At 36.1% G+C, this 138,234-nt stretch overlaps 19 protein-coding genes, 2 long non-coding RNA genes, 1 other non-coding gene and 3 pseudogenes across 32 annotated transcripts; 11 read left to right on the top strand and 14 right to left on the bottom strand.

Moving 5' to 3' along the window:
- Positions 1-13,877: 13,877 nt before the first annotated feature.
- Positions 13,878-15,893, bottom strand: LOC125191611 (uncharacterized). The gene is made up of 3 exons (XM_048089005.2): positions 15,685-15,893; positions 15,518-15,583; positions 13,878-14,649 (listed from the first exon to the last, which is right to left on the bottom strand). Exons 1-3 carry the CDS (start codon positions 15,856-15,858, stop codon positions 14,185-14,187), a joined length of 705 nt encoding a protein of 234 aa, XP_047944962.1. The 5' UTR covers positions 15,859-15,893; the 3' UTR covers positions 13,878-14,184.
- Positions 15,894-22,527: 6,634 nt separating this feature from the next.
- LOC125196463 (uncharacterized) lies at positions 22,528-25,135 on the top strand. 2 transcript variants are annotated; one of them, XM_048094987.2, is made up of 8 exons: positions 22,528-23,051; positions 23,237-23,604; positions 23,681-23,736; positions 23,838-23,894; positions 24,226-24,282; positions 24,538-24,636; positions 24,702-24,878; positions 24,951-25,135. In XM_048094987.2, exons 1-8 carry the CDS (start codon positions 22,594-22,596, stop codon positions 24,987-24,989), a joined length of 1,311 nt encoding a protein of 436 aa, XP_047950944.1. In that variant the 5' UTR covers positions 22,528-22,593; the 3' UTR covers positions 24,990-25,135. The 2 variants fall into 2 exon arrangements, with proteins under 2 accessions (XP_047950944.1, XP_047950945.1); XM_048094988.2 differs by having other exon boundaries at positions 22,529-23,051; positions 24,541-24,636.
- A 1,585-nt stretch (positions 25,136-26,720) lies between these two features.
- On the top strand, positions 26,721-30,003 carry LOC125192799 (solanesyl-diphosphate synthase 1, mitochondrial-like). 2 transcript variants are annotated; one of them, XM_048090452.2, is made up of 12 exons: positions 26,721-26,968; positions 27,322-27,414; positions 27,560-27,640; positions 27,725-27,796; positions 27,979-28,110; positions 28,315-28,401; positions 28,567-28,638; positions 28,718-28,803; positions 28,970-29,102; positions 29,226-29,315; positions 29,393-29,491; positions 29,560-30,003. In XM_048090452.2, exons 1-12 carry the CDS (start codon positions 26,837-26,839, stop codon positions 29,737-29,739), a joined length of 1,257 nt encoding a protein of 418 aa, XP_047946409.1. In that variant the 5' UTR covers positions 26,721-26,836; the 3' UTR covers positions 29,740-30,003. The 2 variants fall into 2 exon arrangements, with proteins under 2 accessions (XP_047946409.1, XP_047946411.1); XM_048090454.2 differs by having other exon boundaries at positions 26,850-26,968; positions 27,336-27,414.
- On the bottom strand, positions 29,982-32,077 carry LOC125192797 (pentatricopeptide repeat-containing protein At1g74600, chloroplastic-like). Its single transcript, XM_048090450.2, has one exon. The coding sequence runs from the start codon at positions 32,075-32,077 to the stop codon at positions 30,107-30,109; it is 1,971 nt and encodes a 656-aa protein (XP_047946407.1). The 3' UTR covers positions 29,982-30,106.
- A 626-nt stretch (positions 32,078-32,703) lies between these two features.
- On the top strand, positions 32,704-33,743 carry LOC148929470 (uncharacterized). Its single transcript, XR_016128840.1, has 2 exons — positions 32,704-32,892; positions 33,519-33,743. It is a non-coding gene; the product is annotated as an uncharacterized LOC148929470 (long non-coding RNA).
- A 157-nt stretch (positions 33,744-33,900) lies between these two features.
- Positions 33,901-37,810, bottom strand: LOC125192798 (CBL-interacting protein kinase 23-like). Its single transcript, XM_048090451.2, has 15 exons — positions 37,132-37,810; positions 36,691-36,753; positions 36,513-36,584; positions 36,321-36,428; positions 36,135-36,215; positions 35,976-36,029; positions 35,774-35,899; positions 35,534-35,623; positions 35,313-35,435; positions 35,100-35,228; positions 34,889-35,005; positions 34,745-34,801; positions 34,453-34,527; positions 34,181-34,259; positions 33,901-34,108 (listed from the first exon to the last, which is right to left on the bottom strand). The coding sequence occupies exons 1-15, from the start codon at positions 37,342-37,344 to the stop codon at positions 34,086-34,088; spliced, it is 1,410 nt and encodes a 469-aa protein (XP_047946408.1). The 5' UTR covers positions 37,345-37,810; the 3' UTR covers positions 33,901-34,085.
- Positions 37,811-41,053: 3,243 nt separating this feature from the next.
- On the bottom strand, positions 41,054-43,492 carry LOC125195452 (uncharacterized). The gene is made up of 3 exons (XM_048093599.1): positions 43,081-43,492; positions 41,981-42,868; positions 41,054-41,838 (listed from the first exon to the last, which is right to left on the bottom strand). Exons 1-3 carry the CDS (start codon positions 43,490-43,492, stop codon positions 41,054-41,056), a joined length of 2,085 nt encoding a protein of 694 aa, XP_047949556.1.
- Positions 43,493-45,923: 2,431 nt separating this feature from the next.
- On the top strand, positions 45,924-50,010 carry RH1 (RNA helicase 1). 2 transcript variants are annotated; one of them, XM_048090260.2, is made up of 10 exons: positions 45,924-46,118; positions 46,195-46,429; positions 46,673-46,927; positions 47,304-47,458; positions 47,753-47,930; positions 48,097-48,284; positions 48,530-48,734; positions 49,059-49,164; positions 49,372-49,551; positions 49,678-50,010. In XM_048090260.2, the coding sequence occupies exons 1-9, from the start codon at positions 45,991-45,993 to the stop codon at positions 49,473-49,475; spliced, it is 1,554 nt and encodes a 517-aa protein (XP_047946217.1). In that variant the 5' UTR covers positions 45,924-45,990; the 3' UTR covers positions 49,476-49,551; positions 49,678-50,010. The 2 variants fall into 2 exon arrangements, with proteins under 2 accessions (XP_047946217.1, XP_047946216.1); XM_048090259.2 differs by having other exon boundaries at positions 49,675-50,010.
- A 1,511-nt stretch (positions 50,011-51,521) lies between these two features.
- LOC148929469 (uncharacterized) lies at positions 51,522-53,405 on the top strand. The gene is made up of 3 exons (XM_089056861.1): positions 51,522-51,534; positions 53,136-53,243; positions 53,341-53,405. The coding sequence occupies exons 1-3, from the start codon at positions 51,522-51,524 to the stop codon at positions 53,403-53,405; spliced, it is 186 nt and encodes a 61-aa protein (XP_088912987.1).
- Positions 53,406-58,647: 5,242 nt separating this feature from the next.
- LOC125191648 (glutaredoxin-C1-like) lies at positions 58,648-59,569 on the bottom strand. Its single transcript, XM_048089044.2, has one exon. The coding sequence runs from the start codon at positions 59,357-59,359 to the stop codon at positions 58,853-58,855; it is 507 nt and encodes a 168-aa protein (XP_047945001.1). The 5' UTR covers positions 59,360-59,569; the 3' UTR covers positions 58,648-58,852.
- A 3,782-nt stretch (positions 59,570-63,351) lies between these two features.
- Positions 63,352-65,311, bottom strand: LOC125196981 (Ribosomal protein L14p/L23e family protein). Its single transcript, XM_048095661.2, has 3 exons — positions 65,134-65,311; positions 64,480-64,571; positions 63,352-63,820 (listed from the first exon to the last, which is right to left on the bottom strand). Exons 1-3 carry the CDS (start codon positions 65,165-65,167, stop codon positions 63,446-63,448), a joined length of 501 nt encoding a protein of 166 aa, XP_047951618.1. The 5' UTR covers positions 65,168-65,311; the 3' UTR covers positions 63,352-63,445.
- Positions 65,312-73,687: 8,376 nt separating this feature from the next.
- Positions 73,688-73,802, top strand: LOC125197706 (U5 spliceosomal RNA). The gene has a single exon (XR_007172233.2). It is a non-coding gene; the product is annotated as a U5 spliceosomal RNA (small nuclear RNA).
- Positions 73,803-73,902: 100 nt separating this feature from the next.
- Positions 73,903-78,482, top strand: TCP2 (TEOSINTE BRANCHED 1, cycloidea and PCF transcription factor 2). Of its 4 annotated transcripts, none has more exons than XM_048094240.2 (4): positions 73,903-74,117; positions 74,883-74,968; positions 75,172-76,608; positions 78,192-78,482. In XM_048094240.2, the coding sequence occupies exon 3, from the start codon at positions 75,212-75,214 to the stop codon at positions 76,592-76,594; it is 1,383 nt and encodes a 460-aa protein (XP_047950197.1). In that variant the 5' UTR covers positions 73,903-74,117; positions 74,883-74,968; positions 75,172-75,211; the 3' UTR covers positions 76,595-76,608; positions 78,192-78,482. The 4 variants fall into 4 exon arrangements, with proteins under 4 accessions (XP_047950197.1, XP_088913281.1, XP_047950198.1 ...); XM_048094241.2 differs by lacking the exon at positions 73,903-74,117 and adding an exon at positions 74,318-74,478; XM_089057155.1 differs by having other exon boundaries at positions 74,883-76,608.
- A 2,580-nt stretch (positions 78,483-81,062) lies between these two features.
- Positions 81,063-83,597, bottom strand: LOC125195943 (F-box protein At4g18380 pseudogene; annotated as a pseudogene). Of its 2 annotated transcripts, XR_016129091.1 has the most exons (3): positions 82,104-83,597; positions 81,685-81,778; positions 81,063-81,392 (listed from the first exon to the last, which is right to left on the bottom strand). The product of XR_016129091.1 is annotated as an F-box protein At4g18380 pseudogene, transcript variant X2 (transcript). The 2 variants fall into 2 exon arrangements; XR_016129090.1 differs by lacking the exon at positions 81,685-81,778.
- Positions 83,598-85,312: 1,715 nt separating this feature from the next.
- LOC125195451 (F-box protein At4g18380 pseudogene) lies at positions 85,313-86,752 on the bottom strand (annotated as a pseudogene).
- Positions 86,753-92,080: 5,328 nt separating this feature from the next.
- On the top strand, positions 92,081-94,394 carry LOC125197420 (uncharacterized). Its single transcript, XM_048096157.2, has 2 exons — positions 92,081-92,501; positions 93,723-94,394. The coding sequence occupies exons 1-2, from the start codon at positions 92,165-92,167 to the stop codon at positions 94,253-94,255; spliced, it is 870 nt and encodes a 289-aa protein (XP_047952114.1). The 5' UTR covers positions 92,081-92,164; the 3' UTR covers positions 94,256-94,394.
- Positions 94,395-97,019: 2,625 nt separating this feature from the next.
- On the bottom strand, positions 97,020-101,325 carry DELTA-OAT (ornithine-delta-aminotransferase). Its single transcript, XM_089069684.1, has 10 exons — positions 101,071-101,325; positions 99,940-100,048; positions 99,376-99,606; positions 99,151-99,310; positions 99,016-99,071; positions 98,724-98,876; positions 98,463-98,560; positions 98,094-98,174; positions 97,660-97,893; positions 97,020-97,535 (listed from the first exon to the last, which is right to left on the bottom strand). The coding sequence occupies exons 1-10, from the start codon at positions 101,214-101,216 to the stop codon at positions 97,382-97,384; spliced, it is 1,422 nt and encodes a 473-aa protein (XP_088925810.1). The 5' UTR covers positions 101,217-101,325; the 3' UTR covers positions 97,020-97,381.
- A 2,535-nt stretch (positions 101,326-103,860) lies between these two features.
- LOC125196198 (RNA-binding KH domain-containing protein) lies at positions 103,861-109,769 on the bottom strand. Of its 3 annotated transcripts, XM_048094612.2 has the most exons (9): positions 109,556-109,769; positions 108,581-109,186; positions 107,902-108,396; positions 107,518-107,757; positions 107,168-107,431; positions 106,405-106,460; positions 106,226-106,322; positions 105,730-105,862; positions 103,861-105,641 (listed from the first exon to the last, which is right to left on the bottom strand). In XM_048094612.2, the coding sequence occupies exons 2-8, from the start codon at positions 109,178-109,180 to the stop codon at positions 105,731-105,733; spliced, it is 1,884 nt and encodes a 627-aa protein (XP_047950569.1). In that variant the 5' UTR covers positions 109,181-109,186; positions 109,556-109,769; the 3' UTR covers positions 103,861-105,641; position 105,730. The 3 variants fall into 3 exon arrangements, with proteins under 3 accessions (XP_047950569.1, XP_047950568.1, XP_047950567.1); XM_048094611.2 differs by having other exon boundaries at positions 103,861-105,862; positions 108,581-109,198; XM_048094610.2 differs by having other exon boundaries at positions 103,861-105,862.
- A 2,240-nt stretch (positions 109,770-112,009) lies between these two features.
- Positions 112,010-112,996, top strand: LOC125196272 (Small nuclear ribonucleoprotein family protein). The gene is made up of 2 exons (XM_048094721.2): positions 112,010-112,282; positions 112,506-112,996. The coding sequence occupies exon 2, from the start codon at positions 112,511-112,513 to the stop codon at positions 112,838-112,840; it is 330 nt and encodes a 109-aa protein (XP_047950678.1). The 5' UTR covers positions 112,010-112,282; positions 112,506-112,510; the 3' UTR covers positions 112,841-112,996.
- On the bottom strand, positions 112,983-115,339 carry DEG5 (DEGP protease 5). Its single transcript, XM_048094720.2, has 8 exons — positions 115,038-115,339; positions 114,761-114,913; positions 114,322-114,384; positions 114,117-114,206; positions 113,781-113,903; positions 113,611-113,698; positions 113,427-113,501; positions 112,983-113,318 (listed from the first exon to the last, which is right to left on the bottom strand). Exons 1-8 carry the CDS (start codon positions 115,284-115,286, stop codon positions 113,212-113,214), a joined length of 948 nt encoding a protein of 315 aa, XP_047950677.1. The 5' UTR covers positions 115,287-115,339; the 3' UTR covers positions 112,983-113,211.
- A 7,356-nt stretch (positions 115,340-122,695) lies between these two features.
- LOC125192783 (uncharacterized) lies at positions 122,696-124,713 on the top strand. The gene has a single exon (XM_048090435.2). It carries the CDS (start codon positions 123,215-123,217, stop codon positions 124,646-124,648), a length of 1,434 nt encoding a protein of 477 aa, XP_047946392.1. The 5' UTR covers positions 122,696-123,214; the 3' UTR covers positions 124,649-124,713.
- Positions 124,714-124,845: 132 nt separating this feature from the next.
- Positions 124,846-124,939, bottom strand: LOC125197566 (U6 spliceosomal RNA; annotated as a pseudogene).
- Positions 124,940-126,097: 1,158 nt separating this feature from the next.
- On the bottom strand, positions 126,098-126,666 carry LOC125192848 (uncharacterized). The gene is made up of 2 exons (XR_007171481.2): positions 126,602-126,666; positions 126,098-126,376 (listed from the first exon to the last, which is right to left on the bottom strand). It is a non-coding gene; the product is annotated as an uncharacterized LOC125192848 (long non-coding RNA).
- A 2,647-nt stretch (positions 126,667-129,313) lies between these two features.
- On the top strand, positions 129,314-132,877 carry GOX3 (Aldolase-type TIM barrel family protein). Its single transcript, XM_048092582.2, has 11 exons — positions 129,314-129,462; positions 129,981-130,126; positions 130,493-130,617; positions 130,901-130,947; positions 131,102-131,179; positions 131,484-131,608; positions 131,693-131,759; positions 131,857-131,919; positions 132,009-132,078; positions 132,192-132,397; positions 132,479-132,877. Exons 2-11 carry the CDS (start codon positions 129,987-129,989, stop codon positions 132,668-132,670), a joined length of 1,113 nt encoding a protein of 370 aa, XP_047948539.1. The 5' UTR covers positions 129,314-129,462; positions 129,981-129,986; the 3' UTR covers positions 132,671-132,877.
- Positions 132,878-133,510: 633 nt separating this feature from the next.
- On the bottom strand, positions 133,511-134,586 carry LOC125194395 (protein TIFY 5A-like). The gene is made up of 2 exons (XM_048092583.2): positions 134,328-134,586; positions 133,511-133,901 (listed from the first exon to the last, which is right to left on the bottom strand). Exons 1-2 carry the CDS (start codon positions 134,490-134,492, stop codon positions 133,722-133,724), a joined length of 345 nt encoding a protein of 114 aa, XP_047948540.1. The 5' UTR covers positions 134,493-134,586; the 3' UTR covers positions 133,511-133,721.
- Between the last annotated feature and the right edge of the window lie 3,648 nt (positions 134,587-138,234).

Raw genomic sequence — 138,234 nt, 5'->3', positions numbered from 1 at the left:
AACGGGGTGGGGTTTGAGTCGTGTGACCCATTTTCTACTAACAAACTTTTCTTTCCACATCTCTCTTACTTTTCTAATTTGCATTAAAAGTCAGGTCGTTTCAAAAATTTCTATTTTTAGGAGAAAGGAGAATATATATTTTATTACAAGTTTCAAATTTTTTTATTTGTCTCGTCCGTGTGAAACAATGTTTTTTAAGTATCCATAGAATACGTTGTATCCGACATAAATTGAACAGTTAAAAAAAATGAAACTTCTTGATGAATATTCCATTTCCAACTTGACTGACTAAACCTTAATATCCTTCAACATAATGTTTTGAACTATTAATGACTGTAATAATATATATAAATTATTAAAACTAATAAAAAAAGCTTTGTGTTGTTGATAATTGCAATAAAACTCATAAATTATCCAATAACTAACCAAAGGAATTCTTTAATTTTCGAACTTGTTACATGTGACTTATAATAAGAATAATATTTACCTAGTAGATTGTTGTTGAATTATTGGTTTGGTGCATTAAAGTAATTTATGTCACACTCAATCACTCGATTTTTTTGGCAGAACATTTATTTTGGGATACACTATTAATGCCCTAATCTATTCATTTCCCCTTCACAAAGAACCATTTTTGGAATCTGTCTTTTGCAATTATGAACACACCTAAGCTGTAATGACATTTATGGCTTTAATGTTTGACCACCGGTCTTCTATAGTGGATTCTGTCCTATCAAATAGGCAACTTTACTATAGTATTTTTTTAGAATATGAAAAAAATAAAACTTGAATGTAATTTTCCCTTTTATTGTGATTATCAATTATCATTATGGAAAAGGGAATTCCCCAACATTTTACACACTTTTGGGTAATGGGTCCGAGTGACTTTTTTCACTCCATGTATCATTGTTGGCTTTAAAAGGTGGTGTAGAAGTTTGGTATATTGTGATTGAATGTTTTCAAGAAAAAGTGTAGGAAAATGATACCAACTTGTCCACTTAATTTCAAAATCCAAATTAGTAGACTTTTTGAGAATTTTGCATTCATGTATCTCATGGATTTGATTTGTCACAAAATTAGCTGGTTCATAAATATAAATGTATAGTTGTGTTGTGTAAAGTTGTGTTATACACAATTGACACATTTGTACAATGAGAATTGAAACTTAGCCAAAATTATCGATTTTCACCTTCACTCTTTGTCGCTTCAAATGTATTGTACGAGTTTTCTCTATATATATTAATTTTTTTTTATATTTCTCTCGTTTTGATTCTTATCTTCTTCTTCTACTGTATACCGTCTTTATTATTTTCAATTAATGTCATGGTATATATATTAGGGCAAATAGTCGAAATAACCATGATGTTTGATCAAATTCCGCTTCATCCCACAATTTTAAAAATAAGTCGGAAAAACTGTAATTCTCAGATTAAAAACATTATTAATAGCAGTTATGACGACACCACTGACATTCCCACATTATCGACTCTTTCGACAATTTTTCCAACATTATTATCGGTTCTTCCTACCATCCATATTTGGGACCCTAGTGTAGAAATCTTGGCTATGTCATTATGTACATTTGTGTAAATATAAATACATGTATATTTGAATTGAAAGCATGATGAGTTAGTTCGAAAACTAATGGCGGGAGAGAGAGTGGGATAATGATTGTGCATGAAGTGTTGAGAGTAGTTGGGATTTCTGATCCATTTTTTACTTATTTCAGAAGTTATGTACTGTACTATCTTCTTCATTCAGCCCGTCATGTTTGCAGGCCTATCTAATTTAAAACACCACCACCTCTCTCTCTCTAATCATTCTATTTTAAATCTGTTATTATATCTTGTTATAAAATAATTAGTGGGCAGGGAAAATATAACATATACTACTAGTATTTAATTATTAATTCGAGTGTAAAGAATAGAGTATTGACAAAAGAGAGTGTACTACTACTAGACTATACTAGTACTTTAAAATTTAGGGAAATTATATATGATAAAAAGAAGGGATATTGGCATCTAATATTATAAAATTTTTAAAAATTTGGGTTATTTCCATGAACTTTAAAATTGGCAAATAATATCACGAACTTTATCCCGAGTTTGTTTTTTCCCATAAATGAAAAAATTCATGTTATTTAATAGATTGAAGAACAATTTTGGAGGGTGTGCTTCAAGAAAAACTATTTTCAAAGATTGAAAAACTTGAAACTTTCAAAATTGTTGTCGAGAAATTACGAAAAAAAAATCGGTATCATAATATTATTTGTAGAATTTTTTCATTCGTGGGAAAAAACAAACACGGGGTAAAGTTCGTGATATTATTTGTCAATTTTAAAATTCGTGGAAAAACTCAACTTTTTAAAAGTTTTGTAATATTAGATGCCAATATCCCTACAAAGAAATTATAAACTCAAACAAGTCTTGATTATCGTAGACTCTCAGTCCTTACTACATTTCCAACAATCCAGCCACAATCAGTGGTCCATTTTAAAACAAAAATTTATCAGATAATTTAAAGAAAGAAAATCTATAAGTTTTGCAATAAATTGGCACTATTCGAGCAGCTTTCTGCAAATAATACTAATTGGAGTATTACAAACGATAAAAATTAAAGTTCAAAAATTTATGTGAAAAGTTCAAAAATCAGTAAATAGACTCTGAATTCTATAATGTGATCTCTCACATAGACCGAACCCCCTCCCCCCACCTACCCCACCAGGCCACCCTAGTATACTAGTACTATACATACAATAACAGTGCATGCATAATTGTATATATCTTGAGTTTAGTGTAATTATGATAAATAATTTTAAATAAAAGAGTAAATATTTAATTTTGTAGTAGTAGGAGTATGATTTTGAGGTGACACGGTATCCAATAGTAATACTGTAGTAATTGGTCAATACCTGATCCCACTATGATAGAGACCCTCAAATTTCACCATCTCTCTCCATTTGCTTTTATTTCAAAAAAGGTTAAAAAGTTGTTTGTTAAAGAATTTTTTCCAGCTTGTTTAAAACTTATTAACTCTATATAATTAACTGCTTTTACTATAAAGTGTTTTAATGAAATGTTTATAAGACTATGATTTTTTTCTTCCAAATTTTTGTACTCCATGCCTAAGTATATGTCATGCCCCTTGATGTCATGCAAGATTAAATATACCATGTCAATTTCAATCATAGCCGAACAGACTTGTAAAAATTTGCATATTCAATAAAATTTATTCCAACTTTCTATGAAAAACAATTTAACTTTTTTGTAAGATGTTCCATTTAATTAGTCATCTTCTATTTTTAGGATGTTCCATTTAATAGTCATCTTCTATTTTATAAATTATTTTTAAAAGTTATATTCTCTCCGTCCCAAAAAAATTGAGTCATATTCCTTTTTAGTCCGTCCCAATAAAGTTGAGTCATTTCCTTTTTTCAACAGAAGACAAAACATCTAATCATTATTTTTTTATTCTATCATTTACTTTACTCTCTCTTATCTTTCCTACTTTTTAATATAAATTCTTAATCACCGTGCCCAAAAGTTTTATTTCAACCTTTATGGGACGGAGGGAGTAAAAAATACTATTCCAAATTGTACTCCCTCCGTCCCAGATAATTCGACCCAGTATTCCATTTCGGGCCGTCCCACATAATTTGTCCCATTTCTCTTTTACCATTTTTGGTAGTGGACCTCATATTCCACTAACTCATTCCTACTCACATTTTATTATAAAACTAATACTTTAAAAGTAGGACTCACATCCCACCAATTTTTTCAACTTACTTTCTATTAGCCGGGTTAAAGTGTCCCAAATTATCTGGGATGGCGGGAGTAATATTAATTGGTCATTTTTGTTTTACTAATGCGTAATATTACAAATATTTATTCATTGTGACTCGTCATATCAAATAGCTTTACCTAATAATGGGGCATGCAAAGTCCAAAAATTTGTCACATATAGAGGGGCTAGGCTAGACTCATGATTACGTAATAGGGGTTTAAATTAAGCATATAATTAATTATTTTGTAGTACTAGTAAATAATTAATTAGCTGCCATTTATACTTTTAATGCTATCATTAGATATTAGATTAAAGTTAAGCCCATGTGATCACGTATCCCAAGACTGCTAATTGCCTATCCAAATGAGACACATTTGATGACGATCGCACGTGCCTCCTCACGTGATTTCTGATTATTTTTTCTTTTCTTTTCTATTTTTATTGCATTATCTATGCACTTATCAACATTTAGGAGTATATAATAATATGCTTTTCTTAACTCAAATAACAACATTCTAGTCAAACACTTCCTTTTCTTTTCACTTTACAGAATTAAAGGCAATTTAATAATGCATAATTATATATGTGCATAGATTTATGTACAAGTCCCCTAGAGCTTCCATTATCTACCAATTTAATCCTTAAATCAATTAAAATTCAATTTTCTCATTTCATTATATATGTATGTATTTAAGTTACAATGTTTATAAAATAAAATACATAATTAAAAATAAAAAACACATAAATTTCAAAAATTTAGATTCAAATATAATTAAAAACCCTACGTACGGTCATATTCCGCTTAAAAGTAGAAGTACTTCAAGAAGCGCTTCCTACCATTTTATTATTGTTTCATTCATCGTCAATGTATCTTTGGCAAGTATATAATCATGTATTTTTAAGCGTATCCGCTCAATCAGTCGGCCACATTTCTAATGCAATTTGGCATTGTCGTCTCTACCCATTGCGCATGCTTTAAAGAGTTCTTCGTAATTAGTTTAAGTCTTAGTATAAATTAAATTGACAAACTTGTTTTACACAAACTTGTATACGAGCTTACTCTTACATTCCAAATACATCCCCATCAATATTTTATTTTTCATAAAAATTTCGGCATGCTGATGCAATTTCCAAGCTTCAACCATCAGAAAATTTTACGTGGGTTATTTTTTTTAAAAAAAGAACTATATTATGGACATTTCTATGAAATATACAAATTCAATTCAAACCTCTTTAAAATTACAAAATGGCTCTTTTCACCAAGGTAGCAATTGCTGACGACAATCTTCTTACAACAAAATTAACTTTATCGAACATATATATACATAGTGTTGTGGGGGGCACAAAACTGCACAGTGCTCATTGACAGACACACACTCATGCCTTTTACCTTTCTCATGTTTTATTTAATAATTTCCCAACCTAATAACAATATCCATAACAAATTGCCCAAAAACAATTTTATGATTTTAGCAATAGGATTTGAAAATCGATCCCAATAGTTTTTACCTACGACGGTATTTCCTTCTTACATTGTGTATTTGCGCAATTACATGGTGCAGAAGCTTTCTTCTACATTATTCTCTCTTTTATTTTATTATTTTTCCATTTTAACTATTTATTATCATTTTGCAAAATAATAGCAAAATAAATAATCACTTAAGCTGGGACATAGGGAATATTATTTTTGTGACATAGGATTTGACGACCACCTTGATCCATCGATGATCTGTTAGCAACACTAAATACTGATGGATTACTAGAGATTATTGATAGATTTTTCTAACGAAACACTAACATGCCAACAACACTAATTTAAATTTTGTTTTGACTCCAATGAAACATTCTTGAGAAAGTCGTGAAGTGTGTAATTTTGGTCCTTGCAACGTAAATTGCTTAGCTCCATCAATGTTCACCATGATGTAATCGTAAAAATAATCTCTAAGATTGTACCCCCTCTACTAGGAAAAGAAGTTTCATTTCATTTCTACGTAAACTCCATCTTCGATTATCTCATTTCACTCACATACTATTATATAATTAATATATAAAAATTAGATCAATATCCCACTAACTATTTTAACTTACATTTTTTCACATTCTTATTACATTTGCTTGGAAAAATAAGACTCCTATTATTGGATGAAGGAGTATTTATGAAAAAAAGAACCGTGGAAGGATGTCTGTATGTCAAGCTCGTTCTTTGAAATTCAAACTCGTGTGCAGCAAGAGACTAGCCGACTCCACCGCGAGATAATTATACGTCGGCGGGGTATCACTTTGTGGGCATATGAGAAAATGGTGTGGGTTGGAAGCATTAGTCCAAAACATTCTTTCTAAGGGTAGGGCTATTGCATCATTAGTGAATGGGGTATAGTGAGACTTCATTCACATGGAGGTGTTCCTATCCCATCTCTTCATGTTGGCCCATTTCCCTCAAATTGTTTTCCATTTTATGTCCTTTGCCCAATTCTTTGACCACATTTCAATTTCCTCTTACCACATTTATGATGATGATGATGCATTGCCATCCATAAGAAAATGGATTTTGCTTACTCAATTTGGATGTAAATCTTTGACCAATATTGCCTTCACATTGCGGCCAAGCCATGCATGTGTAGTTTATTTCACTCGTGGACTATATAAAATATACTCATGAGTCATGATCATATGTTATAAATTCACTTTTGGATATAAAACTTAAAAGTGGACCATATAATTGGGATGGGTTTCAGGGTATGGAGTATTGCCAAATAGAAGATATTTTGAAAAAAAATATTATCGATAGTAGAAGAAATATACCTATAAGTTTAATAAAAAAAAGGTTTCAATACAATTATTTACTTATATTTATTAAAAAAACAGAGGAGTATCTTGAGGAAGTTACAGTTGTATTAGAATAAACAAAAAGATTAAGATATAGGATCAATGTGATAAAAGATAAAGGATCAATGTGATAAATATTATGCTAATATTTCGCATTAATTCGATTCGATTATTCAGATTGTAATGTAGATATTTTGTTAGCCTAGAAGAGGAATTTTTCGAAATCCACACACAACACAGCACAAGTTATCCAATGATAGGTGATGGATGCGTGATTAGGAATAAAGTCATGCACACAATCACGTGTACCTTTCTATTCCTGCTATCAAGAATATAAATTACTACCTCCTTCTCCCAAAATTTGTCTCACTTTGACCCGACACGGATTTTAAGAAATGTAATGGAAAGTGAGTTAAAAAATTTGGTAGATTGTGGATCCTACTTTTATATATTAGTTTTATAATAAAATGTGAGTAAAAATGAGTTAGTGGAATGTGAGGTCCACTACCAAAAATGATAAAAGTGAAATGAGACAAATTTTGGGGACAGACGGAAATGAAAAATTGGGACGAATTTTCAGAGACGGAGGTAGTAGTAATACGTTGCTAATTTTGATTTAATTTCAGTTGTATTTCATTTTTATATTTTTATCCTTAATATTTATATATAAATTTAGTTATAGTCAATCTTTTCTTCACTCAATTAATTAAGTAGTAGTAGTACAGAGTACTGGTTATTTTTGTATTTTATTCAATTCATTTTATATTGTTATCTTTATCCAACTATAAGTACTCTTTGCAATATCTACTCATTTTCAGGATTATAAAGAGCATTTTTGTTTTCTAATTAAGGTAAAAGAAAATTCAATAATTGAACAATTAAAAATTACTCTCTCCATTCCATAGTAACGGTGACATTTCTTTTCGGCACGAAGATTAAGAAAAATTATGTTAGGTGAGTTAAGTAAAGGGAGAATAAAGTAGAAAATGAAAAAAGTGGAGAGATGAAGAGAGAAAATAGTAGGAGAGAGTAAAGTAGGTGTGAAAAAATGTATTGATTTTTACTAAAATGAGAAATGACTCTATTACTACAGAACGTACCAAAATGACAAAATGACTCTATTACTATAGAACAGAACGATGGAGGGAACATTCTATATAATGAAATGGCCTTTAAAGTATTTATTCTCTCCGTCCCCAAAGAGTAAGAACAATAAGTTTGGCGCATATTTTGATTAAATAAATGGAGAAGTAAGTGAGAGAGAAATGGTGGTGGAAATAATGTTAATGAAAGTGGAGTCCACATTATTGTAATGGTATAAGTTGTAAATAAAATGACATGTAAAAATAATATATTATTTAAATTGTTCAAAACTAGAAAATTTATACTTTTCAGATAAACTGACGAAAAGGAAAATGAAACTATGAAGGAGGGAGTATATTATTATCTACAAATAAATATGAGTATTAGCATTAAAAATGAAAATGAAAATTTGAAATTAAGATTCTACGAATTTGTTATCATAGTTCACTTGCTTTGACTGGGATGTCATGATTTCTGTGATGGGTCCCATCTAATCTGTCACTTGTTTTTTTCCCACCAAACCTTTGAATATTAATTTTTCTGCATTCACATTGACAAACACGATAATAAATTTAAATCAAATGCGTGATGGGAATTTTAATTGAAAATTCTCTTCTTCATTGACTCATTCTATTAGTGGGCCTTTTTATTACATTTCATTTAATATGTTGACAAATATGTATGAACAATATTTTTTGCATGACTTATTTCTATTTAGTTGGACTTCGAATTTCAAATTTATGTAATTAATTAATAAGTATGTCACGTTATTGGATTGCAATCAAATACGATCGATTGAAATGAAGTGATTCAGAAATGATGTTTCCTCGTGGAAAATGTTTCTAGTGTCAAAATCTCAATGTCAATCAACATAAAATTACAGCCAAAAATTAAATAAACAACACTCCTTTTGTATACTACTAATATTTTATGGAAATAATTTCATTTCAATAAGAAATTACCGTTAAAAAGAACAATGTTATCTGGTCGTATGGTCGACCATAAACCATTTTTCTCTATATTTTCAAATATAGTTTTCTTTTTTTAGCATTTGACAAAATACCATTATTGTAATAAATAAATCATGAACATGTATTACTATGATTGAGATATGCTCAATTAATATTTCCATCTAAACAGGACTAAAAGCCCATAAATTCATTGAAATAGAATAGATGATGGGTCATCATAATGGGCTAATGCAAGGAAATGGGCTATAGCCCTTTACGTTTACTAAATGAATATATATCTTAAGTTTAATTGATCACAAAATGAATCATATGAAAACTAATTAAAACGATTCGAGTAATTGATATTTACAGTAAAATAAACTACCATATGGAAACTAACATAAATATTAAATACCATTCAATTCGCGGTGAGAGATTTTTTTTAGTAGTATTTATTTTCACAGTAATCTAATAACTAATCTAAAATCCAATCACACCATTATTAAATCCAAATTCCAACCCATTCTAAGAGCATCATCTACGCCAGACTTTCGCCGGGCGTCGAACCGCCATCCGCAGCTGACGTTCGCAATTGTGCCAGGAAGAGGGGCGGGCGGACGTCCCGTGCGGACATGAGAGTTCCGCGGGTATCTCGCGACGTCCGTTGCGACGGCGGCGGGACGTCCGCCGCTGTGGCATGCGGACGGACGTCCGCGGCGGACGTCGGATAATTCTATTTTTTATTTATTTTTTTCAAATTCTATATATACGGCTCGTTGAAATTAATTTGCACTTTGTTTAATTCCGTATGCGTTACGAAATTTTAATTCCATACATTGTTTATTTTAATTACGTGAAAATTTTAATTTGGTGAATTTGTGAATTTTTTTTATTGCGGGAAGTCCGCGCGGGAAGGCATGGGATGTCCGCCACTGTACGGTGGGAAGTCCGTATGACGTGACAGTGCTGGGAAGACTATGGGATGTCCTTATGACGTGACAGAAGGTGTTTTTAGAAAGTCCGTCGGGAAGGCTATGGGACATCCGTCGGCATTGAGGATGCTCTAAAACCTCTCTCCACTTACACAACTCTAAACATCAAATCATCTTCCGCCACGTATCGAAACAAGAACTTCAAATGTTTCCATAATCGAACTCAAACTTTCCATAATCAAAACACAAAATTTCCATGTACATCTCTATACTCCAACTTTCCATAATCTCAAAATTTCCATAATTAAAACTCAAAATTTCCATAATCATAACTCAATGCCACTATTTATGCTAACTAAACCTCAATCTCTCATCACAAATCTCAAAACACAAAATTCTCTCCTCTCAAATTTCTCCCCAAAATCAAAGGCAATGGAAGCAACATACACTTATTGTTTCCGTTTCCGATCTCAATCAACTATGTTGTGGCCATGGACCAACGAAGACTACACAAGGGCAATCAACGCTGCCGATCAATTAGTGTCTTCAAACGAAGGGATCATCGTCGAGTTCGTGCCTTTTCATCTCACCGCCGCCGAGCGTCTCTACTACCGCCTTCCCGCATCCTCCGGATTGCAGATCATCGTCTGGGAGCTCGACAACGCCCCTGCAGCGCCGCCCCCGCCCGAATACGACGTTCTCTCCGGCTTCAAGACACGCTGCTGCGACGAAACCGATCAAGACGAAGACGAAGTTTGTTGCATATGCCTCGACGATTTGTACCGAGGATCGGTGACTAGTTTGGATTGCGGGCACGAGTTTCATCCCGACTGCATACGGCGGTGGCTCGTCCGCGGCAAGAACTTCTGCCCACTTTGCAAAGCTACGGCACTCAAGGAGCCGCTTCATATAATGCTAGACTCTCTTTGTATCAATTGACGAATTAATAGCACTTTTTTTTATGAATTTGGTAAACCTTTATTGCTTTATGTAACGATTTCATTGATCTTATTGTTTAATTGATTCTTGGATTTGTTGAGAGATGTACTGTTACAAGTTACTCCACAACAATAATATGTGCTTTTTTAATCAAATTATGTATGATATTCTATAAGTTTAATCAAATTATGTAAAATTATAATAAGGCAAAATATAAAGGAATCTTCCCACAACTGCTTCGGAAGATGTTAACGCAGAGAAATACCCACAATAAAACTATTTAGATGTGATTTTTTAATTAAAAATTACAACTAAAGTTTACTTTTTTTTTTTTTTTTTTTTTTTCTGAATTCGTTTTAGTAGCGTAACAACTGAAACATCGCATTATTTATTGATTAACTTAATCTTAATATCTATTAATATAAATAAGGAAATATCGCCTTAATTAGATCGATTCGAGACGTTAACAAATCATAATCTAATAATGTCAGCAAATCCAACAACATCCCAATTGTTGCACGTTACTAAAAGAAGACAATTGTTTTTGGGAAATAAGCAAAATATAACTAGTTTATATAGATAGTAGTAGTAATCACTAATTACACCATTTTTCCAAAGGGAAGTGATAATCGTTCATAATTGTACGTACATAATCGAACTTTTTTTTTACATTTACATTGAAAATCGATTTATATAAACATTATTAACGGATTTGAAATAAATTTCATTCTAATCATTTTGCAACACTTTGATTTTTTTTTGAAATTTTAGAAAAAACTTATTTTTCTACTAAATATTGTAAAATTAATTTAAATCAAATCCGAAATCATGTTACAATTTGACATACAATTTCTATCACTTCTTTCTTATTGCTACATTTATCACAATACATAACATAATTAGTTTTTAAATAAATTCAATTAAATTAAAAAATTTAAAGATATTATGTGCATTTATCTTTCCTCTTTTCTCTCGAAATTCCAACTAAATCCCCTCCACAACACAACTCTAAACAGCAAATCACCATCCGCCACGTAGGACATCAAATGTTTCCATAATAAAAACTCGAACATTCCACAATCAAAACTCAAAATTTCCATGTACTGATGTACATCTCAAAACTCAAAATTTCCATAATTAAAACTCAAAATTTCCATAATCATAACTCAATGCGCCTATTTATGCCAACTAAACCTCAATCTCTCCTCACACATCTCCAAACAAAAATTCTCTCCTCTCAAATTTCTCCCCAAAATCAAATCAAAGGAGATGGAAGCGATGCAGACGTATAGTTTGAGTTTGCGATCTCAATCAGTTTTATGGTGGCCATGGACCAACGAAGACTACACAAGGGCTGTCAACGCTGCCAATCAATTAGTGTCTTCAAACGAAGAATTCGTTGTTGAGTTCGTTCCTTTTCATCTCACCGCTGCCGAGGCCGAGCCCCTCCGCCATCTTCTTCCCGCATCCTCCGGGCTGAAGATCCTCGTCTGGGAGCTTAACATCGATCGTATATAGTTGATTGTTATCTAATGTTGATTTCCATTTGTATCTATTGAGTATTAATTGATGTTGAATGAAATATCACTTTTTATGAATTTGCATTAGTCTATTACTCTCTATTTAATACTACTCCATTAAACTAAGCGAATTAAACATATTGTATGAGTATTTTCATCAATTCTTAGATTTGTTGTGGGATCTATTGAAACATCTTGATTCTTGATTAATTGTGTCATCACTGTAACATTTTTTTAAATTCTTTATAGAATTAGAAAATAATGATAGAAGCAAATTCAACCACATCCCAATTGTTGCACGATACGAAAAGAAGAATTTTTGGGAAATAAGCAAAATATAACTAGTTTATTTAGATATTTTCTTAGATAATACTCCACTTATAACACAACTCTAAACATCAAATCATCATCCGCCACGTAGGATTCCGATTCCTTACCATACTCATTCCCGCACAAGATTATCTCGTTTTCTATTTTTTTTCAAATGTTTCCATAATCAAAACTCAAAATTTCCATATAGTAGTACATCTCAAAACTCAGAATTTCCATGTGGAGTATATTTCAATACTCAAAATTTCCATATAATACATCTCAAAACTCAAACTTTTCCATGTATATATATCAATACTCAAAATTTCCATGTATACATCAATACTCAAAAGTTCCATATAATTGGCACTATTTATGCTAATTAAACCTAAACCTCTCGCCTCATTCCTCATACTTTTAAATTCTCAAATTTCTCCATCCTCATTCCTCATACTTCTAAATTCTCAAATCTCTCCAAAGATCAAAGACGATGGACGAGACAGAGATAGATGGTATTGACTATGAAGGAAGTAGTACTACTACATGGTGGCCATCAAGCATGGGAGAAGTTCTTGTGGCCTTGCCTGCTGTTGATCCCCTTTCCCAATATTCTAATTACTTTGTTCCTGTACTCTTCACAAATCCAATGCCGCCCCCCTCCCGCGATCCGTCCCAAGGCGACGTTCTCTCTGGTTTCAAGACACGTCGCTGCGACGATATGGACCAACATCAAGAAGAAGAAGTTTGTTGCATATGTCTCGACAAACTGTACCGTGGACCGGTGACTATTTTGGACTGCCAACACGAGTTTCATCCCGACTGCATAAGGCGGTGGCTCGTCGACGGCCAGAACTTCTGCCCCCTCTGCAAAGCTCCCGCGATCAAGTGATTGCGATTCTCAATTAGTTTGAATTTTGAAAATCATAGTAGTATGTTTGTAAAGTCAGCAACGAATTTATATAAATATTGAGTATTTGAAGATCACATGTTTGGTGTTCTATGTAGTGTGATTACTTTATGTGTATGCAAGAGAAGGTTCCATTCTTGATATTAGAAGTTTCTTTATATTGTTAACATAAAGTTGTGTGGGGTAGGATTTGGGTCGATCATATATACAAATTCAATTGTACAGAGTATTTCTATATATCTTCAATTAACCAGAAAATATATATATTTCAGTTAAGTTGAAACAACAATTTTATTTTCTTAAGCAATAACTCAACAATATTGTTGCTTAGATCTCACTACAAAAAATAAAAATGTAGAAAAAATATTTAAAAGAATCCCAAAATTCCAGCACCGGCGTGCTTGGAATCATAACACGGGCCCTGCGTAGGTCACGAATAAATTCAACATTACCTATAAAGTAGTGCTCGGATATATTTTGAAAAATGTTCAAATTACTAGTGACCCGAGCACATTCTAGTGCTCGGATATATTCCGAAAAATGTTCAAATTACTAGTGAACCGAGCACATTCCAGTGCTCGGAATCTTTCGCTTAGAAAGTACTCAGAAGTATTCGATGAAACAAAAGTGATCAGAATTAATCTGACAAGGCAAATATATAGTAGTAGCACTTTTGGTGCTCGGAAAGTGCTAGACGTCTCCCTTTTTTTCCAAACACTTTTGTCTTATACCCGAACACTTTTTTTTAGTGGATCTCACAATTTTCGCATAAATACATCAAAATTGATTGTAAAAAACAACTAAATATAATGATCATGACATAGATTGCACCACAGACACACATTGAGATATTTTTGATTACTTGCTTTCATCTTTTAATTCTCACATAAACACATCAAAATTGGGTCGAATACACGACCAAATTAACAAAACGATCATGTCTCTAATCCACCTTGGAGTGGTTGATCAAGGCCATTTTGGCCACTAACATAAGCCACACGAAAAACATCGTACTTGATGTCGACCGCAAATCCATCAAAATAAGGAAGGATTCGGTTCCGAAAATCCGAGGCTAAAACGTACGTGTAGAACGAGTGCAGTGACTTCCACACCACAAGGCCTACTATTTTCGGCATGGTTTTCGACTTGAAGCAAACGCCGGCCGCCGCGCCTTCCATTTTGAGAAACTGGTCTTTGAATATGGCTAGAAATGCGTACGCGAAGCTCAACGCGTTGGACTCGCAGTCGCCGGAGAGGATGGCCGAGCTCATCGCCACCACGTCGCCGGTGAAGAACTTGGCCGCCGGAGAGCCGTCTCTCGATTCCCCGGCGTATGCGTCGAAGAAGCTGTGGTCGATTAAGATGGCCATGCTTTCGACCATATTTGTTAGGACCGAAATCTGGGATTGCAACAAAAAGCAAAATTAATGTTATTAGTTAGAGATAAATGGAAAACAATATTTTTAGTTATATGTGGTTAATTTTTTTTGAAATTGAACAATTTAGTACAGTATATTTTAGCACTGTTTTTTTCGACTTCGCATTTGATTTTTGTAAAATTTTTACTCAATCATATTATGTGCTTTCAATACTACTAAATAGGGAGTAAATATTAATGGCGGATCCAAGCAAGGTTAAGGAGAGTCTGACTGATTCTATCGGCGCCGGCAGCCTATGAAAGTCTATAAACACCAAATTCGGTTATTAGAGTTGTTGCTGACCCAATCCTTCGGTATAGGGGTTTATTTCCATTGCCAGCAACAATTGCTACACCACTTTTGTCTTTCGACGACAACGACAACCTTCTTCACTTTATTCAATCCACATAGAATAATTCTATATGCCTAGGAAATTGAGTGATTCCCCTTTTGTTCTGACTTAGAAATTGGCGAATTTCCTATAGATACTATCAAGATCAAGGAAGAGGTGTTCTGAATCCAACAATGAAATTCAATTTTCAAAAGCATCATATATAACAAAAATAAAACGGAGTTTTTTTGAACTCTGCAGGATGCTTATAAATCCAATGGACCCTTTTCCCATCGAATGAGACAGACTAAAGAAGGGAACCGCGTTGGATTCTTACGCTTTCATGTCACAATTAACCCCATTCATCCAATTAGGCGATTACTACCGGGATGAACCTAATCTGCAAACCGCAATATTGTCCCACAACACTCACAAGTCACAACAATAACACACAATTTTGTGATCCCAAGTTTCACAAAAAACACTATCATGAATTAAATAGGTTTGAAATTTACTTACAAGGGCTGCAATTAGGAGTTGCTTGTTCTCATCACTCCTCTTCATCCAAGCCCCATACCATACAATCTGCAATAGACACACAACACCACTAAATCGAATGACATCATCAATATACACGTGAAAACTAACAGAGAAATCGAGATGACCATTTGTCGGGTCAGGCTTACCATGCTCCCATGAATACTAGTAAATATAGAACTATGAACACATCCAAGGCTGTCAGTGTATGAAGAAAACTGCTTCAGAGCATCAATAAGAGAATCTACATAAACAATTGTTGGTCTAAATATGAAGAAGCTTATGTCCAAATTCCTGCTGTTAAAAGGAACATAACATGCCATTTTTTTTTATCTCTACTATTTTCTGCTTTTTTCTTAGGGGATTTATGGATGATTATGTATATGAGAAGAAGAAGAAGATAGGGGACAAAAAATAAGTTAGAATTTTCTTGTGTTTGAATTTGAAGATAGTCAAAGTCATATCGAATTGATTGGTCATAGATTGGCTTCCTCTTGAGACCAAAATTATGATGAAAAAAAACTAATGAAAATGATGTTAATATTTGAATATAGACAAAGTCATATGCTGCATTGTATTAAGGTTCTAGAATAGTCCTTCAATTAGACTTATTTTACGTGGAAAGTTTGTTATAAAATTTCAATTGCGTGCTCGTTATGTCAATATATAGACACAATAATTGGTTACAAAAAAGAATTTGGCATGTTTCACTTTATATTTAGTACTAGTGCACAGTACCACTAGATAAGTAGGGTCCAAATTTATAGTACAAAATATTTAAAAATAATATATTTAAAAAAGTAATTGAAATAATATGAGTGAAAAAATAGTCAAAGGTCTTAAAAGGTGAAAATGATGTGGACTATAAAGTAATTACTCCAAATGAAAGTTCCTTATTTTTATGGATGAACTGCACACTAAAAACTTTTATCTTTTAATGATATGAAAACAGAAACGTATTACTTGTGTTGAACTTTTTTAAAAAGTAATTATAATTTAAGAATGCAAAAAAGTTATCCGTAACTTAGGACAAATTATCTTAATCTTTTATTTTACTAAGACGCTTCCATTTGTATTCCTAATTTTAATTGAGATATCAAGAATGAAAATGTTCTTTCAAGTATTGATGGTATATTTAAAAGTATAAATTAACATCTTTAATTGCATTAAAAATATTTTTAGCCTTTTTTTTTAATAGTGACATAAAAATGTTTGTTTGAGTGGAGATAGTAGTATTTATTTAAACACAAAATTCAAGTGTTATAGGTCAAAATACTTGGTAATGTTTCGGTTTAGCATTATTAATTCTGATGAAATTATTTGCAAGAAAATAAAGAAACAAGTTCTGCAATGCTTTTGCTCCTAATAATTATTAGGAATTTAGGACGGTGTTCTCTACTTACCCATTGTAATAATATAGCACTAATATAATCATATCCACATAATCACTCTAATAATCCACATGAAATATTAGATTATTAGGTGAAAGTGAAACTATTGAAATTTAGAGAAGGCATTGAAAAATAAAATAAATTCGTGAAACAAAATTGAATAGAAAAAATCAAACATAAAAGTCGTCCGAAAATTCACTTTTGTAATATAAAACGATTCCAACCAATCAAGTGCTGTCTCTTGTACATGAAGCAGCAGACTGAATTTGAATTTCAGAAACTTGCTTATTAAAAACAAAATATTGTGCTGAAAATTTCTTTTTCATCCTTATTTAGAAAAAAAAAATTCTTCTCTGTTATCCATTCTTTTCACTCCAAAAAAGGATAAGATTCCAAAACAATAATGAGATAATTACTCTTTTATCTGAGTGAAAAGAAGAATAAATTAATGATGGTGAAATTACCTAGATAAGGATGGAAACGTCTTATTACCCAAGTAAGCTGTTCAAATAATCTATAAAATCAAATAAAAAAATATACTATTAATGATTCTATTAGTCTAGGAAATTATTTTTGTTGGGCTTCACATAACTAATTTATCTATGAAATTATTTTTGTGGGCTTCACATAATTTTTCAGTTAACTCATTTTACTTGGGCCTAGCGTGGAAGGACAATGTGTTTAGCCACCGATATGTTGGGATTGGATTTTTAATATTACTACTACTAATATTTAAAACTATTTCTTGTTTATTCGTAATTTAATATCGTGATTCATGAAAAATTGCATATTTTTGTGCTCTCTTTTTCGATTTTATTATCACATTTACTAAGAAATGCTAAGATCGTCCCTCGAGTTTTTAATTGATTCAAAACTTCACTTTTTATTAGTAGTTTTTCATTATCACCCTTTTTTAAAATAAAATTAAAAACATTACTTCAAAAATATGGTGAGAAGTGATAATGAAGACAGTTTACGGTTTTCTCACCATGTATTATTATTACCAAATGCATTTATATATCTTGGATATAAATTATTGTTCTTTAAATAACAACACTACGCCGTTGAAGATAAATCTTGACACGTTTTAAACGTGACAAGTATTATTGTGCTTCTAGAAATTTGGGTTCAAATGATATGCAGTTGGAGTTTAGACATATCAACCGCAGACAAAGATCAGATACCTTTAATTACTTGTATCTTTGTGGCTGCATTGTCAATTTACAACCCCTAAGATTAGCATAATTAATATGTAATGTGATTGCCACAATTGTTGCTATGTGAGTGAGAGTAAGAGAGAGAGAGAGTTGAAAAGAGAGCATGGCTAGCTAGAATTTTGATCATACAAGTCTAGGACATGACTCCATTTGTCGAGAGATGGTCCAAAACCACTGCAAAGTACATAATCCAAACTCTTTTTTCTTTCTTGCGAGAAGCATTTATTTAGATGTCATTTTCTTGTGTTTGTTGAATTCTTATCATGAGCATAGGCTTTCACTTCACAGTTATCGTGTTTATGACACGTGAACAAGTGATCGTGGTTTCGGTCGGAGGAAATTTAGTCACATGGAAAAGTAAAAAGCATAAAGTTGTTCCACTGGTTAGCACAGAAGCTGAGTTTTGAGATGTGAAAAGTAGTAGTAATATCTATGAAGTTTTGGCTATGAAAACTTTTATTAGAGGTTGGTTTTCCTTTGTTACAACCTTGTCGATTATTTTGTGATGAAAGAACATGTATTAGTATTTGGGAGAAGCCCGTACAACATGTAGTGGCGGAGCCAGAAATTTTATGGTGGGGGGCCCAAATTACCACTAAAAAATTTATTAAGTCTGTTTAATACAAACGACATGAAAATAGCTCGAATGTGAGCAATATAAAAAGCCACGCGTGAAAAATGAAGGACGAAAAAAGTAATTAGTGACTAAAATTTTTAGAGCATAGCACCATTTTACTAATAATAACATATTTATTATATCAAAGTGTTATTTTCTATTCCAAACATTTTATAATTAAGGGCATCACATTAAAATTGATTTTATTAATCATATAATATTTTAAAATATTTATGCAATAGAAGAACTATTTTTTATTCTTAAAACTATAAAAATTATTTTTTTGATAAAATGATTTATACAAAATACTTGTAAAAAACATCAATGGAAGTTTCTAACGTGAGAAAATCCATGAAATATAAATGAATGTGAAAAAATCAACAAAAAGTACTTATTAGAAAAGAAAAAATAAAGCAAATGAACGGCAAGTATAGCTTTAAAAACAATTTTACTAATATTATAAATCTAATAAAATATGAATTTAATAAACAAAAATGAACCCATAAGAGAAAGAACAAAATTCCAAAATAATAAATATGCCACATGAGGGAATCGACCACACTACCTCCCGGAGGTGAGGCTGAAATTCGGACCAACTGCACTAGCTCATAGCATGTTCAAAACTGCATACATATATTACACAAATGGGTGAGGTGCCCAAGGACCCCTGGTCCCACCGTAGCTCCGCCTCTGACAACATGACAGAACTAAGTATATTGAAATAAATAGATACTTGATGAAGGAAAAGATCAAGATTATTATATTATTGAATTATCTTTCATATTCGGAAGGTATGAAGTGTGAGAGTGATAAGAAGACATGAATTTACAAGTTGTCGATAGGTCATAGGACACACACTACCTTGATCTAGAGCCTCAACATATTCATTTGAATGGGTTTGTTCACTTGCGTTCTATTTCATCTCGTGTTTTATGATATTCTTGCTACAATCACGAGTCAATAATAATAATAATAATAATAATAATAATAATAATAATAATAATAATAATAATAATAATAATAATAATAATAATAATAATAATAATAATAACTTGAAGCTAGAAAACAGCCTCAGATTCTGGGTCATGCGATTAAAAAATTAAATCTTTAATTTAAAAGGCTATAAATTATTTTCTTCCCTTCTATCTGCCATTTATGCATTACTTTTATGTTGATTTGACTACACAAGTTCATCATCTTACGCATTACGTTATGTTTATGACGTTTTTAATAATGGTTACACTATTGGTAATAGAATAATAATTCGAAGTTAGGCTCAAGTGGAGTGTCACACTTCTTATATTGTATGATATTTTCTTTACGGAGATTAATGATTGCAATTATTTTGCAAGCAAAGATGAGTACATAAAAGTAGATACAGAAAAAAAATAAATGAAGGGGGCTTTCTTTAAAGATTAATTTGAATCAAAGAATGCATCATGCATTGTCTCCTAATCCTATACCACACCTGCCTCTTTTCTCACACCTTTCCTTTTTTTCTCATTTCTGTTTATTTTGACAACATATATAGTAAGTAATAGGCTTTATTGGTGTATTTAGTTATAATTCTTTAATTGGAAATGAATCCGGAATTAGATCTTGACCGGTCATACGCACTCATACTTACTATATGCGCGAGTCGGATCCTAAAACAACCCGTGCGCTTCCCATGACCCGAGACATGGATACATAACTAGGGCTTTATTATTATACCTTCATTTCGATGTCTCTTCTTTATCTTCTTCTTTCTTTTATGTCTATAGATTATGGTAAATTTTTTGTAAGATTGGTATAGCTTAGGGTTGAATTATGCATTTTCAGCAAGATTAGATATTATAAGGGTTTATGTGGTGAGGAGCTAACAATATTCGAATATTAGCTCCCTCTGTTTACAAAGAGTTTAATAGTGGCTTGTTTAGCAAAAAATGCATATAAGAAACCAATTATAAGAATAGTAAGTTTTAATCATAAGAACAGTATATTTTAATCATAAGATCAATTACAATCAATCATGTATATCCATGATTAATCGATAAGATCAATTAAAATCAATCATGTTTCTATCCATGATTTTACCTACCATTACCAATTCCTACCCCCATTCTTTTTCCTAATAAATTAGCAATAAGTTATGTTTCTCAGACACAATCAAACACTAGAAATATATTATTAAATCAGAATCACTGATTGAGCTAATTGATTGGTAGTTCACTAGTTTGTGACTGTTGACCACGAATATGATTCAGTTCAAAATCCAGAAAACGATGAAAATTGGAATCAATCTCAAAAAATGAAAGTGATTATAAAATGAATCAATAAAATTATAATAAATGGAAATTAAAAATTGATGGATAAAATTTCTTTTATGACTGTGGTGGTCATTTGTGTTTATTCAAAATTTCAAACACTTTTCCATCACTTTTCCATATCACTATTGAGTCATTGACTATGATTAATTATTTTCTTTGTTCATCATGAAAGTCTTCATCTACTAGGGGATCAAATTAGAGTTAGGGATAAAACCAAAAATGAACAACCTATTTAATTTGAATACTAGATGGTTTAACAGGCCGGTCAAAGTGAAAACTCAAGTTTAAGTAGGTTGAAAGTAAATATTGCTCCATTCACCTATTATTAAACGTCTTACTCTGTTCGAGATATAAGAAATATGAGTAGAAAAGTTCATGAAATGTTAATCTCACTTCAATATACTCCTTTCGTCCTACAAGAATATGCATTTTTTCATTTTTAGTCCGTTCCATAAGAATATGTATTTTTTCATTTGGAAACTCTTTTCTTACTAATGAGGTGATACTCATTCCCCACTAATAATACTTTAAATTACGTTTTCTCTCTACCTCTCTCTTACTTTACCAAGTTTACATTAAAATTCATGCCGAACCCAATGTGCATATTCTTTGGGGATGGAGGGAGTAATAAAATAAAAAATAAGACATGTAATAATGGAACAATAAAAAAAATGAGACATGGAAGTAATCGAGGACAAATGGAATAATAACTATCACTATAGTATAATTGTGTGTTCTTGCCAATCATGGTAGTACTACTCCTTATTGTTAGTCCACATTAGAGTATAAAATAGTTTAGGTAAAATATGTAGCATATTAGGATCTAAAATTATTATGTCCACGAATAGGAGTCTCGTTTTTCCATTTTGGTCCGTCCGCGAATAGGAATCCCGGTTCATAATTACCATAAATGGTAAAAAGACCCCACATTCCACTAACCCATTCCACTCACGTATTATTTAAAACTAATATATACAAGTGGGACGGACCCCTATTTCACTAACTTTCTTCCACCCACTTTTCTTGACATTTCTTAAAACCCGTGCCAGAAACAAATGGGACTCTTATTCACGAACAGAGGGAGTACATAATACATACTATTATCATTCCCTTAGGCAATGTAATACCAAAATACCCATGCAAATGTACAATATTATACACAAAATTACGTAACAGTAAACATAAAAGTATAAAACTTCATGCATATAACATTCAAACTTCATTAATATGCACTTTTATGTACCCGACTGACATCCCTACATAAAACAACATGAATATAACATTCCAACTTGCATTAATATGCAGTTTCACATATAAACTGTCTTTATTCGAATCTCCGACCTATTGATTAGAGGAAAAACGTCTCGTTAATTAAGTTACGTCAAATTATCAAATTCCTCTAAAAAGCTTCATGTATAAAGTATAAACACATGCAAGCAGGCTCATATCATCAAACTATCTCCATTAGCAATCACTGCTCAGAAACAACCACTCCCATCGCCGGTGAATCACCGATTCACCGACGATGGATGACTCATGGCGAACGAGGATCGGAATGCCCGCTCCTCCTTCGCCCCCGCCCATACTCCACCACCTCCACCGGGAATCCACCGCCGACGCAGAAGAGTTCAGCGACGTCTTCGGCGGGCCCCCCCGAACGATCCTCTCCCGCCAATTCTCCCCCGCCTTCCCGCGATCGTCGTCGTCCTCCTCCTCCTCAACGGGCTGCTTCTACGAGGAGATTTTCCCGCCACCGGAGAAATCGGCGCCGCCTCCTCCGGGGCGGAGCTTGCCGGAGTTCAGGATCCCGAGCTATCAGAAACGGGAAGAAAACGGTTTTTACAGAGATATTTTCGGGTGGGAGGATGAGAGAGCGGCGAGGTCGAGATCGAGGTCGAAAGCGAGCTCTTCGTCGGTGCTTAGCTCGGAGGAGCTCAGCCCTCACCGGCCGTCCGATGTTGCCTCTTTCGCTTCGAAACTCAGGTAATTTTTTGTTCCTTTCCTTTTCTGTGCTAATTGCAACTGATTTTGCCTCTTTTTCCACGAGATTGGGCTGTAATTTCAAGCTAATTGTGAAAGATCATCTAATTGGAATAAATTAGGGTTTCAGAATTATCATAGGTGAAGCAAATTAGCAGAGCTGAAACTGAAATTTCAATTCATTTTAGGCCAATTAATGTGAGGAGTAGGTGGAATTCAACAAGCATAGGGCATGAAGATCAAAACATGATGCCGCCATTTTCAAGCAGCCATGGCTCAAACAGAGTGTCTGCAGATGACATGGAGCTCAACAACTCACCAGCATCTGCAGTTTCCTCAGTCTGTCACTCCTCGTTAGGGCGTGATGAGGACGATGTTTTGAGGGCGGACGAGGTGGAGGAGGAGGATGAGGTTATGAGCTCGTATGTGATTGAGATCAGCTCTGAGAACAGGGAAGGGACTTGTGAATCCAACGGTGTGGATGAAGCCATAGCGTGGGCGAAGGAGAAGTCCCAAACACATTATTCGGAGTGTGAGGCAGAGAAAACCACACATGGTTTGTGCTAGTTTTTCTCTTATTGCTTTGCTTCTTCTTAACTCTGTTTATTGATGTTGGTTGTGTCCTTTTGCAGATGTGTTGAATGGACATCAAGTTTCCGAGGGACATACAGACAGTTTTGGATCACTGGTATATTAGTTATGATTATAATGTGGTTTGTTCTTGCAGATTTTCTTCGTAGAAGTCTACTGTTTATGGTTGTGATCGCGTTCTCTGTTGTTCGTTTACAGGATAAGCAGCGGGTCAAGTGGGAAATAGTAGAAGAGGAACAACAACTTGAACACATGGTATATAGCTGCATTTCTATTGTGATCATACATTTATCTTCATTTTCCAAATTGCAACTAGAGATTGATAGTAACATGTGTGAGATCTCACCACAGTCGAGGCATTCTACTTTCAAGAACGCTTTCTTGAATCACACACTGCATCATCTTTAAGAACTTACCTCGGTTGGATAGTGCGTTGTGATCTAATAACATAGATCAGGAATGTAGTAATCCGTCGTTTGAACTTGTGATATAGTACTATGACATCAAGTCTCTGAGGGTTCTTGTAGATCTTTTTCTTTGCAGTCTACTGTTTATGGTGATCGCGTTCTCTGTTGTTCGTTTCCAGGATAAGCAACAGGTCAATTGGGAAATAGTAGAAGAGGAACAACAACTTGAATACATGGTACAAAGCTGCATTTCTACTGTCACCATACATAAACTAACTTTATTTTCATATCAGCAAGAAATGAGCTTCACTTTCCAAAATGCAACTAGGAATCTATAGTAACATGTATGAGAAGTTGTTCTTTCTTGAATCATACATTGCAACATCTTTTAGAACTTACCCCGGTTGAATAATGGCATTACGATCATGAAAGTAGTAACTAAACCCGTTGTTTGGACTCGTGATAATGAACTAACTCTCTCCAAATCGAAGCAGGAACACACAGAAACGGATGTTCTGGACGAGAAGATCAGGTTATGGTCTAGTGGCAAGGAAGCCGACATTCGACTGCTGCTTTCTTCCTTGCATCATGTGAGAAGATTTTGTTAGTAATCCAACTGCTAATCAACAGATATATAACTGTCTTTGCCACTCAGATCTTATGGCCTAACAGTGGGTGGTCACCGGTGCCCTTGGCAAATATAATCGAAGCCACTCAAGTGAAAAAAACGTATCAGAGGGCGCAACTGTGCCTGCACCCGGACAAGCTCCAACAAAGGGGCGCAACGCCCCAACAGAAGTACATTGCTGATAAAGCCTTCTCGATTCTTCAGGTCAGTTTGAACATTGCACAAGTTTGAAAATGGCCAAGATTCTTGTCTTGACTACTCATGATTTGATTGTAGGATGCTTGGGATGCATTCATCTCTCTGGATGTGTTCTAAACAATCGAAAAACAAGTGTTGATTTTTCGATATGCAACTTATGTATGCAGGAGAGATTTGAGGCTGAATAGATATGTTATGACTTGAGAGTGTGTTGTAACTTGGTAGTATATGCAAGACTGCTATATGATTGTCCCATTTTTCCATTTTCGTCTGTCCCACAAAATTTGTCTCATTTCACTTTTTACTATTTTTTGTAGTGGACCTCATACTCCACTAACTCATTCCTACTCACATTTTATTACTACCTTCTTTTTTAAAAAATAGGAATGTTTGAAACGACACGGGTTTTAATGCACAATTTGGTAAAGTAAGAGAGAGGGAGAAAAATTGGTAAAGTAAGAGAGAGAAAAAAAAGTAATGAAATTAATGTTACTGGATGATGGGGTCTACTTTATTAAGGGTATAAAAATTTCCTAAAATGGAAAGTTTGAAAGTTGCTATTTTAAGGAACGGCCTAAAAAAAGAAAGAGTTGCTATTTTTAGAAAACGGAGGTAGTATAAAACTAGTATATAAAAGTAGGACTCATATTCCACTAACTTTTAGGAGTACAACTCACTTTTCATTTCATTTCTTAAAACCCGTGTCTGGTCAAAGTGAGACAATCCTTGTGGGACGGAGGGAGTATTACTTACCCATGCTAAGCATAGCTTATAGCATCAATTTTATCATTGCTCCGGCTAGACATCACCACAGTTCATGAACCGCCGGTTCCCGATTAGGAACCGGCGGTTCCGGTTCAAAAAAATATGGAACGTGAACCGGCCCGCCTAGGGTCAGGCGGTTCCGGTTCCGGTTCCGGTTCCGGTTCAGTCACGGTTCCAAGCCGGTTCAAAACCGGCGGTTTCCAGCCGGTTCCGGGGCGGTTCTGGTTCGGACCGCCGGTTCAGTGCCGAATTTTTTTATTTTTTATTTTTTAATTTTATTCCGGTATAGTACTAATTGTAGAGTTGTAGGTGTAGTTGTAGTCTTGTACTATCGAATAAATAAATAAAACGAGAATGACAATTGACAAATTGAGTAGAAGTCGACATTGGAGTTGGAACAATTGGAATTTTATTGAAACAATCATACAATCATACAAATTTGAACGATATGTGAATGTCGATATTACAAATACAAATGTTGAAAATTGAAATTACAAAAGAATCAAAAGACTTAAATAAAAAAAATTGAAGCAAAAAACAATAAATTATAAATGTAAATAGATAGTATATATATATATATATACTCTTAGTCGGCATGCCTACGCCTGCATGCCTATACCCTAAAAGCTACCGGAACCGCCGAACCGGCGGTTACGGTTCTTGATTTTTCGTGAACCTAAACCGGCCCGCCTAAACCACCGACTCCTATCCGGTTCCGAACCGCCACCGCGGTTTCGGTTCCCGGTGACGGTGCCGGGCCGGTTCGGTTTGGTGACGTCTAGCTCCGGCAATTGAATTGTGATTCAATGTGTGTAAGATTGGTCTATTATTTATTTCCAAAAATAAGTTTCATACAAAAAAACATTTATATTCATATTCAAATTTCATTTAATTTTTTGGAAGTAATTATCTTGATTTATTAAATTCACACAAATTAAAAGATTGAAATAGATATACTTAATTCATAAAATAGATTGGACCTTAAAAGCCCACTTCACTAATGGACTACTTGTTGGGACTAGCTTCAAGCCCAACACAACAACAATTACATGGATTCTATGGGATCGCATTTAGCCAATCTCAGCAGCTCATGTGGGATTGGAGCAAGTCGCTATCAATCACTTTCCTTAAATTCCTGCAGAAAGATTCCTGTCTCAATCATCACTGATCACCGATCAATTAATTAACCCTCACCCGAGATGATGTCGGTGAGAGGGATCGCGCGGTTGGCGAAATCCCGTGGTCGATGGGTCTACTCTTCTCTGGAAAGCGCGCCGTTGCTGCTCGAGCTCCCCTCTCACTTTCGAAACCCTCTTCAATCTTCTCCCCAGGTGAATTCACGCGACTCGTGTTTGAGTAGTGGGAGCTAATTTTTTAGGGCTTGCTTTTAAAATGATTTCTTCATTTGTTAATTTGATGATCGAAAATGAGCTGTTTACTTAATGGAGCTTGCTTGTATTGGTTAAAGTAACAGTCTTTATCAATGATTGGGATGGTTTTTTAAATAAAAATTTTGTCTGTAGGATTTGAGAGATAGAGGAACCCTCTGAATACTTATGTTCTGATAAATGAAAAGGGATCTATAGCTTGGTGATTTGGTGCCATTTGTTTAATTGCAATTGGTATATGTTGTACCTTTACATTGTAGGATTATTATATTTGCTTTGTTACTGTTTATTAGTAGGTTTTGGGTTGCAGAGTTATTTATTCTTGGGGGTCAAATGCCTATAGTACCGCCGGGCAACAGGCTCAGCTTCGGAGCAGCTCTGCAGTTGAGGTCAGTGTAGTGATATTGTGTTGATAATTGATATTCAAATTGATTGCAAATAACTTAGTTAGACTGCATTTACTTTTCATTTCTTTGAAGTATATTGTTGTGGATGCGCTTTATTGTTTGGCCGACCTTCTTTTTTGTATGGCAGGAGCAAGTAGACCCGTTTTCTCTAGTTGCTGATGAACTGTCGATTCTCGCGGATCACTTGAGGTCTATGGTTGTTGCGGAGGTATGGCATTTACCTTGATTCTGTTTTCGAGAGATAGATGTGTAAGTAAGGTGATTCGTACTTATTTCATTTCATCTCATACAGGTTCCCAAGCTTGCCTCTGCCGCAGAGTATTTTTTCAAATTTGGAGTTGAAGGAAAAAGATTCAGACCCACTGTAAGATGCTCCTTTCTATCTGACTTGTGCATTGCCACTTGTTAGTTGTTACACAGCTTTTTTTAACTCTTTTGTGCTCTTGTGCAAAAATTGAAAGAATCAGTATTTAACCTTTTGTGCTGGCCCGTTTTACTAGCTAGACAGGATTTTTAAAAATTTTTGTAAATGATTTACTTATGCAGGTCCTTTTATTGATGGCAACGGCTCTAGACTTACCAATCCAGAGGCAAACTTCTGAGGCTGCAGTCAATGCCTTGTCGACAGAGTTGCGTACAAGACAACAGTGCATTGCTGAAATAACAGAGATGATCCATGTTAGTGGCTCTATTTTGCCAAAATTGTATGGAGAATCAGTCTATTCAGGACCTTAAAGATTGTATCTCTGTTTGTAGACTTGTTATAGTTCAGTTGCTAGTGATAAGATTTATGATATTATTATGCATTTGTCCTGCTTTCAATTACTCAGTACGTCTTGTATGGCTGAGTTCTCGTTTAGTAATATCCATGTAATATAATAGGTTGCCAGCCTCCTCCATGATGATGTGTTGGACGATGCTGATACAAGGCGGGGTATTGGCTCTTTGAACCATGTGATGGGAAATAAGGTACATGGTTTCTATCCTTTTCAAATCCCTTGACTATAAGGAAAAAGTGGCAATCGACTTGCTATTCGAATCAAGATTATCTTGGTCCTATCATTCTGCCATCTTTACCTTTTGAGTTAAACTTTATTCGTCTACTGAGTCATGTCTTCTTTGTTAAAATTGTAGTTAGCTGTGTTGGCCGGAGATTTCCTGCTATCTAGAGCTTGTGTGGCTCTTGCTTCCTTGAAAAACACAGAGGTACCCTATAAGTCGAGTATCATATACATGCTCAAGAATCACACTAAATATCATTTACGTTTTCTTGTTATTATTACAGGTTGTTTCACTCATAGCTAAAGTCGTGGAACATCTAGTCACCGGTGAGACCATGCAAATGATGACTACATCTGATCAGCGCTGCAGGTATGCTGCTAGTTGGGCTTACGTCTTCTTTTTTGTTTGGCTTTTCTCTCAGATCTTGGTAGCTTGCAGAAAAAGATCACATGATATAAATAACTGGTCTCCTTTAAGATATTTTTCTTATCTTTTGTTTGTTCTTCTTAAAATATCGCGTGGTTTGTTTTGGCAGCATGGAATACTATATGGAAAAGACATACTGCAAAACTGCATCATTGATATCCAATAGTTGCAAGTCTGTCGCTCTTCTTGCTGGACATTCGGCAGAAGTTTCAAATTTGGCTTTTGAGTACGGCAAGAACTTGGTTTGTACTACTTTTTCCTGTTGTCGTTCTTGCTTTTATGTAAAATGAAATTGAGAGGGTATGTTATGTGTTTTGACTTAACTAATAGCTCTATCTTGAAATCTTGTTTGCATGTGTCTGCAGGGGTTGGCATTTCAGTTGATCGATGATGTTCTCGATTTCACCGGCACATCAGCTTCTCTCGGGAAGGGGTCTTTGTCCGACATTCGCCATGTAAGTATCTCCATTACCATTTTAGCCTGTTTTCCTGAACAACTACATCACAGTGACATTTCAAATAATTTCTCTAGGGGATTGTTACTGCTCCTATATTGTTCGCTACTGAGGAATTTCCTGAGCTTCGGGTGATTGTCAATCAAGGATTCAAGAAGTCTTCAAATGTGGACCGGGTAAGTTTTGCTATCGTGTGTCAACGGTTGATTATTTGGAGTATTGAGTCCTCTATCTCTATGTATAGGCTCTAGAATATCTCTCAATGAGTAGTGGAATTCAGAGAACTAGAGAGCTAGCAGCAAAGCATGCTAGGCTCGCATCAGCTGCTATCGACGCCCTTCCAGAAAATGAGGATGAGGTCGTGCAGAGGTCAAGGCGGGCGCTTGTTGAATTAACACACATAGTCATCACCAGAACAAAGTAGAACAGATACACAAACATGATTTAGATCATTGTGGCAGTTTTCGCTCATCTATTTTTGGTTGCACCGGACACGTGTTAGTTTGACTGATCGTTTCCGCGGCCGGCATTTCATTGCTATGCTCCGAATAAAAATGTCTAAATTTTCTCATGTAAGAATGAGAAGGTTTTATACCATTTGTAAATCTATTAAGAAGATAGTACTTTGAAACTTTTTGTATTGTGATACTTATGCTTTTTAATCGAGGCAGTCAAATTTTTCTCTTCATTGTATATTTGAAACAATTATTCTCTATAGTACAGTGTAATCTTCTATCTGCGGCAGCAATTTTGGAAACTTAAGTTTCTCCAATTTCTACTCATTCATGGCATCAACTCTTAATTTCAATCATGCTCCGACCTATCTCTCGTCTCACCTTCCTCGCAGTCGCGATCTCTCTGTACTCTTTCGTTCGCTCGAAATCTCCGATATCCGAGTAGAAGTACGACGCCTGCAGCCAGCTCGAAGGGTTCTCCGGTTGCAGATCTATCAGCTTCTTGGCAGCTCGACTCCCGAGTTGTTCTTCCCGATGATTTCTGCAGCTCCTCAGAACAGAGCTCCAAATCACAAAATCATCCTCCCATGGAGTGTCTTTCATCATCTCTGTTGCTTCTTCTAGTAGCCCTGCCCGGCCGAGAAGATCGACCATACACGAGTAATGTTGCCTCTCCGGCTCTAGGCCGTGAATCGTCTCCATTGAGTGGAAAACCGTTCTCCCCTCTTCAACGAGCCCCGAGTGGCTGCAGCCCATTAGGGCACTCAGGAATGTCACCTTGTCGGGCTTCAGGCCTTTCCGGATCATCAAATCGAGCATTTCAAGGCACTCTTTTCCCTTCCCGTTTCGCGCTAGGGCACTGATAACCGAAGTGAAACATATCACATTCGGGGACGGAAGCAGATTGAAAACACGGCAGGACAATCCGACCTCCCCGGCTCTAGAGTATGCATCAATCAGAGCACACGCTACTGCAGCATCGGACTCAAAGCCCGACTTCACAGCGCAGCAATGCAGCACCGTGCAGCCAGATGAGCCGGCTAGGGCTTTCAAAGCCGAAGAGAGACTCACTTCATCAAACCCTATCCCCTCATCAACCATCACACCAAACAAATCAACAACATCCTCCAAGAGCTCAGACTTCAGCAAAGATGTCATGAGAGAGTTGCAACACTCGACATTCCTCTCAAGAACCCCGTCAAATATGCCAACCGCATCCCCAATCTCCCCACATTTCCCGTACATGTCAATCAACGCGGACTGCACAAGAACAGAGTCGAGCCCTGCCTTGAGAACAGAGCAATGAGTTTGTTGCCCAAACACCAAATCCCTAGCCGCACTAGACACTTTCAAGAACCCCAAGAACGAACAAGCCGAGGGCTTCTTATCCCACAAACGCATTTCCCTGAATGCTTCAAGGCCGTCACGTATACACCCACTCGCTGCACAAACAGACACCAACGAGTTCCAAGAAATTACATCTGAAGGCGGGATAGCCTCAAACACCTTCCTCGTCTCTACCAAACTCCCACAAGCGGAGTAAAAATCCACCAAAGCATTCGCCACGAACAAATCTGAATCAACCAATCCTCCCTTGATCACACAGCAGTGCAGCTGCATTCCCCCTTCTAAACACCTCTCGTAGCCACAGCCCCGAATCAGATAACAATACGTAACCCCATTAGGCTCCACACCTTCCAACCTCATCTCATCATACATTCTAAACAGCTCATTCACTCCCCCCGTTTCACACATTCCACGCAGAGCAACGTTCCATGTAGCCAAATTTCTCTCTTGCAATTTACCAAACAATCTCAGAGCAACGCCGGTGCAGCCCATTCGCAGATAGAGATCGACGAGGGCCGAGCCAACATACACATTTGTGCTAAACCCCAAAACAACAGCTCTGCAGTGAACCTCACATCCTTCTCTAAACAACCCTTTCGAGCTGCAGATGCTGAGAACAGTCGAAAACGTCGATGAGCTCTCGACACAACAATCGAGAACCATCTGATTGTACAAACTCAAGGACTCTGTTAGTAAGCCAAGGCGATAATGCCCTGAAATCATGATGTTCCAAGTAATAACATCTCGTTCAGGCATTTCATCGAACAGTTTCAATGCAGAATCTAAAGACCCGGATTTTAGCAGGCCGCTGATGATTCTGTTACACGAGTAAATATCAGTGTTGGGATTGGAGAGGACACGCACTGGGTGATTAAAACTGCGCACAAATGCAGGTTTATGAATTCGAGAAATAATTGCTTTTGCTCTTGCACAGAATAAGAGAAAGTTCAGGTTTGTCATCAAACAGACTAATTTGTTATAAAACTAATTGGTTTAAGGAATTTGTATATAAATATTTGTCATTTTTATTGTGAAGAGATTTGCCCTTAATAATGTCCCTAATTATTATCTTAATTTGTGACATCCCTAACCCGAAACATGCATTATTTTGCATATTAGCATATTTTATTGTAATTGAATATTACATATTATTTGCACTAGAAAATACTAAATTAGTAGCATTAAAATAACATGATAATTAATTGTGTGAAATTAATATGAATTGTACATGCACATATATAAGTGTACGTGTGTGTAGAGTACATGTGCATGAAATATATACACATATGTAGTTAATCTCATAATTGTATCTCACACACTAATAAATACTACTATTAATAATATAAAAGAAATAAGGAGAAGGATAATGATGTATCAATTTAATAATAGATTATTTACTTCTACGTGTCAAATTATAAGATTGCATGCACAATATTTGTACGAGTCATGCAACTTATAATAATAGTTAAACAAATTGGATAGGCTTTGATGATATCATATACGTGGCCATATTAGAACGATTATGCTTAAAAATCTAGGAGAAACTGCTTTTATAAATTTAATTCTTTTATCGAGGGTAAGGAGGAAGTAAACCGACCCATGTACAAATATATATACCAACAATTTTTATGTTAGGAGGGGATTTTTTTTGGAAAAACGAAAAGAGAGAAAGAGGTTGGAGAGTAACATTAAGAATAATGCTTTAGGAGGGAAGGTTGAGAACAAAACAGGAAAGCAATGGTCCAGGGTCGTAATTTGATTATCTTCACGATCAGGTGTGTATAAATCACACTTTTAATTTTACATGTTTTATGTGCTTCTTGCTAGATATTTATATAAAGTGAATAATTGGACTATATGATATGACTCTGATATGATTATGAGTTTTTTTTTTTATATCAATGGTTGAATATGATAGAAATATGCAATTGATGCAATTGATATGTTTGCACATGGTTTGGAAATATTTGAATCATTGAATTAAAAAGGATCTGTGACAATCATGCCCTGGGTCTGATATCAATGGCAATGGACCTACGGGTCATATATACAATGGCAATGGACCTTCGGGTCATATATATGTATACAATGGCAATGAGACCTACGGGTCATATATATAATGGCAATGGACCTTCGGGTCATATATATATGTACAATGGCAATGAGACCTTCGGGTCAGATACAATGGAATCCCGGGCAGATGTCAGGCTTGATCTGTCACAGAATAATAAACTGAACAGAGTGGCATATGCATATCTATATAGAATCATCTTTTATTTTGTTGAACATATGTTACATATATATTGGTTAAAGAATATAATTGATTGTTTGTGATGTGGAATTAAAGGTAAGGTTTATATACACTGAGTTGTGGCTCATATAAACCACTAATATTTTTCAGGAATAAGATATCAATGATGCGTGGGTTGATGTGAGTTATAGTTATTATAAGGGTCGGCGGCTGACACATTTTGACAACCTTCTCCTCCTCATCGTTTTTGCATGTAGATAAATGTATAGTATATAGAGTGGTGAGAGGGCCCCACTACTGTTCAGAATATTTTAAAATATGTACTTGATAAATGTTGATTTTTGAAATTATATAATATGTGTGCTTTTGTTGGAATTTGAATATAATTATAGTAAGTGCATAAGTCATAAGGGTTGAGGTGTGACATAATTAGTATATTTTTCATTAAAATTGATTGATTATCAATTATTAGCCAATTCATATGTAAACTCACTGTCCATCTTTAACTTCAGAAAAACCATACACTTAGTGATTATTAATCGAAAACACGTTCTATCTGCAAATCATAGTAGCAATTATTTATATACATTATGCTAATTTGTTACACAAGCAAATCAAATGTTCAGAACCACCACAATTTTGCAATTCCATAATGTTTATATAGTAGTATCAAACAAAGCAAAGAATACAAGTAGACTAGGTCCACGACGTTCGATATTACGTTGTTGAGACGTCTGTGCCTGCAAAAAGATCAACGATATGATGCACGACACAACAATGATTTACAGACCACAAGAAAATTATACGCGTACCATTACTCCTTTCTTCTTTTACTTCATCGCCTGTGTTCCATACGATATCTTTCAACCCAGTCGAAAGGTTCTTGTAAAACTGCGTAAGGAGAAGAAAAAGGAGATTATTAGCTAACCCTGTTTCAGTTTCAAAGCATTTCATTGATTGAATTGCTTAGAACTAATAGGGATGTTTGTGAAATCGATCCTCTTTCGTCTTCCAAGAAGATCCAATATTTGCAGACAAAATCTCATGAGATCGCCTTTCGTCTTAATGTTGAATGGAATAATACCTTGTGGAATTCTAACGTATCTCCCCCGGACTTGCGAAGCTCAACCATGTGAAGTGATGGAGCCACTTCAAAAATCTGCAACATCATTTGGAACCAAGACTATTACAAAAGTGTTGCAGAACATCACTCTCTCTCTCACACACACATAAACACAAACACAAACACAAAATATATCTCTTCTAGCAAGATAACAGCTGACATGTAATTTGGTTCAACTGTAATGTATGTATGCCTTGTAGGGTGTGTAATTGAGTGAGGAGTCGAGATTCGAGAAGAACTTTAGTTCACATACCTCTGTCGCAATGGATAGGTGGCCCTTCCGCCCAGATTTCTCCCCATAAAGTTTCATCTAAATGAAATGGCAAACCAAGAACTAATGAGATTATAATGAAATGTATAATTAGGAAAACTAATGTATGAAGCTTAGTCATCAAACCTTGTAGTTATTTTTCTTCACATCAAACCCCATAGGCCCGGCAGTTTTCTCAATTTCCGATATGATCTCATTGGCTGGGCGTTTAGATGCAAATCGTGTTTCTCGCTTCACAAGACCCTGAAGTAGGAGGAGATTTGAAGCATGTTAATTAAATATGTCGAAATAGTGAGTCTCACTTTTTACTAATCGACTAACTACGCACTAAGCATACCATTTGCTTTTCGAAGAGGGAGTTGAGATTGAGACCCTGTGCGGTGGAGATGAGCTCAAAGGCATTCATAGCCACTGGTGCGGCTGGGGGCCCTTCGTCGCGCCTCTCCACAACGAGGTTTGGAGAGTCCTGGACGCAAATTTGGTGAGTGGCGAAATATCATAATTCCTTCGAAACAAAGAAAAAAACTGGTAGCCAAACTAAAATCCGTACCGCTGATTCATTAAAGATAGAATTGATATCGTCGTCGAGGATACCTTCCTCTTCTTCATAAACAGGTGCCTTGAATCCTTTCTTGAACCACTCATTCTTGAGGAGTTCATTGATCGTAATACGCTGCATTGAGTGGCAAACGAAGCATAAGGACTTGTGACTGAATAATAAGAAGCGGCTACAAGAGAAAACCAGATTTATCACAAGAGGAGTGTGCATACGGTGGACGGCTTGGGATCCAGAATTCTTTTGATTAGTTTCTTTGCACTCGAGGAAAACCATGAAGGGCACGTGAAGTCCGCCTTGACTATCTGCAATGAAGTTAAACCGCAAGCTCAACAGACGTTGCCAAGATAGCACGCAGTTTCATGCCCAGTTTCTATGCTTGAACTCATCAAGTCATCATGCATGTAACGGGAACGACAAATTCCCAGGCGAATATCATGAAATACGGCATATACCTTTTTGTAGAGTGACATAAGATTCGAGTCATCAAAGGGCAGATATCCATCCATGAGTACAAAAAGTATAACGCCACAAGACCATAGGTCAGCCTTGGCTCCATCATAGCCCTTATTGTCGATCACCTGTGACACGACGGAGATCAAGCAGTTCAAGAAACAGTAAAACAGCACCGATTGAGCAAAAAAAAAGGTCGTGTACCTCTGGAGCAACATAATTTGGTGTCCCGCATGTTGTGTGAAGCAATCCATCTTGCTGATAAATGATTAAGAAAATGAATGACAAAAGAATAGAGGAAACATTTCATCTAGATTATCCAAATGCCTCACCGTACGAAAAAAAATGAACAAATTGTAGTACCCGAACTTGTTGGGGTAGGGCGCTTAAACCAATATCCGAGACTTTGAGAGCACCATTGGCATCAAGCAGCAAATTCTCCGGCTTTAAATCAAGAAAGCAATATAATAAATGACAAGCTTTTCATTTTAATGAACAAGTCAAGAAGCTACATGGATCCAAAGAAGACAAAGAGGAAATTGCAGTCACCTTAAGATCCCTGTGGTAAACACCCCTGCTGTGGCAATAATCGACCGCGTTGACGAGCTGCTGAAAATATTTCCTTGCTTCGTCTTCTTTCAGCCTGCCTCGACTAGCCTAACAACAAGAAGGCAAAAACAACATTGCACCTCATAATTTTTTTTTTTTTTTTGAAAGTATGTGAAGATTAGTGAGACTTACAATCTTGTCAAAGAGTTCGCCACCAGTGATGAATTCCATGACTATGAATATCTTCGTCTTGCTGGCCATAACCTATAGAAGAAGCCAGTCGATAAGCATGCATCTCAAGATCAAAGCACCTAAAACCCATACCACATTATGAAAAATGGAACCTCGTTAAAGAGACCTGAGTACTGACCTCATACATCCGGATAACATTAGGATGCCTTATCAATTTCATCGTTGCAATTTCTCGCTTGATCTGCAATGGCAACGATACATGTTAGAACGATACGAATGCACAGAACAGATCAAGTCCCCTAAAACCTATACACAATAATTCTTGATAGATCAAGAAGCACATTCTGATAATTTGAAGCAGGAATCAACTTCTAAACACGCAGATTCCGGATACAAAGATATCAAACTTAAATCAATTAGCTATAACACTATTCCAACTCTTTAACACATTAGATTGTCCTAAAATTCATCACAACCATAATTTCATAAGCATAAAAGTTAAAACAAATCAAGATACCAAAGTAAACCACACAAACATCCAAACACACACAAAAAAAAAGATTAAAAGGCTAAAGATTCCAAACAGAAATAACTATATAATCCACTCCAAACAGCACACCTGATCAATCATCTTGTGTTTGAGAACCTTCTCCTTATCAAGAATCTTGATTGCCACACTCTCACTTGTTTCCATATTCTTAGCAAACTTCACTTTGGCAAAACTCCCCTCTCCCAACGTCCTCCCCAATTCATACCTCCCCACGCGCGTCCGGCTACTGCCGCCGCCGCCGCCGCCGCCGCTGCTGCTTGGTCTCGATGATCTCAACACCATCTCCCCTTTATCCGTATCTTTATCGATATGTAATGAATCAATCCCAAAATTCCCCCTTTGTGGCCTTCACCTACAAGATCCCTTCAAGGGATTCTTGAATCACAGCTACAATAACCTCTTCTTCTTGCAAGGTTGCCACACCTGGCACTTTACCATCTTCATCTTCACTCTCCGATTGAAAAAATTGGGCCAAAAAAGGCAAAATACTTCACACAAGAAATAAATCAGTTCAAGATTGTAGCTTTAATGGAAGAGCACACGGGTATATTTGTACAAATGGAAGAATTGAATAATGCAATCGCCATTAGAGATCGTTCAATAGCAGTAAAAGGTAAAAAAGGGTATAGGCCAAATTGGGGAAGAAATTGGAATCGAAATGGAAGGAATTGAACACAGAGAACGTTGATGTTAATCGAATTGGTTTAAAAATAAAATAATTTGATGAACAGGGCTATGAGCCTATAATGTTCGAATAATTTGAGTCTCCAATAAATCTCAATCATTGGACTACAAATAATTTGATGAGTGTAAATAGACTCCAATAAATCTCAATCATTGGACTACAAGTACTATAGTATTTTTCTACTCGATTTGCATTAATCTTTGTTTAATCGGATGTTATTCCTCAAAGTTGATTTTTTGCTAGATGTTTTTGTTTTTAATTTTTGTATGTATTCGAATTTGTTTTTCGATCTGAAAATAGATCAAATAGATGTAGATGTAACTTGCTTTTATCACGTGGGGTGTTCGGTTTACAGGATTGTATACGGTATTAAATTTGTATATGAATAATTATGGAATAATTAGTCATAACTAATCAACCCCCTATAGCTAACCTCCTATAATTAAAATAATCTCACAATTTAATCTTGGATTGTATCTTGGTAGTATTTTATTTTGGAAACCGAACACTCTGCAGTGTATTAATAAATAATAAAGGAAGATTGATGCCAGGAGATCATTAGGCTTAATTACCATTGATAATTACTCCTCCTCATACTGGAATTTAGACTAAAACTAATACTATTATACTTGCTAATGCTAATAAATCGACAAAGGTAATAAATTGTAATTTTATTTATTTATCGCTTTATTTTATTTTAGATCCTCAAACTACAATAAAAGTTAGATTATTGATATAAAATAATACTACCGACAAAATACACGTAGCTATAGATCTTGTACGTAGATCGATGAAGCACATCAACAAATAATTCAAGCTAGCTACTTGCAACCAAAATAAATCGTTATGTAGATTAAATGTGTTATAAATAGGGTAATACTGTAATTGACAAACAAAAGAACGTAAAAAGACACAGATTTACGTGGTTCACCAATGTTGTTGGTTACTTCCACGGGCAGGAAACAGAGAACAAATTGTATTCAGAGTGTTTTCAGATTATGGCTACAGATTGGATCTGTCAGATCACAGAATCATGTGCCCTACTCCCATATAAATAGGCACACATATAATCCTGTCATAATTCGAAAACATAATCCTATTCTAATTAGGAAACACAATCCTATACAAATTCAAGGCATACTAACAAATCTCCACCTTGACTTGAATTCTCCCTTGCAGACGCATCACTACAATGCTAGATGAACAGACTTCTCATTCTCTGCCTCAGATTTGCCATAAACTGAATTCATCTTGCAAACGCATCATTACAATGCCAGACGAAGAAACTTCTCCCAAATGTGTCGACCTTCACGTTCAGAGCAAACATCTTCGATTTACCAGAAAACCCTAGCAGCGGAATTCAAAACCCTCCCAAATGTGTCGACCTTCACGTTCAGAGCAAACATCTTCGATTTACCAGAAAACCCTAGCAGCGACCTTCACGTTCAGAGCAAACATCTTCGATTTACCAGAAAACCCTAGCAGCGGAATTCAGCGACCTTCACGTTCAGAGCAAACATCTTCGATTTACCAGAAAACCCTAGCAGCGGAATTCAAAACCCTAGTCCGAAAACCAGGCTCTGATAATTTGTTAGGATCGTCGACTGCAACAAACGTTTGATATTGTCCGCTTTGGGTCAAGCCCGCACGGATTGTTTTTGGGTCACTCCCAAAAGGCCTCAAACTAATTGGGGTTGGACAAGAATAATATACACCTTCCAACTTCCCTCAGACTCCCGATGTGGGATGGAGTTTGTACATAACAAATTTCCCCCTCAAACCAGATCACATCGGAACAGACGCAGTCGACACAAACATGGGTCGCGGCCCTACCCATACCAGTTTGTTATGACAAATAGGGTAATACTGTAATCGACAAACAAAAGAATGTAAAAAGACACAGATTTACGTGGTTCACCAACGTTGTTGGTTATCTCCACGGGCAGGAAACGGAGAACAAATTGTATTCAGAGTGTTTTCAGATTATGGCTACAGATTGGATCTGTCAGATCACAGAATTATGTGCCCTACTCCCATATAAATAGGCACACATATAATCCTATCATAATTCGGAAACATAATCCTATTCTAATTAGGAAACACAATTCTATACAGATTCAAGGCATACTAATAAAATGCACCACACAATAATGACACGATTAGAAATGATTAGTATATCCCCTTCTTAAAATAAAATAAAATTACTTGCATATCACAATATAGAGAATAAAAAAGAATCATAATAGCAAGCTGCAGGAGAGGAGTCCACTAAACCCTAAAAATTGATCATGCATGGAGGCAAAACTTAAAAATAACATGAAAGTCGAAATTGATCATTCATCAAGGATCCATGGACCCAAAACTCGTGAAATTAGATACGGTGAAAAAAGTTATCATCATCATTGAAAGACAGAGGCAATGCAATGATCTTCACTAAAATGGACGACGACAGACCTCAACTTAGAAAGGTTATATAGGGTGTGTGTGACAGCTGTAAAGATCGGATTTAACAAAATTTTACGATCCTCATGCGCCGGCGGTGAAGTTGGTCAACCACCGATCCCACCCGAATCCACCGCATGTTCCGAACACAATGGTTTCAATGATATGAGAAAGGGGTTGAAGGTAAAACCACTTATTTCTTGTGTACCAATTGAACGCGGGAATGCAATGTCTCGAGATTAGGCCTATATTTCCAAATGTGTATTCAGTGATTAAAAACAGATACATCAAAAGTTCACACAGCTCATTTATTAGCAACGTATCAACCACCAAGACTAAGTCATTAATATCTAGATATGAAAATTGTTGTACACCACAAAAATAAAGAGTAGAGGTAAGGATTTATGAGAAGGAATAATGGACAAATCTTGCCTAGGTAAAATGAAAATACCACAGAAAAATATCACCAACAAAAATTTATGATAGAAATTCATTCAAAAATTGGTGATTGGAGAAGTGGCCCGTGGAAATTGTGATTTTAATTTTCTTTTAGTATATTACTCCCTCCGTCACTGATTAAGAGTCACACTTTTCCATTTCGATCCGTCCCCAATTAAGAGTCACACTTTATTTTTACCATAAGTAGTAAGTACGTCCCACATTCCACTAACTCAATCCACTCACATTTTATTATAAAACCCAATATAAAAAAATGGATCCCACATTCCACTAGCTTTTTCAACCAACTTTTCTTTACATTTCTTAAAACCCGTACCCGATCAAAGTGTGACTCTTAATCGGGGACGGAGGGAGTACTATATAATCTATATTCTTTAGTTTCAATTGCCAACAAATTATATAAAATTATGGGCTGTCAAATTCTCCTTCAAATCCACTCGAGTCGCTGCTACCACTCCCTTCCGACGGAGTAATAGACCCCGAACTCACCATCTCCACCTCCGTCTCCGGCAGCATCTCGCGCCGCCACTCCTCAACATACGCAGCAGCAGCCTCATTCAATCCCTCAGGTAGAACGCGATCCGCTAAAATATTGAGAATCCCTTCACTTCTCCCCAGCAGAAGAGCAGCCTGCATCACGTTTTTCTCTCTCTCCTCAATCGCACTCCGGCGGCACTTATCCGATATCACCCGCTCTAAATTGGCGAGACACGCCGCCAAGACGTCCGCGATGATTCCAATCAACCGATCGAAGAATTCCTCATCTCCAACGGCGCTTTCTTCGTCGCCACAGCCGCTCAAAACCGCGGATCCGATCCTGTACATGGCGTTCGCCGCGATGATCCTCGGCTCGTCCGTCTTCAAACCGGACGCAATCCTTTCGCCTTCCCTCGCTAGCCATTCCACCGCGTGTTTGAAGTCTCGGCTGTTGCAGCGGATCTCAGCAAGGTCGAATTCCTGCCATTTGCGAAAAAGATCGACTCTCAGCCAGAATTCAGCAGCTTTCCTTATGTTCTTCCACTCCCCGTCGCTGTAGAAGCTCTCTTCCACAGCCTCCACGAGGAAAAGGCCGTCCCTCACGTCCTCGACCAGCTGATCGGCCTTGCTTTTCTCGACGTTAGGGAGCGCGACGGCGATGGTTGTGAGTGTGACCACAGCGAGGGACCAGCAGTTTTTGTTGGCAATTGAAACTAAAAATATAACATATAACTGTCCCACGTCAGTGTCAAGAGAAAAACTGAAACTAGTATATAAGTCACATGAGCCCTCCTCCTATAACCAATTGGTCTTAGGATGGAACTGATGGATTTCTACAGTTTTTTGGGTCTTTACCGTGTATGCTTCGAACGAGGCTGCTGTCGAAATCCGCCACGCCTTTGAAGGTTGAAGCGCGCAGGAATTCGATTAGGGTACTCGGCTTCTTCCTTCTAGATGCTTCTAGAACTTGTTCCACCTGTTTCGGAAGCATGTAGGCCGGCAAATCCGCTCTCGTGTTGACGACGGCCTTTGCCACGCAGCATGAGATTACTAAAACTAGATTGTAGAACAAAACAGCGTATGTTTGAGCTATGAGCATGAGATATACTAAGATTCCTCTCGCATTGTATAGAAATCTCCTGTATTTGTGGTGCCTAATTGATGGATGATGAATTGGACATTCCTGAAACTCCACAAGCTTCCTAGTCCAAGAATCATCCACTTCAAATTCACATCTCAAGCTTCTGTCATCGGAGCATCGGTATCGGACGGCTGTGAACCACCGGAGCGAAGTCGAGAAGGTGCCGAAAATCACTCCAACCGTCTGCACGGCTAGAATCCATTCCGTGGAGGAACCGTAGCTGGAACCGGTCAGGCCGAGGCTACGATGCGCCATCCATGTGCGCACAATAGCCTGTGCCAGGGTAAGGGCGTTTATGAGGCAGATGACGCCGGCAGCTGCGCAGGCGGAGGAGCGAGCGATCATAAGCTGCGGGCTGCTCTCCGCCGCCATCACCCAATACTTCTCCACGAGATTCCTCAGCCTGTCAACCGCCGCCGCCCCCACGTCGGCGGTGGCATCGGCTAAATTATGCTTCTCCTGATACAAAGCGTCGAGGCATTTTTTCTTAGCGGGCACCATTATCGCCGTTGAAACGAGGACGAGAAGCAGAAGAAGCATGAGGGTGAGCGTGAGGATCTCCTCGGGGAGCAAGAGGCGGCGGTTGAGGAACGACCGCGTACCTGTTGGCAAATGAAACAAAAAGATTTACTACCAAAATTATCACACACATCGGTGTAAAGAGAGAACTGAAACCATCATACTCCCTCCTTCCCACTCAAGATGCCCACGTTCATTTCCAAAATTGGAAAGTGGTCATCTGGATTGGGACAAAAAAAAAAAAAGGAAAGGTTGTCATCTTGAATGAGTCGGAGGGAGTAATTTCTATCATTACCTAAGATTTGGATGCTGACGTCGGCTGCGACGGTGGCGATCAGAATGCTGACTGCGGTGACGTTGATGAGAACGTCGCCGTCGCTCATGGATCCAAGCGACAGCAGGAAGTTGGCTAAGCAGGTTGACGTGAGAGCGAGGCTGCTGATCTGGGCGAGGCGGTCGGTGGCGGCGGTCATGTTGGTGGTGATATCCGCGGGGAGTTTGAGGGCGACGGAGAGGAGGGCGAGGGTGGGGGCGTTGAGGGAGAAGTAATTGGAGGGGAGCCATAGCTTCTTGGAGCGGAAGGCGTGGATGAGATCTGCGGCGATTAGGATGTCGCAAGCGAGGGAGGCGAGATCGACGTACACGCCGATCAACGGCATCAGTGCTTCAAGCTTCTCTCGCATCCAAGACTCGTCGTTGGTCGCCATTGATAGGGCGTAATCTGCTGTTTGATTTTACAAGTAGGAATAGTGTTGGCTTTCTTTTTCTTCAGGGAGTTTGAGTTGTGGTAGATTGAGAGGCTTAAAGTCGTCGTTCTATATATACAAGCTTTCTTGGGTGTTGAGTGTGTGACATTGTCGGAATTTTGAGTTAAATTTTGAGTTGTTGTAGATTTCGTCTTCTATATTTGGGTGTTGAGTGTGACATTTCCCGAGGTCTCACGACCATGCATGCCTGGAAGTTCCAGGATGTTTCCCTGGGTGGACTTATGAAAAAGCATAGCGCCATTCATTTCTCAAAATTAAGAGAAGACTTTTACAATAATATTGCGCCATTCAGACTTCTCAAATATAGTCTGCTTCATTTCGGCACTAAGTTTTGAGAAAATGTAACCCTAAACCCTTAAAATTAAAAACTTTCTAACCTTTCTGGTTTAGAAAATAGACCCCACACAATACACTAACATTACTTTCACTATTTTTTTCTTTTTTCTCTCTCTTACTTTATCCAATTTTCTTTTCCTTTCTTTTACTTTATCAATTTTATCTATTACTTTACCAATTGTGCATTAAAACTCGTATCGTTTTCAAAATTTCTATTTTTTCGAAGACGAGGCAATATTGCATACTACCTCTGTCTCACTCAAGATGTTCACCTTTCCTTTTTAGTTTATCTTCAAGATGTCAACTTTCTTTATTTGGAAATAAATCGCCCCTCTCCTCTCTATTCATTAAAAATATTCAATTACTACTATTTTTTTCTCTCTACTTACTTCATCTAACAACTCTTCCTTAAATCTCGTGCCACTCAGGAATATAAGCATCTTAAGTGAGATGGAGGAAATAGTTAAACTGGAGATAATAAAGTAAATAGAGAAGCTTTTTACTTTACTCTCTTCACGTTAACTATTTAATATCATCGTTTTTAGAATGAGTGTCGTAATAAAACGATTCGCTTATAATGGGACTGAGCAAAGTATATAAATACCAACTTTCGTCAAATTTTCATTACATTTCTTAAAAATAGTGTATAAGTCAAATTGAATCTATTATCATGAAAGAAGTGAATATAATATAAGATTTGGATTCATCCAAACCTTACCCTATATATAACTAATGCTGATTATATAGGATGATATATCTACCGTTCATCCTCTATGAGTAGGAGTATATAGGATGCTATCTACCGTTGATTCTGTTATTCATTTCTAAGAAGATATTTTCATCCTAGATTCATGTGAATGGAAATAATTTTGCGTACCCATAACACTAATAACGTGTTATTCTGAACCAATTAAGTTGAGGTAGTATATCTTTATATAATTCGTTCATAATTGTAACTTGTACTAGTACTTTTCTTCTAAGAAGTGTTCTACTTTTCTTCTAATGGGGCCGATTTAAACGGTGGTACGAGTATTTCCTTAAGACTTTGATTGAGACACAACCCTAAAGATTACAGTTGAAAAAACAAACTAAAATTGGCAGTGCCAACAAGTCCTCCTAAAAGATTACAGTTGAAAAAAAAAAAGAATAAATGTGGATGGTTGTCACGTGACTCGTGGGTCTTGTCGTACGGACTCGGACCCAAATCCGATTTGAAGTTAAACTAAAAATCCAACCCATTATCCTAACATAAGGTCCAGTAATAAAAGTTGCACTTGGTTATAAATCCTTGTGACAATTAGCATTGAATAAACTTAGGCATCCGTTATAGATCCATAGTACTTCTGCGTTCGTCATTAATCGTCTCAATTTATTATTTTTGTTTGTGTGTGAATAATTGTCCAATTTGTTTTTTACGATTCTACATTTTATTAATTTTCTCACTCATATTTCATTATAAAATTAAAACGTTAATCGAATTGGTTTAAAAATAAAATAATTTGATGAACTGGGCTATGATGAGCCTATAATGTTCGCGAATAATTTGAGTCTCCAATAAATTTCAATCATTGGACTACAAGTACTAGTATATTTTCTATCTTATTACGAAGCTAATGCTATTTTTATTTAATTATTAAAAATAATATTAAGTTAAATATTTAAATATTAAATTCTGCACCCCCATTTTCGGTGTCTGGATCTGCCACCGCCGGATTGTCCTAAGGTAGTTGAATCATCTTTTTTTTTTGGCAAATTTTACTTTCTCATATTTTACTTTCTTTTTTCTCTCTCTTATTTTATTATTTTTCAATTGTACTCTCTCCACCTTAACCTTTTTAACACTTGATTTTTTAAATTAAAAAATGCCAAAAAAATTAGGAAATATAATAAATTAGACATTGTAGTGTCACTTGTAATTGGTATATAAGTCCAACGAAAGAGTAGTCCTAAAGCCCAAATCCTCTCCCTTAAACAGCCCAGCCCAAGATGGTTAGAATGTATCTTCAACCATTTTTCCGCCCAAAATCCCTAACTGTAAAAGACTACACTCGAATAAGCAGTTCATCTCCTCAAGCACAAACCAGCAAAATCAAGGCGGAGTGATGGCGGAGATGGCGGCGGAGAAGAAGAAGAAGAGGAGTGTGCCGGTGATACCATGGATGAGAGACCCCGTCGATGTCAGTCTATCCGATTCATGCCCGCTCAGCTCCATTCCTTTCCTCGACTCCAGGTCTTCCACATTTTGAAATCTATGAATAGAATGATTGGAGAAAAGTCGAATTAAATTAGAGAAGTTGCTTTTCTAGGTTAGAGTCGGCGCTACGGAGCAAGGGTTTCGATTCACTGTTTCCGGTGCAGGCGGCTGTTTGGCATGAGACAATCGGTCCTGGTTCATTCGAGCGCGATCTCTGCATAAATTCACCTACGGGGAGCGGGAAGACCCTCGCCTATGCTCTTCCGATTGTGCAGATGCTTTCCACCCGCACGATTAAATGCCTTCGAGCTCTGGTGGTGCTTCCTACTCGCGACTTGGCTGTGCAGGTTTCGTGTTATTCCATCATATTTTTTGTATAATTTTACGACCGATTGATTGCGTTTTTGCTTAATAATGATATGGAATGTGTTGTAAGTGATTGTCAAGTGGTATTGGGATTTTGTGTCGTTTTAATATTTTGCTTTCTGTTCATGGCACGCCAGTTGATACGAGATATGCCTATGCTGTAGTTGCTGTTAATGTTGGATGATGCAAATGCGTGAATTCGTTAGCTTGTGTGTGCTTTTCAGGTGAAGGAAGTTTTTGCTGCTTTGGCACCTGCGGTGGGATTGTCGGTGGGCTTAGCAGTTGGTCAATCGTCTATTGCAGATGAAATCTCTGAGCTTATCACGAAACCTACTATGGGTAGTGGTGTTTGTTGTGATTCTGATGATTTCAGCCCGGAGATAAGAAGTTCAGTAGACATACTTGTAGCAACACCTGGACGGCTGATGGACCACATTAACCATACCAAGGGCTTCACAGTCGAGCATCTTTGTTATCTCGTAAGGAATTGATTTATGTGTTAAAAAATGTTCAATCTCCCTTGTGTGAAATTATTGATTACTGTTTCCTCATTATCTAAATGTCTAAGTTTGGGCGTTCTCTCTCAATCTGTCTAACCCACAATATCATGTCATCAAGATTATAATCATATTTCTTGTTTGTTGCTTGAGTTTCACTTTTCATGTGTGATCTTAAGCCTTAGTTGACAATATAAATATCCTTAAATATGTTTTGGGGGTCTTACTAATCATGTTTTTAACCTTGACACACGGCCAATACTGATTAGCTTCTTGTTTGGTTGATTCCACAAACTGTTACTTATCTCATAGTTGTCTTTTAATTATCTGTAAAGCTGAAATTGAGTGTCTTATTCAGGTGGTTGATGAAACAGACCGATTGCTTAGGGAAGCTTATCAATCCTGGCTGCCTACTGTCCTTCAGTTGGCACAGTCTTCAACTAATAGTCAGTTTCCCTTTGGGGACGCCATCAACCGCCCTGCATTTGGCTTCCTAAAGACAGTTAGGAGTTTGTGAGTATCATTCCCCTCTTGTTTTTTGCTGGTTGATTTCATGATGTCTGTCTTGTCTGCTATATGTATATCGTATTTAATATTACATGATCCTGTTTTATTTTATTTATTTTCTTCCATCATATCTTGTGAGGGTGGGTAAGGGAGCAGATGGGCAGACAATCTGGGTTTTGTCTTAATATAATACTACTATGAAATAGTATGTCTTAATTGCTAGGTGATGTTTGATTCAGATGCATAGTTTTCAAACTTAAGCTAAGTCATTTGTTTCTTCTAATTACACATGAATACCAGTGGTGTCGAGAGGGGCTTTAAGGGTAAGCCATATCCACGGCTTGCGAAGATGGTTCTGTCAGCCACACTAACTCAGGACCCAAGTAAGCTCGCTCAACTCGATCTTCACCATCCATTGTTCTTGACGACTGGAAAAAGCCGGTACCAGTTCCCTGAGAATTTGAAATCTTATAAATTGGTATGATAATCTTTTCTATACTCCATTTCCTGGGATTGCAATTTTATTATACATGGTTAGTGATAATATATTAGAATGGTTCAATTTTATGAAGAAGTCTGTATATCCCATTAAGTAGATGTAAACTGTTGACAGCTTACTCAGCATTTTCTCAATCCTTATGCAGGTGTGTACATCAAGGCTTAAACCACTTTATCTACTTGCACTTTTGGGAACTTTGCAAGGGGAGAAATGTATTGTTTTCACTTCATCTGTGGAGTCCAATCACCGACTCTGCACTTTGTTGAATTTCTTTGATGACCTTCAAATTAAGATTAAAGAGTACTCTCGTCTTCAACGTCAGTCTGTAAGAAGGTGATCTAGGCATATCTATATTCTTAAAGTTTCTTATATTGTTTTGTATGATGAATCGTTACAAATATTACTTCTACTTGCCAAATTTAACCAATTGGAAATGAACTTCCCAGGATCATACAATGAGTAGTTGTCAAGTGTCTTTTTCTGAGAAAAACTTTTGATTTTATTTTTGGTGTTCAATTTACAATGCTAATAAGTTAGCTATCCTAATTGCTTTCTAATATGGAATGACATGATTTCAGCAAAACATTGAGGTCATTTAGAGAAGGAGAAACACAAGTTCTTATATCCTCTGATGCAATGACTCGTGGAATGGATGTTGAAGGGGTTAAAAATGTAATCAATTATGACATGCCCCGATTCATCAAGACCTATATTCACCGTGCTGGTCGAACTGCGAGGGCTGGGCAGAGTGGCCGTTGCTTTACACTTCTGCGCAACGATGAGGTACCTTTAATGATCTTAGTTGTTGGTTTTAGTTACTGTCTTACTGATTTTAAGAGAATGTTGTTCTTTGTTAAAAGATACCCTTCTTTTTCTGTGTAGTTCATTTATCACCAAAAATTGTCACTTCACATGAAATTATATTGAAGTCTTGAGTGGTTACTTGACTTCCAATTATTATCACTGTCAGCCTTTTTCATCTGCGAATTTTATACAACCTCCTTTTGTTGCCAATGCTGGTTAGCTAATTAACATGGCCTATTATTTATTTTTTTCCAATCTGCTTTTGTGTAGAACTTTTTCATTTTCTTGATGTTTTTGTTTCAGGTTATTCGATTTAAGAAACTTTTACAAAAAGCCGACAACGAATCCTGTGCCGAATATTCTGTTCCATCTGAATCGGTAGAGGCACTTCGTACCATGTATACCACAGGTAAATAAAATCTATGATTTTCTCATCTATATTCCTTTCTTTAGATCTGGGCTGCACTCTTCCTGTGGCTTTTTATGTTAAATTAATACATTGAAGCAAAGAGGAAGATAAATCATGCTGAACATTACCTAACACTCATCTTTTATGTGTTATACTATCTTCACATCTCACGTCTTTATTCTCTGACATGGTACTCTTACATTCTAGCTCTGGAGAGATTAAAAGAGAGCGTTGAATCAGAAAAGCACAAGAAATCCAGGATTAATATCAAGAGCCGCGGCGTTGCTAAGAAAAATGACAAATCTGCTTAAAGGAGCGAAAGAATATAGTTCAATTATCGTTGCAGTCCCAGATTCTTCCAGTTTCCTCCTGTCTCTGTGCAAACGGGTCATTGTTCTTATCTAAAATTTAGCTACCCTCACTCACATACAAACACACGCGTTGGTGAATTTTTATTTTTTTTTAATTTTGCCAATATTTGAATTTTTTTTCTATCTTTGTTTGCTTCAGCAGGTGGTGCTGAAGCAGTAGAGCAGTTTCCGGTCTTCCGCAAATGAAAATGGAGGTCGGAGGTGAAGTTGTTGCATCTCTCTTTAGGCTATTGGTTTTCTTCAGTTTTGATGAATTGCTCTAATTATAGTGTAGTAGTAGTACTATTATTTATTTATCAGTATAATTTTGTCACCCTAATTTTCTCCCACAGCTATTTAGTCAGTGTTGATTTTGGTACTAAGTTTCTTGAATGCTGTACTTCACCCCAATAGTTGTTTTATACTATTTCAAATGTAGTTCTTATTACATTAAAGAATGTGTATTTTTTCAATGATATGTCACATTCTTTTGATTGATCTCTCTTAATTATATGCAGTGTGATATTTAAATAAATTCTTTTTACAATAATATCTAGAAATAGTGCTAATTTATCGCCAAATCTTTACCGTAAAAGGTGGTTTCACTTCAATATTATTACTCAATAAATCAATCTAAAAGCTAAACAAACACATGGTCTCTGCTTCTCCCATTAATTTCTGCATTTTATTTCAGCCCATAATTTTCAACATTGCTTTCCCTCACAACTCGTATATATATACTGCATGAGTTGGAATACTAAAAAACATCATCATCCCACAACATTCTCCATCAAATTCTATTGCAAATAAACTTCTCTTTCTCTCACTAAAAAGCCTCCTTTTTCCACAACAACCATGGGAAAGCAAATTAGCTACATGCACCACTTCAATCTCATCGAGGTTGCGCCCTCACAGGTGATTCGACCGCACAAGGTGTCGCAGGCCCCGATGCTCATGCACCACTTGAATTTGACCGAGGTTGCGCCCTCGCCGGTGATTCAACCGCAGAAGGTGTCGCAGGCCCCGATGCTCGAAACGATTGTCGAAGAAGCAGGACTGGAGAAGGAGGCTGCAACCAAGGTCAAGACCATCTACTTCCTTCCCGTCATCCTCTCCTTCGTCACCTACGCGCTCATGAGCAGATTACCCGTCGTCTGACGCCCAATCGGACGAAGCAGGCCTCGTCTGCTCGCAGCTACTGTGAATCCCATAAAGGAAGGGGGTGGAACCGCGGCAGATGTGTAAATAATGCATGTATCAAGGGATTTTCAAGCATGTTGTGTAGAAAGGAATGTGGAGAAATGCAGGGAAATTGCAATGAATCAAAAAACACAGAAAAAGAAAAAAAGATTCATTTCCTCCATAATTTCCACGTGAGATGAGGTGAAAGTAGAACTGGCCATCTATTGTTGATATCAGATGGTCGAATAGGATATCAAGAATTAGGGTTGAGGTTATTTGTATATATTTTGTTCATACATACAACTTAGGGGGTCAGATGAGTGTTTCTTTCATCCTCCCTAAATTGTAGCTTTCAGTTTTACTACAGGAGGAAATGTGTAAATACAAGATTGTTTCTTTCATAGAGAATATGAAATTGCCTTATACCAATTGATGTAATAGGTAATGCATATACAAATATTCAACTTTTAACTGCAAAATTTAGGTTTTTTATCATCGTATACCAGAGAGGGAGACAACTATGAGTCTATGATTCCACAGTTGTATCGAAATTTCCATTTGTGTTCAACGCTTCAATCCGCGGTCGTTTCAAAGCTGAGACAAGAAAAAGGAATATAGGATTATTAGCACAATGCAACCAATAAAATTATGCAGAATGATCAACATAAGTAAAATTGAACAACAAAAACACTCAGTCCATATCAAACGCCTTAAAATTCTTGAATTTGAGCGATATTCACTCTTTTGGAATGATATGAGAACACAACATCAAATATTTAATCAGAAAAAAAAAAGGCTTAAAAAATGCAGACTCACATCGGATAGATGATCCGGCAAGGCAAGTGAGCCTCGATTTGGTACGAACCTCACTCAATGGCTTCCCTTCAACAGCCATTCTAGCAAAAACGGATGATCGAACAAGTAAGCATAAGAGATTAGTTATAATTAAAGGCTTAAGTATGAAATAAATAGCTCTACTGATGCTATTGAGCAGTTTTAGGTGTTTTTAGTTAAAATTAGCGGCAAATCGTGTGCATAATTAAGAAAAACGAAATCTAATTAGTGAAAGTATTGTTTCTGCATCATATGATGTTAGAGAATGAGTTAAACTGTTAAAGCACCAATGTACACACAATAGTATATGTTCATATTGTTCACTATCAATAGTTTTAATAGTAAAAGAATAATAGTAGAAAAATGAATGTAGTGTTATTGATATAAATGTGGCTAAATTTATAAGAAAAGGTTATTGGCTTTTATGAACAACTAAAATGGAAAAGCAATATTCTGAACGGATATGACTCAACTTTCATTTTGATTTGTCCTAATGAAGCTGATCGATTTCTACAAATGAAAACGATACCATCTCTACGTATTTTCTATCTATTTAACACATGTATAGTCCAAAAAATAAGTCCTTTTCGTTCAGATGAATAAAGACATTTTATTCCAAATATGAAAATAAGACATTTTGAGACAAATTGAAAAGACAATTTTGATATTTTAAATGAGACAGTATTTTTTTAAATGAGACAGTTCGAAATTACTGTTATGAATCTAAATTACTGTGTGTAATTTCATAGGTTATTTGGAGGTACTAATTGTGCTCAATTTCTCTGATCATGTATCTGTATACCTAATTCTTATGGCGTAGCGTTATAACTGGATCTCAACGATAAATAGTTCGAAATTTCTCTTTAATATGGACTAATGGAGCAAGGAATTCTACACCTTCTTAATAAGCTGAATTTATTGCGAATTAAGTATGTATTTAGGGGTCTGATTGATGAAAATATAGTATTAGAATTGAGTGAAGATTTTAGGTGTAAACACTATTTTGATAGTTAGTTTGGTTATAGAAACACCTTGAATCAAGTTTTGGCTATGTTCTTATGTATGCTGAACTTGTTTTGATTATTTGAGTGATTGGGATCATCAGAGTGTCCACTATAGTTGGCTGGGCCAAGCCACAAAGTGTGGCCAGGACACAAAGTTGTGGCCGGGCCACCAACGCCCATGTTTTCCACTATAGTGGACATGCCCAAGCCATACAATCATTTATTTTTTCCATTTTGTTTATATTTTAAGTTTACTACAATAAAAATTGTTAGACTATAATAATTAAATAAAATGCATAATTTAATGAAAACTAAATCGAAAACCAAATCTTCGATGTATTATAGAACGGGGTAAAATTATACAATGAAAATTGTTTTAAAACACTCAAACAAAAACTAAAATTGAAGGGAATAGGGTAAATTGTGTGTGAGAGTAGTGTAAAAATAAGAGTTGAATTTTAGGTATATATAGAAATATTTTCGAATTTAAAAAAAAAATAATCAGAAATTAGCCCCCCCCCCCCCCCCCCGCCCCATCCAAGTCACTATAGGGAGCCACGGCCGGGCCACGGGAAAGCCACGAGCCGCGGCTCTCCTATAGTGGATGTTCTCAAAAGAAAGGCTATGATCAAAGAATTGGCAGCTGCATATCATGCTGAGTGCCTCACCTATTGCCAAGAACTGTTGGAACTACAGGAAAAAAAACGACGAGGCAAGTCATTTTCAAAATGCTCGTAACATCTCGTGCTATTTTCTTCGTTCCGTGCTCTTTTCATTACGTATTCATTCTGTCTCTATGTTACTATGGATGGGTATTTATGGGGAATGTCGGTATAGCCATCAGCAGACAAAACTATTTCAAGTGCTATAAACCTGAAAGTAAGAAAGACTAGCAGGCACCGAGATAATTTCAACACCATCGTAAAAGCATGTGTATCTAGTGATGGACTAGTTTCAGATAGAAAGCTATCTTAAGCTGTTGGTTCTTCTGAATATCTAAACAGAAATCTTTGGCAAAATATTAACACCAAGAGCATATTGGTTGTGGTGGAGACACTGAAATTGGTGAGCAAGGTGAAAGAAGCAGCTTCGACATTGAACACCGCTTTCAACCCTTTAAAATCTCTTTATGTTGTGGGATTAAAGTGAAGGCGGATAATTTTCTGGCCTGCATTCACCTGCAATGAGTGTGAGAACTTGGAATCGGAAGAGGCACATAGTCTGGTAGGGAATTGGATCAGCGGAGGCTGAATTATCGATAGTAGCTGAGATTGCTGACGAGCCACTTAATTAGTTAATTGTAGCCCTGAAGAAAATCTTGCTCGAACATCTCCCAGCCATTCACTCTGCCTCTTGATGACATAGAGCTCATTACTCTATCTTCTGGTCTTATTTGATCAATAATAACATCATCTTTGAAATAAATGCAGCCCTTTACAGACATAAAACTTCCGGAGGAGCCAAGGAAAGAAGCACTAAGAGCATCCTTAACCCCGTCCCGGATTTGTGCCGCAAGTCCCCTCCACATCATCATTCTCTCAAATTAGGGGTTCCAAGCCACAACTCCATTAACCCTGCAGGCCACAACTCGGGCCACATCAGGCCACAACTATTCATTTGCACTATTCACAACTACAACATATTTTAATCGTAAAATAGAATACGTTATACAATTAAAACCGGGAAAATTCATTGTTCAGTCGAAAAATAAAAAATTACAAATCCTAGAAATTTTTTTACAAATCCTAAAAAAAATTATTAAGACCTAGAAAATAAAAATTTCCGCGCCAAAGTTCTAGCACAAGAAAGTCGAAGTATATACTTTATTCGATACAAACTCTTTTTTTTGGAAGATCCACTATGATAATGAGAAATATTTCTGCATATACGCGCAAATCGGTCAATAATATTAGAATCTGATAAATCAGCCCGAATTGGCTTACTAATGGGATGCCCAAATACGTTACAAAATTTCGCTTTAGCCAATTCCGAAATCAGAGGAATAATTGGAACAAGGGTATCGAGCTTCTTAATAGAATTATTGATTAGAAATGCATTTTCTAGAATTTGACTCCGTACCACGGAAGGGTTTATTTGCACGTTTGAAATATAACCCAAAATGGAAAGGGAATGCTTGGAAAATTGGTTTATCCAAATCCTTCTTGGATGAAACCACACCGAAAAATGCCATTGCCAAAAAGTGATAAGGTAAAATTTCCATTTATTCATGAAAAGGGATGTCCCTTTTGAAGCCAGAATGGATTTTCTTTGATAGTATAATGCATGCAAGGTTCCTCGACCAACCCTAGGTTCGCCTGAAAATTATTAACAAAGGTGTTCATAAGACCTTCTATTTTTATATAGAAATAGATTCTTTCAAGAAGAACTCCAGAAGACGTTGATCGTAAATGAAAATATTGGTTACGTAGAAAGGTGAAAAAAGATTCGTATTCACATACATGAGAATTGTATAAGAAAAAAAAATAACCTTTGATTTCTTTTTTGACAGAGAATTATTTCAATTCCTAGAAAAAATATTGAAATAATTTAGAGGATAGAAATGGAGAAATTGGTGGAAGAATGTTGAAGAAATGGGTATAAATAGGCAAAAAAAAAAAAATCAAAAAAAGAAAAAAAAGTTTGGGGATTTGCGGCCCGTCCCGTAGCAGATAACCCTAGGCCGGGCCGGACCCCGGGACCGGCCCAGGGACGCAACTGCGGCCCCGGGACCGGCCCAGGCCGTGACTCACCATGTTCCAACGCTGTTCCCGGCCACAAAATCGTGGCCGGGCCACCAACGCCCATGTTTTCCACTATAGTGGACATGCCCAAGCCACACAATAATTTGTTTTTTCCATTTTGTTTATATTTTAATTTTACTACAATAAAAATTGTTAGACTATAATAATTAAATAAAATGCATAATTTAATGAAAACTAAATCGAAAACCAAATCTTCGTTGTATTATAGAACGGGGTAAAATTATACAATGAAAATTGTTTTAAAACACTAAAACAAAAACTAAAAATAAGAGTTGAATTTTAGGTATATATAAAAATATTTTAGGTATATATAAAAATATTTTCGAAAACTAAAAATTAGTCGGGATCGTCTCTGCCTTGCATTTCACGAAAATTAAAATTAAAGGGAATGGGGTAAATTGTGTGTGAGAGTAGAGTAAAAATAAGAGTTGAATTTTAGGTATATATAAAAATATTTTCGAAAATTAAAAAAAAATAAAAATAGGAGAGAGCCGCAGCTCAGCCGCGACCCGTGGCCGCTGCAATAGAACCGCCGTGGCTTGGCCACGCGAGTGGCGCTCTCGTGGGTGACACCCCCCCGCCACAAACGCCCATCCAACTCACTATAGGGAGCCGCGGCTGGGCCACGGGAGAGCCACAAGCCACGGCTCTCCTATAGTGGATACTCTAAGACCTGCGAAACGCGTCAAGAAGTCTCGCTAGGTATCAACACTTGTTAAAGGTCTCTTCATCTCGATCCCATTTCTCAATATAAGATGTATTGAATAAAATGCTGCTATTTCCTTATTCTGATCATATTTGGCAGGAGCATCACGATCTCTTGCAAAAACCGTGCTTAGTTCTTCAAGAAGTTGTGTGCTGAAACAACATCAAAATTTAGTTTCTCTTCCTAATTTGTGATTTAAATAGAAAAAATTACTCTTTTTAAGTATACCATACTATTAATTTTTTCGGTCCATAATCAACAATCTATTTTTTTCCTGTTTGATTTGTTCACAAAAAGTTAGCCTCTTTCTATTTTCAGTAACAAGGAGCGCCATTTTTTCTCGATCTTCAATTTATTCATTTTAGAATTAACAATATTTTAAATTTCTTTTTTTTTACTTCACCAGTGTATACATTAAATTCCATATCGTCCATAATTATTAATAGTAGACGAAATAAGTACTTATCTTTTCTATCACATGATCCACCACTTTTTTATAAGATCAAGTAAATAACTAGTCGATTGTCAGCTAACCGTTTTAATTGAATATCTCAATAAAGGGGCAGTTGACAATTTCATCCGATTTTGACCATTATTTTCATATCCGTAATAGTGTGAAAAGAAGACCCGGCTCTAACTTGTTCAAGAATAGTGGCGTTCAGTCTCTCGACCTTATGGTAATTGACTTCCACAAGCTAGATCCAAGTTCGACTACAAGCAAAGAGCATGTTGAATATTTTTTGGATGGACCTCAGGTGTACCGAACTCGTCTCCCAGCGAGAGTGTCTGATCACCACAGCAAGAACCTGTTTTTAGCAAACCAATTTCTAGGCACTAATTGGCTAATCAATGTTGTCGCAATTAGTTATTAATCCAATAGCCGTTTAACAGTCTCTAATTTTGTCACTCACAACACATTTATTAATCATTGTTAATTCATACACCAATCACTTCAGAATTATTTCTATTAAAAGTTGTATTATAGCATAACATAAACAGACAAAATTATCATGTTCCATGGCTGTGGTCGGTTTTTCAGAAGTCATTTTCTGGAAATATTTGTACTACAAAACTACAGAATCATACTTTTCGTCAGCCACCATTAATCAAGGGCATTATTGGCAACACAAAATCAGTCCTGCAAAATTGCTCAGCCTAATGTTTTTCTTCCAATAGATGAAATTAATTGAGTGAAACCTATACAGGCATGCGTAGATAGCTTTCTGTTTTTAGTTAATTTCTCATTATTGTAAATTTAAAGATGATCTATCTTCCTTCCATCACCAAAATAAAATCTCATTTTATCATCATCAATATACATTCACAACCAAAAAGCCACATTTCATTTTATCTATTTTCGATTAATAAGTTTCGCATTATACTAAATATCATTTTCTATTATAAAATTAATACTCTATGATCTCTATCCATTCCGTATTAATAGAATTATATTCTTTTTTGGGACGTTAAATAGTAAGTAGTAGTAGTAGTAACTATTTTTATTTTTGTCAAAATTTTTAATATTTTGGAACAAAGTGGAGCATATCAAACTGGATTTACATTCCATTACCATTTTGTGTTCGCATGCCTTCATTATTCTTAAAACTCATTTCGAATCAAAATTAGACTTTATAATGCATACCGAAGGATAATATATTTTTTTTTCTTCATCCCATATTATCATAAGTATTCTACTCCCTCCGTCCCAAGATAAGTGATTTGTATTCCTTTTTGGGGTGTCCCATTATAAGTGACCTATTTCCATTTTTAGCAAAGAGTCATCTCTCTTACTTTATCTTCCACCTACTTTATTCTCTCTTCTCTCCTCTACTTTTATCTTTCTCATACTTTACTCTCTCCACTTTAACTTATTTAAATATCATTCCTTAAATTCCGTGTCCAAAAGAAGTAGGTCACTTATCTTGGAACGGAGGAGTATTTAGGATTATCTCAAATTATTTTTGATTAACTTTATTCTTTAATACTTTATTTGCTATTTTATTCTTACACACTGAATTTACACTCCATTACCTTTTATGTTCACGTTTATTTCTAATTCTTAAAACTCACTTTGAGTCAAAATAAAACTTTACAATGCAAACTGAAGGAGTGGTCAAAATGACATTCCCATCTCAAACTACTTTAGTCACATTCCATTTAAAATTATCTCAAATCACTTTTATTAGCTTTAATTTTTTTGGCATTTACTCCCTTCGTCCCAGATAATTTGGGACACTTTGACCAGACACGAATTTTAAAAAATCTACTAATAAAAAATGAGTTGAAAAAGTTGGTGTAATGTAGGTCCTACTTTTAAAGTATTAGTTTTATAATAAAATGGGAGTAGGAATTAGTTAGTGGAATATGAGGTCCACTACCAAAAATGGTAAAAATGAAATGAGACAAATTATGTGGGACGGCCTAAAATGGAATACTTGGTCGAATTATCCGGGACGGAGGGAGTAATTGTTAATTTTTTGGCATTTAACTGGATCTGGTATTTTATCCTCTTTATTTAATCATTAAATATCAATTCTTTATGTTTCATTCTCTCAATCTAATCATTAAACGTCAATTTCATAAACTAAAAGAAATGATTAAAATAGTATGAAACGAGTATAGTAGTATAGTAATTTAAGTATCAGAAATGAAAATTTATTTTTTTTGATAATAAAGTTTGGCAATGGATGACAACATATGGCTAATCAATAGCATCATGATTTATATGTACATGAAATATGTCACCAATCCATCTCATAAACATAACACAAATCCTCCATGCATATATATATGATCAAACACCAATTCACCAGTTAAAACAAGTTAGTTGAATTAAGCATCACAAATCAATCAAAGCCAAAGAGCACCGGCGTTTTTGAGGAGCGGCACGAGCGATCCGTTGATGTGGCAAGCCATCACCGTCTCGATCCCGCCGAGAAACTTCCCGCCGACGAACACCGCCGGCACGGCCTTCCCTCCGCCGCCGAGGCGGTGCAGCAGCGAGAGGATCGGCCCGCCGGCGGCCTCGCGGTCGAGCTCGACGACCGTCGGACCGACGCCGAGGCCGAAGAGCAGCTGCTTGACGACGTGGCACATACAGCAGCCGCTGATGGTGAAGACGACCACCGCGTTGCCGGCGACGATCGCGCTCACCTTCTCGCACGCCGATTCCAGATCCGTCCGCTGCTGATCCACGATCCGCACCGCCGCCGATCGCACGTCCTTCGCTACTACCTCCATTGCTCCGATCTCCGATCGAATTGTCGCAATCGTGGGTGAAATCGCCGAAATTGAAAAAAGAGAGAGATCTGGAAAAATTGAGAAGCAGAGGAATGAATTGACTGTTGAAGCATGCATTGCGTGTATATATATATAGATACAGAAATGTAGAGAGAGAGAGAGGCATATAGCTGTAGAGTAGCAGGAGAAGTGTCTGGCGGCCTGGAAATATCATGCTTTCTGCATTCGGCTTTATCTCTATTTTCCGGATAACTGTATATTTGTACCTTTCTATCGCAACCAAATGCGTGAATTGTGTTTTCTTTTCTTTTGCTAATACCACTTTCATTTTTGTGTTAATCCTACCAATACTTTTTTAATCCCAATATCACCTTAATATTTGTGTTAATCCTACCAAGACTTTTTTGTTTTATCCCATTGTGTTAATAGAGTCTTTTTATGATTACAAAGAACTCTATCAGTTCGCCATTTAAAAACACTTTTGATTAGACTCGATACGAGTTTTAAAAAATTATTTGACTGTATAAAGAAAATGAATGAAAGTATAAGTAGAGTGTGAGTACCCTTTTTATGTACTCCGTACTAATATACTCCCTCCGTCTCATTTTAAGAGTCCCAGTTTACCATTTTTGAGTATCCAACTTTAGGAGTCCCGGTTGAAATATTCCATAAATGGTATTAAGTTTCGCATTCCACTAACTTTTTTTCACTCACATTTTATTATAAAACTAATATAAAAAAGTATGACTCACATTCCACTATTTTCTTTCACCAACTTTCCTTTATATTTCTTAAAACTCGTGCCGAACTCAACTGAGACTCTTAAAGTGGGACAGAGAGAGTAATTAGTAGAATGTCTATGTAATGAGTTAATGGAGTATGTGGTCCGCTTAATAAAAATAGATAAATTATAAATGCATTTTTAAATGGTAGACAATATAAGAAGTAGCAAAATGTGCCTAAGTTTTGGCCGAAGTAATGTTTAATTTTGTTAATATATGAGTTTTAACCATGATTTTTTGTTTTTGTCGCAAGTGGAATATAATTCTCATTTCTATTGTAATTTTGAGTTAATTAATTTGGTTTTATGTGTTTAGAAAGAACATAGGCGGGACATAATTTTTTTCACATGTAGTAATAATAGTTTTAGAAAGTTTACTTGTAGCAAAAGGTGATTTGGTCACCCCAGCCGCCCTCACACTCCGCCTCACACTCCGGTCCGACAATTTGTGAGGGGATTCAATCAGGGTATTCATTAGTTTACTAATGATAATATTGGTAAATATATAAGGCAAGGTTTAAGGAATAAGTGTTTCATTTTTATTGCAATAGTAATAAATGTGATGGTTCTACAAAATGAAATAGGATTGTTCTACAAAATAATGAACCAAAATTAAAAAAAGTACTACCTCATGACTCATGAGGATTGATTAACGACGTACGAGTTTTTGTTCGTATTATAAAAATTGTTAGAATATGCTCTTCGACACGTGACATCATATATATTCATTCTTTTTCCATTTGCATTTAAGTTTTTCAATACACTAACATTCTATGTTCAAACAAAACTACTACTCCCTCCGTCCCAAAAAAATTGAATCGTATTCCTTTTTAGTCTGTCCCAATAAAGTTGGGTCATTTACCTTTTTAACAAAAGACAAAACATCCAATCACTCTTTTTTATTCCATCATTTACTTTACTCTCTCTTATCTCTCCTATTTATTTAATATAAATTCTTAACTTCCGTACCCAAAAGTTTTGTCTCAACTTTTATGGGACGGAGGGAGTATTCCTAAAAAAATTTCGTCAACGACCCCCATAATATACTAAAATTTTATAATTTTATTTGTTAAACCCATTTCACCTGTTTGTGTTTTTTCATTTCCATTTTATTCATTCTTAAATAAATATATATGTTCTCTCCCTCACATTTCATTCATTCTTCATATAAATCCTAATAAAATTGTTTAATTTAATACTATAACTCTACATTCAACTCCGAAAATTTAAATTACTAGTATAAAATTAGAATAAATAAATACACCCTCCGTCCAAAAAAATAGGACACATTTACCATGGTTAATCGTCCAAAAAAATAGAGCACATTCATTTATGGAAAGTTTTGAACAAATAATAACCATACCCATTATTCCACTAACACTACTTCTCACTTACTTTTTCTCCTTCTCTATTACTCTCTCCGTCCACCAAAATTTGTCCATTTTTCATTTTCATCTGTCCCCCAAAATTTGTCTCATTTCACTTTTACCGTTTTTGGTAGTGGACCCCGTATTCCACTAACTCATTCCTACTCACGTCTTATTATAAAACTAATATATAAAATAGAACTCACAATCCACTAACTTTTTCAATTCACTTTTCATTACATTTCTTAAAATCCGTGCCCGGTCAAACCGGGATGAATTTTCGTGGACGGAGCGAATACTTTTTTTCGATTCTCTCTTAATTTACTGATTCTACATTAAAATCCGTGTCATATATAAATCAATAATTAAAATAATTCCAGAAACTTCCGATCAAAGTCGATAACAACTTGGGAATTTGAGTCCAAATCAATAATTTAATGTGACGTTCCACTCAAAAATAGAATGTGTTTTAGCGTGAACCAATGAAGTTGCCTTATCCACAGCGGGGTCCACCAGTCCAAGATACACCTCATAATCACTTAATCACAACAGAAATACTATATAAAAATGAGCAAAATAAATAAAATTGGCAGTTAGAGTCACCGGAATTACGTGAGAGTGAAGGACAAAATATACATATATATATATATATAGAGAGAGAGAGAGGGGGGGGGGGTGAGGAGGCGGTAGGTCACGCAGAGGGTACAAGCTTTTGACAGAAGGCGTGATAGAGCGTGAGCTGACGAAGATGAACACGCATTAAATGATAAATGTGTATAAAGAGACACAGCGGTGGTTACGGCCGTGATTGAAGAGTAAAGCGCCGACAGCCCGACAGGAAACGCCGTCGTTTCATGATTTTTGATTTCAGAGAGAGCTTTGATTTTGAATGCAGCTGACACCAACGCCGTCTCCTTTTTCTCATGTTTCTGCTCCTCTTTTACTTATAAGCTTTGAATGTAAATGTCCGGCCCGTTTTGGGGGTTGTGGGCCTGGCCCATTTCAAACATTACTAGAATTTTGGGATTAAAATTTATTTTTAAAGAAAAAAGATTATTTAGAATGAGTAAGTCATGGGAGATAGGTTAATACTAGAAGCGATGCATGGTTAAACTCAATTTATCAGTTCAGCCCAAAATCAGATTCTTCGACCAGTCCCTATTAGAAGTTCCATATTTGACAGGCACGGTTTTTATGAAAATTGTTTGACTTTATGTTTGAAAGTGATAGAAAAAAGTTCGTCGAATATAAACCTTAATTTTATATATTGATTTTATAATAAAATGTGAGTAGAGAGTGTTAGTGGAATGTGAAATTCATTTACCAGTAAAAGTGAAATGATAATTCTAATGGAAGTGTATGTTGTTCTATGAACCACAATGACCTCTCACGGGTTGGATCGAAATTGGCATACGGATTCTATCAGTTCTAGTTTCAATTTTTTTGGAATTCTAATCGGAATTTGGGGAACATAGAAAAATCATGAGCCGTAACAACTTCCCACAGGCTGAAGTGGAATCAGCATATACTGATTTTACCGGTTCAGTTGTAGTTTCATACTTCGAAATTGTGTCGGTGGTGAAACTTCGGTTTTGGCCAAAATCAGGAAAAACAGAAAAAAACCGTATGAACCGTAGCAACCTGCCAACCCCTCACCGTCTCACATGTCGAATCATAATCAACATGCCAATTCTACCAGTTTGATTCCTGTTTCAAAAAATTTGGGACCGCTATGGCATATATCAGTTTTGACTCAAAATCGCAAATATAAAAAAAAACTATGGAAAAATATAATATTGCTTGGTAAATTAATTAACTTATTAGGAAAATGAAAATTTGGTTAATGTAATTTGTCCTCAGTTAGTACTATTTTTTTTGTTGACAGATGCATCATGAAACAAAAACTGTTTTGTTGCAAACTAAAATTTTCTAATTTAGTTACGAGTCTAATAAATCAAAGATAAAACAGGAAGAAGTCTGTGATACCTAAATTAGTCTGAGTTCTTACATATAGCAATTAGCAATGATAGATTTGAGCAGGTATGTGATAACACTTTAGGCAATTTGCTCAGCAAGACTGAGAATCTTGAGATGCTTCTTTTTCCTCAACTCATGAGGAACAGGGCCGAACACCCTGGTGCCGATTGGCTCGCCTTGCTTATTGATGAGTACGACAGCATTGTCGTCAAACTTGACTTCGCTCCCATCACAGCGGCCCCGTGGCATTGCAGCACGAACGACAACAGCGTAGTGAACGTCTCCTTTTTTCACTTTCCCACCAACATGTGCTTCCTTGACCGATGCTACTATTACGTCCCCCAGTCTAGCTCCTTTCTTGCCCTTCAGTGCTTGTATGCACATCACTCTTTTAGCCCCGGAATTGTCCACCACTTTAAGGTTAGTCCTCATCTGTATGAATGTCCTTGTTTGCTGGAGACGTATACATCCATTAGTCATGTAATCAATCTCCCCAGCATTATTATTCTTGTAACTGATACTACAATATAAGATTACGAAACATATCCTTTACGCACATTGCATGGAGTACTGATTTAGTCAGAAAACCAACAAACATGTTGTTGCTCCCACGAGATATAAACCAAGATGTTGTGAAGATGCTTAGCACGGTCACAGGTTTCGCAAGTTACATTCACCTTATAATCTTGACCATACTAACCAATATTCACAGAAACACAACAGGGACCACATTAAGACTTCAGAGACAACGTCAACTAATGAATTAGAGAAAAAGTAACAGTCATCCACATAGAAAACTGAACTAAGGTGAAGAAAATGAATGCACTAGGATCAAATTCCAAACTTAGCAGTCGCACAACCAACAAATACGTTGCAACCACAAGATTTAAAACACGATGTTGTGATGATAATTAGCACGGTCACAGGTGTCACGAGTTACATTCATCTTATAATCTTGAAGATACTAACTGATATTCACAAGAACACAACAGGGACCACATTAAGTCTTCAGGGACAATGTTGACTAATGAATTGAGCTAAGGTGAAGAAAATGAGCACTATGACCAAATGCTAACTTATGTGGCAAAACAAAGGGAATAGACTATACTAACTTGAGATAGGAAATCCATATCTGCCAATTGGGAAGACGGCCTGCTCGCCCCAAGAGCATTGTTGCTCAGACCACCCAGAATTGACCGACCGACTGATGTTTCATCACACATAAGAAGAGAAGATTAGCTATCTGGTGTTGCAAGATTCCAATTATTGAAACTGATGATAAAATGCCAAGCAGATGTTTAAGCTAACAATAAAAGGATGTTTCCAAATAACAGTTTCCAAAGAGAATGCCAGTGATGGTAAACTTCAGCAATCTGATTGGATGCTGCAACTAACACATTCATTTCATCTTTTGGCCTATAAACTTCACATAGCTTCAGATTTGCAGCAAATTTGAAGCTCATTTCTGTTTTGCTTTTCATATTATTAGATCTATAGAGGAAATACGAAACCTAAACCTACTTAGGGCAAAATCTTCAGCTCGAACAGCCAATTTCTCATAAACGGAATCAACGAAATAGAACATGATAACAATTAACAGGTCGCACATAATTGGGGGTAAAATCTTCCAGAAAACCAGAAGCAATTAAATTGGAATTCATTTGCCAATCCTATTTCAAGTTCTACTGAGGACACTAAAACGAATCATTCATTCATTCATTCGCGCGAAAGATAGAATTCAATCGAGTATAATAAAACATGCGTACCACGAAACAATTTCGAAGAATTAGAAGCAGCCATTTATCGAATTTGAATGAGAACTTTGATCGCACAACAATAGCTCAACAGCGCCTTTGACCTAACCAGCGGTACGAGTGAACTGAACAGGCGAGCTCAGTTGCTCTGTGAGGGCTTCTCTCGGCGGAAGACGGCGGCGGAAGGCGATGATTGCACTGTTAATTTAAAAATGGGCATAAAATAGTAATTGGTTCAATTTTGTATGGGCCTCTAGTTGAATTGGGCTTTAAAAATTGTAATTTTGAAGGTCCAATTGATTATGGCCTTTCAGTCTATTCTCTAGTTCACGGCCCAATTAAAAGTTAATGTCGAATCATGGTAAATTTGCAATTATCATTTCAATTACTCCCTCCGTCCCCGATTAAGAGTCACATTTTTTTCTATTTTGGTCTATCCTCAATTAAGAGTCACATTTCATTTTTACCATAAATAGTAAGTAGGTCTCACATTCCACTAACTCAATTCACTCTCATTTTATTATAAAACCAATACAAAAAAATGGGTCTCACAATCCACTTAACTTTTTCAACCAACTTTTCTTTACATTTCTTAAAACTCGTGCCCGATCGAAGTGTGACTCCTAATCAGGAACGGAGGGAGTAATATAATATTAAAATAATCGTGTCAATCAATAATTTTAGAGAAATATATATTGATCTCGCCAACTTCCATTTTACAAGAGCAAAACACTCCATAAAACTTAGATATCCATCATTTATATTCACACGCATAAAACAATACGGTTTTTTTTTAATTACCAAGGGTATTCACCGCCTGGCCCAGTAACTGTTCCCGCGCTGATTTGTAGGCACCTCAATGGGTAAAACAGCTGGCCCAAGGATTTAAAGTTGCTCCATACCCAAAGACACGGATCGATCCTCTGACCATTTGGTTAAGGATGGACGAGTCTCATGCCACTCGACCACACCCATTAGGAAAACAATACGTTTTTATTATTGCATTATAGGAGTAATTTTTTTTTTTTCGTTTTCCCTCCTTTTAGCATTCAAAATAACTTTAGATTTATGTCATGGAAAATGACCACTTTATTAGGTGAAAAAAGTTATTACTCCTATAAAGTTGGAAAAGCACATGATATCGTTATATCTACAAAAATAATAAATTAATTCCGTATTAAATACTACTACCTCAGTGACAATTATGCCGTGGTCCATGACTCTCCATATATACCAACATACCTCATTTGTTAGTTTTGTGAATTAAATAATAGTAACCATAATGTAGAAAAAAAAAAAAGAATAAAAGAATAGGGACCATGACAATTTTGATAGAAGCAATCTCAAGCACTTTTGATTACTCTAGATTTGTGCATTCTTTATATAGACATATAGATTTATCCAAAAAGTTGCTAGCGCATAACTGAAAATACAGCCAGCGTGACAAATAATTAATTGCATGTGCTCTAAATCTTATTACAAAATAAAGGTTTAAAAGTGCTAAAACTTGATTTCATCTACTTGCGGCCCAAACTAACACTATATACAGACTTGGCGATATGATTATTTGATGAATGATGAAGATTTTGAAAAGAATAGGGTGGGAAAATTGGTACAGAAGGATGAATGATGTCACAACGGGTACGAAGGAATCGTTGATAAGTCGTGGTGCCCAGGGACGGATCCAGGAATATAAATGGAGGGGGCAAAATTATATGTAAGGAAAATTTAAGAATTTGAGAAGGGGCAGATATAAAGAAATTTTTTAAAAAATGCAAAATTAAAAAAATAGCATATGTTAAAAATATTTGAGGAGGGGCATTTGCCCCACCTTGTGCTAAGGTGGATCCGTCCCTGGTGGTGCATGTTGTTTAATGATTGACGCCACAAACGATTGTGAAGATCGTTTGTTAAATCGGACAAAAAGCAATTGAGAACTCAAGAGAGATAAAACTCATCATAATATTAATATTCAAATGTGTCTTTATAGTCCAACAACGAGACCTTTATATAGGCAACGAAAATCCTAAACTTATAGAAATTAATGTATGTCTTTATAGACCATCGTTTGTGGCGTCAATCATTCCACACCACGACTTATCAACAGTTCCTTCATATCTGTCATTCTGTTGTGAGTTGTGACGTCATTCATCCACTCGAATGAAGTGTGAAGCATGAAATGAAGTGAACAGTCCACGGCTAAGGTGATACAATTGCTTAGACTTTCGTACAATAAATATTTAAGCTCAACCATGTTCATGTTATTACCTGATAGTGAAATTGTCGGCTTAATATCATGGATATATTATATAGATAATTGCTCACAGGAGCAACTCTGTCCATCCGGACAACGCAATTATCTCCGGATGGACAGAGTTGCAACACTACATAAATAAAAGGATAAAAAATGGAATTCATTTAGTTTTAATAAGAGATGTATCATACGAATGCATCATTGTCTCGTGACTTCTGCCAAACCTTCAAGTTTCTTCTGTTTGTACATTGTTCTATTTACTCATCACTTACAAAACGTACACCTGTATTCTTTTATCTTTAACTATATGTATATATATATACACGCACTCACCATTTGTGTAGAATGATTAAATGAATTGGACACAGTTATCATTACATGTAAATAATGTATACTGGGACAAAACAGTAGTAGTACAAGATAAGACTTGTACTTTTAAAGAAACGTTTGTAGGATTAGTCCGCAACTTTGCCGCTTCGGAACTAACTGTGTTGTCCCTGAGGGCACCGTTTTAAGTAAACTTTTTATAGTATCGTGTATAGTATAAATGTCATGGCTGGATGATGTATTCCCTCCGATCCAGATTTATAGTCATATTTTATCATAAAAGTCCGTCCCACAATTATAGTCACATTTAAAATTTTTTATATTTGAACATAAAATTTTATCCCATTATTCACTTAAATTACAACCAAATGTCATTATCTACATTAAAATAAATCAAAACAAAAATAAAAAATAAAAAAGTCTAAAGGGGACTCACCTTCAACCAACTCACTTCATTTATTACACACTCCATCGTCTCATCTCACTCCACCCTCTCATTTCATTTATTACACACTCCACCTCTCACTTCATCAATTACACACTCCACCAATTCCTTAAATCTCGTACCATAACTAAACGTGACTATAAATATGGGACGGAGGGAGTATTATATTATAATAGTACTACAAATACAATATTACTAGTATACTATCGAATGGTGAAGCTATGGTAATTTAGTTTATTAGTACTCGTAGTTAATAAAGTGAGGGTGAGCTCAGGTATTTTAGTCACACGTAGAATTTATAAGCTCAACTTTTAAAGTACCCATATCTATAAAAAAAATATAATCTATCGAATAATATCAAGAAAAATTGTAGAAATTCGAAATTTATATTCAATAAATAGTACTATACATTATCTGTGATTAAAAATATGAAGAAAAATAATTAGGATTATGAGCTATAAAACTATATGATATCTTCCATATTTTGTAAGTACATATACTGATCCAATTTTAAAAAGTACTTTGTGCTTTGATTAAAACAAATTAAAAATTGGAAGGAAATACTATATTATGAATATGACATAAGTTTACTATCAATATAATAAGGAGTAAGGATTATACTACTACTACTTGTATACATTTATTTCTATAATTAATGGAAACAAGTTGAAAGAAAAGGAAAAGAGGAAATAAATGTGTAAAGATGCGAAAAGTGAAGGGCATAATGATAAATAAGAGGAGTGATGATGGCTCACGAAGACCGTGACACGTGCTGTATGCTGATCGAGAAGTCAGCTCCCGATGCCTTGAATCTGTCATCCCACTCACTTCCCTCTCAGACACGGACACGTGCCCATGCCTCCTTTCTCCACTATTTTATGGAGTATCTTTTTTACTTATTGTTTTTCTTATCAAATTAAAAGGAATTAAAGTATACTCCATAAAATAAAATAAAATATCCCATTTTAAATCAATATATTTTAAGGAATGTAAAGAAAAATATGTGAAAAAATTAGTAGCATTGCATTTTTCATATAAATCTTAGTTTATATTTTACTCACTTTGATAATAAAAATACTATTTCATTTTTTTAATGAATGATAAGTAGATATTGCATCTCATTAACTTATTCCCTTTGAAAATAGTCCCCTTTTTTTAACTGTTTTTCTATTATTCTCTTATGTTTTATCAATATTTTTTTCATACTTTATCAATTACACATTAAAGTTTAAGCCCTCGATAAATAAGAACATGGGGAGAATATGAAAATGATATTCATATTTCACCAACATTTTCAACGTGTATTACTTGAAGAACGTTCCACAAAAAGTAAATACTCCCCCTGTTCCCTATTAAATGTCTCATATTTTCTTAATGGGACGTTTCTAATAGTATTTCATTTTAATTTTACTACTTTTAGTAAATGGATCTCACATTAATTCTACTAACTCATTGTACTATTATAAAACTAATATACAAAAGTATTATTCATATTTCACTAACTTTTTCTATTCATTTTTTTCATAAAGTCAAACAATTTCGTAAAACTTGCACCGGTCAAATTTAAGACATTTAATGAGGACTGGAGGAGTAAGATTCATTTTTGTAATCTTATTTGATAGAAATACATATATACAGTCAATTTTTTATATAAATTTATTTAAATAAATATAAATGAGAATAATAACATAATAATTTTAAAATAGGATATGACGAAATATAAAGAATATCACTCCTATTTAAAAGCAGAAATATCACTTTTCCATAACAAAAAGAAAGAAATTATAAAATGTGTTGCTTGACCCTCTTGAAAAGCTGTTTTCTATACATAAAATAATGCAACCTTTTCCAGCCTTTTCCCATCATACCCCTTATTTTTTTATTGTTCTTTCCCACTCTGCCCTTCCATTTTATTTAATCCAAACATTAAATAAATGCCAATTGATTGCACCAATAACTGATCGATATTTGATGACACTTTAATAATTTATTTATATAATATAGTTTGGCCTCAATTTTACCGGCAACTGACTCACTCTGGAATTGCTCCAACACACCTTAAGAGAGTTGGTGCTAAATCTAGCATAGTATTACTTTATATTATCATATTTCTATATTTAATTATTCAATCTTGTGGTATCTTTGATTTGGATAAGAATTATAGTACACACGCACGTTTCACGCTTGTTTTCAAACACTATATCTAGTACCCATTCCATTTTCGCCACTCGTCAAGCCCGCCTATGGCACGGTTCTTCGTATTTTATTTTATCAGTACGAATCAGTTGTGTCATTATATCGTATAATAAGCAGTTTAGTATACAAGATTAAATCACTAAGGTCTTAAGCCCTACCAAAATAGTACTATAGTATATGTATCAAGGATAAATAATCGGAAAAAATCAAAAAATATGTCAAATCTGTTTGCCACTATCACTATCGATAACGTCCATATATGATTTTCAGGTAGTCATATCATCAGATACAATTTTACCAAAAAAACGGCATGGGGTGGTCACGAATAAATCCAATATTCGTAGTTTTTTCGGTTGAAGTTGAAAGTCGCGGGATGGACCAGAATTTGACCAAACTTCATGCATGTTTTGATAACAAGGGTCAAAACAAATTATACTGAAATTTTTCTCTCAATATTTCACATACGAAATACTTTATACAACCCTACTGAAAACAAAATTTGTGTCTGCCCCGAGTATTTTTTTTTTATAACTATTCATTTATTTTGTTACTAATTTTTTGGTATGTGATATTTTTAATGAGTGAGGAAGCTTATCCTTAAACGGAAAAAAGAGCATACACCTGTTCCATTGAGCTGGATTGATGGATCATAAGAGAAATTGGCGGGAAAGTGATCGTTTGTGTGTATATGTGTGATATGATATGATAGAAGATTAATGTAGAATGAAGTTTAATTGAAGATGGGGATAATGTTATGATTGTAAGGGGTGAGGGATTGTGAAAGGCGAATGATGGGGTATAGAGACAAAAATGTGGTCCAAATTTGAGAAAGGCTTTTAATGTCTAATGCAAATTCAACCCTTTCCCCATCCTCCCTCAGGTGGGGTGTGGGGATTAATTTATCTCCGACCCCGATGTCGGACTCTGCCCTCGCCCCGATTTTGACATGTGCTAACGTACCAACAATAAGAAGTGAAATAACATAAGATCATGCTATGGTGTCGGAAGGAGGGAGAGCCCGCCATGATTCCGATTTTGAACTAATGGCCAACAATTTCGATTCAATAGGAGTCTTTTGGGCAGTTTTGGCTAGTTTTTTGTTTCCCAATCATTTTTCTATCGCCTTTTTCAATTTTTTTCTAGTTTTCATTATTTTTGCCTAAAATCGACGGTTAATCAAAGAAATACGGTTCCAATTTGAAATCGGTAAGACTGATATGCCGGTTCCGGTTTAACTTGTGAGAGACTATAACGGTTCGAAAACCATAACGACCAATCTGAATCGAGATCGAACCCGAAATCCTCATTCAACCGGTTCAACTATGCATGCACTATTGGTTTCTTTTTGGCTAATTAAGTTAATTAGTACATAGGAGTAATATTGAGTACATGAGATCGAGAGATAATATCTGATTATGTGTTGATGGTATTGGCCCATCATATTCTACAACCCATTAGTATCGAAGTAATTTATAAATGGTGAAAATGGGGGGATGATGCGCATCATTTTCGTACGGACAAAATTGATATAACTAATGGTTTCACAATAAATTACATTTAGTGTGTCTTAAAGCCGTTTTTGTAGGACGGATTTTTTGTAAGAACAAAAACAAAAATATTTATGTGGAACCCAAATCACCTTTGTTAAAGAAATTGGAATTTGATGAGTAAGCAATTGGCAACTTGACATTTGGGTGGTGGAGAACACTATTTTCAACTTTTTACTCCCACTTGTGGGAGCTCAGTTATTTAGTGATGTCTATATATATAGTAACCTTTGTTTTAAATATTATTTTACTTTTATATGCCAAATTTGGTATCATATTGTTTTAGTAAGTAGTCACTTTACATTTATATTTTAACATTAAGGGGATGTTTGGTTGGGAGTAATAGTAGGGAACATGACAATTACTAGGAGTACTAATTTAATGAAATACAGTATAATAGTACTAAACTTGTCCGTGATATTTAGTTTCGTTGTAACTCGATGCAATTTTTGAGAACTTATAAAAGAAAATGATTGAAAAAGATAGGAGAATATGATTATCAATTTCATATTTTAGTTTACTAATGATAAATTAAATGCGCACGACTTTTCATTGCAGGGTTAGAGATTTAGGTGGCGTTCGGTTGTCATGACTAATTATCATGAGACTATCCATCTAGAATTAAGTTGTGGGATTATTTTAGTTGAAGGGAGGAGACTATGACTAATTATCATGAGACTATTCATTTAGGATTAAGTTGTGGGGGTCAATCTTATCAACCAAACATGATACATATTTAATCAAGAGATTTAGTCTCGTCAACCGAACACCCCCAAAGTATTTTTAGTTCATAACTTTATACGGTGAAAACATCATTACACTATGCTGAATTCGTGTTATAGAGTAATTAATTAGTTATGAACAAGTTGTAGGCACACTACATATTTGGTGTCATAATTTGTCACTCAATCAGTGCATTTTTCCTAGAGCTGCCCAAATCCTTTTATTTAGTTCAACTATACCCTTTTATTTAGTTTAACTATACGATGGAAGCCCTAACTTTTGGTAGTATCTAAAAGTCAAGTAACAATATAATTAAAATAACATGAAAGAAACTTAATTGGATGATTTGCAATTGATTAATTTTCATGAAACCCTGAAAACAAAAATTGATGGATTATAAATAATTGAAGCTGTTAGAAATCCAGCTATCATATATAATAGGTACAAGAACCTGTGATTAAGTAGCTTGTTAAATTGTGTGGATTTGGCTTCGGGCAAAAAGGAGCAAAATCTTCATAACATCTTCTATTAACATATGTGTTTCCTCAAAACATGGCAATGAATTCAACACATGTAATTTCAATAAAGTCACCCTCAAGTTTATTACCTAGCTACTACAAAACAATATAACCTATGCTCAATCTATAGAAATTGTTTTATAATTAACAAAAAAAAGTCACTTGTTCATGATTCAAAGTTGCTTCTTTATGATAATATCGTTTCCTATATATGTAATTCGTTTATGATTATTTATATGAATATATTTTATTGAAGAAAAGAACGAGGTTGATTTAAATTCCTAAATATATCCGAGTAAGGCACAATTGGAAGGGGTGAATGATTAAATCGAAACTAGCAGATCAACTTTAATTGAATTGATGATTCGGATTCTCGAACCAAAACCACCTGTCCACCTCTTATACGTTAAACTGGAACCATCATACTAGTTCAAACGGCCCAGTTCCAGTTTCTATTTTTTTAAAATCACAATCAATGATTTTAGCCTAAATCGAAAGAAATCGATGAGAGCAACCAAAATACAATAATTTCATCACTTTTTTGAATATATAATGCAGCCGCGCGTTGAGTACGTAACAAACTATTCTTTCTCCTTTTACTAGAGAATACAGTGTACTCGTTGCTATCGAGCGGCATACACCAAAATAATCCTAACATTTGAATAATTGTAAATGAAAAGGGGCTACAAAATTAAGTAGCAAGCGATAAATATGGGAAAATTGGTGGGCGAAATTAGGAAAAAAGTGAAAATAAAAGGATAAAGAAAGCAAAGAGAAGGCAACGGCGTTGTGTCTGCCCTTTCTCGATTCAACCCCATTTGATTAGGGCTTTTAATTTCTGAGTAATTACTATTTCCAGACCCAAATTATAAACCCTAAATTCTCGTGATTTTTCATTTTTAGGATAAAATTCAAACCAGCTAATTTTAGCTGCTTTGGAGTTGGGAAAGTTGGGAGATAAGGAAGCAGCTCCACTGGAATTTCGGGTAAATCCATTTTCGCAAACTTCGAAATCGGGTCATTTGCCTGCATATGTCTTTTCAATTGCATTTCTCTCTCATCCACTCACCCCCACTCTCTCTCTCTAGAGTTCGATTTCCGTCTCATCTCCACCATCTCCTTCAAAATCCAAGGGTTTCGACACTTTGCTGAAGCAAGTACTGATAATGCGTGTTAATTGCTTGTGCTTTTCTGAATTGAGCTGTGTTGAATTGCGATCGTGTTTATATTTTGAAGGACGTGATGAGAAGCTGCTCTTCTTAAGGAGATCCAACGGTTTTCTGCTGGATTTCTAATCTCAATTTGTCGTTAACGATTAATGGCGTATTAATCTGGACGACAGCGTTCGTGCGTAATTAATTAATCTATTAATTTATTTAAGCAAGTATGCATTAATTAATTGGTCTGTGTAAGCAGATGGTAATTATGCTATGTCTGCCATTGCTAGGGTCAGTGAAGCTTTAATTACTCAGCTCTCTTTCTGTAGCTAGCACCTGTCTCTTTCCCTTTGAAGAAACCCCAAATCTCAACCAACAATTACCTCATAATTTAGGTTTAGCCTCAATTTCAGCTTAATCACAAGTAATTATATGCTCATTGATGTGAACATTTTTCCTTTTTCATTCATCGCCTTTTACCCTTTCTCAGCATCAGATTCTATTCTATTATTGTATTTTTGGGGGTGGTTGAGTTGATATATGTGGTGGTTAATGTTTTGACTGTTCTAATCTTTTGATTTTTTTTTGTTGCAGAGGTTAAGCAGGCTTTGGTTTTGCTTTTGAAGGAAACTGCAAAAAAGCTTCAAACAAAGCCCTCTCCTCTCTCTGACCTTTTCTCTGTATGTAACGTGATACAGTTTTTTCTCAGATAATATCTACAGTTTCTCTCTCTAGATATATATGTATCTATTTTGTATGCATATGGTGCTACAAAAGCCAAAGTAGTCTGTGTAATCGTCATCAATGCAAAGGACGGTACAGTCTTCCCCACATCCACTACCCACTGTTTTTCTCTTTCCTAAGTTAAAACCCTAATCTTCAGATTCAAAAGCAAAGGGGAAAGGGATTGAGGAAAGGCATGTATGGAGGTGGATGATCAGATTCGATGTAAGTTCCCTAGAATCAGCGGTAAATTAGGGCACGCTCAGAAGATGGATGATGAGGAGGAAGAAGGGGATTGTAACAACAAGAGAGGCGGAGCCGCCGCCGCCGCCGTGGATCTCGGTGGTGGAGTTGGGAGATTCTACAACTGGCCTTCGTCGCGGATTGTTAGGGTTTCGAGAGCTTCGGGGGGGAAGGATCGGCATAGCAAGGTGCTGACTTCGAAGGGGCTGAGGGATCGGAGGGTGAGGCTGTCGGTGAACACCGCTATTCAATTCTACGATTTGCAGGATCGGTTGGGGTATGATCAGCCGAGCAAGGCGGTGGAGTGGCTGCTCAAGGCGGCGGCGAGCTCGATTGCGGAGCTGCCGCCGATGAATACTCCGTTTCCTGACACCCCCAAGCAGCTGAGCGATGAGAAGAGGTCGAGCACGGGTGGAAGCGATCAGCTCTGCTTCGACTCGGCTGAGATCGATTTGGACGGTGGTGGAGGTGGAGCCACCGGTGGCGATTTGAATTACTCGAATCAGCAGCAGGTGACGAAATCTTCGGCGTGCAGCAGCACCTCTGAGACGAGCAAGGGCTCGGGGCTGTCTCTCTCCAGATCTGAGAGCCGAATCAAGGCGAGGGAGCGGGCAAAGGAGAGAGTGGCGGAGAAGGAGAAGGAGTCGACGACACATCACGGCGCCGCGTCTCTCAACACTATCTCTCACACTACTTCCTTCACCGAGCTCTTGAGTGGCGGAATTGGTAGTGTCAGTAACAATGCCTCAAGCCCTAATTCCACCGCCGCCGCTGCACAAAGGCACTGGTCCTCCACTCCCATGGACTACTTCACCTCCGGTCTCCTAGGGCCGCCGTCCACCGCCCGTCCGGCTCAAATGCACATTCCGGCGAACAACCCTTACACCTCCGTCGCTTCGCCGCTGTTCAGCGTCTCCGCCGACCACCACAACAACCACCACCACCACCCGGAGCTCCAGCACTTCTCATTCGTGCCAGACCACTTTGTCCCTGCCGGAAACGCCGCCGCGGGAGGAAACCACCACCACCACAACAGCGGCGGCGGGCAGCAGCAGAGCATTGAGTACAATCTCAACTTCACGATATCCTCTTCCGCCAATTCATCTGGCCTTGGTGGCTTCAACAGGGGGACCCTTCAGTCCAATTCATCCTCGCCGTCACTACTGCCTCACCTCCAGAGGTACTCATCCGACGGATCCGCCCCGAGTTTCTTCCTCGGCACGGCCGAGACCCACCACCAGTTCCTCTCCGCCGGCTACGACCCCCGCGGCCTGCAGCTCTGCTACGGCGACGCCCACGGCCGCCACCACGCCGCCCAGAGAGGGAAAGGCAAGAACTGACACCGTCCAACCAGGTACTAATATAAAGACTCAGTTTTTACAGTTTTCTTTAATTTCAGGAACCGTATATTAGATGAATCCGGTGACATTGTTGCCACATTTTTCCGTGTAGTACGATGAACAGTAGTAGCTTGAAAAAAAATATTCTTGGTATCGGGAAAAGGAGGGGCTTATGATTAAATTAATGGGGAATTTCTCATTGATTTGGTGCTTTTTTTATTAAAATCATCGCACGGGAATAGAGATCGGCTGGTTGTCTGCTTACTTGGTTCCCTTCTTACTAACACATAATGGCGGAGGAGCCAGGTGTTGCTCCACCACTCAAAGATGCCCACTTTAGCATCTCCCCCTCTCTGTAACTAGGTTTTTAAGTGCTGTCTCCTCTAACTGTGGCTGCCCCACTATTGGTCTCTCAAACTCTCCAAACATCAACACTTGTCATTTCCATTTCTTTCTTTAATGCAAGGATTTAGGGTTTTTGGTTATTATCTTAAGCAACTTGCCCTTTTTGCCTGCAAATACTATTGTTTCCTCCATTTTAGTAGTAGTATAACAATTTGTGATTCTTACACCTGGGTCTTCAAAAAGGCATTTTTGTTCCTTTTCTTTTCAAATTCTGGTAACTGCTTTTGCGTTATTTTAGGGAGAAAATAGAAAGTATAGTAATAAATTAAGGTTGTTTTTGTTTGATCTACATATAGACGAAATTTAGGGGTAAAAAGTGCAAATATTTCATACTCCTAGTTGCAAAAATGTTGACATTGAACATAAGTCATGGAGTAGAACTTGAAGTGTCACTTGCTTGCAATATTATTAATTTTAGATCTGAGCTATATCGTATAGTTTCATCTTACGGTCAAATGCAACCATTTCATTTGGCACATACTCAATCCTGAGGTAATCAAGGCTAGAGCAATTTTCTGCAGATAGGTGTGGTTAAGATTTATTTATAAAGTTTGATTCGTTCTTTAATGAGTATAAGTACTAACTAACTCTACAATTAAGTTGCTCTAAATCAGACAATGTTATAGTGACAATTAGACAGTGTCTAATATGAGATCTTGACCTTTTATAGACTAATAACAGCATGTAAAATGTCATTGACCACCTGTTAAATGAAATCACTGTTGGAAACTTAATGAGTCACAAATAGAATATGCCAAAATGTGTTTAGGGGGCTTAAGTGGACTGTTCTCAGTCAACATTGAATAGAAGGATCTTAAATTCAATGCTTCTTGACTGAATAGACACTGACTTAAGTCAACACTTGTTCATCCTGACTATTACCACCCCCTTTTTTGTTAGAATATTTGAATCAATGTCTATAAGCAAGCCCAAAACCAAACGCCTGTCTACTTACCTGCCTAGATATGCATTTTGGATAGGAACGGTGTGCAATTATTATGTATGCTGAGGAAATCACCCCAATAGGAGTCTTGACATTTACAGCTTGATTTTCCATTTGCAACATCACCATACAATGCGTGCCATATGTGGTCGACTCTAGTGTTTAATGGATTTCTTCTTCTTCGTTGCCATCTTTGAAATCTGAAAGTTCTGAGGTCTGAGCAAACTTGAATGGTATGTTTGCGTGCAGGTAAATGCGAAGACGCGCGAAAAAGGAACAGGCGCACTGGCTGAGCAGAGCGCCCCGTGTAGAGCGCCTGTGTAATGATTATTATGCCTAGGATTTCTAATTGCTTCTTCCAAATCCAATTCTATTAGCACACTCTGTTTCACTTGCTGCTCTCTATTACATAATGTTTGTTTTGTGCCCAAAGCAGCAGTTTGTTTGTTTGAGAAAATCTGTTTTATCCTCGCAATTTTTATGTAACTTGCCTGCTATTGAGAAGACAATTGCCCATATAATTTGCTTGGATTAGTAGCATTTTCTGTTGTGCAGCTGTTGCATGAATACAACTATTACTATGTGTTGCAGATTGCCAGATAATGAGGCATAAATAATTGAAGTGGTGAATTGTGTTTTGAAGAAAATAAGTAGCTGGAAACAGCTTGCTTGTTTAGTAATAATTGCAACATTCAATAAACCAATACTAATACTAGTAACAAAATTTACAACCTATATTATACTCTTGCATATGGAATTGTAAGAGCACTCCCAATGGAGGTGGCGAATTCTCGGCGATAAATCGCCGATTATCGCCGAATTATCGCCGGCCATTGTGGCGAAGTCGGCGATAATTCGGCGATAATGTTACCGTTGCTTCGCCGAGTGGCGATTTATCGCCGGATTATCGCCGAGCGATCGCCGGCCACTGTGGGCGACGCTCGGCGATAATCGGCGATTTTTAAAATTTTTTTTTTTTTTTTTGGCCGAACGGCTATTTTATCCCACCCCTATAAATATTTCATCCTCTTCCTCCATTCATCACCCACAAACTTCATTCACACAAATTTTCAATCTTTTTTCTCTCCATCTTTATTAAATGAGTTCTGATTCATCGTCTCGTGCTCAGTCCGACGAGGAAATATCACATTCTTCTTCCGAAGAAGAGGTACCTCCCGCTCCCACCGGATGGGATGTAGCGGGTTTCGCCAACAACCCAATCAACAACTATATCTCCCGCTGCATACAAAGCGAGATCGCTCGAATGCAGCAGCCACCCCCCCAACGGCCAATCCGCCGGCGGCGCCGATACATCCCTCGCAACCACACTGGTGCGCACGATCGGCTGTTCGCCGATTATTTCGCGGAGGAACCACGTTATCCGGCAGATGTATTTCGTCGCCGGTTCAGAATGCGCCGCTCCCTCTTCCTGCGCATTGTTAATGCGTTGTCCGCGCGTTACCCCGAGTTCCGGCTCCAGCGAGACGCAGCAGGGAAGCCCGGACTATCGCCCCTACAGAAATGCACTGTTGCCATCCGGCAGTTGGCATATGGAGGGTCCGCCGACATGTTCGATGAGTATCTGCAATGCGGCGAGACGACTGGCAACGAGTGCCTGAAGAATTTCTGTCAGGGCGTGCGAGAGATATTTGGGGAGCACTACCTTCGCTCGCCGGACGCAGCTGACTGCCAGTTCCTACTGGATTGGCACTGGAGGACCCACGGCTTTCCGGGGATGCTCGGCAGCATCGACTGTATGCACTGGCAGTGGAAGAACTGCCCAACCGCGTGGCGAGGCCAGTTTACTACCGGCTACAAAGGTACGCATCCCACCATCATTCTTGAAGCCGTTGCCGACCAACGGCTTTGGATTTGGCATGCTTATTTTGGTATAGCCGGGTCGAACAACGACCTAAATGTTCTCAATTCCTCGCCCCTTTTCAACGAGCGGATCAACGGATTAGGCCCCTCCATCGAATTCACGGCCAATGGCAATGTGCATAACATGGGGTACTACCTGGCTGACGGCATCTATCCGCAATGGCCCGTGTTTCTGAAGACGATCAGATGCCCACTCGGAGATAGAAGAAGGTATTTTGCCCGAGCGCAAGAGTCTGCGCGCAAGGATGTGGAGAGGGCATTTGGGGTGCTCCAATCGCGATTTGCACTGGTAAAGGGTCCGACGCGCTTTTTCTACCAGGGGGATATTGCCGATATCATGTATGCGTGCATCATCATGCATAACATGATCATCGAAGATGAACACGAAGGCGTCCTCGACGTCACCAACGACCCAAGTGTTGCATCATCGAGTCACGGTGTCTCAACCGAGTCCGCCCGCCAGGGTGTACCGCACAACGAACATGAACGGTTCCAGGCGTTCATGGACATACACCAGAAGGAGGCCCATCAAGCACTACAACACGATATCATCGAAGAATTGTGGGCAAATAGAAACCGCGCCCACCGCCCTTGAATTTTTTTTTCTTTGAATTTTTTTTTTGATTTTTTATTTCCATTCGTGTACTTTTTTTTTTTTTAATTTTCTTCGTTGTAATGTGTACCCGTGTTTAATACAACGAACTTTATTACTATTTATTTGATTTATCTTTATAAATTAAATAAGCTAGCTTTATTATATATAAAAATAAAACAATTAAATTAGTGATGATGTAAAAATGAAATGTTGAGTTAGGGAGAAATAAGGGAGAAATAAGGGAGAAACCATTGTAGGGGTTGGCTAAAAACTGGGGATAAAATGTGATGCTGATGTGGCGCTGATGTGGCAGGAGTTAGGGAGAAATAAGGGAGAAATAAGGGAACTCCATTGGGAGTGCTCTAACATCATAAGTTATTGCAAGCAACCACTCAACTGGGGAGTACTTTTGATGAGGAAAAAAGCAAGGTGGGTCACTTCCATTTATTTCAGCTTCTAATTGGTTTATTTTATGAAATCAATTCCTTCTCCACCTTAATTGAGACATCTAATGGGACCTTATTTCCAGTTGAGATTCAATGCCTTTCCTAACACGTTGCATATGTAATCACCAATAACATATTCACTTTCACCAAAATATCTGCCAATTATATCAAATGACATAAACAGAGTGACCAACATCAAGATTCGAATCAAGATTTATTAGTGGGTGAGCCTTTTAGAAGGGGGAGCAGATAAGCATAGATGGTCATACCTACAATATTCACATATACATAATGAGATTATCAAAATCACATTACTCTTACAAAATGATTGTCCAGTTGCATAGCACGCGGTTGTTAAAGTATAAGTGTCGGTTCGAAACGAAAGCAATCTGGCTTGATCAACCGACTTCTCGTACCACATTCATAGCTTATAAACTCTGACTGCAACTTAGATTGCAGCTTGCTATGCTCAAAACAAAATTTGAAGCCAAAGTCTGAGCTTTCGGGATTTCAGTAGCCGCAGTTCACCTGAAAGATAAGGAAGTCAGAATCGCCAATGTAATAGGGAGAATAAATTAATCAAAAGCGACATCAAAGCTTAAAAGAGACGGCGATATTGCAGTGGCAGCACAGGATTGAAAAGAGGAAACTGGTAAGAAGTCCCTCTTCCAGAAAGTGAGGTGATTGTTTCAACAATCCCTCTCACAACAACTTCGACATAAAAGTGTTATTCAAGAAATTCTAGCCTAAGTCATCCAACAACTTCATATTGGTTTGCTAGAATCACAATCAAAGCATCATATCAGAATGAAATTTCTACCCTTCAATTTTGATAAGATGACGAAGAAAAGAACGAACAGTTCACAACAAGCATCTTCTTCAATTGGAGTAAGAAAACTATAACATGTGGCAATCTGCAAGATAATAGAGCGGTGGATCTAAAATCACGAAATCATTTAAATCAGACAGGCAAAACTCTTTGGGACAAGACAGATGCAAAGGGAGTCAATAGAATTATGCATCTCTCTTATGGAGTAATTGGGAATCCAATATGCAATTCAGAGAAAAATCAGAAGCAATTGGTTGTGATTTTCAGAAACCAAGACATAGCAAATTACCACAATTGAAACAGCACTAAGAATAAACAAGACAATTCAACTTCAAACCTCAGGAGAATTACAATGTCAATATACTAACAATCAAAACTTATTAAAGAATTCAGTAAGCAGATGAAAATACCTCAGCATCTGTCTCTTCATCTTTAGACAATCACAACCCCCCTCCTTCAGAAAGAGTTCATTTCGAGGCAATAGGTCCTCCTCTTCACCAACATCCTCGCAGCAGCCCCAAATGGCTCCTCAAACGCCGACGCAACCCAATTCGCCTCCGAACACGCCACCTCCTTCTTCGGATGCTCACTCGGCCTGATCGCGACCAATGTCGCCCCTTTCAACACCATCCCGTTAGGCAACTCGAGATGAGAAGCATACCACAGCCGCATGTTCAGAGCCGGGACAAGAGTCCTCTTCGAAGCAGATGATGCAGACAGAGGCTTCACCCTCAGCTCCTCCAGCTGCTCCTTATTCATAGACAGCACCCCTTGCCCATCAGCATCCGTCAAAACCAAGCTCGCGAGCGTCTTGTGCTCCGCTATTATAGGCTGCAGAAGGTAATGCCTGGCGGAGGCTGCGATCAACGAGCTGATCGTCCACACGACGCGCAGCTTCAAGCCTCCGTTGGTGTAGAACGATTCCGGTATGCTACCGTTATCGTTCTCCGCTCCGTTGTCACTTCCAATTGCGGTACTGCAGCTGCTGTTTGCGCTCTGCACGACGCTGGAAGCTCCGAGTATCACGCAGCTATCAAGCGTGGAGCCGAATTCCGCCTTCCATTTCAGCAAAACGCCGTCATCAATCCCCAATTCCCCCGTGGGGAGCTCAATCCTCAGCACCTTGATTTCGTTGAAATTCTTCAAAACCTGCGTCGGCGAATGGTGCGTTACGATGCTCTGCTCCCCTTGGCAGTCGAAATCCTCCGCGAGGCGGCGCGCCGAGGGGTTGATGAGCTGAGACAGCGACTGCAAGGGTTTGAACAGCCCGGAGAAGAAGGTGCGGAAGAGAGAGGAGATCGGGTGGCGCGACTTATCTCCAGCGGCGGAACCGGACGAGGAGGAAGAGGAGGTGGAGGAAGGATCGTCGTCGGAGATTACGCAGTCGACGCGGACGACGACGTTGTCGACTTGAGGAACGAGCGAGTGGAACCGCCGCGAAACGACGCAGCATCTTCCCAGCGCCTTCACGTCGCCGATTTGATTGAAGATCAGGAGGATGAGAGAGTCCGGCAGCCGGTCGAAGTGGTCGACCGGCTCGGGGTGGATTTTCCGGCACAGATCTGCTCCGATCGAAGCCATGGCTTTCAGCAACGGTTAGAGCTCCTCAGGAGCTGAAATAACCCCAACAACTTCGCAGGAAATACGCGAGAATCGGAAGGTGATTGAAGCGAGTTTTGCGCGGAGAGATGTAATCGGAGAAATTGAGTCTAACAAACTCAGTGGATCTGAGAGAGATAGAGAGAGAAGGAGAGAGGGAGAGAGTTAATTCAAGGAATTAGGGTTGGAGTTGAATGAGATGAGGGAATTTGGGGGAAGTGAGTGAAGCTGAAGAAGAAGAGGGAAAATGGCGATGGAGGGTTGGTGTGTGTTGTGCGTTTCTTTCTTTCCTTTCTCTATTTTTTTTCTTTGCTTTTGTGCTTAAAAGAGTAGCGTTGATATACAGTTGAAATATCAAAACGACATTGCTCCCAGTCGTTTCGCTTCATTAATTTTACTACTCCCTCCGTCCCGGCTAAGATGACACATTCATTGACCGGCACGAAATTTTAGGAGTTATTGGTTAATGTGTTTAATTGAAGAGAGAAAAAGTGGGTGTAGGTCCTAAAATAGTGAGAGAAATAAAGGTGAATATGTTAATAGGAGTGAAAAAAAAGTGGTTGGGTATATTAATTGGATAGAGAAAGTTTCCATAAAAGGAAATGTGTCATCTTAGTTGGACAAACTAAAAAGGAAAACGTGTCATCCTAAGTGGGACAAATAGAGTATCTTCTAGTAGTAGTACTAGTAATTTTTTTTTCTTCTCTATTTTTGGTCTCATAATATCACTGAATTTAGTCTTGAAGAAGAAAGATACCACTAATAATTTGCAATTTAAGCAAAGCTTTATCCAAAGATGCCACTAATTTAGTCATAATAGAGATTGGTTTTCATGTTTTCAACCTTATCTATTTGCAATTTAAGCAAAGTTTTATCCAAAGATTAATCAGTGGCTAATTTAGGGATGAGCAAAATACTCTTAAACTAAATATCTGGTCAAGCTAAATCTAAAAATTTATCAATTTTAAATTTGGTTTGGTTTAAAATTTTAGCAATTTTTGGTTTTTCAATTCGGTTTGATTCGGATGTATAAAAATGTAAGATATGAATTTATTTTTAATTATATATAGTAGTATATTATACTTGAAATAAATTTTATTTGAGTTGATTTATATTAATAAATGTTATGGTATTTAGATATTATGAAGATTGCTATTTTTTTGGATATATTAATTGATGATAAGATATGAGTATATTTTCATGTAGTATTAGAAAATATTGTTTTGGATTTTTTTTAAATTTTTTTTATTTTTGGATACATTTGTGTAGTTTCAGTTTTTCGGGTTTGGTTTTAGTAGTTTGGATTTCATTTTTTTCCTAATTTTGGATATATTTGCTTGATTTTGATTTTTCAGTTCAAAATGATTTTTATTGTTAAGATTTTGATTTTTCGAATTCAGCTTATTAGATAATTCGGTTTCATTCAATTTTTATTTCGCAAAAATTTGGTTTTTTATTCGGAATGCTCTCTCCTAGGCTAATCCAAAAAATGGAATTTGTTGGATCATAGCAATAATGGTCATTCTTTGATGTAATGAATCTCTAAAGGCCAGATTTAATAAAATTTTATCAAAGAAAAAATTATTAAATTTTACTCGTAATGGACTGGCGATGGAGTCGATCGAGCCTATTAGCTATAGAATACATTTATGATAGAATAATACTTACTACATCCATCATTGGAACCAGATTGACAAAATCATTCAGTGTTTAATGCAGATGCAAAGGGATACAATAGTCTTATGCAATGAATTGGGGATCCAAATATGCAATTTAGGGCAAAACCATGAAGCGGATCACCTGCTCCGAAATACCGATACATTTTCTACTCCGCACTCACAATAAAATGGACTCACCATAACTTATTAAAATTGCTTATGTTTATAAGATTATTTTATTTTATTGTGAGTGTGAAGTAGGAAATGGATCGGTGTTTTAGAGTAGGTGATCCGCTCCGGCGAAACCATATGCAATTGGAATGAGAACTTAGTAACCAAGCAAATGTCATACAACAATAAACTAACAAAAACAAAAAACTACTCCATATTGGAATGTAAAAAGCAACAGAAAACAGAGAACAATTCTTCAACCACTTCAAAAATGAAACTACCTAAAACAATGGTGTCTTCACCCTCAACAAGCCCCTTCTTCAGAAAGCATTTATATTAAGGCCGTATATCCTCCTCTCCTTCGCCATCACCCTCGCAGGATCCCCATACGGCCCCTCGAACGCCGACACAATCCAATTCCCCTCCTCTTCCGCCCAGCTCAGCAGCGGCCCCACCGGCATCTCCCTCTCCCTCGGCCTGATCGCGATCAGAGTCGCGCCCTTCAGCACCACCCCCTCGGGCATCTCGAGGCGAGGAGCGTACCACAGCTGCACCTCCAGAGACGGAACAGCAATCCTCGTCGACGACAACGGCGCACTAGTAAAAGGCCTCGCCCTCATCTCCTCCAGCTGCTCCCTGTCCATGGTCAGAAGCCCCTGCCCGTCCGCATCCGTTAAAACCAGAGTTTCCAGCGTTTTGTGCTCCGCGATCATCGGGTGCAGGAGGTGGTGCCTGGTTGAGGTTGCGATTAGCGAGTTCGCGATCCACGTAACGCGCTGCTCCAGGCCTTGTTCGCTGTAGAATGACTCGTGTAAGCTGTCGAGATCGTCGTCGTCCAATTCAGCATCATCGCAGCTGCAGCTTCTGTCTGCGACGCTTGAAGCGGCGAGGATCACGCAGCTTTCGAGCGTGGAGCTGTATTCCGCCTTCAATTTCAGCAAAACGCCGTCGTTTATCGCGACCTCCCCTGCGGAGAGCTCGATCCACAGCCGCTTGATTTCGGTGAAATTCTTCATAACATTCTTCATAGACCAGAGACTGACCGTCTCATCATCATACTCATACTCATCATCATCATCATCATCATCATTATCATCATCGTCATCATCGTCATCCTTCAAAAGCGGAAGCAGGCACGCCGAGGGGATGATGAGCTGAGCCAGCGACAGCAGGGGATTGAAGAGAATGCGGAAGAAGGAGGCGATCGGGTGGTGCGACGAAGCAAGCTCACGGTCTTCCTCCTCTAAGGTTATGGAGCCGACGTGGACAACGACGTCGTCCACTTGAGGAGCGATGGAGTGGAACCGCCGCGAAACGGCGCAGCATCGCCCCAGCGCTGTGGCGTCTCCGATTCGCTTGAAGATCGAGAGGATGATCTCGTCCGGCAGCCGATCGAACTGGTCGACCTTCTCGGGGAAGAATTTCCGCCACAGATTCGCCACAATCGATCTCATACTTGCAGCAACAGCTCGAGCTCCTCCGCAGCCAAAATTGAATCTGCAAAACTCAATGGAGAGAGTTAGAGAGAGATAATTTGTGGAATTAGGGCTGGAATTCGTTGAACTGAGAGGAATTTGGGGGAAGTAAGAAGGAGAAGGAGGAAGAGCAAAAATGGCGGTGTGTGTTTGTGTTTCTTTTCTTTTCTTCCTCTGCATTTTCAGAGCCAAAAACAGTTGAAATTTATAACGAAAATTCACCCTTCCATTTTTGGTATTTTCGATATTCATTTCTTTTATTTTTCTATTCTATTTTTATTTAGTAAATAGGTGTAATTACTTGCTTTTTCCAGCAATTCGAGTAACCAAAATTTCAAAAGCCTATTTTAGTTATATTTTTTTTCTAGTAAATAGGAGGAATTCTTTTGCTTTTTCTAGTATTTCGCGTCATCAGATACCAAATCATCGGGTATTTTTTGAAAAAAATGACAGATGTGATAATTGCGAAAATTACAGACTTCATGATTTGTAATTAAAATTTTCAAATGTAGGATGAAGCAAAATTTGACCATCTTTCATGTTTTATTTGTCAGTCGTCTTATTTTTATACTGCATGACTCAACGACCGTTGTGCTACAGGTCCTTGGCCATTGTGTGTTCCGAAGGCAGCTGCTAGGGCGTCTCTGTCGACCTGCTAACTTGTTTCAGTGGGTCCGTTTCCTTAATTCAACATTTTTAGTCCTTCATAATTTGTAATTTAATTTACAAAAATTATAAAAATTTGACTATTTTTCATAATTTATCTAGCAATCATCTTTTTTTTTTTAATATTTTTTTCTAGTAATGAGTCACCAAAAATTCACAAGTCAATTTTAATAATGTGATATCAATTTTATCTGTTCCATAAATGTATTCACGAATAACTTTTAGGGGACATTTATAGACCTATACAAGAAATTGTTACTACATTTTAAAACAATAAATAGTTTTATATGTTTTCTTTTAATTTAAGGGGCAATATAAAAGGGTGTGGAGAAAAAGGAAGTCGCAGTTATAGGATAATAGTACTCCCTTCGTCCGCGAATAAGAGTCTCGTTTTGTCATTTTGGTCCGTCCGTGAATTGAAGTCCCGGTTCACTATTTCTATAAATGGTAAAAGGTCTCATATTCCACTAACTAATTTCACTCACAAATCATTTAAAACTACTATATAAAAAATGAGTTCATATTCCACCCAAATTATGAAATTATGATGTAAATTGCTTGGATTTTATATTTTTATTTTCTCTTTTTATTTATTAAGAATTCAAAGAAACGGCGGACTAATGTAGGGTTGAGGCCAGGGCAAACTAATCCCATTTACCGTCCATGAGACTCGGAAAATTTTATTTAAATGTGACATTCACACCTTTTGCCGACTTAAGAATCGGAAAACTTTAATAAATTCGACATTTAGACCTTTTGCCAACCCCATGACACGATAGCTCCACTCCACCCCTTTAGATTTTTTTTTTTTGTCCGCTTTCTTTGCTAGTAATGGTCATTGCCCCGATTTTATATTTTGTGGTGACAATGACCTATTTTACTACAGACCCACAAAACCCGTTTTCTTATTTCTCACTGATTTTTGGTGTAACAATATAAAACGTTTAAATAAATATGACATTATTATTTGATACTCCTAGCATATAAACGTGTGTCAATGAGTGTCATTAGTAATGAACGATGGGCAAAAAACTTCTAAATTAAAATCCTAAAAAAGGATGGAGCGGAGCTGCCAGCCTGCCACAAAATTGTCGAATTTAAGAAAGTTTTCTGATTCTCATAGACAGACAATGGGATTAGACAGCCTTCAATTCTGCGACGACTTCCGTTTTTAAAATTTTAATTACTGATTTTGGTGTGATAAAATTAGTATATAACATGTCTAATTAAATATTGGACTATGATTTGATACTCTTAGTATATAAATGTGGGGCAATGACTGTCACTAGTAATGACCGATGGACAAAAAACTTAAATAAATTAAAATTCTAAAGGGCTTGAGCGAAGTTGTTACAGTGTGTCGACAGAAGCTTTAAATGTCGAATTTAATAAAATTTTCTGATTGTCATGGGCAGACGATTGGATTAGTCCGTCTTCATTTCTGCAATGACAGTAACTTTTTTCTATATCTGACCCACGAATTTCGTATTCTAAAATGTTCTCTAATTTTATGTGATAATATAATATCTAAATAAACATGTGATTATGATTTGATACTTTGAGGTCTTAGCATTAAACAAATATGCATGATTAGATTGGGGCATCATAAAAATTCAATGAATTGTCTATCAAACATTTCGTTTTAATGACATATCTAAAAAAAGAAAACATTTCATTTTTAATGGATAGAAAGAGTATTTATAAATTAATTTTTTAAAAAATATAGTATATTTATGCATTACTATGTGTAAATGATTATATATTGAAGTTTAAAAATGAATCGTTTCTTTTAAGATATTTTCTCATCGTGTTAATATTTTATCTTTCTCAGTTTAATGAATATTATGATGAAGATAAAGAATCAAAGATAGTTTTTTTATTTGGTGAATATTCATCCGTTGGTTGAAAAGTTGGCCATACTTGAAAAAAAAAAAAAAAGAAGGTTGGCCATACTTGTTGAAGTCACATGCTTTTATTTACAAATTAAATTATTTAAGAATAAAGTTAAAAATTCAGGAAGTTTGTGAGTCAAATATTTATGGGATTCAAAATGGATTATTTCTTTCATATTCTTTTAAAATTTTGTCATTTACATTTTATAGCATGGCTTACAACATTCATCACCTCCACTCACACACAATTTTAATCATTTTATATCACCTACAATGTGAATATTTACTAATGGTAAAAGTTCTAATGTGGAATTTGAAAGTAAATATGTCGAATGTAATGAGAAATTCCTTACGCAATGTCTTGATTGACTCGATAGAACAACACAAAATTTTCTACCATGCTTTGTACTGATACGTTTAGCCTTTTAAGGGGTGTGGAAGTTTACTGGAGAAGAAACTTGTTTGTCTGGGAGGAACTTTTGATCGAAAGTCTCTATTTAACCGTGGGTCATATGTCCGTGATTGAGAACGAACACAATAAAAGAGTTTGGGTGTTCGACAAATCCAGAGTCTTTTCTGTTTCTAATTTTTATTTGCAGGTTGATCGTATGATGGGAAATGACAACAATCAGTTTTACCATGGAAGGTTGACGTTGAGTAAAGTCGCCCCACCACGTGCGCAACTCTTGGTGTGGTTTATCTTTCAGGGGCGACTCAATACAAAAGACAGATTATTCCGTTTTGGGGTCCCTGGAGTTGAAGATAATCTATGTGCTTTTTGCAAAGAGGAACCAGAGACCATCGATCATGTCATTTTTGGATGTAGGTGCTCAAGTAGCCTTTGGTATTTTGGTTGCGGTTATTGGAATCTATCCATCTACCTGGCCAAAGACCCAACTTCGTGCTTTCATAGCTGGATGGGCACACCTTCTTCAAGTTTGACATAAAGCTTTGGACCTCTCTCTTCTACGCGATAGCATGGTCCATTTGGTGGCTTAGGAACAAAATTATCTTTGAGAAGATGGTCCCGAATTGGGATATTGAATAAAAGGTTACTACTTTGGAGACTAGGGTCGTGGATCAAAGGGTGGTGTCCAAATTTTCCCTTCCTACCAGGGCAAATGTACGAGGAGTTGGTCAAGACTCAAGATTATAAGATGGTCAGGCTACAAGCTTAGGACCAAGAATGCAATAAAAGATAATTGAGGAGATGACCTTCTTCTTTCACTCAGCTTGTTGTTTTGTGCTTTGTTGTGCGGGCTTGCTTGTGGTTAGCGTTTGTGCGCTTCTTTTGAGGTTTGTGTGCCTCTGTTTGGTTGTTTGTTAGTTTAGCTTTGGCTTTAAACTTATGATACTTTAGACTGTGTTGTTTTTATTTGCTTGCTCACTGTTTCTCGATTGAGCCTTTTGATTATAAAAAAAAAACCTTTTAATTCTTATATGACTAACGTTAAAAAGAAGATGTGCTTTATTGATATGAGTAGCATATATCACATCTAGTGATCTCTCATTGAATTTATTGTCTAGTAATAGTATACATACATATTCATCTTATTGGTATACGTAAGGCTGGGGAAAAATACCGAAAAAATGATATATCGCTCGTATTGGTATAAGTAGGGCTGGGGAAATTCGATAATTTTTCGATATTTTTCAATACGATACGATATCGTATCGTAAGTTTTCGATACGATAACGATATGAATTTCCTTATATCGCAATATATCGTTTTATATCGAAAATACGCTATATATCGAAAATTTTCGATATATCGATATTTTCGATATATATCGAAATTTAACGATATATCGAATTTCGGTACGATATATTGAAATATCGATACGATAACGATATGAAATTTTTTTATATCGAAACTTTCGATACGATAACGTTGTAAAATTATTTCATATCGATATTTTCGATACGATACACGATACAACGTTTTCGATATGATATATCGTATCGACCCACCCCTAGGTATAAGTAGCACATATCAAACCTAGTGAAACTCTCATTGAATATTGTCTCATATTCGAATATCCTTTATATCTTTCTCTTTCTAGTGTGTTACGGTTAATTTATGTTCCCCTCAGCTTTAGATTTAGGAGTTACTCTTTGTTTGTGCGTTTGCATCCGCGATAATTCGCTGCTATTTCTCTAGGCGTAATTACCATTTAAATCGCAAATTGTTATACTAGTACGTACTTCTAATCATATTTTTTAAACAAATCTTTTAACACAATTAAATCTGTCACAAACATTTAATAAAAATTTCCTTAATCTGAATACTAGTACTCCCTGCGTAATAGAGTTATTTTACTATTTTGGTACGTTCCATAGTAATAGAGTCATTTCTCTTTTAGTATAGTACTTCCTCCGTTCCATAGTAATAAAGGCGTTTCTTTTCGGCACGGAGATTAAGAAAATTGTGCTAGGTGAGTTAAGTAAAAGGAGAATAGAGTGGAAAATGAAAATTGTAGAGAGATGAAGAGAGAATAAAATAAGATAGAGTAAAGTAGGTGTGGAGAAATGTGTTGACTTTTACTAAAAAATAAAATGACTCCATAACTATGAAACGTACCGAAATGACAAAATGACTCTTGTAGCAAAAAGGTGAGACGGTCACCCCAGCCGCCCCCACACCCCGGCCCGACAGTTTGTGAGGGGGTTCAATCAGGGTACACAGCGGCCCGTTAGAGAAGAAGCCTTCAACCCACTATCCTGACAGGAGCCCATCTCTCAAGGCCCCACACTTGTGCCTGAGGCCCTAAGAGATGGAAGCTCCCACACGCCAGTAGTGGGATTCGAACTCATCTCTTATTGACAAAATGACTCTATTACTATGGAATGGAAGGAGTAGTATTTTATTACTCCATAATAAGAAAAGCATAATTTAAAAAAACAATAATTAAAATGTTAGTGTAATTGTGTAGCTATTCTCTTCACTGCCGAATCCCCCAATTCATTTCTCAGCCGAAAATCGAAACCCTAACTTTTTGCGACCTTGAAAATGGTGAGGGAGGAGCCAGCCAACAAGATGCGATGGGGGGAGCTGGACGAGGACGACAGCGAGGATCTGGATTTCCTGCTGCCGCCGAAGCAGGTTATCGGCCCCGACGCGAACGGGATTAAGAAGGTTATCGAATACAAATTCGGCGACGACGGAAACAAGGTTAAGATAACCACCACCACGCGCATCCGCAAGCTCGCCAACGCTCGCCTCAGCAAGCGCGCCGTCGAGCGCCGCTCCTGGCCGAAATTCGGCGATGCGGTGCACGAGGATGTCGGCAGCCGCCTCACCATGGTTTCCACGGAGGAGATCCTCCTTGAACGCCCCCGCGCCCCTGGTACAACCGTCTATCCGTTTACGATCGCTATCTCATTTGTAACTCCTGTTGTATTACGCGATGATTCAATTTCTGTTCATTATTGTTGTGTGCGGGGTTTTATTTTGGGGAGAAAAGGTCGTGATTTCGTAGATCCTGATTTCAATTTTGGTTCTCTCTAATTTTGAGATCTAGCTATGTGATCGTGCACTTGGAGTTGGCACAATTCACTTAGTAAAGTTTTTTACTTGCATTGTATAGAGGAATTATGGCATACTGGATCCATCTGTTTTCATCTTGTGTTCCTTTACTTGTTTGAGGATGAATTGGATAGTAAAATAAGAAGTGAGCTAGTGTGAGGCTTAATTGCTTTCCTGCAATACCTACAGCATGTCTATCTAGGCACAGTAGAGTTTTGCAAGGTTGAGATTGAGCCCATAGCATGGTTTTTTGCTACCTTTGAAAGTTAATCTTTACATTTCTTATCTTTAATCGCAAAGTGTTATTCTATTGACGATACAACCAGGGTGTCCTTTGATGTGATCACTTGGTGTTTTTAGTCTCTTTACTAATTAACAGGATGAGGCATGCCCATTGCCTAGTATGCTTTTATTGAGGGGCTCATTAGTTTTCGATGAGCCACAACTAATGCTAACTGACCATGTCATTAGTGATTACACCATCTTGAATTGATGACTGATTATTCCTTAAGATGGATACTTGTTGAAATCTGCGTGGTTGGTGGAGCAGATTAGATAGGGCTAAACTCATGATTGCATGTTTTATTATCTTACATATATTATGTGATTGGTCATAGATAAATTCATCCATCTGATAGATGTTTCAAACAATTATAGCATGTTATGCGTCAAAGTGTTCTTACTTTTGTGGATCTATTTTCTTTCTTCTGATGTCATTGTTCCCTTTCCCACTGACCACTGTTATTACTTTTTTTTTCAAATCTTACCTTTAAAATGATATACTAGGGCTGTCACCGATCATCTGTTAGTTATTTTGACTCTAGAGATTACTACCTTAATTTGCAATGTAAGCGATCTACAAGGTGCTTCATTGTGACATTGCTCAAGCAATTGTTTCTGTGGTATTCAATGTGGTAGTTATGGCATTTATGCAGTGTATGGTAACCTTATTGGCCTGTTTATCATTCAAGGTATCTGTTGTGTTCTGTTCATATATGTAGTTATGTACTCATGCTCATGTAATTGATGAATCGACTAATAGGTACCAAAGCAGACGACGCTAAATCTGGTGGCGATCCTTTAGCTCAAGTGGGGAAAGGAGGAGCTGTGCTCATGGTATGTAGGACTTGTGGGAAGAAGGGTGACCATTGGACCTCAAGATGTCCGTACAAGGATCTCGCTCAACCAAGTGACACCTTTGTTGATAAGCCACCAACTGAAACTAATCCTGCAGCAGGTGGCACAAAGGGTGCTTATGTTCCTCCTAGCATGAGAGGAGGTGTTCCCGAGAGGAGTGGTACCGACATGCGGCGCAGAAACGAGGAGAACTCGGTCAGGGTTACCAACCTTTCTGAAGACACAAGAGAGCCTGACTTGCTTGAGCTTTTCCGGCCATTTGGTTCAGTTAGCCGAGTTTATGTTGCCATTGATCAGAAGACTGGGACAAGCAGAGGTTTCGGTTTTGTCAATTTCGTCAACAGAGAAGATGCCGAGAGAGCCATCAACAAGCTTAACGGGTATGGGTATGACAATCTCATTCTAAGAGTTGAATGGGCTGCTCCTCGGGCGAACTAGTTGTTGGAATGAGTGATTGCACCTAATGAAATACTACTATTAAGATGAAGATTAAGACAGTTTGTTTATTTGATGAATATTAAGTTCAAGATTATTATAGTTTCTTTATTTGGTGCATAATTCATGCATTGTTTGAAAACTTGGCCCTACTCCCTTTGTCCTTGAAAAAATATCTCATTTTGTTACTATTTCGGTATTTATGCAAGTCAAAATATGTTTTCAGATCATGGATGTATTCCATAAGTTTTTTTTTTATTAAAATTTAATTGTTTGAGGTTTTCTTTTTATTAAATTTAATTATTTGAGGTCAGAGTGATCTTTTTAAAGTTATTTTTACATCAATTCAAGAAGTTTGTGACTTTGTATCCCCTCTTTCTACATAAAAATAATCAAGTTTTTCAATTTTGATCCATTTACCAAAATTCGACTAGTAACATTCTCCCTCAAATGAAATGGGGTTTATTTTCAATTAATAATATTTCAAAACCATTTTTTGCTCAACATCTCTTCTCTTACTATATTAATTAATTTTGTATTAAGACTCATAGCACCGACTATTAATATATTTTTCATGAATCTTTTAAATAAAATTTTGTTGAGACTAAATACAAAATGAGTAGTTATGCAAATATTAATACCACACACGCACGCATATAATTAAGTTTACATTATTTAGGCGACAAATGTAACAAAATTATTCTGAAATCAAATCACATGCAATATTATAAAAATATACATGTGCACATAATAACACCACCTAATACTTCCACCCCAAATCGCATAAGATTACAAAAGCTGTGTTATACTTTAAACTAGTGATCATTTAGCAAAAACACACTGGTTGTTTAATAATTGGAGCATTATTTAAAAATGATTAAAACTATTGACCATTTAACAAAAATGGGATTAAAAAAAGATGTGCAATTATCAACTGAATGAAACCAGTAATAAAGAAAGATATCCAATCTTTTTGAAAGATTTTTTCCTTGCAAATAAATTAAGTGGAACATGGGTTTAAAAAAGAAGTGTGCAATTATGGCAATGTAGGGTAAATAGGTATCAATCATCATGTGCAATTGTGAAAACCTTAAATCTAGGATCATATTTATTTATGTGATGCTAATGTCCCATTTTTTAATTGTATTTTTAATTCATTTAGCCTTTTTTGTAGGCATTTTAATCAATAATTAAAAAAGATCCAAAAATTTCACAGTTTTCAAGTAGAAATCAATGGAGCCATGCATTGCCGTGCAAGCCGTACTAAACAAATAGAATCAACATCGCATGAAAAACTGGATCAACTAAGACCAGCATTTTTTATTTATTTAAAATTTTTAATATTTTAATAATGAAGAGTCATATTTAGACATTAACTTTTAATTAAAGTTAGTTAAAAATTAATCTTGACATGTACAGATCTACTCTACCTCCAATTATAATCCTCTCAAATATTTCAAAAAAAAAAATCCAAAAAATAGTGAAAAAATATCTTAAACTTTGTCTCTGTCACTAGAAGAGAGTATTAATTTTTATCGGATACCGCAAATGAATGTAATCAGATGCAAACTCTAAATATTGTACAAACTGCAAATTATGATCTGGACTGTTAGAAAATGTCAACAAATGACAAAATAGTAGTAACAGAAAATGTCAACACATTGTCACGGGTGATGTTGTGTTGATATTGTGTTGACATTTTCTGTTGCTACTATTTTGTCATCTATTGATATTTTTTAAGGGTCCAGATCATAGTTTGAAGTTTGTACAATATATGAGTTTGCATTTTATCACTACCTTATCGCAAATACACAAAACTCATCTATCGGAGATTTTTTTTATAATTCACTCTTAATTCAATGATTTTATTAATTAAAATGTTATGTATAATTTGTGGCACTAACATTAGACCTACCAAATTTTCATCCACGATTCTATTTTTGGATTGCCAACACTTCAAATTTTAGTCGCAATACCAACAATTCTGTCACAAATTTCAACCTTCGAAATTAATTAAAGAAATAGAAGATTCAACACCATCTAATTTGTCCGACCAATAAATTGGAAAAAGATAGCAAATGAAAATGTCTACCTCAAAAGAATTCTCTCCTTTTCATTTAAAATTTTCCCTCTCTTTTAGGTCGGGAATAATCATATTAATGGTCCATGTAATGTTCCACCATCATATTTTTATCATATCATTTATTTATTTGCTTAATTAATTACTTAAATGTTTGATAGATTCCCTTGAAAACAACTTTTGGAATTGATAACATAAAGATGAACCCATTCCCATAAAACCTTCTTCACTGCCAATGGGAAGAAGACATTTGAAGCCCCACGTTAACCACAACTTGATCTTATTTATTCCACATCTACGTTAATGGGATATAAATTTTTATGGACTATAGTTCAGAATTTTAAATGAATTTTTTTCAATCCAATTGCTTGGGCTTTAATAAGAGATTGATGGGCATGCTATGAAATCATAATCTCATCAAACATTCCCATAAACAATAACGACACATCAACCTCATGTCACATTCCTTCATCATTTCGCATTTTGCATTTATTTCAATTTTTTTGATAGATTTTTAAGACTTTTTTACAACTGTGTGTAAATTACAATGGTAATTTTACTTTGGTTAAAAATAGATTTAAGCGAAATAGATTTAAGACAGGTGCAACGTCGTATAAAAATTACACACAGTGCCAACACAACATTGCAGACCCTCCGACATAACGAGTAAAGCTATAGCCAAAGAGCTACCAAATTTAGCTGCATTATTGGAGCTACCAAGTTCAAGAGAATCGTTACGCAATACATTATTCGTAACTAAAAGGGCGAGAGCTCCAACGAGAACGGGCCCACACTCGACCGCGCTACCTGATCCTATCTAGCATTGGCGAAGAATGTGTTTAGGTGTCCACATATGTATTATCTAGTTAAGAAACCTATATATCTGAAGGCTGTCGATGGTAGACGAGGGTTGGGCCGGGAGGAGTTGGAACGGATAATAGCAGTCGTATAATCGAAGAGTGTTTTGAAGGGCCGTACATGTAGCATCCGCATGAGGGGGATTGCGGCGTCTGAGCCTCCTCTGTTTATTAATCTTGGCCGGTTCGTGTTCAAAAAGAATCACACGGGTCGCGTCCACATCGGTCACACACATTGGAAGCTGTATGAGAAGAAGCGGTAGCTGGCTTCTCTTTCTTGATCTTTGGCAGATCGAGTTCCAACACGTCCTGCAAGGCTTTCGAGCCCTCTTTGAGCTCATCCGAACTGATGAATAAGGCGGTGTCGAAGAATTAGACATTATTTACCATTAATACAGATTAAGTAAAGAAAATTCAAAACCATAACTGAAGCTATATAAGATCAGGAAGCTGCCAACTCGACTCCCTACCTTATCGAGAGTGGAGGGGTTAGTCGGATAATGGATTCGTGAGTAGGTTTAGCGAGAATTCCTCTCTCTTTTAGCTTCAGGCATACATCATAGGCGGTTGCGGGGAACAAGGCTTTGCTATTGAGCTCGACAGCGTTGAACAAGCCTCTCCCGCGCACTTCTTTTATAAGGTCGGGGAATTGCTTCTGAATTTTCAAAAGTTGTTCTCTGAGCTCCTCTCCCAATTTTGCAGACCTATAATAGAAACGTTCGAATCTCATAACAGCTTAAATTCGAAAGGGGTATTCGAAAATCCAATTGGCAGCGTTTAAGACGAGATATGGTTGGTTTAACTTGAAAAAAAAAGCGTACAAATGGAAGAAACACAAACACAAAGATTATCATATGATAAAATTCAAGAATCTCAGAGACTTGATAATTGGATTGAGTGATACCTCTCGGCCAGTTTCTCGTCCCTTATCACATCCAGCGATGCAATAGCAACTGCACTCGCCAAAGGATTCCCCCCAAAGGTGCTGCACGAAAGATAAGAACACAGATGATAGACGATAGACAGTAAGATTATTCTTAATAAATACACAATCACTACAGAAAATACTGGTAAGCCTCTAAGGCTCCATCTGCAGTGGATCGAGAATTTTGAAACCGTCTTCATCCCTTAGAGAAGGAAATGAGCATCGTATATTGACAATTTTGAAAGAGTTAATGTTTAGAATCCGACACAAGTCATAAGCTCGAAAATAATCAACAGAAGAAGCGAGTGAGAGATGAAAGTGGACATAGAATAGCTTCAGATTACTAACCTTCCGTGCTCCCCGGGCTGTATGCAGAGCATAACATCTTTATCCGCGAGAACTGCACTAACTGGCAGCATTCCACCACCCAATGCCTTTCCCAATATCTTAACAAGACAACCAGTGTGAATCATCGAGAATGAGTGATTATCCAAAGAGAAACGAACAAGGATAATGTGTGATGCATGTACTTGTCTAAAGATTCAAGGCAATGCAGAAGGGAGGGGAGTTTGGAATTAATTCATGTAATTGTAATCAACAAGTTCTTACTACGACGTCGGGGCGAACATTTTCCCAGTCACAAGCCAGAACTCTCCCGGAACGTGCTAAGCCACTTTGTATTTCATCAGCAATCATCAGAATATTGTATTTTGAGCAAAGGTCTCTAACAGATTTCAGATAACCATCGGGAGGAATGACGACCTACAGAAAACAAAATTGTCATCAATCCTCAAAATCATTTAAGACAGATGTCAGTAGGAATAGTAAACGATTACGAGAAAATGAGCCATATTCACATGCACAAAATAATCCAAATTTTCAATCCTGAGAGATGAATTACCCCTGCCTCTCCCTGAATAGGCTCAAACAGAAAACCGGCAATTCGATCTCCTTTCTCTGTCAACATAAGATAAAAAGATTAGTTTACATCACCAGATATCAAAGTCCTTAAAAATGCAAAAAGATTTTGCGAAACCTTTGAATAGCTTCTCAAGTGCTGCAGAGTCACCAAAATCAACTTTGAGGTGGCCTGGTAGCAAGGGCCCAAAACCACGGGTTGCATCATTATCGCAGCTCATAGAAATAACAGCTAATGTACGACCGTGAAAGCAGCCACAACATGAAACAATAATGGCCTGCCATGACCAAAGTTTCGTTAAGCATGACCACAATACAGTGAAATAGCTAAAAAGTTCTATACCTCGTCTCTTGGAATTCCTTTTTTGAGATATCCCCACTTCCTTGTTAACTTCAGTGCTGTTTCTACGCCTTCTGCACCAGTATTCATTGGCAGGACCATGTCGTACCCGAACATACTGGTCAGACGCTCAGCAAATACGGGAAATCTGTCATTGTAGAAGGCTCGGGAACTTAGAGTAAGCTTTTCGGCCTGTTCCACCATTGCCTTCATGATCTTGGGATGACTATGTCCCTACAATAGAATCATAGTTTATAAGTTATTATTAAACCGATAAATAACATATGGTCAGAATAATCAATCTACAAGACTATAACACATTCGATTACCACCCTTTCTGTGCCTATTGACATTGAATGAACAAGAATGAATACGAAGAAGGCACTCATGATTGGAAATTATGATTACATGTGAATACGTACATAGTTTCGTGGTATCTTCAAGAGGTTTTTGTCTCTAAGGTACAAGTATAAGGTTTTTCAATGAAAATCAGGATGAAGGGTTCATTGCAAGAAAAACATGGCAAGGAAAAAATGCAAATACATTATCTTTTGTTCTGTGTAATACCTGATTGACTGCAGAATAAGCTGAGAGGAAGTCTATATATCGTTTGCCTTCCGGGTCCCATATGGATGATCCTTTGGCTTGAGAGAAGACAACTGGAACAGGATGGTAACTGCAGCACAACCACAGGCAATCAGCGTTACGCTAAGACAACAGAAAAAACTGTGAAAATCAAACTGCAACGAATTTCTTTTCGCCATCACAAAATTCATTCTCAGGACGAAGCACTTGGAAATTTCATTTTATGTGAGTTCTAAATTTGAATGATTTTTTCATATTTTGAGTGGGACTATAAATATGCTCCAAGAAGCATGGAAACCTATGAGGGGAAAACACTCATAAGTCTTAACAATCCAAATTTCGATGCTTAGATTTCAATGAAGAATAATGAATACAGCAAAAGTAGTAGACAATCATCTAAGACACAAATTAACAACGTTTGAAACAATTTTACTACACTTCAATCAAATCTATTTCAAATTCCAATAGCCTCAATACATCAAAAATAGGAAAACTACAATGATAAAACTAGTAGACAATCATGTAACACACAAATTAACAACCTTTGAAACAGTTTTACAACACTTCACTCAAAATCGATTTCAGATACCAATAGCCTCAATATCTCAAAAAGCAGGAAGATTATCACGATAAAACTAGTAGACGATCATGTAAGGCACAAATTAACAACCATTGAAACAGTTTTACTACACTTCACTCAAATCTATTTCAAATACCAATAGCCTCAATATCTCAAAAACAGGAATATTATCAAGAACAAACAAAATAATCTCGAATCAACTTCTCCGCAAAAACTGTGACTAGTAATGGTATATTCTTAGTGTTACCAACAAACATGGGAGCTTCCAAATTTCCATACACCTAGCAACAATTCAATAAAAACCCAATCTTCACAAAAAAAGGGATCAAAAAAACAACACAAAGCATGAGACAGAAACCAAAATCATTCCAACCATCTTCTCCACAAAAACTGCGGCTAGTTATGTTATTATCAGAGTGTTACAAAACATGGGAGCTTCCAAAATTCCCATACACCTAGCAAGAATTCAATAAAAATCCAATCTTTACAACAAAAATGATCAAAACACACAATGAAAAGAGAGGGGTGTATACTTGTGGGCGCTGCGCTGGTATTCCAAGTCGATGAGATGCTGAGAAGAGTGAGGTGAAGGGGCGGTGCTCTGAGCGACTGTGGCCATGTTTCTTGCCCTTCTCAGTGCTCCCCCCACCAAACATTGAATAGGCTTCTTCGACGCCATCGAATCGGATCAAACAGGGACGATCCTTGAATCTCGTACCGATTAATCCGTGGGGGTGTGAGTTGTAGTTGAATCCTTCCGCTTTCCTTTTTGTGGGTTTGGATAAAGATTACACTTTCCCAAAAATCCCAATCAGCTGCACTTATTTGTCACATTATGCCCAAGTACGATGTCAGTTACTTTGTGTGTTTTGGGATTTTTTTTTTAATTTCAAATTTGATCATAGGGTAACGATACGGCGACACCTGATTAGGTACTCATGTGCTCGATACTCACACTATATTTTTTATTTTTTCATATTGTCAAATGCAAGTGCATAATGAAAATTAAATTCAAATGAAAGAAATAAGTACTATCTCTGTCCTATAAAGTGTATATCTCTGTACTATAAAGTGTATCTTAATTTGACCTGGAGCGTGTTTTAAGAAATTATTTGACTTTATATTAAATGGAGATATATAGTGGAATAAGGATCCAACGTTAAGGAGACTGAGGAGTGTATTTAATGTTTATATTTGAAATGATTCCAATTGGGACAAAGTTTGTGGGACAGATAAAAATGGTAAAATGGGACAAACTTTGTGGAACGGAGGGAATACTATTCTTTCCGTCTCAAAAATTAAATTCAAATGAAAGAAATAAGTACTAGTCTTTTCGTCTCGATATATGTGACATTTCTTTTGAAAACAAGTTTTTAGATGTATTGTTTAGTTAGTCAAATGGATAAAGAATAAAGTAGGAATGAGAAAAAAAATAAAGAAAAAAGAGAGATGATAAAATTAAGAGAGGGATAGAATATACCATCAAAATAAGGATGATTCAAAAAGAAATACGCGTTGATTATGGTGGGATAGAAAAAGTATAAATAACAAGTGTATATAGCAAATACTACAAGATTTGTCCATAAAAATAGTTTTGTTTTCTTTTAAAATTTAGTTGGTGTATCAAAATTCATTTTTATTTATTTATTCTAAATTTATCTTTAATAAAAGGTGTTAATTGTTCACTACGAATATTTCAGCAACTTTTTTTTTATTTATCCTTTTTAATCCATTTTGATTTAAAACCTTATCCGTAGTAGTGGATGTAAACTAGAGTAGTATATGGTCCGCAATCATTACTTACTTAAAATTCAAAATATTACTCGTAAGTATCAATCATTTGTGTGAGAGTGAAATGTGTTGACCAATTGTAAACAAAATAATAATAAAATTATCCCAAATCTCTTTACATTACTATCTCTTCATGCTTATAAAGAAGTACTCCCTCCATTCCATAATAATAGGGGCGTTTTTCCATTTCCGTCCATTCCATAGTAATAGAGTCATTTCCCTTTTTAGTAAAAATTAACACATTTTTCCACACCTACTTTACTCTCTCTTACTTTTTTTTATCTTCATCTCTCTACCTTTTTCATTTTTCACTTTATTCTCTCTTTACTTTAACTAATCTAACACAATTTTTCTTAATCTCCGTGCCGAAAAGTTTTGCTCCATTACTATGGAACGGAGGGAGTACTAACAATTTTTTTAACTATTAAAAATTCAACAAATCTATGTGACCAAATTTTGTACAACCAAAATCTAGTTTATTTAACAAAAATAGATTTATTTATGCATTTAATTAAAATATTTAGATGCATATATAATACATGGAAAGTGCATAATATTGTGGTCATATATTTATAATTTTTGTATAATTTTTTAAAATTTTTAGAACCATAAATATAATTAGTGCATACTTTAATTCAAATATTAAAAACAAATATAGAAAGAAAATTCAAATATAAATATAAAAAATGAGGTTAAAGGCTAATAAGTCTTTTTAACTTATCCACTTACTATATTTATAATTTTAATATATAACTAATCCATCAAATTATTAATATAACCTTATTTTGGTTGTACAAAATTTGGTTATTTATCATTAATATGAATGTGTTACTAAAGCACTAGCAAATAAATCAATATTTATTCGAATCACAACTTTGGCTAAATAACATCACTCTTTTACACAACATATCACATATTGAATCTTCTACCGGTACATACATACTCCCTTCGTTCCCTCATAATTGAGACGAAACTTTTCAGCACCACGGAGTTTAAGAAATAAATATTGAGTGTGTTAAATAAATAAAGATAAAAAATTAAGAAAGAGAAAAAGGTAGAGATAACAAAGTAAAAAAGTGAATAAAAGAGAAAGTAAAGTAAGAAAGATAAAAAAAAGTTACTACTACTATATATGGAAATGACTAAACTATGAGGGAACTTTCCGAAATGAAAAAATGACTCAACTATGAGGGAACGGAGTAGATCGATGGACTTACTCACCTTAATCATTACAAAGGGTTATGCTACCACATTGAACCCATTCTTGAGTGTTTATAGCACAGCGTGATCCAAAGAATAAAGTCAATAACTTGTGTCACACAAGTTTGATGGTTCAAGCAAGCTAAACATACAAATTTAAGACCTTGTCCAATGATACTACAAGATTTTGTACTCATATTTGGACAGCTCTTGACCTGTCCGATCATCTTACATAAAATGATAAAACTCCCTCTTACAACAGATGCAACAGAACACTTTCTAGTTCTGGACTTTAATGTGTGAACTGTAAATTCACAAATGACACACATATCTGCTAACATATGTACACAAACTTCCCTATATAACGAAAATTTCATGATATGATACAAGAATATTACAACAATCTGGTTCAAACGCTTCACAAAATCTAAAATAGTTGCTTTAAACTGGATATATATTTACACCTTCGAACAAACAATGAAAATCCCCATCAGCCGCCATATTCCATAACGGCATAGCCAAATCTAAGACTAAGATTATGCCATCGGCAGGTAAGAAACTCAAGATCTACTAGACTAACCCATCTACCATAGCTTTCACAGGCATGGAGACCTTAATCGGGAATAGACTAAGACATGATCATGTAGGGCGACTAATAAGGTTTGTTTCATGTCAAGAAAACGAAACGAGGGCATAAAGAGACCGTGTAATTAACTAATGAAATTTCATCAAAAGTGAGAAGCAATGCGAATTGGTTTAAACCTGATATACTTAAGAACTAGACTTGTTAGCATATAACTATTCTAGCAGATAAGCCATTGGTGAGAATCAAGCAGATTTAAGTACTCACCAGATCACGAAACTCTTACTCTGTTTTACTAAGAACAAAGTTGAGGAATATGAAAGAAAATTAAATTGCACCGAATTCCCAACTACACAAGCATAACGTCAAACCTCACATATGCAGCAGAGCTTTTAGGTTCAAGGATTATTCTGATTCAGAAACAGCATAACCTCTATTATTCAAAGCAGATATGTTAGACAAATGCAGATTAGAAACTACGCAAACCACTTGCACTAACTAGATTGAGAATGAGCTCTGCGGCCCAGATCTAAAGCCTATCGAGAATCTGAAGGTGAAGAGTCTTTTCAATTGAGACAGACTTGATCTCGTGTACAAGGATGAGGACAGTATGTGAATAATAATAATAATGTGAACACAGGGATTAGGAAGAAAGTAAGTTTAGGATCCAAAATCACATTCACTCATAGTAGAAAGGATTACTTTAATGTCTTGATAAATGAGCTAGGACTGATCTTAATCTTCGTGTTTGTCGGTTCAGTATAAGCCTATGCAGGCCAGTAAAACAAAGGTAGTATGGGCCATACCTGATGTAAAATAGAACAATACTGTCTGCTACTAAGGGTCCAATTGATTATAATTGAAACAAGGTAAAATATAAACTTCCAAATGAAGATTATGGGTAAGCGAATGTCATATTGTAACATTTTCTATTCCTGTAAAGAACATGTCAATGGACCTTCTAGAGGATTTGAGTAGAGATTTAGAGGACATGAAACAACATAACATTGGATCAGATTAGTAAGCTAATGAGGAAACCAACGCAAGCTATTCAACAACAGGCATATTGGAATTTGTAGCTTATGATTGATAGATATTGTCTTGCCAGAGCAGAAGCAGTGCATTTTATTAAGAGAGAGGCCATTCTGAGCTTATCACTAAAAGCACGATGAGCACGGAGAGGCACATGAGGAAGAGAACATTGATTAGAGGCACAACAATAAGACAGAAGCAGTAGCAGCAAGCAAGGAAGGAATACATAAGATTATGTGTCACGATCTTGAAAATCAAGTCAACAAATAAGATTTTAAGAAGAGTCTGACGAATGAAACGAATAGGAATGAAATTTCCTATTCTCTTATGATGCTGCTGCAGATGAACGAATATATCCTTATCATGCAGCCACTAGAGTTGATACCACTTAGAAATAGATATGTAAAACTTTTTAGAAGCCTCTTCATAAGAATCCCTATAGAGGAGATGAGAATCCACCGGAAGCCTAAGAAGAAGATTGATCTCCACGAACGGGACCTAAAGGAGGATGAGAGAAGTAACCTTTGTTCACAAACCGCAGATATGAACTAGTTTCAATTTCATACGAATGGAGCTACCCTTGAACCTTAAGTGGCCATAATGAATGCTTGAATCAAGTTTTCAGCAGCACGCTTTTCCTCGGAGGTGCCAGATATTATAGCCACACGATCGCCTCGCGAAGACTTGGAATCTGGAATATCAATAGCTGCTCCAGATATCTAGCAAAGAATAAAGCATCCAGATGAGGTGAGCCAATATGTGAATATGAAGGGCATATTGAACAACCATGAGGTCCACTCAGAGTCAAATAATTTGCGGTAAAGATTTGAAAAATGTCCAATAAATGAAAATTAATAGAATGACAAGAAATTAATAAAGAATCCCATTCTAACAGACAACTTAGCCAAGCTGCTGGACCAAGATCACTAGGAAAACGACAAACTTTTAATGTATTAACTTGATCAAGAAACAAAACTGAAACACAAGTCAACACAATGGCACGAAGTATGTGAGACCAGAATTAATAAAATATGAGAATATTTTCAATTTCACGCATGATGCATCGAGAAACAACAATTTACCTTGCGTATATTCTCAATATTTGTGCCGCCTTTTCCAATTACTTTACCTATCGCATGTGCAGGGATGACCATTTCCAACACAGATGGCCGAGACAACCTGATTTAAGCCAAGATTTTAATCATATAAGGGCATTAAGAATAAAAACACGAAATAAGGACTCAAGTCGAGAGTGACTAACCCTGAATATAGTGATGCCGAATGTGAAGGCAAAGATCCATAGCCAGTGTCCTCCATCTATAAAAAGAAACCAAACAATTGTAATCGGGTGTTGCATATTAACGACCTTGGACCAAGAAACTCATGGTAACTGCAAAATACAAATAACAAAAGTTTGGCATGCATATATTTCTTAGTTATCCGAAACGACTAATATTTATGCACAGGAGTCCAGACAGAAGTCACAGAAGTATAACAAATCACTACTGAGATAGATGAGCTTTCACAGCATAGAAGGTGCAAAAGCCATAGTAAGACTCTTTTATTAATCCCGATCAGTTTCCACTCATAAAATATTTCATCAACCCATAATGGCGAAAAATATAAGATCTTTCCAAAAGGAGAAGGTTCACAAAATTCTGCCGAACATTTATTCATTAGTGTACCATGAACTCATGACAATATCGACAATCTTCCAATTGGACGCTAGTATCAACTTGCCAACAATGTAATCAACAATTTAATAAATACGATTCCACATAGTAAAGCAAACCACTGAAGTGATTTATGAAGGACACTACTGATATCAAGGCCAATATAACTGTAGAGAACGTGGTAGTCAAATCAGAAAAAATAAGATAATTATAGCAGCTGAAGCTGAGTACACCGACACACTAATTGCAAATTTCAGTAATCTGAATGTTGTTATAAGTTACTTACATTATGCTTCACTTTTTCATCTTTATATGCAATAAATTAAACAAAAAAAAAAATTAGAAGCATACTGATAAGGACCCATATCCATATCCGCGGGGGGAAAGTAATCGCAAACCACTGTCTGCTTCAGCTCTTTCGTCATAACTTAATGCAGCACCAGAGTGTCCACCATGGAAAACTGATGACATTGGAAGAGATGCACCACCAGCATATAATGCCCCAACACCAGTAGAAGCATTGTGCATGTCTTCCCTATCCTTCAATACATCATCTCGGAGCCTCAAAACAATCTGAATAAGTGCATCTCTCAGATTACCAACTTGTCCATACACCTGCGTAAGTTACACATTTTGACATGAATAAGAAAACAAACATGGGATACTTTCAGACTGCAAAAGTATAATACAACTAATTTCACCTCAACAAGTTCGTCATCTCCACCATCAAAATTAGGCTTCTCGCTTTTAGAAATTCGTATATCTGCTAAAGTTCTTCTCCGAATTTCATTGATTATCGAACCACTTTTCCCAATGATGCAGCCAATAACCTTTGACGGAACAAGGAGCCGCATAGTTACAGTATCACCATCTTCACTATTTATCTTTCCTTGTAACAACAGAACAGCTTCAACTGCCATGGATTTCAAATCTTCTGATGACTATTCAAAAATAAACAACAGGGTTAGTAAGTAAAGTAAGACAAAAAGCCGAAAAAATGCATAAGCAACTAAGCAAGTAGCACCAAAATGATACTACAGAAAATGTAAATGCGTTGTATGCACATATTGTTTTGGCAGAAATACCTCATAGGAGCTCACAGTGATGACACACTCACTATGGTTGGCCTTGGGGTCCTCAACTTCAATACGAGCACCACTCTCTTGCCTTATACCTTTAATAGAACTTCCACCCTTCCCAATAACGCGACCAATCTTGTTGGAGGGGCACAACACTTTTATGGTTAGTTCCTCAGAACGCGACGCACCACCATAACCAGACACCATCGGGAGAGCAGATGAATATATTGGCCAAGTTCCCCGGGCATCAGCATAGCCTGGGATATCGTGTGCGTGTGAAGGACGTAAGCTAGAAGGCATTGGTCTAGCATGGTTAATGGGCTCTACACTTGAATAAATCCCAGTAGCAGGATACATTGGAACATCTGATGGAATAATGAAGCTTGGAGGTGCTTCGGGGACAGAAGTGTCAAGAGGAATGCTCTCCTTTGCTGTAAACTTGTACATAATCGCAGAAATGGCAAAAAGTGCTTTCTTGACCGCATCGGGCTCACCAGATATCTAACAATGAGCAACGACATACATAATCAGGTAAACTAACAGCCTGCATTTATGTGGATTACATTAACTAATCATCCACATCCAACCAATCAAGTGAAAAAACGAAAAGTATAAAATTGCATTCAAGACAAGATAAGTTATTCACGCTTCAAGCTCTTTGTTTTCGTTTCAAGAGTCAACTAACCATAACAAAATTGTCAAACTCCAGCGCACAAGAATGAGATGGATCACCAGCATCCTTAGGATTAACCTTGATGTGCGTCCTTGTCTTGTTCCTCAATTTCTTAATCGTTGCACCAGATTTCCCAATAATATTAGCAGACTGGCTAGATGGAACTAGAAGCTGACATTCCTCCCTCTCTCTGTCTCTCCTCCTCGTGTCTGAATCTCCAAGTGCAGCTACAGCATTTGCAATCGCGCCATGCACCCTGAGCAGCGCATCTTGTGCGGGACAAAGAAGCCGGTTATCATTGAACTCATCATCCACATCAAGCTCCTCCCTTTCCCTCACATAGCAATAGATAGTAATAACTCTGTCTCTAGAACCTGGAAATGGATCCACCACTTTCACCTTTGCCCTCGAGTCTTGCCTGATGGAATTAATCACTTTCCCACTCTTCCCAATCACACTCCCAATAACAGTATCCGGACACAAAATTCTGTACACTATCACTTCATCGTTTCCCCTTTCATCCCTCTCCCTATCCCTATCAGTTCTCCTCTTCTGGTTCCTTCCGTCTGCATCATCCCGATATGAACGATGACGCTTCCCACTCTCACCCATTGCTCACTGAACACAAGCCTCCAATTATTCAACCATTGAATCAAAACATTGAACATTAAAATTGCAACAGAACATTGGAGATAAAATACAGTATAAATGAATTCAACATCACTTCACACACACACACAGTAAACAGCATGAATCTATCATCTAAAACTCTTCTCTAGATAAAAGAATCAAATAAGTAATCCTAACAAACACAATAAGCCCCAAATAAGATGAAAAAAAACACCAAAACCGAATATAAACTAATAATCTGAATCAGCTAAGGCAGTGATGAATCAACAATTGTGGAGCAAATGCAGAAAATTCGCCACATATAGATTGAAAACAAGCCAATTTTTTACCAAATGCGAGATTAAAAAAAAATATTACCAGAAACCACAGCTCGGCGAAAAACCCTAAATCAGGAATATGCACGCTTAAAAATTACAGCGTATCAAACATTATAGTATTTGAGTCGCCAGAGCGATGAAGATGTCAGTCAATGGAATAAAAATGGCATAACCGTTTACATACAAATAGCTTTTGATAAAATTTATGTTAAAAAAGAATCAATTTTTATGTTCTAAAACTGTAAAAGACTTCATTAGATTGCACAGTTTTGTACCCAATCCGTAAATAGATAGATTTGTACAGTTAAAAAGGGTAAATCGTCAGATATGTTTTGATAAAAGTCAGCCTGATGATAATTTTAAATTCTCTTTATACAGTAAAACAATTAATCAAATGCACTATTTTATTATACTAAGTTATTAACCAGATGGATTTTTAGAATTAAAATTTGTACATGGCATAAATTTACACCCAAATATATATTATAGGAGATGTTGTAGTTGTAGGATTAGGTCTAGGTGATCCTCACCAGATAGCAAACTAGTACTATAAGAAATCTCGATTTCAATTTTGGTAATATGGTTCAATTTAGTTAACAAGCTAATACAAGTCAATTAAAATGAAAATTAACGAAGCATTATTTTGGGAAAAAAAATATAAATTAATCTTGTATTCTTTTTTCCAAGATTTAGGATTGCGTGACGAGGATTGTATGCTGGGAAAGTAATTTGATAACAATGAATAACTTTTGTGTTTGGTAAAAATATGAAAAGTAATATGATTCCTAATTATTAAATTACCATATTTGGTGAGATTATAAGAAAATAAGGAAAGGAATCTGATTCCAAAACTTAGGGAAAGTTATATACTCCATAAATTTCAGGATTTTTTTCCACATCTAAACCTAGGTATTCTTTTTCCTAGATTTAGGATTTTAGAAATATACGCTCTTAATTTGGCGACTTTATCCACCTCTGGTAGAAAACCGAGAACTATGCAAGACGGCATACATATCATCTTCGTTGGTAGTGACTTTCTTCCCCTTCTTCAGTTTGTCAACCATTGGCAAAACAAAATTGCAATTGTTCTCACACCTTAATGCGTTCTCCAACTAAGACGAAAATATTTGTTGATTAATTTTAAGTCTGCTTGGGTTGGCCGTGAAAACACCATATTTTTTACCTTGAGAATCAAGAATAATGCATCGAATGTATAAAATCATTTTATTCACATTGAAACAATTGTATTTGGAAAAAAATTAATTAGGTAACGTATTTTTAGGTCACAGGACAAAAAGTTGTTCTCTATTTCTTAACTGTATCAATTTTTGGGAAACACCATTGTTTTCTTCTCCTATATCTTAACTGCATCAATTTTGCAGTAGTATCTTACTAGTAATTGTTTTCATCGAATAATGCAATTGTTAGAGGTGATGCTTGAATTAATCTACTTATATGAACATTCATGAATATGCTAATGATCAGTCTAATGTTTAATGGTATGGTACTTTATTTTACAATCTTGTATATTTTGTCCAATTTAAAAGATTATATTTAATAAATGAAATAAATTCATAATCCTTACATGTAGGGATACCAATCTAGCCCGAAACCCACGGGTCGACCTGAATTACCCGGTAAAATCATAGGGTTAGGACCGGAAAATCACAACCCATATTCAGAAGCGGGCTACAAGGACTAACCCCTTCGGGTCGGCGGGTTATGCGGGCTGGCCCGAGTGGGTTGCGGGTTAGCCCACGGATTGAGCATTTAATATAAAAATATAATTAAAATTTTGGATTATATACTTGTATGAAGTATATTTGGTATTATCAATATTAAATACAACATTGATATGAAGAATATACGGTAATTATGTATTCTCTCTCAAACTGAAAGTTAGTGTTATATGAAATGCATGATTTCCTTTAATTGTAGTCAGATTCATGTGTGCTATTAATTAAACGATATGTTTTCTATTTTGTTTCAATTTTCAATTGCTATTATTTTATTTCTCTTGATCACTTTGATAATACTTTACTATTTGCGACAATCTGCTTTTTAATAATTTAGAATATTGGATTGGATAGAAAGTAACATATAAGATTACTATTGACCCGAATAGCCCGTGGGTAAGCTCAAAACCCAAAGATTTAGGTTTATGGCCGAAAATTTATAGCCCGAAAAATTCACAGCCCGAAAAACTCGCACCCAAATAGCCCGACAACCCGAGTGGATTGACCCGAACCCAAGTGGGTTAAGCCCAATTGACATCCCTACTTACGTGTTTTCAAATACATGAATCCTATTATTTAGTACTCATATTACGAGGAATAATATTCTTAGGAATCGTAATACTGAAATCATTTTCCATTCAAACTTTAATTTTCATTTTTAAAAAGTAATACTGAATTTTTTCATTATTACTTGTATTAATATATTTAATTTAAAAAGAGAATTTTGTGAATAAATCTGGGCCTATCAAAATAATGCAACAAGCCCACTACATATTTCACAGTCACAGCGCCGCTTAATCTTCATCTTCTTCACCCTACTCTCCTCGTCAATTCCAATTTCCATATTAATCGAAGGAATTCAAATTTTTAGGAGATTTTGATTAGAGAAATCCTTCTGTTCAGTCCTCGAAAATTCCACAAGAAAAATTCTACATCTACTTGTTATGCCCTAAATCCAGCGATACCTGACATCAACAACACAAGGGATACATCACAGCTTCGCATCCATTTTCGATTTCAGAAGATCGAAGGTAAATATGTTTCTATCACGTTAATCAATCGATAAAGAGCATATATGCATAATTTTAGGTTTTTTTTCGATTATCGAATGATTTATTTTTTCATCTGAGAAAGAGGCGAACGCCAAATCAAAAATCTGAATGCAATTAAATAACGTCGAAATCAGCAGATAGATCTATACAGTTGAAATTTGAGCTGGATCTGAAATGCAAATTGAATTTGATTGATGAACAGTTGCGATGGACGGTCCTGATCGCGAGGCGGTAGAGAAATGCGACGGATCTGAATCGAATTCGGTGGCGATTGCGAAGAAACTGATACACGGCAGGATGCTGATCGGAATCAAGGACGGGCGGTTCTTCGTAGGCTCGTTTTACTGTATGGATAAGCAAGGGAACATCATTCTTCAAGACGCGGTCGAGTATCGCAGCACCAGACGGTCTTCCCCTTCTCCGATGGAGCATCGTGGCGTCGGTCTCATCCTCATCCCCTCGTCGTGCAGGACTTCTTGCCACGTCGATTGCTCCATTCAGGATCAGCTCTCTCTGCTCTCCCTAAACCACGACTGACCGATCATATCAACGGACGGTCAATCTCTTGTTTCAGGTCGTCGTTTGATAGTTTCGTTTAAAGCGACGCATTTCCTTTTGAAAATGTGTATTTTCTGAAACTGAGTGATTGAAAATTGAAGAAATAGGGCTATGAATCAGGTTGGTATTGAAAGAGATCTCCAATTGTCATTATACAAGTTTGTACAAATGCAAGAGTCGATATCTCGTCGCGGTTATAATGTGTCTCGTGGCGAGCTATCGACGAATGGGATGATATATTTAGAAACAAGCTTGGATGTATGAGATTATATTCATATACATTTCAAAAGTGCTAGAGAAAATATATAACGCAACCTAAATACGGTGGTCATGGCTTGGCTCTGCCTCTATCAGTAACGATCTGCATACGGGGTTCCATACACGATGAGGGTAGGCACGACGCGCAGAGCTGTGTCGATGGGTATTGCAAAGTTCACACCGGAAGACATTCCACTGCCTGCATAATAGCTCAAAATGTTGTCATCGTTTCACTGTAACTGAGGTTTGTGGTTATGATCTCAGACATAAACTCTGTCAAGATGAAGCGATCGTGTTGAAACTTTACCTCTGCGAGTGAAGGTAGCTGTATTCACTCCAATAACATGACCATATGAATTGATCAGAGGTCCACCTGAGTTTCCTGCAGTGGTGGAAGAGACGTAGCCTCGACTGATGGAAGGCAAAACGAAGCAAACATACATCGCATTATGAAGAGACGAAACGCCCCAAGAAATTTCAAGAACTGTTACCAGCATTGATAGCAGCATCTGTTTGGATTGCTCCTCGAATGGCTCTCCCATTGGGGGAGGGTATCTCTCTACCCAATCCACTGATAACCTGCAAAATTGCATCTCTTTAAGTAGTTATCATGATGGCATCATCAAGCAATCGAATTCCTTTAAAGAGTATATGTTGTTACCCCGGTCGTAAGAGTATTCTCGTATCCATATGGATTTCCGATTGCAAAACAGCTCTGCCCTACTTGTAACGCGCTGGATGTGCCGATTGCCACTGGCTTTAACTCGTTTCCTACCGCATCAACCTGCCACAGAAATCGAGTGATACAAATATGAGAGATCTTCTACATACTAAAACTCAGAAACTCAGGAAATCGGGGAGAAAATAGGCCGAATTTGAGGGCAATAGATGAGATGGAAAACGAGAAATGGCTATGCTGATGCATTCTTTGCTCAGAAAAATGTAGACAGCAAAAGCAACACACATATGTAGAAGAAATTTATACTCATATTAGCACCTTGAGAACAGCAAGATCATAGTCTGGATCAAAGCCAACTATCTTGCCTTCCCTAGTGATACTTTTGCCTCCAGAATCGACTAAATATACCTGAAGCAACAAACAAGAAGAACTGTCCTTACGAATATCTTAACCAGTCAAGAACCTTAGCTGCTGAAATCTTGATTGTAAGGTAGTGCTCAGCATAAAAATGAACAAAGAGAACCTTACAACGTTGTAATCCACTCGTGTCCGTTGCCAGTTTGGAAACCACGTGATAGTTCGTCACCTGTTAGGAAATAACACAAGTGATCAGGCAATAAAATCTTTATGGCTTTCAGTTAGTATCAGTTATGCCAATATATTCAAGCCTTAGAAAGTGTTTAGTAACGTGTTACAAACGAAATACGAGAACTCATCCCCAAATACGAGAACTCATCCCCAAAGACTAGATTACCGGGAAATATAGCTCATTTTCACAACCGATGTGGGACATGTTTCTTTTCCCCGGAGTCCATAAAAATGGCTATGAATAGTTGAATACCATACACAATAGTGAAGTGTGTAATCTCATTTAAGAACTTAATCATAATCAATGCTCATTGTATGGTTTAATTCATAAATGTTGAGCAAAAAAACTAAAGAAAAGGGAGATTAAAACCTACAATGTGACCAAATTTATCCCAAATGAAACCAGAACCAGTCCCTTCCACTTCTGCATTATCATCCTCATCTTCACCAATATTATTTCCAGAACTGCTCTTTGGAATTTCAGCCAATTCGATATCCTTTATGTACACAACAGAAGATGAAGTTTCCTACATTTAGGCAAAATGCAAAATTCCTCTTAGTTAGGGTTGTGCAAACCAACAATTAACAGCCATATCCTAAATTAAATACAACTATTTAATCGAGATTGTATCGAGATAGAAAGAGTAAAACCTGGAAAATTTGAACAACACGAGTTTCTTCTTGATCGAGATCATCGAATTGTTGAGCGATGGCAGGTGGAGGAGTGGAGAGATTTGGATTTTGATGGCAATGCAAATATGTAGCGAGGAAAGAAGTAGTGAAGATTAGTGATTTTCGCCTTGTTATAGCGGCGCCGCTGCCTGAATTTGAGCAAGATGAGGGAGTGTGATGGAGTGGAATTGAAGATTTCACGCACATTGCAAAACCCAATTTCGCCATGGCAGCTCTGTGAGGGTGAAGGGGATAAGGAGGCTTGAATTTTGCCACGTGTAAAAGAGTGAAACATAAATAAAAGAGATTTCGAAAAATAATTTATGGTTTTATTTTAAACTTTAATCAATTTTCTGCAACAATTGTTTAGGCCCAAAATAAAAGTGGCTTATTAGTCGTGACCAATGGGCTTCTACAAAGAAAGTATGGTTGATGGGACTAATTTAAAAAGAATTGGAAATGTTAAATTTAAGTATTACTATTAAATAAAACAATTATGGTTATAATATAATGACACCTAAATTTGAAAATTATGCATGACAACTAATTATAATCAATTGTAACTAATAAGAGTACATAGATGAAGAGAAACTAAAAAAAATCCTATTGTAGGTTGCAATATTCAATTATGACTGGTATTTGAATATTATAATATAGTTTAGTATAATCATTTAAAGATTGTAAAGTACATATTAATGACCATTTATAAATGATCTAAACTAAGTGATTAATTGAGTTAATTTAAACACAGGAGTTGAAAGTTCATCTATAAAGTGCATTCACACTAGAAGTTAGGGGTGGGAATACGGATATTGGGTATTGGGTTTACCCGTACTCGACCCGATATCCGCCGGGTACTGGATACCCAATATCCAATTTTATGGGATCGGGTATGGGATTGAGTATTGAAATTTAAGATAAATCGGGTATTGGGTAACCCGAATGGGTATCGGATATTACCCGAATATCCAATTTATTATTTAAAGCATTTTTTAAATTAGGTTTAACCATTTAGGCTTCAAGAACTAGGCTAATTTATTTACTAATTACGACATACTAAATTAACTTTCTCTAAACTTATATAAATAAGTCAATCTCTATTACTCTAGGTCACGGCTTCTCCAAACTTTCAAGTTTTACGTATTTCATAACCAGCTCATGTGATTTTTATATTTTAGTTAATTAATTTAACTTTTGAATTATATTATTGGTTGCTTTTACAGTTTAATTAAATGCATAACTTTTATTATTTTACTTACATATTGCATAACCAATCTCCATAAATATAATCATATACTTTAAACTAAAAGTGACTCATTTTTATAATTTTATACTACAAAATAAATGCAACATTAACGATATTAGTCAATTTAAATATTTCTATATTTATATTAATATATAAAATTTGAATTTTTTTATTAGTTATTAACACATGTAAAGAGTCGGGTATTTGGGTACCCGATACGTCGGATATGGATACCCGGGGCGGATATTGGAGTACACGAAAATATATCGGGTCAGATTTTGGATAGACATTTAGATGATTTATGAGTTTGGATGCCCGATTTTTTCGGATGGTCGGGTATCGATGGACACCCGTATTCCCACCCCTAGCATAAGTCCATTTTTTATGAGTCACATTAGTAAGTTTAAGATCAGTAACAACACTAAGTCAATCTCATTATCAGCATAATGTCAGTTCACTTATTTAATCATTATTTTTATTTCTTTATTTTTTTTATATTTGTTAAGTTTAATGCTTGTAAAATAGGAAACAAATGCCTACAAAAATTCAAAAATTATTCATTAAAATTCCAACGACTACGTCAATTGAAAGATAACTTATGTGTCTTTTGCAAAGAAGAGCCAGAGACCGTTGATCATGTTATTTTCGGGTGCAGGTGTTCTAGTAGGTTGCGGTTATTGGAATTTATCTCTTTGTTTTCCCAAAGACCCGGTCTCGTGCTTCCTCAGCTGGATGGACGCTCCTTTCATCAAATTTGATAAAAAGATGTGGTGCTCCCTCTTCTATGTGACAATGTGGTCCATTTGGTGGCTTAGGAACAAAATTATTTTCGAGAAGATTGTCCTAAGTTGGAAAACTGAGAAGAGACTCTTACTATGGAATCTAGGTTCGCGGGCTAAAGGATGGTGTCCAGAGTTTCCATTTTTACATGAACAAATTTATGAGGAGTTGAGCCTGGTTAGAAGATGGATTGATATCAAGCATAAGGCTATGGTTGCAATCAAAAACCACTAAAAAGGTTTGTCTTGCCCTCGGTTTGATGTAAAGCTTTGTTAGCCTTGCTTGCATGGTAGCTAGTTGCTTGTGGTGTGAGCTTTGGTCGTACGCTTGTTTTTGCTTTTGGTTTAACGTTGGTACTTAATTTTTTCGTTGGTCTTGATTGGTTTTGTTGGGGTGTTGTTGTTGAACTCTTGCTCACCATTTTTAAGTTGAGCCTTTCTATATATATATAAAAAAAACATCAATTAAAACCAAAAATTTCACTAATAAAATACAAAAACTGCATAATTAAATTCCTACACTACACTTCCATTGTTATGCACCAAAATTTCTTCCATCAAATCTTATTGGAGATGAACGTAAGTTAGTTCCTTCCACAAATCTACAATAAAGATCGTCGACGCAAGAAGTCTCAAAATTGGGCGGCGCACTGTAACATTTGAGAGAAAGTGAGAACGGAATGAGAGATAATTAAATAATGGGAAGGATGACGATATATATAAGAGCATCTCCGATGCCGGCTAGCCAACCGGTTAGCCGATTCGCGTCGCTAGTCAGTCGGCTAGCCGAACCATTGCAGCAGGCTAGCCGAGAACCGGCGAGAAAAGCGGCGTGGGCTAGCCGATTCGGGTGTGCTGGCCGATGCGCTGGCCGCCATTGTGGCGTGCCGATCGGCCAGCGCTATTTTTTAAATTTTTTTTAAATTTTTGAAAAACTATATAATGTATTTTTTAATATTTTTTTTATGATTTTTTTTAATTATGTAATTTTTAAATAGACACACAGACGACGAGCTAGATCCAATACAAAATTAAGACCTAAAACAGAAACATGTCATAGCGTCGGCTAGCGACAAACTATAACGGATTCAAGACATACTAACATTTTTTAATGTATTTTTTTAATAAATTAGTGAGGAGTAGAGTGGGGCGGCGGCTCGTGTGTGGAAGTCCGATTTTTTTTTTTATTATGTAATTTTTTTGATTTTTAGTTAATATACTTTTTTTATTTAAATAAAATTAACGAATTTTTTCCGTATATATGTCGTAAATTTAATTTCGTAATTTAATCGTAATTTTAATTCCGTAAATGTAGTATTTTTTGAATTATTTTTATTGCGGCTGGCCTATGGCTGGCCTAAATCTGATGTGGCAAGTGGATTTTTAGTGCTGCTGACGTGGCAGAGAGAGAGTGGCTGGCCTATGGCTGACCTATTTGCATTGGAGATGCTCTAAACAAAATTATACTCCATCTGTCCTACAAAAATTGTCCCATTTTTCCATTTTTGTCTATCGTACAAAATTTATCCCATTTTACTTTTTACCATTTTTAGTAGTGGATCATATATTCAACTAACTCATTCCTACTAACATTTTATTATAAAACTAATATATGAAAGTAGGATCCACATTCCACTAATTTTTTTCAACTCACTTTTAATTACATTTCTTAAAATCCGTGCCCGGTCAAAGTGAGACAATATTTATGGGACGGAGGGAGTGTTAAAAAAATTGAAACACAACCGTTGATGCGGCTGCAATAGGGCCTAAAATCAACCGCAGCTATGGTAGATTTAGCAATCTGTCACCCTGATCCACACGTTTCAATAAAGCCGCAATCACAGCACACCGCATACACGAGCAACCTTATCGTGCGTGCCCTAAATATGAGACTTTTGTGCATTTATATGAAAACTGAAATCTATACATATATAAAAGGGGAGTTTTGAGGGTATTTATGAAATTAGCCACCTGGGTTGAACATTTAGGATTGAATAAATAAAGTTATACTTTCAATTTTGTGGTCTATATTTATATAATGTACTAGATTTTAGTGTTTGGTAGAAATTGTTTATAAAATTGTCGAGGCTCTCAAAAAGATTGCTAGAATGAAATTCTATTTACTATGTCATTGGGTTGTACATTTAGGATTGAATAAATAAAGTTGTACTTTCAATTTTGTGGTCTATATTTATATAATGTAAATTTTAGTGTTTAGTAGAAATTTTTATAAAATTGTCGAGACTCTAAAAAAGATTGGATTTTGCATCTTTTGTGATTATGAGAAGGTATGTGAACCGATTTTTCAAGTTATTGCATATTAATTGTCCAAAACATAACTCCCACCATCATTGTGTGTATCAATATTTGTCACTGCATTATAGCAATTACTCTATATTAATTGTCCAAAAAATAACTCTCATCATCATGGTGTGCATCAAATGCACATCTTATACTAATCTTTTACAACAATATAATATTTTGCCAAATTTAATTTTAACCTAAGTGGAGAATGTGAAGAGTTTGAAAACAGCCGCATAAGTTAGGGGATGAATTTTAATTTTTATAAAATAGTGTGCATTAATATAGAAAATGAAAGGTTAGAAAGCTTTGATTACATTATTATTAGATTAGCCGGCAGTTTTTAAAAAACGCTATATTGATGTTTAGCCATATCATTTATTTAAGATAATTTGAATTGTCGTTACTTTTTTCCAAATGATAACTATGGCTACTATTTGCAAATAAGTACTATAAATATAATTATCATCACTTTAAATCTTACATTAAATATTTGTTCATATAGCAGACTACTTATATTCCCGATATTGAAATATTATTCAAAGATATAAATAAATTACTTTTAAATTTAGATAAGTTAAATATCATAAAAATATTTTGCCCTATAAATATGACATTTGATCTATCCTCATATACCTACTTAGTTTATACAGCTCAAATTTCATCTTTTTGTTCTTCCCACGAGTAGCAAGGTTGATATCATGGAACCATGTCACACCTTGCTCGATGATCTACAACCAACGAAAACTAATTCGATTATCAAAGTCCGTTGCATCCATGTCTACGAAGTTGCCGCTCCTAGAGACAGAACTAATATCGTGAGTTTAGAATGTATTCTTCACGATCGAATGGTACATTGTTTTTTGCTTTTTAGTTATGTTTTTGCAAGTTATATGAAATCATTAGCTATGGCCTTTTTTTGTGTTCAGGCATAAGGATTCAAGCAACTATTCCACGAATTCTACACGCAAGGTTTGGTGCACTAAGTTTGGTGCACTAATTAGGGAAGGGGGTATTTTTCGTATACGCAATTTTCTCGTGAGGCAAAATCGGCCTCGCAATCCAGTTACAAATCAATACCACATTAAGATGATTTCAAGCATACAAATGTTTGAAGTTAATGAGCCTCAATTTCTAAAAATGCTTTTTTTTATTTCTAAGTCATTTGAGGAGATTATGCAGATTGGTAATGTGTGTGATGAACCACTTTTTGGTAAGATTATCATCTTTACTATACATTTTTTGGTTGTACTTTCAATATCATGGACGCGTTTTTGACCAAATAATTCATGGACTGATGACCGTGGTGGAAATTATTTGTCTAGCTTTGCATTTCATTTTTTAGCCTTCATATATGTATTTTATTCTTTTTATTACATTCCTTACACCTATGAAACACAATTATTTGATTAGATAGAATACAAGTATAGCTTCAACAAAACACTACTTCGGCTCTAATAAATAATACCACTGGGTGAATAGATGCTTGGATGAATGCAAGCAAAAAAAATTTTTGTTTACCGTTCACATAGCCCTATTGTAAAACACTTTCTTAAGATTTAGGTAAAAAAAAACCTCTACTATCAGTAAGGATTATCAAGTAGGCCGACCCAGTGTAAGATATCGAATACTTATCTAAAATCCCCAAAATAGAATAAGTGAACAACAAAGTAGAATTGAATTGGGACAGAGGGAGAATTTTATGATATTTGATTCATTTGTTGGTCATGATGAGTATATTTTAAAGTTAAGGGTTTAAGATTAAGGTTTCAAGGTTTGAGTTTTTAGTGTATAGGGTCACTATATTGCAATGAAATGAAGCTCGACTAGAAAGTGTCTCATCAGTGCAATCTTAAATCATCAGTGTAAAATAGAATAAGTGAACAACAAAGTAGAACTGAACTTGGACAGAGGGAGAATTTTATGATATTTGATTCATTTGTTGGTCATGATGAGTATATTTTAAAGTTAAGGGTTTAGGGTTTCAAGGTTTGGGTTTTTAGTGTATAGGGTCACTATATTGCAATGAAATGAATCTCGACTAGAAAGTGTTTCATCAGTGCAATCTTAAATTATAGTAGCTTTTAATAAACAATATCTTAAATCTCATTAGGAGAAGTGGTAATTATACATTCTTTAGGTGTTTTTTTTTTGTTTTGTGTGATGGAAACTTGCTTTATTTTTTGGTCTCACGGTCAGAGTCATTTTTCCATTTTACAAAAATAATGTACAGTACTCCATTATTTTTCACGTATTTATATTTTAGCTGAATCCTAACTTCCCCCGTATATTTTTACTAAGCGGGCCATATTAAAACTTAAACTAAAAACAACCATTCTGCAGAAAAAATGGAGTAATATAGAGAGAGTTTAAATGATTCATTTTTTAATTTTAAATGCAAAATGATTAATACATATTTACGACTAAAGATAAAAAAGTAAAATGTGCGATTAAAGGGCCTCTAAAGATATAATCGTATGTTTGAACGTATGATTAGTAGATCTCTAATAACTAATAACATATTTCTTTGATAAATGGAAGACACTGACCATTGAAATCAAATTTAATTTAATAAAACTTAACAATATGAGTAGTGGTTGTAATTTTATTTGTTCAAATATTTGATGTTAAGAAATTACTTATTGGGCCCTTGGGGGTTTAGTTGTTTTATGAGTTTGAGTTTCTTTATCTAATTTGGCTCATTATTCAACTTTTTAATTTTGCAAAATTATTAATTTCTATTTATAATAAATTGGTTTGGCACAATCTATCCCCATAGTTATGGTTCGCTATCTATCCAACTATGGAATTCAAATATGTTTCTGTAAATTTAATCACAAATTATAAAATCGTATTCACGAATTTATTTAATAATTAGAAATTATAGTACTAATTTAAAAGGATAAAATACAAAATAAGAATGTGTCTAATAATAAATTAACTCTTAATATTAAATTAATCTAGCTTTTGAAAAGAATGCGGAGTTAGAAGTTTTAAATGGTGATAATATTTATAAACATATAATATTATACTACTACCTACGTTCAATAGTAGTTGAGTTATTTTGTCATTTTGGTATGTTCGATAGTAATAGATTCATTCTTTTTTTAGTGAAAAGTCAACACATTTCTAAAATTAACAATTTTCATATAATGATATTGTTTATAGTTTTAGTTAATTGAATTACATTCTAAAATTAATATTTTAAAATTACCTTAGTCCGTGCATAGCACGGGTGTGATACTAGTTATAATAAAATTAGAGACTCATTTAATAAACAGGGAGTTATGATTCCAATTTCCAAGTGAAAAGCATAAATATGTTGATAATATTTCATTCCTATCAACAATACATACAGTCAAGAGCTTCACCAACAACCATGGTTTGTAATCTAAAAACATGTAGACATGTACAGTCAAGCTTGGTACCCTTTATGGCATCTGTGAATGACATTACTTGATTCCACCAGCTGATCCATCTGGGATGACCTAACATAGACTCTAGTAAAAACTGGGCACAGTAACATTGGCATGTCTGTATCAAGAGAGAGCTGTCCCATCACATTACAACACAGTTTTGTTTTGAACACCACTTTTTCACTTTGACTGCCTTCCCAAATGGCAACTGTTCCCTCTCCTCTCCCCGCATGCCACCCCTCTCTCTCTCCCCATCTCGGCAACAAACCACCCTTTCCCCCTTTTCTTTTGATCTATGCATGCAGCCTTATCACTGGCCAGACCAACCCATGAATTCCCCATTAAATTCCTCACTCCCAAACACACTTTTTTCACAAATCCAAATATTCAGAGGAGAGAATTTCTTACCTTATTATGGCTTCTTCTTCTTCTGTCTTCGTCTTGATTCTTGTCCTTTGTGGTGGAGCTGCGTGTTATGATTACTCCGGCGGCGGAGGGATGGAGGAGGAGGAGCTGTTTGCACTGTTTGAGGTGATGGGGTCGCTGTTGGAGGACCCCACTTGGGCGCAGATGCACCCGCTGCCGTGCACCGATACGCCGTGGCCGGGTGTGGAGTGTGGGCTTATGGAGGAGACTGATATGTTTCACATCACCAAGATTCATGTAGGGGACGACGTCGTTTCACCGCCGTGTAAGGCTTCTGCGAAAATCTCCGACTCTCTTCTCAAATTGCCATACCTTCGAACTCTCTCTCTCATCAATTGCTTCACTGAATCAGAGGTGTCTTTAAACAAACGCCTCTTTCAATCTCTCGCCTCTTTGGAGCACTTGACTCTGGAGTCGAATCCTGCCCTGATCGGAGAGATTCCGTCGACGATCGCGAATCTATCGTCGCTCAAAACGCTGTGCCTGTCGCAGAGCAATCTCAGCGGCGGAATTCCGGAGGAGATTGGAGATCTGGTTAATCTGCAGCAGCTCGTTCTCAGCCGTAACAATTTAACCGGTGCGATTCCTGGTGAAATTGGAGGTTTGGAGAAGCTCACGATTCTCGATCTCAGCTTCAATTCGTTGGATAACACGCTGCCGAGCTCGATCGGCGGCCTCGATTCCCTCGAGAAGATCGATCTGAGCTGGAACAGACTCCGAGGAGCTCCGCCGCCGGAGCTGGGGAATTTGACGAGGCTGAATTTGTTAGATCTGAGCCATAACTCATTCACAGGTCCCATCCATGAAAGCCTCTCGGGAATGCAGCAGTTACAGTACCTAATCATGGAATCCAATCCGTTAAATTCGAAATTCCCCTCCTTCGCGAGCTCGCTCACACGTCTCGCGGTTCTGAGCCTCTCGAGCTGCGGGATCCATGGCCCGATCCCGAGCGTTTTCTCGAATTTGACTAACCTGACGGCGCTGTCGCTCGACGATAACCGCCTCGACGGCGCGGTTCCGGCGGAGATCGGATCGCTGCGGAATCTCGACACGTTGAATCTGAGCAGGAATCATCTGAGCGGGCGGCTGATGTTTCCGCCGGAATTCATGAACAGGATCGGGCAGCGCCTCGACATTCGAGAGAACGACGGTTTGTGCGCGGATCTGGCGGTGAGGACGAGCAATACGAGCTCGAGGCTGTTGCAGAACCCTAGCTGTGACGATGCTGTGATAATTGCTGCGCCTAGCAACAAAACAATGGCGGCGGATCACAGAAATTCCGGTAGTTCTGTGAATTTGAAGCCGGATCTGTACGGTGGTGGTGGTGGTGGTGATTCGAGCTCAGATCACGGCGATTTCGATTCCAGAATTGTGATTTTTGTTCAATTGGTGTTGCTGTTTTTTTTGTTGCTAGCGTCATGAACTATCGCATCCATGGATTCTATGTGTTTTAGGCTAATCAATTAATTTAACATTATTTTCATCAATTTTATAGTAAGTGGAAAACCAAATTAACATCGATTTAGTTCAAGATTAAATTGTTTAGAGATTAATTTTGTTATAGTAAAAAAAGATCGGACATGGACATCTCGATTTATGCATGTCATCCTTGTGCATGGGCGGATATGGACATCTCGATTTATGCGTGTCATCCTTGTGCAGGGGCGATCCTAATCTTCTCTTCCAATTTTATCGGATATCCCCAGAGGGGACATAAGGGGATAGTTGTGGGGGGCTTGTTGTCGTCCCATTCTGTGGAACGAGCTAGCAAGCCAAAGTTGCATGAGATATGGCGGGAAGAGCTAACAAAATACTTCATCCGTCCACGAATAGGAGTCATGTTTTGCCACTTAGTCTGTCCGTGAATATGACTTCTGATTCATTATTTTTATAAATGGTAGTAAAAGGTCTCACATTCCACTCACATATTCTACTAATTTTCTTTCGTTCACTTTTCTTAACATTATTTAAAGCTCAAAAATAAAGAAGACTCCTATAGCATATTATTGTTTAAATTCAATCTAATCTAATCTAATCTATTGAAGCAAATATACGATCTCCTAAATGTTGGGACCACATCACAATACTAGTAGTAGTAGCACAATTTATTGTGATAAGATTGAATTCTAATATTTGGTCATGTGTTAGAACTTAGAAGTGGTGTGGTGATATAGTACAGTAATATGGCTCTAGAAAGTTTGTTTTTTCATGGAGTTGTTGAGTCCCATCAGAGATATTTACTTTGTTGGGAAAATCTTTATTCAGAAGTCAGTAACTAAAACAAGAATGTCGTAATATGTGCGGGGTAAAAAGTCAGACTATTTCTGCATTCTGACTTACTAAAAAGGAAGCATATTAAATATGACTACATTATAGAATGTTTTGGGTGGAGTACTTGTATTTTCATTTTGGGCCCAAGTTGGGTTACCCACAACAAGTCCTGATTGATTTGGGCCGAGTTACATTAGTACTTCTACAGTATTATTTCTCCTATACTTTATAGGAGTGCAATACAAGTCCTGATTGATTTGGGCCGAGTTACATTAATACTTATTATTTCTCCTATACATTATAGGAGTGCAATATTTCAATTATAACGTGGCCATTTCAAATGATACAAGAATTAATGCATAATTAGTTAAACAAAAGAGAGAAGAAAAAAGATAATAAAAATAGTATTAGTGGATAGGGTGATTCATATTATTATTAGTGTTTAGTGAGTTGTAATGGTGGGTCATAAGAGTATAAATTATATATAAATTAATGTATATAAGTAATGAGTTGAGGACAACTTTCCACAAATGAAAAAGCTCATATTTTTATGGGAGAGACGAAAATGGAAAGTGCACATATTTTTATAGGACGAGAGAGTATGAAAATAATAAAATCCTGAATATTATCCAAAGATTTTAAAATTTACTACAGTCTGTTTATCAAACTACTAGGTCAAGTAAAAAAAGTTTCCTAAAAAAGATAGACAAAAGGGCACATAGAAATTTCGTTCTCTTTCGCCCCCTGTGATGGTCCGCTATACTCTCCTCTTGATCTCAGAGTGATCTGACTGATGTTTGCTTTGTCCGCTCGTTGATGCGATCGTCGTTGGGATTGGTGGTGGCGAGGGCTTTGGAGTCAAGATCGTCGTGGAGAGGGCTGAAGGAATCGTCGAGTGAGTGATGGAGGCAAATCAAAGTTTTATTGCTAAAAAAGTTTTCCAAGTCATGCATGAACTTATATGTCAGTTATGCTAATAAATTTAAAGCAAAGAAAAAAGATGATCGGCAAGATAATTTTTTGGAGGACATTTTATTTTTCAAAAATGAAACGAGGGATGCTAAATATAATTGTCTAAATGATGGGACAAAATCGATCATTTACCTTTTTGCTTCCAGGAATAGTTACGGACTGTACCCGTTGCTTAGCACGTGAGGCTCTGCGAGAGCTTTGCGATGATATGTGACTTGATGTACTACTACATGAATCATGATTACTAAAAGAAGGGCTAGAAAAAACAATTAAAAACTAGTTACTAATGAACTCTTTCTATATATATTATTGTTTGTAATTGCCCAAATTTGTAACGAAAATGAATTTAGTTTGAATTGACGAATTAGAACCAATAATACGAAACTAGTAACTATTTACAACCACATGCAAAGTAGTTCCCACCACGTTAGTAATATTCCATCATCGAACATTTCTCTCCAAACAACGAAAAGATAAGCACAAAATAGTACTACAAATTAATTACTAGGGCCATGGTTGCTGTGACGATAGGCCATGAAATGGTCTTGAATATAATAATTCAAGAGCTTGAAATATTTTAAAGATTCTTGTCTGAATTATAAATTGGTTAATCTTATCTTTTGTGCAAAAAGCAAACATTATTTGCTTCCAATGATTTATTTGATAATGACAGACTGAGTATAATTATTCAATGATCCAAGTGACAATTAATATTGCGCTACCCTCTTTAAATTTTGAGGATTATGAAATAAAACTTGATTGATAAGATGTTTTAATATACTGAACGTTCGAGCTTATGTGTATAAACGAACAAAATCTTAAACATGTACGATTAACGAAACCCCATATCAATAATCATTTTTTTTTTTGTTTAGAGGAAATAGTCGTGTTTACAAGAGTATATCTATGTAATATCCAAATATCTCTATTAATTTATTATTATTAATTTTGCATATCTTTACTTTTTCTTGATCATTAAGTTAGATTATTTCTATTATAAATAGGAGTCTTTGTTACCTTTGGAATAATTCATTAAAGAAATACAATTATCTTTTATCATATTTTTATTTTTCTGTATTTTACTTTTCTCAGTCTTTGTTTATCGGTTGCTCGACGGAATTCCTTCCGTGAACTGACCTTTTTTATCCGACAATTTCTTGTCATTATTCTCCGATACGAGTCACATGTTCTAAGTTCTAAGTTCTAACTCACTAAAAATCTTGTATAGTGTTTTACAAAATAATTAACATAAAGCACTCGGACAAGGACAACTTCATATCGCAATTATTTGTGGAAAAGATATCCGTGACGTTGCATTTCAATAATTCACTAACCACTTACAGAAAAGGTTTCTACTATTGGAAAAATTATGAAATTTGCTTGAAACTAAAAAAATTGATAGGAAAAACCGTAAAGTTTAATTTCGCCGACTTAATTTGGAAAATTCGATTTTAATATGATAGCTGAAATTTAAGATCATTTCTATATTAAGAATATGTATAAATTTGACAACAAACTCAATCACATCATCGATTTAAGTTTTCAAAAATGTATGTATTATAGTAATGCACATAATTATTTCAGTTTGCTATTCATTGATATAAAACATATCAGTCCACTCAATATTCATTTGTTGATTGATGAATATAAGAGCATCCCCATCCGTGCTCTTAAATAAGAGTATGGAGGTGGGCCCGGACCCACTTTTACTCCTTGTTCTTAGGTAAGAGCACAACACTCACATCCGTGCTCTTCTGCAAGGACAAGCTCAAGGGTCCCACTATTCTATTATTTAATTTAAATACTTTAATTACTAAAAACATATACAATATAAAAATATATTAAAATATAAAAATTACATAATTAAATCCTAAAAAATAAAAAATACATAATTAAAATTCTAAAGTACATAATTAAAAAGTGAATTTTAGGGTGAAAATTTGAAAAATAAAATAAAAGTGTGTAGAAAATGGATATAATTTATTGAGAAGTGGGAAAATAATTTTTTTATAATTAAAAAATGATTTTTTAAATTAAATTCAATTTTTTTTAAAAATTACAAAAAGAAACGAAATTGCCGTTGGCCAATCGTGTGCCGCCACGTAAGGCTGCTCAGCGGCACGGACGTGCTCTTAGCTAAGAGCAGCGCCGTGCCGCTGGCACGGACGGACAACTCGCAGCGGCGGACGGACGAGCTCGTGCTCAGCGGCACGGACGGACGGACGTCACCGCTGCGGATGCTCTAAGTTGCAGAATCTATATCCTCATAAACTAATATGTTTTGTAAAATAAGACAAATTAAAGTGTGTGAGAGAATAATGTAGAACAAACTCTATTTTATATTATTTTTTCTCTTATATTATTTTCTTTCTATTTTAATTATTTATTATAATTTTTTTAAAACACGTGCAAAAAAGAATAGCAGGGTCATCTTAACTGGGACAGGTGGAATATGATTTTCAGTTTTCGAAGTTCTTATTCTAAAAATTATTGCTGGAAATATCCTAACATAATACTCCATCCAGCTGACTAAATGTGAAATATTTTCTTTATGACATGAGAGTTTATATAATGTTGTTTTGTGAATTAAAGGAAAAGAGAATGATTCAACAAAGAATATAGTACTAAAATATGTGATAAATATTTAGGTGCGGTGTAATTGTAAATGCTAAATAATAGGACGAATTTTAAAATTATTGAATATACTAAAATTTGATGAAAATTCATATTTCCTCCTATAATTGGCCAAAGAAATAAAATGTACACTAGTAAAGAAATAGTAAGTAATAGACAACCACCAACTTAGTCACACTAATTTGTCGTTATTCCATAGTGTAAATTCTTCATTGCATCAAATACTACTATAATATAATGTTTTGGTTGGACTGCTTAAATCTCAACTGCGTATCATATTTGAATTCTCTCCGATTCTCGAATTTCTTTGGCGTTGCTGCGATTGAGCGCAGTTGTTGCAGCACTCTTTTTTACACTCGGTACTCTGCTCTTTCCTTCATATTTTTGTAACTAATCTTCAATTCCAGTAACACCACTGAATCTTCTTCCCTTTTTGTGCTTTTCAATGTGATTTCATATGTTAGATGTTCCTCTTTTGAGCTGATTTTATTCCGCGGGTGTTGTGCTTTGAAGATTCACGTGATTCATCAACTCGAATACTTGTCACCTTTTGTAGCAGTTAATGTATAATCATTGATATTATTCAAATCAATTGCTCATTACTTGCTGATTATTCACTAGATTGATTGAAGCGAAGAATCTATTGGATCCTCTTTTGCAACTGTGTTCAATAAGGCGTTATTTTTGGAAGAAATTTTGTGATTGGATTTTCTGTAATCAGTGTGTGCTAATTAATTTGGGCGTTTAGGGATTCAAATACTGGAGTTTGTAAATTCTGTTTATTGTGTGGTAATGGCTGATTTTGTAACTTTATGATGTTTGATGTTTCATTGCTTTATGATGTTTGATGTTTCATTGCTTGTTGGTGATGATGCAGGGGAATATGGAGAACATTACCAATGTTACGGAGTTTGAGGCCATTGCAAGGGAGAAATTGCCCAAGATGGTTTACGACTATTATGCGTCTGGCGCTGAGGACCAGTGGACTCTCCAGGAAAACCGCAACGCCTTCTCTAGGATACTGTAATGTGCCTCCAAAATTGCTTCAGTTTGTGTTCATGAGAAAACTTTCTGTGTTTTTACTCTAGAATGAAGAAATAAGCACTAGTGTCTATTTGGTATTGCAGATTTTTGTGTTAAGATTCTGTTTCGTTGATGAGTATATGATGTAGAAGATCGTTTAGTTGTTGATAGAGCATATGATGTTTATATATTGTCCTTATGAGTCAATTTTTTCAATTTGTGTGCAAAAAATTGGAGAAACCTAACAATTAGAATTGTATCTTTGGCATTTTCTAATCTTTCAAAATCGTTTGCAAGTAAAAAGAATTGAGGTTTAGTACATTCCCTTTGGTGTTCTTTAACTCTGAAATTCTGTCATTTACATAGGTTTCGCCCTCGCATTCTGATCGACGTTAGTAAGATTGATACAAGTACAAACGTTTTGGGTTACAATATATCAATGCCGATCATGGTTGCTCCAACAGCAATGCAGAAAATGGCACATCCTGAAGGTACAGATGCTGTATCATTGTAGATGTGATTCCAACGGAACTATGTTCGTGCAAAGCATTTTGTTATGACAGGCCGCAGTTTAGGATTTCGAAAGTTTGATATTTACCATATAAGTATGATGAATTATCGTATGTACATTAAAGAAATCCGACCTGTAAACTTTGTTTTTTGTGGCATATAACATTTTCTTCGATTTCTGTGTTTGTACTTCATCAGGCTTTGCTCATAAAACCTCTGGCTGAATTTTCTTTTTTTCTGAATTAAAATTTCACTTTGCTGCAGGGGAGCTTGCCATAGCAAGGGCGGCATCAGCTGCTGGCACCATCATGGTTTGAATTTTGATGTTTTTTTTTTACCATTTCTTTACCTTTTTCTTAAGTCTTTATATGAATGGTTAAGACTGGGAGAAGGAAAGCAGAAAAGATTGGCATGATTGCTACATTTTTATAACCATGCTACTAAATGATGTTTCGTTGGTAATAGACACTATCCTCATGGGCTACATCCAGCGTAGAAGAAGTTTCCTCAGCTGCATCTGGCATTCAATTCTTTCAGCTCTACGTAAGTTGGAGTCTCATATTTGTTCTTCTCCAGATAATGCTTTTCGATTTGAGCAGCATATGAAAAGTCCAGAAACTTCTAATTGCTACTTCTCATAGTACAAGCATTTGAATCTGCGGATAATTTCAGTACTGTTATGTTGATCAACTACACGAGCAATGATTGCTATATAAATTTTACTCCGTTTCACTTTTTTTTCCTTGCTGGAGAGTTGAAACTTAGGAAATTTGTTTTGATGTTTGTATCGTATTTTCTTAACAAAGTAGTACTTGAATTAATCAGAGATATCTTACATTCGATGTAGGTTTTCAAAGACAGAAACGTTGTTCAACAACTTGTGAGAAGGGCTGAAAAGGCCGGCTTCAAGGCAATTGCTCTTACAGTTGATACTCCAAGACTCGGCCGAAGGGAAGCTGATATCAAGAACAGGTGATTTCAGATATGTTTCTACACTTATAGTTAGTGCTTTTTCTATCACGATCAGTGACTAAAGCTTTCACTTATGTCGAATAGATTCACCTTGCCACCCCACTTGACACTAAAAAATTTCGAAGGCTTGGATCTTGGCACACTCGACAAGGTGAATAATTTCAACATTATTTAATAAGTACTAGAATTTTAGTTTCTCTCATTGTGTATGCTTCAATATCAGTAAAAATATCTTGGGATGACTGCAGAGTAACGACTCTGGACTAGCTACATACGTTGCTGGTCAAGTCGATCGGTCCCTTAACTGGAAGGTAAGAACACTATTGTGCTAATACAATTCTTACAAGAAATGATTTGACAAAAACACCTCAAACTATTTAGTGTGATTCGATCCACACAGGATGTGAAGTGGCTTCAGACGATAACTAAGTTGCCAATTCTCGTGAAGGGCGTGCTAACTGCAGAGGACGGTATGGCTGATCTTCGAGAAACTTAAACGAAGTTATTTTTCATCTTCCATTCTAGCCACGGGTGTACTCTAACATTGTTATGTCTGGTTTTACACTTGTTTGCACAATGTTAGCCCGCCTGTCCGTACAAGCAGGGGTATCCGGGATCATTGTGTCGAACCATGGAGCTCGACAGCTCGATTATGTTCCTGCAACCATCATGGCCTTGGAGGAGGTAGTCAGAGCTGCAGAGGGCAGGATTCCAGTTTTCGTAGATGGAGGAATCAGGCGTGGAACCGACGTCTTCAAAGCATTAGCACTCGGCGCATCTGGTGTTTTTGTAAGTTTGGAAACTTCAACATCTCATTTTTGCCTATTTTTTTTATGGTTCATTGAGGTGTTGTTTTTTCATCGATTGCAGATCGGAAGGCCGATAGTTTTCTCGCTGGCAGCTGGCGGTGAGGCGGGCGTGAAGAAAGCCATTGATATGCTGCGCGATGAGTTTGAGCTGACGATGGCGCTGAGTGGGTGTCGGTCGATCAAGGAAATTACGCGGGCCCATGTCGTGGCACCATGGGACGCGGGAAGTACTCGTGTGGCACCGCGCTTGTGAGCAATTGCATCTGCACCAACCACATATGCAAGAACAAAGGAGGAGGTGTGGGAAATCAAGAAATCACTATCTCATTTGTGTGGTGTATATTGCTGTTATGTGTGAAAACGTGTTGTGTTGGATTTGTTTAGTTGGTGTGCAGAATAATTTGATTCCGATTCTTCTTTGGTCAAATAGTGAAGCTGTCCTAAATATTTTAATTTGACACTTCTATATGTTTACTAAAATATGGGCCAGTTTTATGGATTTTTCTGTTAAGAATAAAATGAAATGAATGTGAAACTTACTCACAATTTAATTTTAGATTCTTATTCCGGACTGTCATAATTAATATGATAGCCCCCATATTTCACTCATTCTCAATATAATTATTTGATGTTCTTATAATAATGTCATTAAGTTTCAGTCTTATCATATAATGACCAAAAAATTTTAATTTTTTTTCTGCATTAATATATTATACCTCCATAAATACACCTTTTAAGAGAAGAGCTAGTAAAAGTTAGAGAGAAATAGCTTCGTAAAATGAAAATGCAGTAAAAACACAATTTTATCAAGGGGAAATTGGCATAAAAGTTATAAAGTTTTGATCAAATTTTAGTTTGTCTCGCAATTTAATAAATCAACCGTAAAATATGGAGTTTGCTTTTGTTTGCAATTACCACAGAACGAAAACTTTGGTATAATTGTATGTTCATACAAAAAATTAAACGATGTCGTTTGATTAAAAATATCACAAATTTTTATTAATTTATAAGTTAATTTTTAAAATCATGGCATAGATTGAAATTCTACTAATTCATGATTTTTTTTATCACTCAATCAAACAACAACAATTCCTCACAAAAAAAGCAAATTTAATAAATTATATTTCCCAGCAACTAATTTACATCGAATATTAATCAAACCTTTCCTAACATCCCAATACAATGCATCTAATCTCGTCGCCTATAACCACCAACGACAGCAATAAAATCAATAAACCAACTCCAAAATATCCCAATACGTACCTAATTAACAAATTAACTAAATAATCAATGGCGTGTGTGATCTAGTATGGAGATATTGATTGTGCCCTCGTCTTCCTCTTCTCCAGAAATCTCTGCAGCGACCTCTTCATCGACATCCCCGTCGCCGCCCCGTGCACCGGCGAATTCATCGCCGCCGACGGCGAATTCTTGCTCCATTTCCCCTCCGTTTCTCCGCTCGCCAGCGATATTATCGTCCGCGCCTGCACCATCACAATTTTCATTCAATTTCACGCGCAGCCAATTATGTCGAAATTGAAACTAAAAATAGGACAATAAAAAAAAACACGAATTTTGGTCAAATTCTAGTCTATCCCGCTAGAATTTGCTCAATTTTTTTTCCACTAGAGTCTGATTCAGGTGAAATTGTATCTAATCTGACATACGAAATAATTCCATGTACGAGACTATTGGAATAGTACAATTTATCATTTTTACTGTTTGATAAGGAAGACGCGATAAGAAAAAAATATGACACATTTTAAGTCAGATAACTCTAATATAAGAAAGCCTATCCTCGCAAACGGATTTATAAGTTTGCTGAACAGACAAATTTGACCAAAATTCATGATTTTTTTTTTTTCCGATAAATTAGCCTAAAACATAAAAACATGAAATGGAGTTTTTACCTGAAGTTCGGTAGCATCACAAGAAGCAACTTTGCCATTGTAGAAAATCGTTAGCTGCTGCGTTTTGTTTGGACTCTCATTCACATCCGAGCCGCCGCGGTCGGAGAGATGGAAGGAGACGGAAGGTGTGAGGAGGCGAAGCTCCAAATTGCAGCTGCGCTTCATGATTAATTAAGAGATGAATTTACTGAGTTTTTTTTTTTTGTGTGTGTTTTTTTAGAGAGAGAGAGAGAGATGGGTGTGTTTGAAGGAGGAAATGAGGGGTGGGGGAGATTCTTATAAGAGGAATCTAAGGGAGACACGAAACTCATACGGCTTGCCCCCCACGGAGAAAAAATAAATAGTGTAAGAAAAAGACAGCAGTTTGCGAAATAAAATAAATATGTATCACGTGTTCCATGAGCGCGGGCACTTGAATTAGACAGCGGTGAATTCGCACGTGCTCAGTTAAGTCGGCCACAGCTTTCCGCTATTTTCGACACTTAAATTTTGTGATATGAGTGTGTGAGTTGTTTATGATTGGATGAATTGGATTTTATCACTAAATTATGTGGGTAATGTTAGCAGTGACGTAATTGGAGGTAATGTATATATTCCGTTTTTTTATAACTAATAATCCCTTTGTCCCACAAAAGAATCACACTTGTAGGACGACACGGGATTTTAGGAGATTTTATTTTATGCGTTAAATGGAGAGAAAAAAATATTATTTTTATATTCATGTGAGAGAGAACCTTTTCCAAAAATGGAAATGTGACCTCTTTCGTGGGACAAACTAAAAAGGAAAGTGTGATATCTTTTGTGGGACGGAGGGAGTATTACAAAATAAAAATAAATAATGAATAAATTTGATACTTGTCGTTTCATTTTTGAGAATAAAATGTTGCGCATTTTTTTTAACGATGATAATATTAACGTGACAGCTAAAATTATATAGTGATTATCCAACTCACACGCTGATTATCCAAAATTACACATAGAATACTCAATTAGTATTATAGTATAATTTCGACTGGCGCGTGGATATATTATCGTGATCATTTTTTGTAAACATTTTATTCCAAAATTTTTTTATTGATAGTTACTTAAATGATTGAGACATTTTTTGGTAAATGTTCCAAAAAATGAGACAAAATTAACTCTTTTAACCTTTGGATAGATTGGATTCTAGTCACTTAGTTTACATGGGTAATGTTATCAGTGCCGTAATTGATGGAGGTAGTGTATATATTCGGATTGTTAATATTATAATTTATTAGTTCGTGGAAAAAATATATTAAATAAATTTATAATATTATGGTTTGAGATTTTGGTGTGATTTATTAAAAAAAAGGCTAAAATGCTTGAGGTTTGATCAAGATTAGAAGATGGACAAATAACATACGTAAGACCAAGGTGCAATCAACGACCTTTGAAGAGGTTACTTTTTCTTGTCTTCAGTTTATTGTCCAGTAATATTATTTTTTTATTTTGCTTGTTTTGTGGTTTTGTTGCTTGTGCTGTGTGCTTTGGATGAGAGTTGTGTGCCTTCCTTTTCGATTATTGGTTTTGGGTGACACTAGGTTTTTTGGTGAGTTTGACTAGATTGTGTTCTCAGTGTGTGTTCGGTTGGCCAGATTAAATCTCATGATTAAATATGTATCATGTTTGGTTCATAAGATTGACCCCCACAACTTAATCCTAGATGGACAGTCTCATGATTATTAGTCATAGCCTCCCCCCTCCAACTAAAATAATCCCACGACTTGATCATAGATGCATAGTCTCATGATAATTAGTCATGACAATCGAACGCCACCTCAGTATACTGGTTTTGTTGGACCCTTGCTCGCCATTCCTTAGTTTGACCATTTAATTTATAAAACAAATAATACATCAAATGATATTTTTCAAACTGAAACCCAAACCATATAGTACTATATTATAGATTTAGCCCGATTAAATTTAATACTGATTTAGGATTTAAACTAAATCGTGAATTAACGAGAGTTAACAATGACAAACATGTGTATGTTAAAATAAACAATGTTTACTTGTAATTAATTGCGCATCTAAAATGCGGATAAGATTCATGTCACTGAGTTGGTTGGAAAATAGAATATTAATTCATGTGTTTAGTTAGCCGTACGTAGTTTATGGTTCAATGTTGATATTAAATAAACACTTCGTTACAAATTTGTTATTTGTGACTTTATGAGAAGTTTTATTACCACTACGGAGTAGAGGTTTGAAAATAAATATCCTTTACAATCGTTACTTGAATATAGAAATTTAAGATGGCTACTTTAAGTCTTTATTTGCTAGTATTAAGTAATGTTAAGATATGGAATAAGTAATAAATGTAAATATTGTTGTTCTCATCATCTCATATAAATATAAAAATTTTTAATAGTTTCTGAATTTTTTCCAAATTTTATTTTTAAAATCTATATACATAAATTCGTTTTTCTAACCCTCGACGAACATTTTCGGTCAAATTAAAGCAGAGTACACGTAGCATATATTATCACTGGGTCATGTGTGGAAAATTTGGCAAATCAATATGACATGCTATTAGTATGCAAGTATACAAAATTTTGATATTTTCAATTTTTTTTCCTAATTTTTGTTTTTTGCTAATTTAAATATATGAACTATGAATTTTTTTTCCAATAAATAATTTCAATCAAAATAAAATTATTTTTTGGAATTTTAATATTTACATTTTTGATAATAAACCTAAAATTGTATTGGCCCATTTCTAATGCCAAAGGCCAACATTGTATATGATAATTCCCTAATAAAAACTATATAAATAATGGAAAAGGAATACAACAATAACATGCATTCAAATTATATTTCTTGTAGTTAATTTCTCGGCATTAATTATTACGTGTAAGAGCATCTCCAACAGTACTGCAAAACCTAAAATGCAGTAGGAAAATCTCTCCAACAGTATCCCATTATTGGTTTTTTTGGAAAAATACCTATCTTTAGGTTTGCACTAAAAGTATACCAAAAACACTTTCATAGTTTGAGTTATTGCATTCAAGTCCAAATCAATTCATATTTATCAAAATAGAAGAAGGGAAGGATAGAAGAAGAGAAGGAAGAGAAATTAAAATATAGAGAAAAAAAAAACTTACACAGAGCATAAAGCGGCGTGGAGAAGATGAAACTGTGAATTAACCTAATCTAATCTTATTAATATTTGATTTAGTTATTAAATAGTGGGCTAGCCCATATTAATATTATATTATTCAATATATTGAAAATAAGTATTTTATAATTTATAATCTAACGGTACATATAACAAAAATAGTTAACATTAGTAATTAAAACAATGCATAATATAGAAATTCTAAAATAGAGAAACATAAGCCAAATACATAAAATAAAAATAGAAGATTGATAATTAAAATTGCAACAACTAATAAAACCATAATCTAATAATAATCCGGTAAATTAGAATCAGATCCTCCAATATTGTTGAGCAAAGAAGAGTAGGTTCCAGCCACATAGTCATTTGGTTGATCTTGAACTTCGAAATGCACTAGTTAACCATTTGTAGGAACAATATGCAAATTTCGAACATTGAGTTTTAGTTATTTTATCGTAGTATGTTTTATGTACTTGTGGTATTTTTAAATGAAATTTAATTTGAGTTTTAGTTATTTTATGAGTACGTTGTAATTTTTTTATAGTATTTTTATTATATTTAAAATATAAATTTTGTAATTTATTATTTAATGAATACTAGATTTCATATTTAGTTGTATTAATTAATAAATCTTATATTATATTATTTAATTAATTTAAGATATTGACAAAGTGCCATGGGGTTAGTGTGTAATTTAGATAAAATATATAGGTATGATTGAAAAGTATAAAAAGTTAGTGGGTGAAGAATATTCTTTTGAGTTTGAGT

Source organism: Salvia hispanica, chromosome 4, assembly GCF_029641045.1.
Source record: "Salvia hispanica isolate PSC_SH4W2 chromosome 4, Shi_PSC_v1, whole genome shotgun sequence".
In the NCBI taxonomy this organism is placed as follows: domain Eukaryota; kingdom Viridiplantae; phylum Streptophyta; class Magnoliopsida; order Lamiales; family Lamiaceae; genus Salvia; species Salvia hispanica.
The sequence above is the reverse complement of the archived record's forward strand: the minus strand, read 5'-3'. Positions and strand labels throughout refer to the sequence as shown.

Excerpts from the sequence above, each read along its gene's own strand:
- LOC125196981 (XM_048095661.2), bottom strand. The coding sequence starts at position 65,167 with ATGGCTGCTTCTAATTCTTCGAAATTGTTTCGTG. Across the intron at positions 64,572-65,133 it reads TTCTTCGAAATTGTTTCGTG|TCGGTCGGTCAATTCTGGGT; the intron begins GTACGCATGTTT and ends ATGAAACATCAG. Across the intron at positions 63,821-64,479 it reads ATATGGATTTCCTATCTCAA|CAAACAAGGACATTCATACA; the intron begins GTTAGTATAGTC and ends ATACGTCTCCAG.
- TCP2 (XM_048094240.2), top strand. The coding sequence starts at position 75,212 with ATGGAGGTGGATGATCAGATTCGATGTAAGTTCCCTAGAATCAGCGGT.
- DELTA-OAT (XM_089069684.1), bottom strand. The coding sequence starts at position 101,216 with ATGGCGTCGAAGAAGCCTATTCAATGTTTGGTGGGGGGAGCACTGAGA. Across the intron at positions 97,894-98,093 it reads GACGAGAAACTGGCCGAGAG|GTCTGCAAAATTGGGAGAGG; the intron begins GTATCACTCAAT and ends TTTCTATTATAG. Across the intron at positions 97,536-97,659 it reads ACCCCTCCACTCTCGATAAG|TTCGGATGAGCTCAAAGAGG; the intron begins GTAGGGAGTCGA and ends CTTATTCATCAG.
- LOC125192798 (XM_048090451.2), bottom strand. The coding sequence starts at position 37,344 with ATGGTGTTGAGATCATCGAGACCAAGCAGCAGCGGCGGCGGCGGCGGC. Across the intron at positions 36,754-37,131 it reads AACACAAGATGATTGATCAG|ATCAAGCGAGAAATTGCAAC; the intron begins GTGTGCTGTTTG and ends TTGCCATTGCAG. Across the intron at positions 34,109-34,180 it reads AAAAGAAGAAAGGAGTAATG|GCACAGACGTCTCAACAACG; the intron begins GTACGCGTATAA and ends ATCTTTTTGCAG.
- DEG5 (XM_048094720.2), bottom strand. The coding sequence starts at position 115,286 with ATGGCGAAATTGGGTTTTGCAATGTGCGTGAAATCTTCAATTCCACTC. Across the intron at positions 113,502-113,610 it reads AGATGCTGCTATCAATGCTG|GAAACTCAGGTGGACCTCTG; the intron begins GTAACAGTTCTT and ends CCACCACTGCAG. Across the intron at positions 113,319-113,426 it reads AGCTACCTTCACTCGCAGAG|GCAGTGGAATGTCTTCCGGT; the intron begins GTAAAGTTTCAA and ends GCTATTATGCAG.
- LOC125196463 (XM_048094987.2), top strand. The coding sequence starts at position 22,594 with ATGGATGACTCATGGCGAACGAGGATCGGAATGCCCGCTCCTCCTTCG. Across the intron at positions 23,605-23,680 it reads GGCAGAGAAAACCACACATG|ATGTGTTGAATGGACATCAA; the intron begins GTTTGTGCTAGT and ends GTCCTTTTGCAG. Across the intron at positions 24,283-24,537 it reads AACAACAACTTGAATACATG|CAGGAACACACAGAAACGGA; the intron begins GTACAAAGCTGC and ends TCCAAATCGAAG.
- LOC125191648 (XM_048089044.2), bottom strand. The coding sequence starts at position 59,359 with ATGCATGCTTCAACAGTCAATTCATTCCTCTGCTTCTCAATTTTTCCA.
- LOC125197420 (XM_048096157.2), top strand. The coding sequence starts at position 92,165 with ATGGTGAGGGAGGAGCCAGCCAACAAGATGCGATGGGGGGAGCTGGAC. Across the intron at positions 92,502-93,722 it reads TGAACGCCCCCGCGCCCCTG|GTACCAAAGCAGACGACGCT; the intron begins GTACAACCGTCT and ends ATCGACTAATAG.
- LOC125195452 (XM_048093599.1), bottom strand. The coding sequence starts at position 43,492 with ATGGCGACCAACGACGAGTCTTGGATGCGAGAGAAGCTTGAAGCACTG. Across the intron at positions 42,869-43,080 it reads CGTCAGCATCCAAATCTTAG|GTACGCGGTCGTTCCTCAAC; the intron begins GTAATGATAGAA and ends ATTTGCCAACAG. Across the intron at positions 41,839-41,980 it reads CCTCGTTCGAAGCATACACG|TTTCAATTGCCAACAAAAAC; the intron begins GTAAAGACCCAA and ends TTATATTTTTAG.
- LOC125196272 (XM_048094721.2), top strand. The coding sequence starts at position 112,511 with ATGGACGGTCCTGATCGCGAGGCGGTAGAGAAATGCGACGGATCTGAA.
- LOC125191611 (XM_048089005.2), bottom strand. The coding sequence starts at position 15,858 with ATGGCATGTTATGTTCCTTTTAACAGCAGGAATTTGGACATAAGCTTC. Across the intron at positions 15,584-15,684 it reads CTAGTATTCATGGGAGCATG|ATTGTATGGTATGGGGCTTG; the intron begins GTAAGCCTGACC and ends TGTCTATTGCAG. Across the intron at positions 14,650-15,517 it reads AACTCCTAATTGCAGCCCTT|ATTTCGGTCCTAACAAATAT; the intron begins GTAAGTAAATTT and ends TTGCAATCCCAG.
- LOC125194395 (XM_048092583.2), bottom strand. The coding sequence starts at position 134,492 with ATGAAGCGCAGCTGCAATTTGGAGCTTCGCCTCCTCACACCTTCCGTC. Across the intron at positions 133,902-134,327 it reads GTGATGCTACCGAACTTCAG|GCGCGGACGATAATATCGCT; the intron begins GTAAAAACTCCA and ends GTGATGGTGCAG.
- GOX3 (XM_048092582.2), top strand. The coding sequence starts at position 129,987 with ATGGAGAACATTACCAATGTTACGGAGTTTGAGGCCATTGCAAGGGAG. Across the intron at positions 131,609-131,692 it reads GAAGCTGATATCAAGAACAG|ATTCACCTTGCCACCCCACT; the intron begins GTGATTTCAGAT and ends TATGTCGAATAG. Across the intron at positions 132,398-132,478 it reads TCGGCGCATCTGGTGTTTTT|ATCGGAAGGCCGATAGTTTT; the intron begins GTAAGTTTGGAA and ends CATCGATTGCAG.
- RH1 (XM_048090260.2), top strand. The coding sequence starts at position 45,991 with ATGGCGGAGATGGCGGCGGAGAAGAAGAAGAAGAGGAGTGTGCCGGTG. Across the intron at positions 47,459-47,752 it reads CTAAAGACAGTTAGGAGTTT|TGGTGTCGAGAGGGGCTTTA; the intron begins GTGAGTATCATT and ends CATGAATACCAG. Across the intron at positions 48,735-49,058 it reads CACTTCTGCGCAACGATGAG|GTTATTCGATTTAAGAAACT; the intron begins GTACCTTTAATG and ends TTTTTGTTTCAG.
- LOC125192783 (XM_048090435.2), top strand. The coding sequence starts at position 123,215 with ATGGCTTCTTCTTCTTCTGTCTTCGTCTTGATTCTTGTCCTTTGTGGT.
- LOC125192799 (XM_048090452.2), top strand. The coding sequence starts at position 26,837 with ATGATGTCGGTGAGAGGGATCGCGCGGTTGGCGAAATCCCGTGGTCGA. Across the intron at positions 27,415-27,559 it reads GGAGCAGCTCTGCAGTTGAG|GAGCAAGTAGACCCGTTTTC; the intron begins GTCAGTGTAGTG and ends TTTGTATGGCAG. Across the intron at positions 29,492-29,559 it reads AGTCTTCAAATGTGGACCGG|GCTCTAGAATATCTCTCAAT; the intron begins GTAAGTTTTGCT and ends CTCTATGTATAG.
- LOC148929469 (XM_089056861.1), top strand. Across the intron at positions 53,244-53,340 it reads ACTACAGGAAAAAAAACGAC|GGATGGGTATTTATGGGGAA; the intron begins GAGGCAAGTCAT and ends CTATGTTACTAT.
- LOC125196198 (XM_048094611.2), bottom strand. The coding sequence starts at position 109,180 with ATGGGTGAGAGTGGGAAGCGTCATCGTTCATATCGGGATGATGCAGAC. Across the intron at positions 108,397-108,580 it reads AGTTTGACAATTTTGTTATG|ATATCTGGTGAGCCCGATGC; the intron begins GTTAGTTGACTC and ends GCTCATTGTTAG. Across the intron at positions 106,323-106,404 it reads TCGGCATCACTATATTCAGG|GTTGTCTCGGCCATCTGTGT; the intron begins GTTAGTCACTCT and ends GGCTTAAATCAG.
- LOC125192797 (XM_048090450.2), bottom strand. The coding sequence starts at position 32,077 with ATGACAAACCTGAACTTTCTCTTATTCTGTGCAAGAGCAAAAGCAATT.